At 37.6% G+C, this 121,896-nt stretch overlaps 1 protein-coding gene across 5 annotated transcripts; it reads left to right on the top strand.

Moving 5' to 3' along the window:
- The first annotated feature begins 20,415 nt into the window (after positions 1 to 20,415).
- On the top strand, positions 20,416 to 100,216 carry LOC134529426 (epidermal retinol dehydrogenase 2-like). 5 transcript variants are annotated; one of them, XM_063363491.1, is made up of 8 exons: positions 20,416 to 20,571; positions 37,843 to 38,009; positions 42,527 to 42,634; positions 47,428 to 47,649; positions 52,380 to 52,509; positions 53,558 to 53,678; positions 76,960 to 77,073; positions 99,549 to 100,216. In XM_063363491.1, the coding sequence occupies exons 2-8, from the start codon at positions 37,872 to 37,874 to the stop codon at positions 99,823 to 99,825; spliced, it is 1,110 nt and encodes a 369-aa protein (XP_063219561.1). In that variant the 5' UTR covers positions 20,416 to 20,571; positions 37,843 to 37,871; the 3' UTR covers positions 99,826 to 100,216. The 5 variants fall into 5 exon arrangements, with proteins under 5 accessions (XP_063219561.1, XP_063219562.1, XP_063219565.1 ...); XM_063363492.1 differs by having other exon boundaries at positions 20,427 to 20,571; positions 37,849 to 38,009; XM_063363495.1 differs by lacking the exon at positions 99,549 to 100,216 and adding an exon at positions 98,777 to 98,813 and having other exon boundaries at positions 20,427 to 20,571.
- The last annotated feature ends 21,680 nt before the right edge of the window (positions 100,217 to 121,896 follow it).

Here is a 121,896-nt window from a genome sequence, read left to right as displayed (position 1 = left end):
AGATAATTGTTTTTGAATTTATTGAGATATTCAGCCAGTGAAGTTTGAGTGTGAGAGATACAGTGAGATTTTAAGGAAATCGGTTGTTTATTAATTAGGACAAATGAGATTTTTTGATTAAGAGTCAGTAAGCATAGTTAAAATTTACGACATGATATTTGTTGACAGTTTACAGTTATTAAGGAGAAAACAGAGTAATCTATTTATTTTTATTTTAATGGTTTGAAGATAAGATTATGAATTTTTTTTGGAAGTTTCTTTGGCATGTTGGAATAATTTTTTTTGATTTTTAGAATTTACAGAGAAAATTTAATTGATTTACATTAGTTTGGAAGTATGGAGGTTTAGTGTTCGATTAGCCCTAACTTGATGGTCGGATCTCAAAAGAATGCCGTAAAACCGATAGCCAATTGAGAGGAATGCGGTAGGCGCTTGTGTAGAGAGGGGTTGTGGGAAAACTCCTTGGGACTGATGGCAGATCAGGGGCCCTAAATAGTGTGTGATGCTGTAAAACCAGTGCAGAGAAAGCCTGGTATGCTTAAATTTTTGGGCACAGGTTATGTAAACCTGGGGTTCCATGGGATTTAGTCATGTTAGCTGCTGTGAGACATTAAGATTTCCAGGCTCCATAGTAAATTCAATGTAAATTTTTGTTTTCTTAAAATAATAAATTTGTTTTTAATTTTTTTTGAGATATTTGATTTGTAACAGTGAATACAGACCCCGAGGAATAAGAGTTGTCATGCTGTGAGAGGAGAAGGTGGTAGGCCTAAAAGGGTACAGGCACCACAGAGGTTATGTGCATTGCATAATTTAAATATAAGGAAACTTGAGAATTTGAAATTTTGTTGTTGGTTTGTACACCCATAAGAAGAGTATAGGCAGAATTTTTATTGTTATGAGATGTCTAATTTAATTGAAAAGAAGAAAGTTTAAAGATGCAAGGTAACATTATTATTGTAATAATTGAAAGAGATTAAGAGGTAGAGAGAAATAGGCAGTTTTTGTTTGTAAGTACTAAAGTTTACATATAGAAATTTAGTAACTAAGAATGAATAATAAGTTAAGTCTAGTGTAAAAGTTTTTTTTAAGTTTGTTAAGTTAAGAGTCACAAGTAAATTTTTTTTTAGAGAGAATGTCTTTGATAGGAAGTATTAGAAACTTATGGGAATTTTAGGGTAACATAAATAATGTAGGTAATGAATAATAAATAGATGGTAGGTCTTAAGTTAGGATTAACATTTGAAGCAGAATTTAATTAAGAAGAAGGAAAATAAATAGGCCTAATGAAAAGAACAAAAAAGGATTTTATGGTAAAGCATTTTTTTTAAGTAATAAACAATGAATAATAATGTTGTTTCAGGGTAATGTGTACTAATAATACAATTTTTTTTTAGGACCAAAGAACAGGAATTATGTAATTTAAATTAACATGTATTTTTGAAACTGTTACAGATTCCTTAAGATGAGCTGAGCAGCAGTCCAGTTTACAAGATGACAAGAGTTCGAGAGACAAGATACAAGATCACTGAAACAAGAGCCAAGACTGAAGATTCAAGAGAAGAGAAAGCTGGCAGCCATGGACTTACAAGTGGAGATTAATAAGGTCATGTAAAGTTTTATTTTTTTTTATGGAAGACAGTAACTGGAGTTTTTTTTTTGTTATAAACATTATTTACAGAACTTTTTAGGTTATAGTAATGTGATGGAACTAGTGAGTTGTGGTAGCTGTCAAAAAGAACTAATACCTTAAGTTTAATTTTTAAAGTTAATTTTCTTAATGTACAGAGGGATTAGTAGTTTTTTTTAAACCTTATTTAGGTTGGAATTTAAATACAATAGCTTATTATAAATGTGTACGAACAGTTCAAGTTCACAGTACTGATAGGTAGGTCAGATGATCTTATTGATTTTGATGATTTGTTGTTTTGAGTTGATTTTTAAGTGTTGTGAATTAGACAATGAAATAGTTCTGAAAACTTAAATTATTTCAAGCTAAGAAATAGTAAAGTTAATTGTAACTCAAAGGACACCAGAATTTAATTTTTTTTTTAATTAGTAATGTTTGAAAATTTTATACTTTACAAGAAAGGTTATAAACAAACAGATCGGATGGAACAAGGATGCAGTAAATCACAATTTCATTTAGAATTATTGATTAGCTTTTGAGGTTATGAAGTAAAAGTAATTATAATTTAAAAGTTTGAATAAAAAAATGTTTTTTTTATTTGTTTGAAATAGAAAATTTAAAAGTTAATTAGTCATGATCTAGGTGGGTGATGGGGTGGGAATTGGCCACTCTTTTTCCCTATAACCTCCCTAACATGGCCTTCTATTACAACTAACAGAAATAAAGAAGAAGAAAAATGAAGAATTATTAGTTAGAATGTTTCTTTCATGAAGATACCTGATGAACTTTTACTGTTTGGAAGAATAGAAGCAAGGTTAGTCAGATATTTTTACTCAGAAGAAGAAGAAGATAAAGCAGTTTTATGACTCGACAAGCCAGAGATTGGTGTTTCCCCTCTGCGCTTCTATTGACTACGTTGTTTACTCTCATGGGATAGCTGGTTCGGCACCATGGAGAGAGATTGGTGGGCATTGTGGTTGCCCCCAGAAGAAAAGAAGAGTAGAAGAGGTTATGGGTGGGTCATGTGAACTGACCTTCAACCCAGTTACTTCGTGGGGACTATTTGCTGTATAGAGAAGATCAAGACTCAAGAGTTAGGGAAAATCATTGGAGGTCATGTTTCCCTTCCTTAAGTTTTTCCTATCAAATTATTTGCCTGATTAGATTATGCTAAGGGTGGGATACTTTATGTTAGCAGTTGAATTAATTAATTTTATTTTTTTGTGTGTTTGCATCCTTGCCCATCGATTGCAGTTTAGTAGTTAGTTTTGTATTTGTCAGGCGTGATGGTAATGCCTGTTGATGATGTTTCAGAATTGTAATCTGTTCGTGATGAGGATGGCACAACTCCGAAGCAGATGTGGGGAGAAGTTGTGAGCTGCCCTGGAAGCCAGTCCAGTAGCTGTTGGAGTTGAGTGGTGTTTGCTGATGGCCAGCCCAGGGAGCTACTCTTCTCGACAACACTGACTTCGAGGAGTTGCACCAACCTTCACGAGATAAGAGTTTAATTAATTGAAACACTGTAAGGACACTTAATTTTTTTTGAAGAACGAAAGAAGTATGGTAATAAACGGAAACCGAAAAAAAATAATAATAATAATTATCAAGAATTTGCACATTGTTTAACGAATACTGAGAAACTAAGAACAGTAATTTAATTTGTAAAGAGAGCTTCACTAACAGAACAATTTTTTTAGAATTGAGAACTCGAGCCTCTGAAGGTTCCTGTGAGAACAAACCAGATAAAAGTTTTACATTTAATTTTATGAATACTTGTTGTTTTAAAATAAATCTTATGCAGAATCTAGATGTATGTTCAGACAGCAAGGAACTAAGAAAATTATTATTTTTGTGAAATGAGGAATTTATAGTTATGGTTTAATGGAAAAAGACAATTTGTAATTTTGAGGTAGCTCGATGGGGCTCGAGCTCTGTGAGGGGAGGGTTATGTCGCGGGTTGAAATTTTGCAGGGTTGTTGAAATCAAATTTAGGGACTTTACTGACGGGACTCTGGGCTGGCTGCTCTGTTCACTCGTCAGCGCAAGTGGCGTGACCATGTAATTGGGGCACGGGGCCGGCGCGGCGCGCTGCGGGCTTGCAGAATTTTGTTTGTTTGTTTGGCCGCGCGCTGGCGCAGCCACGGGCCGCAGTTACTGGGGCGCGCTGTCGTAACAAGCCGCGCGGTGTGGCCTGCACATCGGGGTAGAGGGGGGGTAGTCTTCCCAGATGTTCTAGTTAGTTGTTTAGTAAATTTGACTTCAATAACGAGCTTTTGTTATGCTAGGCGCGGCAGGGCGCGCGAATTTAAGCGCAAGTGATTGGTGACTCGGGGCTCACTCAGGCGGAGGCTATGCGTCTCACCTGTGGTCACGAGTTGTTAGTTCGTTCGTGATGTAGGAATTCAAGCTTTCGGGCAGAAGCTATGGCCGACGCCAGAGGCCACGAGTCGTTTAATTTAAGTTAGGTCATAATGTAGTCATCTTCAAGCTTTCGGGCGGAGGCAATGGCCTTCGTCACTAGTCGTTTAGTTATAATTTTTAAAATGTAATGTTCGTTCGGATTTTAAGGGCAGGAGAGGCCCCTACGTTAGTTTTAAGTAATCGATCAAGAAAGGCTTTTCGGAAAATGTGAGTATGGACTTATCTTTGTTTTAATTTTAAGTATTAATTATGATTTGAGGTATTCGGAAGGACTAGGGAAGTGTTTAGTGAAGTTCTCTCATTCTCTCTCTTGTAAGGTCGTTCAATCGTTAAGGAAGTAAAGAGATTATTGTTTTAAATTGTAATCCCGCTATTTAAATGTTCTTTAAAATGATGTTGAGTATTTGACTTTAAGAATAAAATAATTTTAATTAAGTATTATGTTATTTTGCAAAATCTCCTTAGTTCAGCTCTCACCAGACATCCTGTACGGGATGACGAACCTATGATCCTAGGTACAGTAAAGTATTTTATGAAGTTAAGACTAGTTGATGCCAAGCGAGTTGTTTCTATGTAAAGAGCTACGATTCTCGCCCCCCCCCTCTGAAGGTGGATCGTGACAGAAATGGCGGTGGCACCGGCTAGGTACACGTGACAATATCATTAATGCTAACGAAACGGAGCTGTTTTTTTTTTTTTTTTAAATTTCATCCTGATGAGACTCTAACTTTTTAAAATGATAAATGCCATAGTGGGAAGCATAGCAAGGAACGTTTGACTATTCTGCTAGCAGCAAACATGTCGAGCACAGAAAAACTCTCACCATTGGTCATCGGCAAATCTAAAATCCTCGTTTTTCAAGAAGTAAATCACTACCTTTGCAATATGAAGCAAATACAAAAACATGGATGACTTCTGCAATTTTCAAAAACTGGCTCATAAATATTGATAAGAAAATGGCCAAAGAAAAAAATCTTGTTATTCCTTGATAATTGTACAGCACATAATTATATTCCACAAATGAAAGCTGTTAAAATCCAATATCTGCCCGCCAATACCACATCAAAATGACAGCCTATGGATCAAGGTATTATTAAAAACTTAAAGTCATTATATCGGAAAGAAGTTGTCAGGAATATGTTGGATAATATGGAAAAAAAATTCTAAGTACTATAGATGTATTGCAAGCCATGAGAATGGTTGATAAAGATTGGCGAAATGTAACTGCGACTACTATAAAAAAATTGTTATGTACACTGTGGTTTTTCATCGTCGTCAACAGAAGAAGCTGAAACCGAAGATTTTTTCTATTTCACCTCCTGCAGAATGGAATATAGTGGTGTTTGAATCAGGAATATCCTTTGAGGACTTTGTTAAGTGCGATGACGGAGTTATGACTGCTGGGACATTATCTGATGACGAAATTATCGATTCAGTAGCTCAGAAAACCGATACTAATGATTAAGATGACATAGAAGACTCGAACAATAAATACTACATGCGCTCCATGGGTTTCCATAAAAGAGGCAAGAACCGCCAGTGGCCCTGGACAATTTATTTCAGCGGGGCCCTTGGAGGGGGGGGGGGGGGTCTTAAAAGACTGGAGTATGGAATACCACTGGGGAAAGGGGGATTTGTGGTCACTCTCCCGGAAAGTTAGAAAATTAAACTTTTGAGCCTACATTGAACCTAAATTTCGACGATGGTAAGAAATTTTCTTTCGTGGAAATTGTAATTGGGTTAGTTTTATTAATGCATACAATTTAATTCTGGTGAAATCTGGTCATTTTATAAGTCTATAAAAGCTGTCAATATTTTTAAAAGTGAAATCATAATAAAAATATAAAAAATCAAAAGCAAAAACAAAAAAAAAAACAATATATTTTTTTTTTAATTTACACACATACGATATTTTTTCACATAAAATAAAATTATACAAAGAAGAAAAATAAAAATACGAAAATAAATTTGGATTGTTTTTGTACAAATACTCAAATATATGCCACATGTAAATGAGGGTTAATTTATATAGCGGTTTAGGCTATTATTTAAATTAGTCGTAAAATTAATTTGGTAGAAAAATCACATGGGTTTTTTTTCCCCTCACTTATGAAAATAAATGGTTTTAAGGGAAAAAAAACCCAACATTTCAAGGCAAAATATTACAGTTCAACTGTTCCTTATCTCCAGTAATTTTATCAGTCTAAATATTTTGTTAAAGAATCGCTTAATTTTTTTTTCAAGTTCTTTGCGTATTTCAATTTTTTTCCGTTTGGAACTGCCAGAATCATATTTCCTACCAAAGTCGCGATCACGAGAGGTCATTGTAAATTAATCTGACTGAAACTAACAAATAAAAATTTCAGCCTTGATTATGAAACTGTCGAATAAAAATAAATATCCCTATTAATAAATATCATTGAAAGTAGTTACAACAAAATAACAGGACGAACGAATAGAGATTCAAAATGTGTACTGCACGATACATGACTTAATATTTCCACTGATCTGGCGACACTGCAGTAACAACATCGGTCTGTAACGCGTACGTTCACACCCCCTCCACTTTTGAATATCGTAAAAGGGAAGGGAAGGCTAATTATCAGCCGCTGACTAAAGTCACGTAAATTTAGAAGGTTGAGAGGAAGTTTAGGGTTTACATAGCGACCTATACTTTCAATTCCTTTGATAACTGGCAGAAGTAATATAAACATAAAACAAAAAAAGCACAACTGTATGTACTTTTCACCGCCCTTCCCCAGAGATATATTAGAGGAAAACGACACTCAGAGCAAAGCCTTGTTGTCGCCGTATCTGTGATAACTGTAACCTGAAGCAAACACTAATCAGAATCGCCAGCTGGCAAGTGTCAGGTAATGTGATCCACATATTGCCAACCCGATTATCTGACACTCGTCCCCTGCATGTTGCGGGTAATACATATAAAAGAGGTTCAAATAGACATTAGGGGTGTACACCTTACATGACAGGTGCCAGGGTGAGGGCAGACGCGGGGCCCTGGGCGATTGCCCGGGTCGCCCGGCCCTGGATCCGCCCCTGAGAACCGCATTGAATGAATACTTTACGGAATTTTATAGAGAAAACCAGCAACTCTGAAGAACAAGAATTTTCTGCACTTTATATCTTAGACAATGCTATAGATAGAGAACAACCGAATTATCTAAAGCAAAAAAAAAAATAAAATACTGACTTTTTTTAATGCCATATTTTTTTATTTTAAGGATGTTTTGAAATAATGTTGATTTGTAATAAATAAAAATATTTTTATCACCTCTGCAACTTGAATTTTTATTTATTTTACCTCTCTAACTCAAAATGTATAAGAATGATCTCAACCTCTTTATGTCGAATCAAAATCCGCTTAAGGGGCCCGCCTACCTAGGCACACATACGGTGTGCAGAGCTTCAGGAAAAACAACGCGATTTCAAAACTACTCAAGATATCCGAGTGGGGCCTATTTACGAATACCATTTAAGAGTTCGCTGAGGACCGAAAAGTACTTTTAATTACGGATTAAGTTTTTAAACTGTATTTTTAGAAGCGTTAAAATGCCTAAAACGCGTGTTTTCAGAGTAATTTTTAGGCATAAAACAATCAGTACAGATTCTTGAAAGCACTTAAGGGGCTTGCATAACAACTTTATCTTCATTTCTCCGCCATATAATGTTACGGTCACCGCTCAAATTTCACAGTTATCCTGTGACGACGAGACGAATGCGCGCCAGTTTAGAGCCTTGCGCTTAGAGGCTATACCGCGCTAGAAGCACCAGCGAGCGTCGCGCTTATCACCCCGCCTCACTAACACACATACACCCCTGACGCGTCGAAAACTCTGTAACTCGAATTTTTTGGCGTCTCCCTTCGAGTTCGACTTACAGAGGGTCTACTGTATTTGTAATAACAATTAAAATAAAATTAATTAAAAGGGCCTAGTACATGACCCTTCGCCAAGATTTAACGGTTGGTATGAAGGAACGAATGTGACAGCTTGGTTAACTTTGAAAACTCTTCTCCATAAACTGGATGCTAACTATTTTTACAGCGTTTATCACAATTTTATCACCTTAAAAATGTAATTTACTTGTACAAGCATTACAATTATTTTTGAGTTCTGAGTTTAGTTCGGGCATAATTTGTTTTAATCAAATTTTTATTTAAATTTTAAACTTATTATTTTCCATTTTGTTCTTGATTTTTGTTGTACATCTTCGCTGATTTATGAACAAAATATACCTTCTAATTCTTATTTAATTGCACTCCTACCTATTGCCACTCCATAACCAATTAATTATTATTATTTATTATTCATATAAACTAACAGCAATTATTTAATGTTTGTCGAATCTTCTTCATGTACTGCGATTCAGTCCATTTAAAAAAAAAATACTCTCTTAATTCACAACGAAACCTTTATTTGGAAATGGTTTAAAACAGCTAACCGAAAGCGCACATGCTGTCAGATCCTTCTCTTGGCTTGTGCACTGCTACGCACGTCGCATTTCTGGTTGACGAGTATCAGCTGTGGTGAGTTGGCTGAGATGTGGCTGTTGCTGCGCTCTAGCGGCGCGGTAGCGCGCCGTGCCGGGTGTAGTTGTTTCTGTTCCCGTGCGAGTGCTCTGCGGTAGTGCGCGGAGCGTCAAGAGTTTTGCGCTCGGGTTTATCTGGCGGGAATTTGGTTTTCTCGGTTGGTAGTAGCAGGGTATCTTCTTTTTTTATATAGCGAGGTGACTGTTGTTTAGCTGTCAAGGGAACTGCCTTTACGACGAGGGAGTGATCCCTAACAGTTCTGTTTAAATTATGCTCTGGAATGTAAATAAATCGAACTGGAAATTTCTCCCACCTTACCCTATTAGGGCGCATATGTGGGAGGGGAACGAGAGAATGCCGACCGGCCTCGTCAACACACACTTCGTACGTGTACTACATGTTGTATCTAACCCCTTCAACGCATTTGATTCTAAATTGGACTTTTAGTAAGGATCCCTAATGTTATTGATAATATAATATAGCCTATAGCCTTCCTCGATAAATGTACTATCCAACACTGAAAGAATTTTTCAAATAGGACCAGTGGTTCCTGAGATTAGCGCGTTCAAACAAACTCTTCAGCTTTATAATATTAGTATAGATTGCGTTCCAAAAATGTTGAGTAACAGTTTTTAGTATTTTGGTGCCGGGAATGGATTTAATCAACCTTTTGGGAAGTTGCCTTACCTCAAAAACCGCGAAGTTTTTGAATTTTGGGTTTTTTGATTCAGAACCGTAATTGACTGGCCTATCATCTGTTCTCGGCTTGACGTCGTATACCCACGACGTGAAGGTAAGCACGTGGAAACTGTATTGCTGATGGGCTGACCAGTTACTTGGTGGGCGGTGCGTGTTAGCGTGTTATCGTAGAAATATCGATCACGTTACCGCCTCGCGTGCCTCCGTCTGCAAGGTCAGAGCGTGTGAGCTCTGCCTGGGCGACGCAGTTTGGCAGTTCGCCATCGAGTGGTATTACCTGTGGACATATAGGCTATTTATACACATATAATAAAACTGTTCCAGGCAAAAAGTCAATACATAGGACGAAATGATGAAGAAACTATTGGAAATAGCTATTAACATTATTGATAACTAAAAAAATTATTTTTAAATTGTTATTTTTTTTTCTGTTTCTTCAAGCATCAATCGAAAACCAACTGAAGGATGTTAATTGACATTTTTTTTATTATAATGGTCCTTCCTTGCCTAACTTAAATCCAGGCTGTATATAATTACAGCATTCCAGCCCTAAGATGGTGAAAACGGAGTAAATTTTATTTTAAGATGATTAATTGTGTCACTGAAACTAATCAAGCTCAAAAATAGATTTTCAGTACCAATAATTAACATTAAAAAACATTTCTTTTTAATATTGTGAAAATATATTCCTATGGAGTTAAAAAGGGGTAATTATGTTTTAAAGATAAATAATTATACCTCCGAATTAAAATAAGCGTAATAAATTATATTAGGTACCAATAATAAACCTACGATTACAAACAACCACCATTTTTATACTTTGCGAAATTGAACACGTAATGGTTGAAAAGGGTGTGTTTTTAAGATTAATAATTATATCTCAGAATTTAATTAAGGGCCGTAAACAATTTAGGATACCAATAAATAAACATACGAAAATTAAACACCAAAATTTAAATATTTTTTGAATAAATAAGTATGATTTTAAGAATAAAAATTATATCTCCAATTTTTTGAAGCATAATAAATTATTTTGATACCAATATTAAACATAAAAAATAACAAACACATTTTTTTTTGCGAAATTCAAATCCTAATGAGTGTAAAAGAGATAAGTATGCTTTATATATTAATAATTAATTTTTGAATTTAATTAAGTGAAATAAATGATATTGACTATCAATAATAAGCATTAAAATAAATGACCTAATGCATTTTTAAATTTTCTAAAATTATAACTTTAAGGGGTTAAGAAGAAGAATGTTTTTAGAATAATAATTATATTCCAGATTTTAAAAAAGCCTCATAAATGATTTTAGTATAGGATAGCTGGTCCGGGCTTGTGCTAGACCATTATCTTTTCTGAAGAAAGGAGAAGTTCACTAGCTATCAGAAACTGCTTATGTTATTTTTTTTTTCATTTTGTTTGTGATTCACTTATCTTGATTTAGAAAAAGTGTGTTAGTTTTCTCCGTGTGTTCCTGATTATTCCTGCCAATATTTTGTTGGTTTCTCCAAGTTCTTCAAGTGATTAATGGGGACGCTTCTGTTGGTTTTCACAGTGTGCTCCTGATTATTCTTGGCGAAACTTCTGCTGAAGTTATTTGAGTACAACTGGTAATTTCTGAGAAATAAATCTCTTTATGAAAAATGTTTTACTTAATGAAACATGCAATTTTATTGAGGGTTACATTTAATTAGTGAATTTCTGTTACTAAATCCGCACATAAAATAATTTTATCAGGTGGTATTCAAACAAAAAAAAAATCATTACTGGCTGAGAATCACTATCATGCGAGACGAACTTCCTTCTCCTTGGTGTCTTGCGATCGTGAGTGAGCATCTCGCATCCCACATGAAAAAGCGAGTATCTGTACAATATGTCAAACGGAATGATTCATTCCTTAGACGATTACTATGATTTGAAACAGCTGAGAAACAATATTATGCAAGATGAACTTCCTTCTCCTTCATGTATAGCGAATCACTATTTCTTTTACGATCGTGAGAGAGCATCTCGCATACCATATAAAAAATAATATTTACCACTAAGCAAGATGCGATGCCATCTGTTGTTGAAAAGCAGAACTAATTGTCAAATTAACACCTCCATCACAGAATAAATTGCCATGTCTAGGATGCCTTAATATTAAAAAACTAATTTCTACATTATGCACGCATAGTGTATTACGTAGAAATTAGTTTTTAAATATTAAGGGGTCCTATACTTGGCAATTTATTCTGTGATGGAGGTATAAACCGCCACATTGAAGGCACCTTAAAAAAAACCAGAATAGTTTCCCTCAATGCTGATACACTGGATTACGCCCACAAGTGTGTACGTTAATGTGCACTATACGTGCATATCGTAGAAATTCGTTTTTAAATTTTAAGGCGCCCTAGACTTGGCAATTTATTCTGTGATGGCGGTATAAATCGCCACATTAAGCCACCTTAAAATAAAAACCAGAGTATCAATATTCTACAATTAAGTTAAGCTGATACACAGCCTGTATAAGGTAATATTTTTCATTTGTAAGTTAAGTTGCATCAATATTTAACAATTGAGTTAGACCTGTATTGCAACACCGTCTTTCGTCGAGTTACTGGATTTTTATGGTACGGTATTGTAACTATGGTACCTCTTCGGAAATTATTCCTGGATTCGAAGCTAACTTATCCTCAGTGAGACTTAAAAAAATTACTGTTATGATATATATTATTTAGTCGTATGTCATGGTATTGGTGATCATTTGATTTATTAATATGTGTTTCCGAGGTTAGATTTGTGCATATGTTGCAAACAAGAATCGTTAGTTGTGTTAGGTTAGCTGCATTAATAAAATGTATTCAATTGTAATGAATACATAATTAATATAGCTGACATAAACAGCCCCCCAATCCCATGTTTTTTTACGGTATTTTAAATGTAGCTAACCTACCGAACGATAAATCATATATTACCTGCAAACTACCGGAAAATAATTTCGGCTAATTGAACGATAAAATATTGTTATGATTTATTAAAATGAAAATAATCAATCGTAGTGGGAAAACTACTGGGTTCGCAAATGGATAGCCCAATTAAAGATTTTACTACACAGTTGTATTGATTGCCAATATTTACATCACTAACAAATAATCTTCTAAAAATGCCTAATAACCAATAACACTTAAAAATGTTTATTTCACAGTCACTCGGTCTTTACACACCGCACACCTCGCTGGGCCGCACCTCTGGCGCTACTCTCGCCGCAGCACCCCTCGTGGAACTCAGTCGCGGGACCCCGTCGCCGCACTCCACCGCCACCGTCGCACTTCCCTCCGCCAAGTGTCCGCTAGACGCTTCACTCGGAACTTCACTCGGGACTCTCGCCGTACCCGCGGCGCTCTCGCCACCCAACTATCGCCGAGAAACTTGTTCGCTGAGGAACTCCCCACACCCGCGGCACTATCGCTTCGGAACTACGACGCACCCGCGGCACAATCGCCCGGATCAACTCCACTCTCCACTCCACTTTGAGGCTGGCGTCCTGGGCTTATATAGGACAAGGCGCCACTTCTAGAAGTCACGAGCGTGGTTGGGTCCAGTAGCGTCATTTCGCGCCGACCTGACGCCAGATTTATCGATAAAGACGTTGGTAGCTCGCGCGACAGCTGCCAGGTGTCAGGTTAACACCGCCGAGACAGAGCGCCGCGCGGGGAGTGGAGGGCTGGAGGGAGGGGAAGCGGCGACCCTTGTAATCCACCAGGCGCGCGCGGCACGTCTTATGTTGCGGCGGCAGCGTGACGTCAGTGGCCGTGTGGTGCCGCCAGCCAGCTCCAAACCTGCGAGCGCCGCGGCCCTTCTTACGTTCGTAACAATATGTAAAGAATGAAAAAAATTGTTTTAGAATTTATCACCCTGCTCTCCCCTATATATTAACTTGCATCGCTTTTTCCAACCTCCTAGAGGGAGTAACGAGCGCTGCGCAGTGCTGCTTCATAGCTAAAGATACCCAAATCAGTTCCAGACAGGTAGTGAGCTTCTAACAGCACGAGGGTGTTCGATGTTAGCTTTTATTTGATTTAACCTACTTTTGTTATAAAATCAGTGAATCAGGAGTATAGAGGTAAGAGAAATATGTTAAAAGTAACATTATTTAAAGTAACTGTAGGTATTTAATTACATCTTTCATGAGCTAGTTTTTAACACCAAACATTAGTATATTTTCGTCACGGTGTTTGGGTTAGGATTGAAAATGGAGTCTTGTTGTCATGTGGCAATACCATGACGGATGCCCGAAATTGTGTTTTTTTTATTTTTTTTATATTGGATGGAATATGCTATAATTCGCACATAATTAAATTGTTAAATTTTGTGAAAACTTACAAGTTTGTTCTTTTACAGATGGTGAGAAAAAGATTCCGAATGACGGGCAGGGGGAAAGGGTGGACGGTTCATGAAATGAAAAGTGCACTCCAAGATGTTATTGGAAATGTAAGTAAAACCACAGAGGAAAGCTGCAAAAAGGTACTGAATACCTTTATCAACTTTAAGCGATAGGTTGGAAAGTGCGGATTGTTTTAATGTGAGCTTAGGCAAAAAGCATACATTTTAAAAGGAAAAGCACATGTTATTGTTAGCAAAGGCATTTTCTGGAATATCATCTGTGAAGTTAAGAAGATTAGTGTATGAGTATGCTGAGGCAAATAATATTCTGAATAATTTTAACAAATAATCCAAGATGGAGGGGCAGGATGGGCTTACTGTTTTTCTTACAAGAAATCCATCAGTTAGTGTTAGAAATCCTGAGACTACGTACGAGTCTTAATCGGATCTCAGCTTTTAATGCTATTTAAAACTTTTTTTTTCTCTATACTCTCTGCTGTGATAGCAATCCATAAATTTTATGCCTCTAGTATTTATAATTTTGATGAAATTGGTATAACATCGGTTCAAAAGCCAGGGAAAATTTTACCACCAAAAGGAGCTATACAATTTGGCTCAGCAACCAGTTGAAAGCGTGGGAAAAACATTACAATGTGCTGTGCAGTGAGCGCCATTGGGGCATATGTGCCTCCCATGTTTATTTTCCCAAAGCTTAGGAGGACCCCTGCTTTACAATGAAGGGGGCCACCAAACTAAATATATGACTGTTGCTATGAATGTTGGATGACCGAGCATCTATTTACAAAGCGGCTGAAGCATTTTGCGTACTTTACAAAGGCATCCAAGAGCAAAACCATTATTTTGATTTTAGACAATTACACTAGCCATGCCCCCTTCCAACCTTCAAGGGTACAACACATAATTACATTAACCAACAGTCAACATTCAAAATACTAAGCATAAATGAATGTAGCAAACCGCAGAGTAAATAGAAGACAAATGTAACATCCAACAAAGGGTAAAGACCCTTCACAGAAAATATGTGCAAAATTACTTCTTACTGTATTATATTGAATTATATTTTAAAGTACGGCAATACTTTTGTACAAGAGTGCAGAGTTGACAAAAATTTATTAAAAAATTAAATAGACATAATAATTAAATTTTCATTCTCCACGAATGTTCTTTGATTTGGGTGTGCCAACAATCTAATTATTTTTACGTCTGTACGATTTGCGTCTCGGGGCGACTCGTAAACAAAAATATTTCAAAAGTAAATATATTTGAAACGATTATGATCTTTCAGGTTTTACACCAACAGGTCCGGAAGGAACATCCAATACTGTAGCTTCATTTGATGAAGAATGTTATAATTTTATGAAGACTAACCCTCACCAGAAAATAACGCCCCATGACATGTTCCCTTTTTTCATCAAATCCTTCACGAGTATTGAAAATATAGAAAAAGGTGTCTCTGGCTTCAGCAAAACATGAATTTTCCCGCTAGACCCTACCAAATTTGGTAAAGACGACTACGTGCTTTAACACTCAAAAAAAGAGATATTTTAGGCCTACAGCTGGTTGAGGATGGTACTAAAAGTGATAAAAATAATGAGAACTTTTGCCTTGTACTTCAAAGACAGTCACTCATGTCCTGGAAGATGTAGACGAAGACTTAGGCCTGAAATCTCAGCCTGCAGTTGGACTACCAGTCAAAGAATTATCTACATAACCAGTCCCTACCGAGTTGAAGAAATCTACCAGACAACAGCATTACCCAATTTTCACTTTGACTCCTAACAAAGAGGTTTTAGAAAAATCTGTGGAGATTAAAAATACAATTTAAAGAAGAAAGAAGTAAAAGAAAGAGCAATCAAGTGAAAGAAAACGATTTAAAGTTAAACCTAAAGGAAAGATCAAGTTCAGAAAGTTTGCATCTAAGATAAGGCCTCAGCAATCTAACAGAAATAAATGTTGCCGGAACATATCTTCTGAGTCGTTATCAGACGACGATTTAGACCTAAACCTATCCTTATACAAACCCTGCAATGACGATGAGGTGGATGGCATTGAATCTAAGAATTTTGGAGACAGTGGAACATCTGCTGACAAGGATTCCGTTTGCCTCCTGTGTCGAGAGTTCGGGAAATAAACAAAGTTTGCGATGCGTGCTTTGCAGTGGAAGGGTGCATTCCGAGTGCAGTGGATGTGATTCTGCTGAGAATTTTATTTGTAACTTTTTACCGTTGAAAGTGAGTCCTAAAGTCAACTAAGAAAACTCGAGTCCATTTTGTTCATGTTTTAATTTAAAGAAAATAACTTTTTTTTTGTCTATATGTGACATATTATAATTACGTAGTTAAATTTTACATATTGGTATAGTAAATAAATTCTGAAGTTCTAATTTGTATAATTAATTTATTTTTACCCAATTTTTGACGCTTTTTATGCTGCACGGTATTACCCCTTATACTGCATGGTATTCCCCAGCCCCGTGCAGAGTAACGTTTTTGTAAAATACCTGTATAAATTTAAATAGACTTGATAATCCTAATATTGAACCAAAACTTGTAGGGTATTAAGTATTTGACAAAATTCCCTAATTGATTTGAATCCAGAAAATGGAAAAAAATATATAATAATTTTGCCTTAATTGCACGGCATTACCAATATCTTTTAACAAAAAAGTTTTAAATATATTTTTATTCCAATAAATTACCCTTAATGCAGAGTGTTCAATGTTTGACGTGGATATAATCAGGAAGTGGTGGTGATATTTAAGGTTAGTGTGTACAATTTATTTTTTAATGAACCCCAAAGTAAATTTCACACTAACTTTTTTTTACGTTTGTTCACCTTAGAGATCTTTCTGTTTCATAATTCTCTCTTCTTTTTTTTCGTATGGGGGAGCTGTAAATACTCTAATGTTAGCAGCGTACTTTCTACTACACCCAATTTAGCACACGGACATGAAACAACACAAGGCGTATTTCCAAACAAACTTTAAAACCATTCTGAGATAAAGATTAAGCCTTTGTGTATCAAAAACGAAAGTATTATAAGGTTTAACGTATATTTAATATTTCCATTGAAAATTCGCAAACGGTCACCTTTATGAATTTGAAACAAATAAATGTGTCACGTTGGTCAAACATCACTGCTATCTGGCGGAAAAACCATTTAGTGTGCCAAGCTTACAACACCGATCTTCCCAACCTGTAGTAGAATTAACTTTGGCACGGTCTCACACGCCATGTTGATTTTTTCTTTTTTCTTCATATATATTTTTTATGGCTAAATCTGAAAACCCAATTCTATATCTCCCTTGCACTTATTTTTCTGCCACGAATATGTTCAATACATGTTCACTTAGTGTAATATCGTGTTTGAGAAAAGTCGCGCAAGTGATAATAACCACTAAGACACAAGAATGGCCCTTAAATAATAGGATAACAAATAAATGTTTAAAAAAGTCAATATAGCGTGTCATTTAGTGGGATTTATATCAGTTTTCTAATTATATTGGGAATTTACGTACTAAAATTGCACATTTTCAAAGCATTGAAAATTTTAAATTGTACAAATAGGAATACAGGGGACTCGTCTCACTGAGGACTCGGTTGGAATCCTATTCGGTCATCATGATTTCAGTTTTCAATGTCTTCCCGGAATCACTCCAGGCAAATGCTGACATGGTTGCTTAATGTGAACCATCGCTGATTATTCCCATGTTTGCTTCAACTACGATGTTGAGTGCATCCGTCTCTAGTGACAGGAGCCGCGATTTTTCCGCGGATGTATTAGCTTGCAAAGTAGACTTGAAGCACACAGTGCTACATTACTCTTGGCTCATTCTTAATGGTACTCAGCCAGTTATAAACAAAGAGAAGTGTGGTAACATTTTGTAGCACTGTATTTCGTGGTTTCCTGGGTTTATCTCAGGTACATGTCTACTGTCAGGACACCAATCACGGCCTGAACGCGTTCTGAATGGCCCGGCCAAACAGGGCAATGGCTTCTCTTACACACGGCCGCCAATCACAAGGGAACCACCGCTAGTGCAGATACATTATTATTGCAGTCTAATGAGCGATCTGATTTATTTTCGCGAAAAATACATGCCATTACCAATCACAAGTAACGCATTAATGATTTGACATTACCGACAAATGAGCAATATAAAAATGTTTTAATGTGTACAGGAAGTTCAGTTTAGCCTGGAGTAAAGTGAAATTTGCAAAAGTACTACAAATGATCGTGCTATGTAAGATATCAAATAAAATGTAATAAAAATATGTTCAATTTATGAGCAATTTATACCGATGTGGTTTATAAGTACCACAGTACCACACATATTCATATGTTCGCAAGCTAGAATGCAAATCTCAATACTCTTGCAGCGTGTTCTTGATTGGTCCGCAGTTATTTGGACACACCCCTCTACGACACTGAGCCAACGATGCTTAGCTATGACAGATGTAAGCGAATCAAGTAGTGCCAAAAGACGAGAAAAAAGTTCCCATTTAAAAATCGGCCAATGGAAAGCAAACGTTGGTAGAACAAATATAAATATTGGAATTATAGCCTAACGCCAAATGTATTCGCGAAATTTCCGGGTCTGAAACCGTGCTGTAGACGAGATAAAAAACTATAAGAAACAAAAAATTATGTTAAATTTCCAAACAATTTCTACCAATGTAGTTTATAATCAGAACAGTTAGGCGGCCGCGACGCGCGCCGGGTTCGGTGCTGGCTGGCGGCCCCGCACGGTCACAGACGTCATGCGCCACCCATTGGCGTAAGACATGCCACGCGTGCCTGCCCGGATTACAAGGGTCGTCACTACCTCCTCCTCCTCTCCGCTCCCCGTGCGGCTCCTGCCTTGGCGCCGGACAGCCTTTGGGAATTCCTCGGGGCATCACGTGAGCTGCCGGTGCCCTTCTCGACGCTTCGGGCGTCGGGTCGGCGCGGGATGACGTGACTCGTAATCCCTGGCCGTCGCGTGAGCTAACTATGCCCTTCTCGACACTTCGGGTGTCGGGTCGGCACAGGTTGACGAGACTGGCCCCAGCCGCGCTCGTCACTTCTAGAAGGGTGCCAGGGTCTATATAAGCTTGGACGCCGGCCTCCGCAACAGTTGCTCAGCGAGTTGGAGTGAGCACCTTGGCGAGGAGAGGTGCGGCGGCGGTGACGGAATGCGACGAGAGTTTGTCGACGGAGGTCCACGAGGAGTGCTGCAGCGAGAGTTGCGCGAGGGGTGCGGCCCAACGTGGTGTAGGGTGTGTAAGGACTTGAGATACTGAGTGCGAGTAGTTTATTAGTAGGCATTTTAAGTAAGATTTTTATTAGTGTTGTAAATATACCAGTCATTAAAACTGTGACATAAAAAAATAATTGGGCTATCCCTATACGAATCAAGTTCTTCCCACTCAACAATTATTAAAATCGTAACAATATTAACGTATGGTAGAGTTCTGGTTGAAGTTCTTGGGTTCCAACATCAAATGTTTTGAGGATGATGACACAAAATTAATGAAAATAATGAGAACGTTTTGCCTTGCACTTCAAAGATAGACATTCATATCCTGAAAGATGTAGACGAAGACTTTGGCCTACAAGCTCAGCCTGCAGTTGGACTACGATTCAAAGAATTATTTACATTACCAGTCCCTATCAGGTTGAAGAAATGTACCAGACAATAGCATTTCGGGATATAGAACCAATTGGCCTGCTGTTTGCATTCATATTCTTCCCATTTGTTGGTGGGAATTATATATTTTTTTTTTGGATTTTGGGTGGGGGTGATACACACTGTTAAAAAAAATATGTTCATGAAGTCCATGAGCGAGAGAAATGAAATGTCTTGCTTATTATATTATTAAGTACAGGAAACATAATTCTCTTTGGTTAAGGTCGCAGGAAAAAAAACGTATGCAAGTATGTGAAGTGCTAAATTATTCTATTACGCAAGTATGCAAGTGTGCAAGTGTGCAAGTATGCAAGTATACAAGTATGCACTGTGCTAGTATGCATGTGTGCTATTTTGGAAGTGTGCGAGTATGCACATGTGCTAGTACGCAAGTATGCACGTGTGATAGTATGCAAGTGTGCATGTATGCAATTGTGCAAGTATGCTGTGTTATTTCTACCTCTCCATTGGCGTATCCATCTCTACCGGTTCCCCCACCATGTATTTAACTATTCCCCTCATGCGGTCGGAATTTTCGCAACGCTCGAAAAATTGAAACCCCCTCAGCAAAAAAGTTACACTTCAAAAACTTTACCTTAATCTTACGAAGAACGTAGTTCGCAAACTATCCGGGGATCGGTAATGATTTCACTTACATCGATGCACGATTCCTCAGTAATTAATCTTGGTATACCTTGGTATGCCTGTTTACCCTGTTTACAGCGGAGTTGGAATACGGAGTAGTTCTTACGAAAAGTCAAGCATCTGAAATTACTAAGAACTGTTCTCTATTTTTTTCCGGTAACATTAACCAAGTCCATAAATTGGCTGTATTTTCTATCAGAGTTCCCCCTCCCCCTCCAACATACAAATTTGCGTGCGATCTGTATTTGTTTTCCAGCGCGAACACTCGCCCGTGGGTTTGTGCGCAAACAAGCCCGGACGCATGGCGTGTTAATGACAACTGTCCAAAATAGTGTCAACTGTCCAGAGTCATGCCAGCTGTCCAGCGTGGCCGCGCGACGCTATAAAGCTGGCCGGGAGAAAGCGCGCGCGGACAGTCGTGTTCGAGACGGCGGCGCGGGCAGGTTTCTCCGCAGCGGACAGACGCCACCACTCCAAGAGAGAAAGAGAGAGAGAGAGGAGAGGGAGAGAGAGATAGAGAGGCTCTTCCTGTAGGCCACGCCTCCCAAGAGGAAGCGAAAGTTGAGGTATGTGCGTGTACACTTTGCGGAACAACTTCCTTGCATTTACTTCAACGTGCGGGCTTGGCCAACTTACGGGTCGTCGCGCCAAGAGACGGTCGTCAGAAAACTGTCACAGCGCACAGCTGACCGCCTTAACCGCGGCGAGAGAAAAAAAATACTTGTGGAAAATTATTTGTGCGGCCATAGTGCACTTGCCTCCCTTCTTTAACCTGTTCGTTCCACTCCAACTGGAATTAATTACTATTTCTTTTTCCGCTTGAACAGCTTACCGCTTAGCATGCCTAATAATAAACACCGTATATACAAGCAAATGAAATGTTATGTTGGGTAGGTTTTTTTTACTCAACAAAACTGTTGTGTCAACTAAAATAAATGTTTCAGGAAGGTGTACAAAATCCAGTTTCCTTTCTCTTCAAATTTATTTTAATCAGAAAACCATACTTTGTTTTTAAAAAAAAATACAGCAAAGGGAAAACTTAATTTTACTAAACCGTTAGTTTATTATTGGATTGGACTATTTAAACAACTACGGCCAATAGACGACTTAAAAGAATTATATAGGTTTTCGGAGGTTAATATGTCACCAAACTAGGCCGTGTTATTTCGGGGACATGAATAGAGATCTGCACCTGCACCAGCCTGGAATCCACTCACTTGTATATGAATACGTGTATGTGTTCTGTTAATAGGCTGCTACCTTCTTATGGTTGAGGTGCGTCCTGCAGTACGTGATCCTATGAGAACAGCTTTCCAATATGTATCGGTTGCATTCCAATAAGACTTAAAATAATAATAATTATGCAGTTCTCTAGTCGTTACAGACGGTGACACGTAACGACACCCACAACATGGCTGTGAGACCCTGAAATACCGCGAGTACATTTGAAGTAACGACAAGTTGGACTGCGAATCCTTGCGCGATTTAAAGACACTTTCAAATGGTCAACATTAGGGATTGCAATCCGGCACCAATTTCAATCTGGTGGAATCCTGGCGGATCGGTAACATCAAAACAATTTATTTTCGCTTGAAAATAAACTGTATAAAATATGTTTAAGTGAGTGTATCATACATTTTATAAAAAAGACCGTTTATTTATTGGTAAATCAACTTAATTTACTCTGTTCTAATACTTTAACTAAACAACAATTGCGAACAAAATAAACAATGAAATTCTAGTAATGTTACTAGTTACAGTTTCATCATTTTATTAGTTATAATAGTTTTAAGTACAGTCTTTATAGAGTCTTCAATGCACAAATGTTACCAATAAAAATTATTTTGAAACTTACATTAGATTATTTAAGTTACCTATATTACCTTAATTTAATTTAATCAACATTAATTAACTGAGATCACGGTAATTATGTAACTTCGTCATGCTGTGCAGTCTTATTCTTATAATTATGACAGTTATCATTGACCTGTTTAATAAATGGCACAATTATAACAATACGGTGTATTTTCCAATAAACATACTTTAAATCATTATTTTGGGTATAACGATTTTAAGAAATGTAGTTTGGTTTAAAAAAAAATTATCGTAGGAAACAAATAGTGTTAACCGTGTCATCTGCTAATCGAATTCTTAGAGAGTTACGAATATGGCCAGCGGCTAAAAAGGCCCTTTCAGCTTAGACTCTTGTCGGTTTTATTGTCAACAAATAGTAATGAATATAAGACAAGTATTGTCGTCGAACTCCTTCATTTTCATATGTAGTAATTTGCTTTTTTAGTACTTTCTCAAAATCTTTCTCGTTTTTGGTATTTTTGGTGTAGGTTTTCGCTTCTTGCTGGATTTGCATTTCTAATCCTTTGTGTAATGTCATATTAATTTTCAATGACTATGAGTCCAAGTTTTTTATTTTATAATTCTATCATATCGTCTAGGTTTTCGTTAGACCTATCATCTTGATTAACTCTTTCTAAGATTTTATTCATTTCTAGTAGTATATCTTTTTTCTTTGGCATAGTACACGTTGTGTCAGCTCGTTCTGTGTATTCGTCAATTTTTTTTTATTCTGTACGTATATTAATATTCCTGTTACTACAGAGCGGCGTTATTTTATCATCGTAAATAGTGCCTCAGATAATTCAGCAGTTAACACTGTCTCTTGAGTAAGCCACTTCCCTAGAAGACATTTTAGTGTTGTTTCAGCAGTTAGCAGGGTCGCATCTCTTCTGCATAGTGCCTCTACAGCCAACTTAAATGGCTGCAATCTGTCAATCAGGTCTTTTATTTTCGACTATTCTAGGTCACTAAATTTTATTTCAGATCCTATATTAATCAACGCTTTATCTATTTATAATTTCAGTTTATAATATCCTTCTACCATAGCCAGAAGTTTGTTCCGACGCGGTCGGCAGTCTAAAATGAAGCTTAATTCCTTGCCTGTATCTTCTTTTACATACTTTTGCAGTTCACTGTATTAAGTACGATATTTCAGCACTTTTTGAAGCAGATCACTGTATGTAGGAATTACTTCATCCCTTGAAAGATAGCAATGACTAGGGTCCTTTGTTATTGTTACTGTCACTCCTTATTCTTCAAAAGTATTAATGGTGTCTTAGTCATCTGTATCTGATTCATTAGAAGTGGTTTCTTGTTCTTCTACCCTTCCCATATTATTTGTATATAATACGTCGACTACGGGTAATTGCAACCCATGTGCGAAGCACAGTTGCTGGTAGCAACTCATGAGTCTAACAACTTTGACCATGACGCTGGCGCCGTCAGTAGTCATGCCAATAATATCAGCGTCGGAATCAAGACCTAGGCTTTCTGCTATGTTCCGCAGTACACGAGCCATGTATTATAATTAAGCCCAAATTATGGTGCTTTTCTTTGTGGTGTAAGTTCAAGTTCAAATATTGGTGATTTTTCTGCGAAGTATATTCGTCAAAACGTAAAGCTAATTTGTGGTTTTAATTCTTAAGATATTCGAACTCAATGCTCATGTCAGCTTTAACGGTACTTGCAAAATTTGTAACTATAAATCTTATCGTGTTTTGTGAATAAGGAAGTTGGAATTCTCTTTTTGAAGCCAAATATCTAAAATCTGAAGATGTACATACTAAATAAACTGAGGGCCACACCATCTTCAGAGACCATTCTTGAAACCACCTTCTCCATAGAGTTTTCCTTTTTGAAATATCTGTCTACTGTTTTAGACCTTGGGTATTAGTTTCTCACCATCACAAATAGTATCAGTTGAATAAGTTTTTGTCGTGGATGCTTTAGGAATTAAATTAGAAGCAGTAGGAACTCTTAATTTGCTACTTACAGAACTTAGATAAATGCAGTGCTTTGTTCTCAAATGTGTTTTAAACATTTGTAAGAACCTTTACTATTTTTAGTATATGAGAGCACTGTGAGCATTTCATGAAGTTGTCTTTGTCCATTTTTGTAAAATAATGCAACAAGTTTTCCTCATTGTCTTCATCACTGTTCTTCTCATTTTTACTTGATTTTGAAAGTGAAGTGTTTTAGAACTTGACTAGTAACTGCAATGAAATACAAATAAACACAAATTCAATCAAAAACTTCAGTTCAGTCACTCATTTACAAAGTAAGAAGAAATTTATATTAAAAAAAATAAATATGGATTGTTAGTTAGTTTCTAAGTATAATTTGCTATTTTAATTTTTATTCCCATAATAGTAAATGCAACATTAATATAATTGATCTTTCAATTGGACGATAAACATGTTTATTTACTCTCCTTGCATTTATCTAACGAATGAGAAATATTTATCTGTATCATTACTCACTTAATTTATAATCTTAATTATACACTTATTCATTCTCGTACTTGTAAATGCAACGTAACCATACTTCAAATTATTATTTGAACAATTGAAAGGTATATTTACTTACATTTATTTGACGAAGCAGTGACAAACACACTTTGTTGACTCGAGTGACTCACTCGGAGTGAGCAAATGACATCTGACGGTCGCCAGAATCAGGACGCGCACTTGTTCGGCTCGGCTCGGCACCGGTCGTCTCGGAAGAGTTCAGGCTCACATTTATCTCCCTGTGTCTATGCCCAACCTATCTCTAGTTATAGTCTAGATTTAAGAGTGAGGGGAGTTAGTCATGGCGCCAATCGCTGCCATGGCTGGCCAATCCCCTCCTAGCACATGATGCATGCGACCCTCTCCCTGCATGGCTAATCCCAGCAAGACTAGGCGTATAGGCTTTGGCCTGAGACGCGCCTAGGTCCCTCCCTAACCCGGACCCCTCCAAAATACACTTAGTTTTAGTTAGGTTAGGAAAAAAAAATCTTACATTTATCACTCCATCGCCCGAGCATTTGATCGGCTTTGCTCGGACTGTTCCTGCATTACACACATCTGCCGAGTAACAGCACGATGCCTTGGAAATCAGAGACATGTATAATCAATATTTTGCATCACCGCTAGGAAGTGTTCCATGACAACGTGAAAGAATTTACAGAGGAAAAATTGACGCACCGTAGCTTTATACTGTAGTGTATCTGTAACGCAAGATTTTTTTTTCTGGTAACAACAGTGTCACAACAATGGCTCCTTGTGGACTACTCGGACCTTCGGAACTAGTTGCTGGAAAAGCAAGCCAGGTCCGATGCCGAAGCGTGCCGATAGCAAAAGCCGAGATGAGCCGAACCGTTCCGATCAAGTGTGCGGCATTCCATTTGAAAGCATGGGTTCATATGACTGCCTTTTTTTTTCATAACCTAACTAAAACAAAGTGTATTTTGGAGGGGTCCGGGTTAGGGAGGGACCTAGGTGCGTCTCAGGCCGACGCCTATACTCATAGTCATGCTGGGATTAGCCATACAGGAAGAGGGTCGCATGCATCATGTGCTAGGAGGGGATTGGTCAGCCATGGCAACGATTGGCGCCATGACTAACTACCCTCACTCTTAAATCTAGACTATAACTAGAGATAGGTTGAGCCCAGGTAAAACCTGCATAGACACAGCTGCCTACTGGTCCGAGCCGAGCCGAGCCGAGCCGAGCCGAGCCGAGCCGAGCCGAGCCGAGCCGAGCCGAGCCGAACCGAGCAAGTGCGCGTCCTGTTAAACGTGGCTCGCATGACGTGCGCGGTCTGGGGTTGAGTGGTGTGAGGTGGGTTATACTGTACACTGGGTATTTTTTTTACCGGATCCAATAGACGTCTAATGATTCCGGATCCACCGGATTACCGAATCCGGTTTTCCGAATTTCAATCCCTAGTCCACAGTTGCTGTGACACGTCGCGTGCTGGTCCAGACCATTAACAAGCAAGCAGTAAATGAACGGGCAAATCACATCCAAGTCGTTTAAAATTAGAATGTCTTCTCTCGAGTTGAGTGGCCAATCATAAACTCAATAAGACTCGAGAATACGCAGTGTCATCAAGTATAGCCTGCAGGTCATTGAACCGGCTCTCTAGACCCACGAGTATTGACCGTAACTACATTAATGTGGGGTTTCACACGTCATGGTGATTTTTATTTTATTTTCTCGTCATTACTATTAGTCAAGTGTTATTTATGAAACAAACACTATAACACTCTTGCATTTTCTATTCTGACACAAATGTTTTCATGAGATATTAACTTAGTGTAATATAATGGATGTAAAAAAGAAGTGAAAGTAATAAAAACTACAAACGCTTCGCGTAATTTTATTCCCATTATATAACATTAAGTAAATATCTGTTAAAAAAATTGTCACATAACAATTGCAAGAGAGTTATAGTGTAAAATTTACAGTAATATCTTTTAACTAATAGAAATGACAAGAAAATGAAAAAAAATCAACATAGAATGTGACACTCCACCTTAAGGAACCCTTTAGTGGTCCCGGAGAACCGTTGGAAAAAAAACATAACTCGTCAGAATGGCCATGGTCCGGTATTCAAATTTCGGTGTTCGAGTCTTTGGTATTACCATACTACGCTACCTCGCTCTGATGTGTGGCACGATTTAGGAACACTGAGTCGGTATTATTCTGGTTTTGAGCATAAAACGTTTTTATATGTGCTAACACTAGAGACCTGAAAAGTTGCAATATTATTAGCCGATAGGCGTTCTCATTTGACCAGCTGTAGTATGGTCAAATGTATGCCCCGAAGGACAGAAATAAAAATACAAATATCAAAGTTAAAATAATCCAATCACATGTAATCCAGCTGGAAGGGTTAAAATGGGGTAGCAGGCAATTATCAATAGTCACTGACTTATTTGTGTTCAAGTTTGTGGACCTCATCCTGTTTGCAGAGAATTACGCGAATTTTACAGGTTTCAAAACATTACACAATTGTGGGTCATAAAAGTTGTCTTTTGCATATTCTAAGTAATCGGTAATTTATACGCGTAGCAATTTATTTTATATTATAAATAGCCACAATTGAAAAAATTTAACAACCTACGACTAATTGACACTACCCGAAAAAATAGTTTTGCAAGTCTTTATATAATTTCATTGCGATAGTTTTTTAATCTTAATTATTCATATTCATATACTTCAAGATTTCGTTTTACAAATTTATAAAAAACTTATATCGATTGTCTGCAAATTCTTTTTCACACAAGCGGTTTCCCACTTATGAATAAGACTCAGTCTCGCCTTAAATTTATCAAAATACTTAGTTCTGTAAATTTATTAAAATACTTAGTGTTTGTGTGGCAAGTTTATTTAATATAATTAACCAAACCTTATTGTGCTTCCGAGCTGTGATATATCACGCACAAGCGGTCATTATTATTAGGAACATTTACCTGACTTTTTACCTATGTAACACTTAGTGACGAAATATTTAATGCAAGGCAGCTTTCGTGATGAATTAAAAAATATTGAATTCCGTGAATATTATCAATAAAAAATGAAAATTAAATAACCAGCATGGTTTCTGAGATCGAGTTTTTGTAAGGTTTTGGTAATGACAAGCAATGTGGGCATAAATTAGTATTTGCATACCCGCAGTTAAGTACTACCTATAAAAGCATTAATCGGTACATGAACGTGAACATTTAGAGTTGATCCAACGTGACAGCCTGGCTCTACGCTTTAATCTCATCAGCGCGACGTGCGCGGTTCAAGGGCCGCAAGAGGAATAAAATATTTTTCTTTCTTACCAATCACTTTCGACACATCTGTGAAGGCAGTGCAACAAACTTCCCGATAAATAACTTCTTATATTTCTCTCGTGTTACTTAATTTAGCGTTATAATTTGGTTTTCGAAAGATGGTTGGACTGGTTCATTTTTTTTAAGTTTTGTTTATTAAGTTCATCTATGAAATCCTTAAAGTGTGATCACGCACAGTGTTATTTTGAGTAGGTATTAAATTTTAAACAAATAATCACCAAACATACGAAAGCCAAAAAAGAGTGCAGTTATTTACAATCAAAATGTTTGGGAGAAACACGTTTAGTAGTAATTTAACATTTAATTGGAACAACCACCTTGAGGGAACACATTTAAGAAATTTTATAAGTAGATTTTGTAAACAAAAAATTTCAAAAATGCACGCATAAAAACGCAATACTACAGGGGCCAGGAATCTTGCGAGCTGTCAGAACGAAAATGAAAGGGAAAGAGAGGATGAAGGACGTCAGAGGAAGTAGGGGTTGAAGGGGAAGGGAGTGTAATGCAGTGAGGTATTCCGTCTCCTTTAGTGCGTTACTAACCGTGTGAAGTATATTATCATGTGGTGTGCGACGAATGTAAAGTGTAGGAAAAGTAATAAAGTGATTTACAGCAAAGAGGGACAAATTATTAGTTAAGTAATATCAATCTGTGATCAAGAAGCTCGTAAAAAATGCATTGAGATTCATATTCACAAAGCAACGGAAAGTGCTGCAAATTATACAGATTTAAAGTAAGAAACAGTGATGCGTATTTGGAAGAAACAAATTGCGATGCCAAATGAACCGCATACAACACCAGTGGAAACAAGAAGTTAGCCATGAATTGAATACATGTGTAACGTGCATCAGTGATGTTAAAAAAAAATATTTATCATTGGTTATGTTAGGTATACAAAATATAGAAGACTTGCACATGTTTATTTTTTTATTATTAAGATTGCTACAGAGTAAATTTTTTATGTGCAGGCCACGAAAAAACCAAAGATTAAGATCGAAAAATTCGATCAACGTGTTATAAGAGACACAATTCAGGAATTCTATGAGGTTGAAAAAATTATCCCCACAGTACGCAAACTGATTCTTGTATTAAAGGAAAAGATAGGTGGGCAATGGAGCCCTTAGTCACTCAAGAGATTATTGTGAAGTATGGGCTTCGTGTGGAAACGGTGCGCGGCGTTTGTTAACCGAACGAACTGATATAGTGGTGTGGCGCTCCAAGTACCGCACTCAAATTAGACAGTGTAGGTATGAAGGTAAGGAAGGGTTTTACCTTGATGAGTCGTGGGTGGATACTAATCTCACATGCTGGAAATGCTGGCAACGCAAAAATGACGTAACGGGAGTAACTAAAGGAAATGCAACCACGAAGTCAGGTACGACAGTCGGAGATTGTCACGGGGAAATGAATGCTAATAATTTTAGAAAAATGGCTGTCCGAACGTGTTCTACCAAACTTGCCGCCATCGTCTGCTGTAGTAAAGGACAATGTGCCATATCACTCCAAAGAAGACGATAAGCCTTCTTCGAAATACAGTACAAAAATGCTGAAATGTATGTCGATGGAACTAGTAGAAAAATACAAACCAAAGGAGGAAATATTTCTTGTTGATCAACTTTTAAAAAATACAGAACATCATGTCATTTGACTCCCACCATACATGTGTGAGTTCAACTCTATTGAATTAGCTTGGGCAAAGATAAAGAGGGGCAATACTGTGGGAGAGTTTTCCGCGCAATTACTTCAGACGTACACACTGGATGCTGTTAACTCCGCAACAAAAGATGACTGGGTAGGCTACTGCAATCATGTTGAAAAATTAGAAGATGAACACTGGAAGAGGGATTGCATAATAGATATGGCAATGGATCAGTTCTTAATAAATTTACATGACGCCAGTGACGATGACGAACTCCTTTGATCAACAAGTAACAGTGTAACGGACAACAGTGATGAAAATAATGATACTGAAAGTGCTGCATCTTCTTTGGCTCAGCCATCGTAAGAGCTGGTATTTATTCTTCGTTTTATCGAGATTTGGTAATATTTTATGTTTCCGTATCGCCTCGTTTCGTATGGCTGAGAGGTACCATTTTTCCATTCTTGGTTTACATGAGCTGTGGATCAAATCAAAACTGCCTTCACTGAGGTGAGTTTCCAAAACTTTAGTCAAAATTTCTTTACTATAACTTCTAGTTAGAATTATTAGTGTCTATTTACGTGTGTTCAGTGTAACAACATGTCATTATTCCTCTTTTTACATTTTCACAGATACACAGTTGTTGCGTTTTCATTACCGCGCTGCATATTTTTAGAACGCCTAGTATACGGCTGGGCCGTACCGAGTTCCGTCGCCGCGTCGTTCTGCCGATCCGTGCAGAGCAATGTTTGTTGTCGGAACTATGGGATGCAGCTCGCTACTCTCGTGGTCCCTACAGTAGTTTAACTGTTTCGAAAACAACATTTTGACGCACGTTTATGTAAATTCCCCCCTGCGACGGTTGGAAATATAAAATCTCTCTTACGAGTTGTAGTTCCTATATTATTTTGCTTTCAGATTTGTTTTTTTTTTTGCTAATTATTTTAAATAAATTCATACTATAACTACCGTTACTTGTTTATAAAGTTTTTTTTATTTAATACTTAATTATTTTACAGGTTTAAAAAACTAAATGGTCAGTTTTTATGTCAACTATAGAATGAACTAAGAGAATGTTAACCGTGTTAAAAATATATAAATTCAACGGTTTTTTGTAGCCTTTGAAATGGGTTACATAATGTTTGTATATCTTTCATTCATAAATAAATTAAAACATTGTTTTTCCCACAGTCCGCTGTGGAAAATAATCGTGTTCGCCGCATGGCGCACCCAGCGCGGTTGTGGTCACGACACTGGAGCCTAGACGCGCTTCTGGCTGACTTGCCAGCCGAGGCTGCGGAATTCCTCGTGTTGTTTGCGCGGTTTCGCGCCACGCGCGCGCCTCGGGCAGACACGTGGCTTCCTGCTGTTCAAGGACTTCGCGCGACTACGTGGATCTCGCCTGTTTGTTCCTTGAAACAACATTTTTTTTTTTTTTTAAGAGAACAGCGGTGTCTCAAATTCTAAGGTTTGTTTATCGACGCGTGCTGGTGTGATTTTCCTCTTATTTGCACGCAAGTGTGTCTTAAGTAACTCTTTAAAACATTTTGAGAGGAAACACCGGTTTTACTGATTTTAAGCTCGTTAAAGCCGTCGCGTCTTTCCGAGAAGTCTATCACGACACATGTCTTCAATCAATTAAATTGCTTAATGTTATCATGACTAACCAAAACAGTAATTGTTTACAGAAATATAGAAATACATAATCATGTATAACAATATTATTGCATAGTATTTTCTTTGCAAATATCGTTTTTTTAAATGATAAAAATTTTAACCTAATATTTAACTCTTGTGAACATTAATAATGTTTCCTATTTTAAAACCCTGTGCTTTTTCTTCATACAAATTTGAGGAGGACAATATAAATGAAAAACAAAATCTTAGAAATAGATAAAAAACAAATTCCATTTCTGAAGTGAAACTTCTTTGCTGAGGGGGCTACAATTTTCGAGCGTTACGAAAATTCCGATCGCATGAGGGGAATAATTAGTTACGTGGTGGGGGAACCGACAGAGGAGGGGAATGCGTCAGCGGCGACCCACTCACCCCCACAAATGCACTAGCGGTCGAATGGGAAGACGGCAAGGGGAAAGGGGGGGATGTGTCCGTAGTATATTATTACTTCAAATTTAAAAAGATGACAAGTCCGAATATGCATGTTATTTTTATATAGGTATAACTTATTTAATTCTCAGTCTGGTAAATGTCTCGATGGCCGTGCGGTTAAAGGCGTAAGTTTTCCAACCTAGAGATCAGAGCTGCGATGTTTAGAATCACAGCGCTTCCAACGTATTTTGTATAAAAAATTAAATTTAATATGCCGATAAGGACCATAATAGCTCTGGTAGGTAATGGAACATCGACCTTATGTGATGAGACAGAGCGACGCTGGCGCTTTCTAGGAACAAACAACAGAAACAAAGCCGACGGCATCCAAGATGGCGGCCTCCAGCGGAACAGAAAAATAATCAGTATGGCGACCATTACGAAAATTTCATCATGAGTGAGTGGGGCACTCGATTTAAAGATGGCGGATCCAAGATGGCGGATCCAAGATGGCCGCCGGGGTCAAGGTCAAGGTCAATGGTCATGGGCATGGTCGGTCTTCCAAGATGGCCGCCGTGACGTCACAATCCAATATGGCGGACCGACAATCACAATCCACTGCCTGGTGCCTGGGCCAGTAGCCCCTTTTAGATACTATTCAAGATACTTCTGAAGCATGTGAAACTTTTAAAAAACAACTTATCCGATTTCAATTAAAATGTCGTCTCGTTAAAAATAAATTCTCTTTACATTCAATGTATTTTTTGTTCAAGTACTAGTTTAATAAACTTTTATAACAAAATATACCAAAAGCAAATGTTTTCTCAAAAACGGAAATTTTATTAGCTTTTTATCTTTCCATTATAAGTGTTGATAAAAGTTGTTTTATTCTCTCTCTTTACATCTCTCGCCCTCTAAAGTAAACACTTAATGATTTAATACTTTTATTTTGTAGTAAAATAACTGTATCACCTTAACAATTTCGTAAAAAAAATTTTTTAGGTCTTTTAAGTCAGGTGAATTAAAATTTAATATATTTAAAAAAAACTACTTTTATTTATTAGAAATTAATGTTGCCGAAAATGTACTAATATATTATGTTTCTGTATTTTACAACAGTTTATATTTCAAACCCTTCACTGGTCTCCTTATATTGGTAATGTGTATACGTAATGCATGTTTACAGGTAGTGTATTATATGTTTTTATATTTGAGATAAAAAATATGAAGATAGAGTAACGATTTAACAGTAAATAATGTTAGCAATATGTAAATGTAGGTACTGACCCTGGAGTCAGAATGTACTGTCGGTGCCGATGTCCACCATCTTGGATTGTGACATCTGGCTGTCAACTTATTACCTTGAAATTTTATATAAACCTTGACTCCAACAGCAATTTTATATCCTGCCATTTTGCATTAAAACATCATGTCCACCATTTTGTTTTCTAGAACATTGCCCAGTTATGGTTTCGCCATTTTTAATTATAACATTATAGCCACCATTTTATTTCCAGAACTTTCCTCCACCTTTAAATCTAGAACATTCTTCAATTTTAATTTCCACTATCCTGGATTCACGAGCCTTTTGCCTCATCATTTAATGTACCATAGTCCATTTCTTTGTTTTGAGAATCTCTTCCACCAAATACATTTTGGGAAACATGGTAGGCTGAATATCGTAGGCATGGAAGCCATTGCGAATAGGCATGTAATCCAAATCTTTGCAGTAGTAGGTCCTAGGATCCGATTCACAAATGTTGGTAACACGGAAAATTCGTGACTCCAATTTGCAGTGAAACCATTCTCTAAGACACATTACCTTCAAACTTGGTGTTGGGAATCACGGAAAGAAGTAAGGTCTTTGGGCTTCATTTTCGTGGAATTATATATGCTAATAAGTTTTGCCAAGATATCCAGCCACTTGTCAGTTCTGTTAGCCGTGAACTGGTTCCACATCATGGTGCGAAAAGTTCTGTTAATCTTCTCGACAATGGAGGCTTTGACAATACTAAATGTAGAGTAGTGTTCGATGCAAAACATTTTATTCAAAGCCTTTAAGGTCGCATTGCATATTTCTTTGCCGACATCCGTTTTCAGGTAAGACAGTACACTGCCATCGAGCCAAATGTCTGCCTTGGTTACATCGGTTGCCTTCTTCGATTTCATATGTCTGGCCTAAGCGAACTTGCTATACACATCGATGACCATCAATATTTACTTGAATCCCTTGTTTAGTTGGAAATATGGTTTTATCTTAACAAAATCCCCTTGAATTAATCATTAAGTCCATGCAACAAAACAAACCTTGTATCAAAGGTATTTCCATCTTGCTAGAGCGTAAATTTCGCATGTGATTCAGCTTTGACTCATTGCATGTAGCCAGCTTCCCTCAAATCTTCGAGTATGGAGAATATTTAATTGGTGTACAAATAGCTTCATACACTAAGCGAAGCCAGAAGCAGTCTCATACGATCGACTGATTCGTTTAGGTTGTCCCAATACATATAGTCAAAATTATGACAACTTTATAGATTTTTGAAACCTTCACCATGTACCTACTGCAAAATCAATGAAAAGATTAGCGAGAATGTCAAGGAATTGTAACCAGGTAAAGCCAAATGTAAGTGTAAGTATTGTAGCCAGGTGGAACCAAATCCAGGTGGAGATAGATGGAGTAAATTTCATCATATCGTAACAAATTCTGCGATCGTATCCTACAGATCGCATCCTACTAATGGAGTTGTATCCTCCTATGGGATCTTATTCTTCGTATGGTATCATATCCTACTATATTCTGCGATAATGTACGACTGATGAGATCGTATCCTACCGAGTTGAATGTTCACTCAGATGTCCATCCTTTTGTTAATTGTACGTAGTCAATTTTGTAGTTATGACTAAATTTTAAATGATTCATAGCCTCTTGATTTTGTAGTAGGCATACAGAATTTCTCAAGGATTCTCACCCCAAAGTAAGCATGAAACCTGCTTAGTTGACCTTTTTATTTGAATATTTATTTCTATATGGCTGATGTACCCGTATAGCCTTGTAGACATGTAGTCTGTTGTGCCTTAAATCTGACTGGCATATCTTTATATTATAAAGTTTAAAAAGCCTATATCAAATAAATTAATCAAAAATATTTGTTGCTTTTATTCGTGTATAATACCAACGACCGTGGGTATATAAGCATGGCTAATACGATGATGGTCTAAATTATTTACTAACTATGGCAGAAGGTAAGTATCGTCTAGTTGTATCTTCTGATATATTAGTTTAGTAATAGTATATTATGGTAAAATCTATGGTTTCTTTACCATCTTTAATGCAAAACTCGATGGAAGTTGTACCATCCTTTTTGCATACCCTGGTGACAATGCCAACCACTATGCAAAACTCAGTGGATTGTGAACCATCGACGTCATCTGTAAGTTGCCTTAGCAGTCGTTTTTATTATAGGACAAAGGCAAATTGAGGCCACCCAACTACAAAGAAAATATCCTGCAATAATACTCTTCACCTAATCGAACACATTACATTGTAAGTACTCAGTGGTATAGAGATAAACCAGACGGGAGATGTGGGGATAACATCCGCTATGAAAAACTCCCTTAGTAGTATATGAATGGGGCTCCGAAAACTAGGTCTCTCGAGAGGAGCTGGGTTTATTCAAGGAGCCTACAGCCATCTTGTATTGTGACGTCACGGTGGGAATATTGGATGACCTTGACCTTTAACCTTGACCTTAAAAATTGCCAAAAATTCGCTAAAATGATAATGATTCAATATTTCCAGTTTTTATGTCAACCATTCCTCCAAAAATATATAAAAAATTCTGAAAAATTAAAATTTTACTATTTCGAAGGAAAGATTCCTGTTTTGAAGGAAAATTTTAATTTTTTCCTTCAAAAAACTTGAGAGGCCAAATTTCCTCGGAGAGGAGCAATTTTCATCAAAGGCTCCATCAGAGATCATGAACTTGATCTTGACTTTGGCCACCATTTGAATTATGTCAGTTTTAAAATATAACATCACATCTGCCATCTTTGATTCTAGAACCCTCCACCATCTTGGATATTCACATATAAAATCGGGAAACATTTAAAAATATTAAAAATTATTTTAATTATAATTTAATTTTTTTATAAAAAAGCACTTACATCATGGGGTCCTAGAATCTAGTGTGGGTAAATAAATATCGATGGCTCCTTTCTCCACGGAGGTCACCGCCAGACTGACCCCCCACCACTTTCGTCAAGGCAGATATTACATCAACCAGTATGACGTTATGGCGGCCATCTTGGATCCACCATGTAAGTTTCTTCTGCTATAGATCACTGTCGCCATCTGGTTTATGTCTGCTGGATGTCGCAATCTTAATGATGTCACAGCAGCTATCTTGTTTTCAGCTTCTGGAGGCCACGATCTTGGATGACATCACTGCTGACATTTTGTTTTTTGTTCTGATGGAGGTTGCCATTTTGAATAACGTATTGTCCGTAATGGCGGGAAATTCTATAGTTCAAGTTGGTTGCAGCATGAAAGTTGAAAGTTAAAAACAAAGCTGGACATTATGTCATAATTCAAAATGGTGTAATTCAAGATGGTGGCCGGGGTAAGGGCAAGTTAGAATATCTAGGACAATGTCATACAAGAAGCCCACCGTGACGTCACAATCCAAGATGGCGAAACACCAGTACCGGAACTACACTCCGACTCCAGGGCCAGTACCTACATTTACATGTTTTTGTTTCGTAGTATTTGTTTCCTATAAAGGGATCACAACTATAGAGCATCCCACTCTTAGATTGCAGTGTGGAAGTAAATGGGCGCATTCTCTCTCTCTAACACACGCCGATTGCCGTTAGCACTGTCCTTGTTTCTTCGTGCGTTGTTGCCAAATATCAAACGAAATTTAAAATTTTAATTTTTGGACCAAGCTTTTTTCATATTGTATAGAATCAAAATACGCATCAGGCAATGCTTATTTTGAATACTTAACAATATTTTAAGTGTCCGAAAAAATTAAAAAAAAACATAACTTATTCGCTGCGAACTGTTTTGAAGTATTCCGATATGTTTCACATCAAAAAAAGAAAACCTATATGTGTATTTCATTCAGATTTTTTTATTAGTAAATTAATGCCTTAGGACGCCACCGAACAAATGATAAGACAAAAACTGTAAAGGTTTCACTTAAATATTTTTTTTAATATATTGAAATGCATTTCCTCACAAAATGACACATCAAAAAGTTGACCCGCAGAAAATTATTTTTCTATTAAAGATAGATGGGGGTAGAAAGCGAGAAAAATGTTCACAACGAATTGAATTAGTTTTAAAAAGTAGCTCCATCTCAATTGCTTCTACAGTTTCCGTGGAAATAGCTGTTAAAGATGTGTCTTATCAGTACAAGAGCGCGCGCTGCCGTCGTAAGAGGAAACAGGGTCGTGTGTTTAGATAAGTGGGGTTCTGTCCTACAAGCAATTTCAAATACATGGCTTCCTTAGTCAACAAAAAATATTATAATCGATTCTTGAACATAATATGTAAAATGTATGAAATAAATACGAAGGAATTTAATAGCGATCATGGTACAAAATTTTGAATTATTTTTCTATCCTTCTCACCAAGCTTCTTATCAAACATTGTTTTAGACAAAGTTTTGGAAAATAATTATGATATTATTACAAACAATTTAAACAGATTTGATAATGTGTCTACTAAGGCAGTTACGTTTTTTTGTCCGGTGAAAATTTTTTTCGAACCCATGCAGTTATGGCTGGTCGTATCAAAAATGTATTTAGAAAACATTTTTCGGCATTAGGTAATCCGAGTTATCATACGTTAAAACGGATTCGATATTATTCATATTATGGGAGATGTTGCGATTTTTCTGTTTTTCAAAAAATCTTCCCCATTTCGAACCAATTGTTCGGATTTTTCCCATAACTTACTCGACCGAGAATTTCCATTACCGTATTTTATTTATCATTTTGGACATGACTTGTCCAAAAATACGGCATTTATCGGGCCCATGAAAATGTGATATATATAATATACCTATATATATATATATGGGATTTTTAGAACATAAAAGAAAACTATAAGAAATTTTCGTCTACAATAGGTAGTTTTTATTTGAAATTTACATAAAAGTGGGATTATTACAAATTTATATGTGCAATAGTATAAAATATTATAAATTACGATATGATTTCTTAAAATGCTTCTTGTTCAATCCAAATTACAAAGACACGCATCTTCTGAAATTTGTAATGTGTTAGAGATTTGGCAACAGCGCGCGCCATAAGCCGTGTACTGCAATCTAAGAGTGGGACGGGCTATAGTGAAAGTTTTCCTACATTCTTTTTGAACTAATTTTATACAGGTGGTAGTTCCAGCATTTGTGCAAAAAGAATTGTGTCTGAAAATATAAGTGATTTGATCTCACTCTGAAATAGTTTCAGGGAGCTGCTGCTTTGGCTAAGTTATGGGCTGCTTCGACTGGATTGTACTCGTCTGGCAAGTTGTGACTGAAATGTTAATTACTTTCTGTCTTATCAGCTGGGAGTCTATAAGATGGCTAGTGCCCAGAAGGCAGAAGTCTATAGAGGGTCAAGTTGTACTGGTGAGTTTCATGGCACTATTGCAAAGCCGCAAAATAATATTACTTTATTTTAAAAAATTGACATATATGTTTATATAACAAAGTAGCATTGTTTCGCTTTTTAAAAAACAAAGTTTAATTACGACACTATTGTTATAAGCACTCTTTTTTCTTCAAAGCAGGTTTTTTATCGCATAGTAATTTAGTTTCTTCTTTTCTCTCTAAAAATTTTGTACTTTAACGATAGCTTATTACTGAATTTAAAAGTATTTGTAAAATGAAATATCTTTTATCGTTATATTGTTAATAAATAGTATTATTATTTGAATTATAACTGCGATGTTAATACTCAATTCCTGATACATATTTAGCGAGACTTTATTTTGTTTCAAATTTTAACATATTATTAAAATTGCTATCATTAATTGTAGATATTAAAAATAATTTAGAGCCTGTACAATTTATTCTGACCTCGTAAACGGAGTTGGGGAAGAGGTAGTATAAAATAAAAATGTGACTCTCAATTATATAAAAATAATATTCATTAGTATTATTTTTTATAAAAAATTTTAACTGATAAAAAATTGTATGCATTTAATATTTTTTAAAAAGACACGAGTTTTTTTTCTTTGCTTTTGAAATATCAAGACCACAAGTACTGAAGTGATCGGAACACAAAACCTATCACAAGATGTTTCGGTTCGCTCTTCACTACTGGTGCCGCATAATAACACCCTCAGTCGGCATAATCACAAACTTACTTAGTGTTTCGTTTCTAGAGTTCTGCCGAAGCTTTTTTTCGACCACAACAAACCTCTGGCAAGCCACGCCGACTGGACATAATCACCACTAGCTATAGAGCGCTTCTGAGCTCACGTCGTCATGCTAGATATAGCCCAACCACAACTATGTTGAAGGGCGAAAATCTGTAGGACTCGCAAGGAGGCACACGCTATCTGCGGCCCAAGGGATTAGCGCTTAGGGTTAGTTGGCGTTTAAGGCCTATGTGCATGCAATAAGCGGGAAATATTTATAACCGTCCGAAATGTACCCTTAACACATAGTTTTGGCGTTATCGTTACGTTTATCAACCCCGTTTTATAGTGACGATTGCCTCCCCAGGTCTTTTTAATTCCCCCCCCCCCCCCCCCGAGACATACATCCATGACCGTGTTGGTTATAAGTCCAGTGAACTACGTCTGAAACCGCAGAACACTGAAATTGTCGTCGCTGTTGCGTCATCTACTGCCTCGCTGCAGTTACCAGCAATTTTTTTTTTTAAGTTACTGACCTTATAGTAAAACATTGTATCGGACATTGTGTATACGTTTTGTTTAAAAATTTTAAACCCGGGAACATACAAGCCTGTCAAATGAAAGTTTTGTAGGACTTATTTTGTTCAATTTTAACACTGTCGTTTTGAAATGAACATCACGCTGTGTATTGCAAATATGAGACCATGATTTTATTATAAGCAATAATGCGAAAACTATTAGGCAGGGACGAAGAATGGAGACCAAGGATGGTTTAAAGATTAGTTTGGTAGTCAGCAAAACAATAACTTTGCTTGTATGTTTTATTTATTTAACTTACTGGGACTTTAGAACATTGACAAACAGACTAAGACTTAAATAGATAAATACCAGGTATACATTATTACACATAATAATTATTAGAAAGTTTAATTATTGCACAACTATATTGCCAAGTTTTTCACAACGTTATCAGGAATTATTGCTATGTCAACGGTAAAATGTGAAATGGGTTAGCTGACAGTTGTGTCCAGGTATGCAGGGGCTTGAACTTTGACCCAACTTTGACTAAATGTGCCATTTTCTCAGTCCACACATGGTTAATAAAACATTTATATGTTTTGAAAAAATTACAATTGTTGTACTCATACGCTTTGTGCAATTGTGTATGTGTGTATGTATATATATATGTATGTATGTATGTATTTGTATATATATATATGTATAGCCTATATATATATTATTGGAGTTCTTAAAAAGTTACATATGATTCGTACGGATATGCATTTCTATTTACATTATGGGTTGATTTTTTAATAATCTGGTATGGTATAGTTTTAGTAAGAAAACTTAGAAGTAAAATATATAATTCATCTTATGTATAGTTCCTGAATTCCACAACAAAATAGACGTGAGTAGTACATAAAAGTAGGTCCGGCGGCAGGGTTCAGGGTGTGGTGTTGCTATCGGTGTCAGCCTTCTTGGATTTTGACGTCACGGTGGCCTTCCTGATTGACTTTGACCGTGACCTTTTACTTTCAAAGTTTGCCAACAATGACTTAACATTTGCTCATATTTGCCTAATGATCGCAAAAATTCGCAAAATTTCCCAGTTTTTAAAGGGAAAAACCGCCAATTTTTTTTAAAATGTCTGAAAATTAAAAATTCAATTCCCGAGAGAAAACCCCTTTATAAATTAAAAAAATTGAAATTTGAAAAACCTCAAAAATTTCCAAAAGTGACTTAAATTCTTCCGCGACTAGCCGCCTTAAACCGTGGAGTTCATGACTTCGGCAATAGGATGTCATGGCCACCATTTTGAATTTGTAACGTCATCGTTGTAATTTTCGTATGGCCACCGTTTTGAGAATCCGTAATTATTATCAGACAATTTTGAAAATAGTTAAAAATTATAAATAAAAATAAAAATTTAAATTTTTAGTAAAAAACATTCCGACAATTTTGTTTCCGACATTTTGAATTATGAAAAATCTTTGCAAATTTTGCTACATTTACTCTCTTCAAAATCCATTATTATTAAGCTAGAAAATCGGGGGAAATGTTAAAAAAATTAAAAAATATTTAAATACAATTTTATAAAATTTTAATTAAAAACCCACCAAGTCTTGGTCACGAAATACAAACTTCCAAGATGGTGGACATTAAGACTTATTGAAGGCTGGTTAATGTGGAACTTAGGAAACTTTTATGATTTTAAACATGATTAACTGTGTAAGTATTTTTTTATATAAAATATTTTTTTAACGGGCAAGGATCGAACCAAAGCCATGAACAAATCGAATCAATCAGTATATTAATTGCAAATGTATTTAATGAATTTTGGAATTTTTCCTGAATTTCTAGGTCAATAAGTACAAATATCCAAGATGGCGTCCAAATTTCAAGATGGGGTCCAAATTTCAAGATGGTGGGCGCCTCAGTTATAATAAATAATCACTACACTCTAGCATACAAAAATTAAATTAACAAGATGAAAAAGCACTCTAGCAGACGAAAACAAGATAGTGGACACTAGCAGATGAAAACAAGATGGCGCACTTGATGTCATACAGGATCATAATCTTGTTGGCTTTGGGCGTCTAGTCGACGGGAATTTTAATCCGCTTTGGGGAATTTTCGGATTTTAAAGACAAAGATATTTTAAGGATTATAGAATTTAATTTTTTTTTAATTTATTAAAGTTTTTTCTCACTAAAATTAAATTTTTGAATTTTTAGATTTTTAATTTTAGCGGATTTTTTCCTTAAAAACTAGAAATTTTGACTAACTTTGACTAAAGTTTGACAAATTATAAAAAATATTGACTCTTCTTTTGAAGGTCATACAAGATGGCCGCCGTGACGTCACAATCCAAGATGGCGGACACAGACACCAACACCACATTATGAACCCTGCCGCCCGACCTACATTTATATATTACTGGCGTGCATTACATATACTGAACGAGAAGCATGTATCTATATAGAACATATTTATGTTTATGTGTAAACAAACTTGGCAAAACTGTATTGTTTGGGATTTACGTTTTGAAATGAATGAATTTTATTTAAAATGTTTTTTGACATACGCCATTGCTGGTTTACACTGTATGTCGCAGAGAAACTTCAAAAGCGCACAAAAAATATGAATACCTATACATACAGAACAGAACTCAAAATCAGCCAATGTCAAAACTTTTAATGCTTATACAACACGGATAATTACAGAACGGAATACGTAATATATATATGTATATGTATATATATGTATATATATCACAACCCAAACGAACACACTGGGCTGATGACACGACGAGACATTTGCAACAAAACCAGTAAATACAGGCAAAAAAAAAACACCTTTGACATCACAGCAACGCACAGACGCATCCAGCTATTAAAACTAAACCGGCATTCTGGACAACACGGTTACAGCACAGAATAATACAGTAGACTTCCTAAGACCAAATACCTAGTTGCGGGGTTTTGGGAACTGACATCTGCTTCCGTCATCAGGCAAAACTGACTGATAGCGCACACTGGAAAACATATGGTTTGTATATGTTCGACCCCGACCCCGTCTTCTGTAAACCAGGAATGGCACTAAACAAAATAATAATTATGTGTATCGCTCCAATATTTTAATTTTTTTTGGAGTGGATATGTACATGTTCGTTGTTGTAAACTTAATATTAAGTGAACTGGCTACAATTCTAACTAATATTCTTATATTATACTTCTAATAAATTAATTATTTCCTCAATCCCTAAGCTAAAGATTTCCTTAGGTGACTGGTGCTGGCCACGGTATAGGCAAAAACATTGCCCTCCACATGGGGAAGCTACAAGCGACAGTGGTGTGTTGGGACAAAGATGAAACCAGCAATTCAAGCACTGTAAGTATTCAAACTACCCATTTTTAATGTAGAAAAAGTGTAAGCAGTAATTTCATTTGGCTTATAACTACATATAGTAATATTTATTCATATGTTTTCAGATGTGCATTTGAAATTAATATTAAATTGTTAAAAAAAATCTTAAATTTTTTAAATAGTAAACTGTATTTAGAATTTAATAAAAATATTTGTACTAAACGTTTAAAATTTAAGCTAAATTAACATTAATATAGTTGCTTTGGTTTTTTTATGACAATACATATTTTTAATTTTTTACTAATATTGTGATCAAAAGTATACAAAGAAGTTAGAAATTTACTATGATTTTGTGTACAGAGTCACAGAAGTATGAAAAAATATATGTTTAGTAAAATAAGTTGGTGACGGTTAAGTAGTCAAGCTTTGTTTTTTAAAATTTGGTTTGAGGTTTGCGTCTCGTGGACAGTGAGATCCTACGAAATGAATACATAACGCAGTGAAGGGAAATCGCAGAAGGTATCGGTAATGGTCTGTTGCAGGGATGCCCAGCTTTACTCTCTTTGAGGCCAAGTGCCTATATATCATTTTTGAAACTTGTTCAAGGACTAGACACACAACCTTCTAATTAAAATTAAATTTTGGAAGTGAAACTTCTTTATCGCGATGGGAGTAAAAATTTCAAGGCCGAATTTTAATGCAGCATTTCTGTGAAACATTACTGTGAAAAGTTTCTGACGCAAAAAGGACGGAGGATATGTTGCAAACGATGCAGAGAACTTGGGCCCCGATGCCTTGAGCGGGATCCACATGGAGGCGTGCGGCTCAGGTTGAAACCCCGCCATGCTGCAGGGATAGGCGTGTCACGGCGGTAGGGACTCGCCTGAACCTGACGCCCACTGACTTGCTGGCATCTAGTAAGGGAGCATTTGGGCAGAGGGCAGCACAACGGGGTCTGAGCTTATTGTTGTGCACCGCGCCACGGGCCAAATTCACCAGAAAATTGTGTTCTTTCAAGTACGTATTATTTTAAATATTTGTGTAAATCAATATTGTTAAATAGTGTTGTATAAGTATTATTTCAGCTGTGTAACTAAATATACTTTGAAGTGAAACTTCTTTGGGCGCGATGAGAGTAAATTTTCAATTATAATTTCAAAGTCGAATGTTAATGTAACCTTTTCGAGAAACATTGTTTTCAAACGTTTCTGACGCTAAAGATATATTAAGAGAGAACTTATGAGTCGAGGTTTGAATTGCTAAAGAAATTTCACTTCTATCAGGTGTAATGAGTTACACGCGCCCTTTTTTTAAATCAATTTTTTTTTTCGGTTTTGTGTTTATGTAGTGACCGACCATCAATAAATGTTGCATGTATTGAAGTAATAAAATATTTTTAAAAATGTAAAAATAAATATCATGAAAATGAAAATTCTAAACAGAAATACCGTATAAAAATTTATACGATAGATGTAAATGGAAGTCTATTTTTTCTTCTGAGCGAATTTTGTGGCTTCTGAACAGTTTCTACTTTCTACATATATGCAGAGAAGGCAATTACTCAAGAGTACTCCTTATGTTCCTTTGCTGTACGATGTATTAAGAGATGTATTAAGCTGATCTCCTGATGGAGCCCTCATTGAAACCGTAAATCCCGCCAACATCTCCCTGCAGTGGCTTAGGGAACAATGGGAAACCAGGAAAGGATGAATAGAGCGTGTTCTGAGCCGGGAAGTCCCTGATCGCGAGACCCGTGTCTTAACGTTGAGTGACTTAACTCAGTAGCGCGACAACATTGTCTGTCTCTTTTAGTTGTTTTCTTCTTCTTTTTGCTTTTAAAATTTTTGAAGTGAAAACTTCTATGGGAAGTTTGGGATAGGGAGTAAATTCATGTAAGTCGTCATCGACATGGTCACGTGACGTGTAAACGATAACAATATATATGTTCCTATTAGTATAACTTATTGCGCTTTTAAATCTTAAGTATACGATTACTGTGCAATAAAAAGTGAGTATAAAATATATTAATATTCTCATATAGATACATAGTTTGAATAACGAAGAAAACGGAGTCTTTGTAGCAATATAACCTAAAAATTAAGAACATTATTATTTATTTTTTTAATGCCTACAAATACTATGCAATGCGTATTTTATAGTTATTTTACTAACGTGATGAAACAAATTTGTTGTGTGATAATATTTTTTCTAAAAAATTGCGAGAAAGTCTCTGATTTTTATCAAAAAGTATTTTTTTTATAACAAATTTGTTGCGTGATAATATTTCTTCGTAAAAATTGTGAAAAAGTCTCTGATTTTTATTAAAAAATATTTTCTTATGTTACACAATTATATTTTACAAAGTTAGTATTTCTTATTTCAAATTATAGGATTTGTATTTTCTTAATATATATTATTAATATTAATAATAGTTACTTTTATTATTATTCTATCATTTTAAGTTTAGGAAAAAATGTTGCGTACTTTATATTGTTATTCTCTCTAAATATCTATTTTTAATATTTTTTTAGATCCTCGATTTTGTGTAGAAAACGAAGTCTTTGTAGCAAAAAAACCTAAAAATTAAGAAAATCATTTTTTTAATACCTACAATTACTATGCAATGCGTATTTTATAGTAATTTAGGAGTTGACTTGATGTAAGTTTTTGGACATACGTTATTGCTAAGAACTTTTTCTGTTGAAGAAAAACTAATAAATAAAATAAATAAAAATACACAAGAAAGACAAAAAACACACAAAATTAAGCAAACAATTGCTGTTGTCAACAAGAATATAAACACCACAAAATATTCCGAAACAGAAATATGGTCAACAAACAAAGAAAAAACAAAGAAAAAAGTACTAAGTGAACAAAAAAAAAAACACAAATGATGACAACACAAAAATATTGAAACCAAAATAATTCAGCACACCAGTTGAAACGAGACAAAAACACGACAAAACGAAAAAACAAAAAAATACAATAGTTTTACCAAAACAGAAACAAGCGACGTTTCGGGAACTGCTATCTGCTCCCGTCCTCAGGCAGAGACGCACATGGTACGGAAACACAGGTGCGACTCCAGTCAGTTTACAAAATAGCCTATTTTGGTAAACTTGGCCACATTTACGAACTTGAATAAGGGACAGTGCCCACTCCAAAAACTGCAGTATTATTGTGACGCCATTGAGTAGACTGCTAATTTGGTTTAACCATAGACTTATAACTCCATGGATAGACTCTTGTCTTCGATGCATTGGCGTGTCGTTGGTTAGCGATTTTCTAATAGAACTGTCAGTATCTGTCAATGTAAACAATGACGTGTAGGTTTGGTTACAAATAGTACTCAGAGAAGCTTATTTATTCATATATAAAATTAAGTGTACCTTGACTCAATGTATTTTTTTAATGCACTTGTTTCGAATTTTCAATCATTTCAGTGTAACTCGGACTTAAAAAATGCTGAGATATTTTTATAACACAAAAATGACCGTCCGTCCTGACATGTGTTTTTGACCGTTCTATGGGCAAGTATCCTATGCTTGTTGTATCCATCATTTATTAACTACGCAGCTTAAGTGTATGGTCCATCTTATCACTTGCCTATGGGTGCAGCGAAAGGATGAAATATTTTGCCCATCAGAATATGCCGTTACAGACCGCACAGGAAAAACCGTTAATACTGCCTGAATGTATGTCACTATGAAGTAGTTAAACGGCATTTTAGTAATGTTCACTGATTTGCAGGAGTTTTAACAGTGCCATATTTCAAGCGTTTGCCGGAATTTTTCAAGTAAGGGAGAGAGGCACAAATTAAATATTTTTTGTTCCAACTTTACTCAAATAATTATATGGGAAGTAAAATATTTTAAGCGTAGGGACCGATATTTAACTTATCGAAATGGCGATTAAATTTTGTTGCATTGCACGAAGAAAAAGCATGCTTGTAGGAGCAAAATATTTTTCACGACCCATATAGACTGTTGGTGCTACACAACTGTTCTAGAAATACACAGAAACTGTTATAAGTTGTGTTTTTAAACGGTTATGTATGGGGACCTGAAAATTCGCGTTATTTTCGGGTGCCAGGCTGGAATCCACAAACTTGCGCTCAATCAAGTCGATGTCGAGTATTCATTGGCTGCTGCCAGATATAGCCTTCTCTCGGATCACACATGATTTGTTCAGATGTTTCCCTCGGTGTCCTTTATTGGCTTATAGTCCTTCAGGGCGTGTCAAATGACCCGTACCTTTAAAGTGTGCAAGCACTGGCATTCTGGACTGACGCTAATTAATTACGCCAATTTCGCAGTTCCCTTGTCAAAAATAAAGGATTGTCTACACTCAGATATCTTCCAAGAATGACATGTACAATTTATAGTTTTCTGATTTAGATTTGATTAGTTTTGCATAAAAATCAAATTGTTATCAAACGTGTGCCTTCATTCCATGCTCGCAGTAAACTCTGTGTCACATTATTGCACAGCAATCAAAGAGGTGAAAAATTATTTTTGAGTATTTTCATTTGTTTATGTAAAAATAAAAATTTTATTCTGCTGCTGGTGGAGAAGTTTTGTTGCTACTAACTTTAAGCCTATTACATAAATGTTCTACCGTCCTTTTATCTGTTTATTTATTATGTTTGCAATGCATTGTAATTTATCATAATTTATTGGCATACATATTAGAAGTGTTTAAATGTTTCTAAAACAATCATGTTAATGCTCACATAGCTGAATTAAAACTTTTAAAATGTTTTCGTGAATTCGTGGAAGCGTTATTTTGCTGAGAAGGAAACTGCTAATTGTTTACAGGCGCAGGAAATCAATCATTTGGGCGGCCGGGCTGTCGCGTACACAGTGGACGTGTCGGAGAGGGAGCAGGTGATGGAAGCTGCGAGGCAGACAGAGAAGGTAGTCGGCCATGTCGCCATGCTGATCAACAACGTGGGCGTGTACCCGGTCAAGCAAATTCTCGACTGGAGCCACGCAGACCTCTCTGAACTCGTCCAAGTGAATTTTTTCTCACATTTTTGGGTAAGAGCGCAGTATGATTTATGTTACGTGTTTTAATTACATCCCGAGTAGGTTTTTTTTTTTTTTTTTTCGTATCTCGTCAACCACTGGTTTATTTAAGACAAGGGCACAAAACACAATTCCAAAATTTTAGTAGGTACTGATAACACCCCAAGGCCAATTAGGGTGAATGTGCTGGGATTCGAACCAATTCCCTCCAGGCAGCGCCACCTTGCACCGTGAAGGTAACAATCTTATTGTATGTAAATGTAAATTACTTGCTTTCCTTATTTATATTACTGAAGGCTCGGTCTCTCCCGCCATGTTTATATTTTATATTTTTTCGTCATTGCTATTATTTAATGGCTAGTTACGAAATTACAACTCGATACCTCCCTTTCATTTGTTGTTTTGTCTCAAATATTTTCAACAGATATTTACTAATTAAAGTTTATCGGTGTAAAGTCACGCAAATACTATAATTACAAACACTTTCCCGAAATTTTATACCTTTTTACTATACATATAGTAAATATTTATTGAAAATATTGGTGATAGAAGATCAAACGCATAGAATGTACTGAGTTGATATATCAAACCGAGCTTCTAGTTACACAAATCCCACAAAAAAATTAAAATTTAATAATTTGCCTGTGCAACATGGGGTGGGGAAATGTTTCGATCATAAAGTATTGCTGTATGTGATGAATTAAATGCGAGAGGCTAAGTGCTTAATGCCAAAATCCCTACAATCATACATGAGTTCACAAAAATCCCTGTTTACATAATGCGAGCATCGTTATAAACTTTTCAAATTGTTGATTCACGAACTTCACAATTAGCGTCATCAGCACGAAATATATATTTGTTATAATCTTGTGGCTGTAATCAAAATAATGCATATAACTATCAGAGTATAAACCCATGAATTAATACAGCCTACACAGGCGCACTTAATGCCCTGGAAACCTTTAAAAGCTGAATTATTACTGATCTGTTAAGTTTGTTCTGGCCCAAATAAATATAAACAACTATGAGCGAGTTAGCCAATAAACCATCTTAATTAAATATTATAACGCACCACAAATTGCCTCTTTAAAAATATTAAAAAATATTACTGGGTGTACGCCACTAATGGCAGGAAAGCTAAATGGAAACTTTCTCATCTAAATCTGAGAAAAAAAAATCAGTAGCAATAGCATTGCAAACCTCATAATTAAAAATAAATACATATTTTTTTTGGATAATATTTAAAACGACAAGGCTCACGAAAATATCAGAATTGAAAGGCAGGCAAACAATTATATATGCTGATATCATAATGAGCCTTTGTTATAAGCAAACAATATCAATACTAGGCCCGATGCAAAAGCCGTTAAAAAATATGTTACAAAAATAATGTTGATTATGATCGTTAAATTGAGTCAGATGACGAAACATCCCGCCGGACTTGCGGGATATTTTATATCGTGACTCAACTGTTGCTCTGACGCGGAATCCCCACTGCTGAGCGAGCATGGCACTCGCTTTTCGCCTCGTACTGCAAACCCCGGAGCTCGTGACCGATGCATTCTGCGATGCAGCTGGGTGATCGCCGCGACTGGCTCCTGGCGAGCCCCTAACCCACTTCGCCTTGCGTCCCACAGGAACGACTCGCTGTGGACTGGTGCGGCACTCGTGCCGGGTGAACGAGAACGAGTCTGCCACTCGCTCGCCTGCTCACTTCTCCGGAGTGAGCTGGCGCTCCTTCAGTGGCGTCGGCAGGTCCCTGGCTCAGGTCCAGGAAACACTCGTTCAAAACAAACTCAACGCGTATCATCACAACTCGCTTCGGTCATTTATTCACCTTGTCACCTCTTGTCATGTCGTACGTTAACATCAGTGCTTAAGTCCTTATCCCGGGAATATGTTACTCGTCCATAGAAAATCCCGACACCTTCGCCACAGGTCCTCCCCTGTTCCAATTCCTTCAAACACCTTTGCCCAACAGCCTACCAGTGACGTCGGCTATATTTTCTCCAGTTGTCGGAACGAAACACCTCTGTCTGATCTCTATACCAGAAATATTCCATCACCGTTACGTAATACTTGTGTTACTTACATATGCCTTACGCTTACGTATTCTGACATACCTGTCTTCTACGGTCCCCCTCGGCGGGTAAGGCGGCTTCAAGACAAAGGTTTTCTATAGTCCCCTGCAGCTATGGTTGACTTGGACGAGAACATTCTAAACTTCGCTGGTCAAAGCTGGCCAGAAGTTCCGTCCACGTGGCGTTCAACCAGGTATTTTCACACAGTTTCCTGTCCCATTTTTTAAAGTGCTTCGCTGGTTGTCTACTTCTCAGGCTCCGTGGCTAGTTCAAGAGCCGCAGACGTGCGCGGCTTACGTTTCGTCACAGAAAAGTAGTGACGTAGTGTTGTTTGAGGGGTTGGGGGGGGGGGGTGGGAGGGGTTGTACATCGAAGCATTATAAAAATTTCAGATCTCAAACGGTATGTCTATAGCGTTTCAACTAAACCATAAATTCAGTATAGCATTTAGCTCAACACACATAAAACATAAAAACCTTAACTATTGTGTTTAAAACAAAAAAATATATAATTTAAGCTCATTTAAATTATGTAATTTCCTCAAAAAAAACGTAGGCCAGAGATTTCATTTGGTTGAAGAAAAACACTTATTGGTTATTTTTTATTTAAAATATATTAATAACTTCAATAAAATAACCTAAGTTAACTATATATTGCACGATATGCGCATTTTACTTTAATATTTTTTTTTTTCATTAATCAAATAGATTAAGTTTCATTTATTCTTTTGCATCTAATAAAATCGCTGTCGAATTCTGGTAAAATCTTGGACGATAGTTGGCTATTGTGTTTAGCAAACAAAACACACACTTCATTCGTTTAATGCAAACACAGAAGCTATTAGAAAAAAAAATTATTTAACACATATGGTGCTCCATTTATAATAACGAGTAACTCACTTTAACTTGTTAATTATAAATAGCCGATACAAGTAAAAATGAAGTATAATTTCTTGATTATTTATCTTGTGCTGAAAATTTAAACTTTACCAAATAGTTTTTGGTTCAAATAAATACTTACCTCGAAATTATTTTTCATCTCCATTTTCATTAATTTTGTTAAGTAAAGGGTATAAATATGTTTTTCTTTATATTAAGTTTATAGTGTCCAATGGATATTTTAAAAACTTAAATAAATGGTTTAATAAACAACATGCTCTTACTTAACCCAACCCAACGCCGATTAAAGCTAACCAACGTACCAAATAAGTTCCAAAGAAGGAAAAACGGGAGAAATAAACTATTGGAATAGTTCAAAGGTTTAACAAAACAAAATAAATAAGCTAATTGTTTACAAAAAGCTGCAATCACGACAAACATGCAACAAAACCTTTTTTTTTAAACCTTTAAAAAACTGTAACATGAAAAAGTCAAGCCTTCCTTCTACCGAAACTTTTATTTGTAACCAACTCACTGTCAAACTTAGAATACTAAAATTATTATCTAGGCTGTTTCGGAAGTTTTAAGTTCGAAAAATTAAAGAATGGCCTTGTCCAGGCCACACGTTAATGTATAAAATGGATAATTAGGAGGTGGGATGTGAAAAAACAACCTAGAATTCATCTAATAATGCGTTTACAATCTATCCGAATGTAAAATCACGTGTTTTAAGCTGAAGGGTTCTGGCTGGCTAGAGCAACCCGGGCCATTAGGAATTTTGCAGGGTTCCAGAAAAACTTTCGTCAAATAGTATCAGATGAAGATTTCCGACTGATTTCGATCAATACTGCTTGTGAAAAGCATGCAACAAAATTCGATGCCTGTAAGCTTGAATTGATATCGAGTTTCATCTCGAAAATATAGTATTTTTTGAGTGAAAATGGCTGAAAAAAATTGGACTTCGTCTCTTATAACAAGTGCATTACGTTTCAAAATTTGTCAAATTCAATTACCGTGAAACAGTTTTTAATACATATGATACCACATAAATATAATAAATATCTATGTTCTGTAGGTTTCTATTAAATTTAGTTGATCTGTCAGTATTTCTTTTTATTGAATAATGCTAGGGAATTAGGAATATCCATTTAAATATATGAAAAAGTAAAACTTCACATTTTCCATTGTTTTTTAAGGTAAAATTTAATTACATGTATGATTTTATTTGGTGGATGAGAGTGTATTTAGGAAATGTGAATAACAGTTTAAAAACTATAATTTTATTTAGAAATCATTAAGAGACTGATAGTCTTTGGATGTTTCTTCACATTTTCTTTTCTTGGATAAGCGATAACTATCTTACAATAACAGCTCCTTTTTTAATGTGATACCTGCTTACAATCCGCTGCACAGGTACAGTAAAAAGTTGCTAAAATATTAATATTTACTAAGGCTTACATTTTTCTTTTCCGCCAAGTGGAAAACATTGTCTTAGCTGGGTTGCTTTCATGGACTTCAAATTTTGTCTCGATGGTTTCAAAATGTAAAAAAAAAAATTATGCTGAATAAGAAATCAACTGGTGGTGGGTAGAGCGTTACCTTGAATTTTTTATTCATGGACAGCAGATGGGAACGATAATATGTTAATTTATCACGGTATCCCGTGACTCCTAGATATAAAGACAAGCACGAATATGAGTACATTGTTAGAGCGTGTAAGTGAATCCGTGACCAAAACACATTGCAAGAAATTATTACCAAAAAAATCAAATGTAATTTTCAGACTCTTCAGGCGTTTCTCCCTGGAATGATCAGCCGGAACAATGGCCACGTGGTTGCCATATCTTCGGCGGCGGCCATTGCCCCAGTCGCCAGCGAAGTACCTTACTCCGCCTCTAAGGCTGCGGTCACAGGTAAGGTTGAGTTCCACGAGAGGCATGGAAACGTGTGAATGTTCTGGCGAGATGCAGAGTGGAACAGAATGAAAATAAAATTATTCTTCACCATGGTCTTACGAGACATTTCTTAGGATAAAGAGACGTCAGTTTACAATATTCCACTTGTAAAAATAATATCAGCCTAGACAGAAGCACAATACAAGCTTACATAAAGCTTATCGTGATAAGCCTACAAGCCTGATTAAGGCCGCCTTGTCGAGCTCTGAGTATTGAAACAATTGGCAAGTTAAGTTATGGGAGGTTTGGGCCACATCATCTTATATTAACAAATATTTTGCAACAAATTGCAAAACAAATTTCGTATTAAATGAATCTGCTTGTTATGGCATAGTTTAGCTAGTTGGTTTAGGTACCTTCTGAAATTAACATCTGAGGACTGGTGTAGTTTCTATGACCGCTGTGACAATTGAACACACACGTCAATTTTAGTTTTTCCTTTTTAGACACGATTGCAAGCATTATTTTCAAAGTTTTTCTCTTACATGAAGATTGAAAATGATGTAATCAAAACCTGATTTATATTTAAACGCATTCGTAGTCCGGACTTTCTATAAGTCGTGATTTTGAGTTATGATTTTCAGTTATGAGCGTGGTTCAAGACCTCACATAACGACGCGGTAAAGAAGCAACAACACACCTAAAGTTCTCATAGCAAAGTGATTTCGTCCTGATTTGTCATTTCCTTCCGCGAGCTTTATATTATCTAGTACAACTAATATGTTCTAAATTAATACTGGTTTATAAGCATATAAGATTATACGCTGTAACCTTAACTGCTTAACTAGATATTCAGGTTCACTAATGGGCTGAATATTCAATATATATAAATGATTATGAAAACATCTAGTTACTACTTGATTCTCTTTCTCAGCATGCAGAGAATAAGTTGATGATTCTTGTATCAAACTAAAGTAAAAACGATAAGTTTACTAAATCTTAGTATCTTTGTCGTAAATATTTAAAAATGCGAAAGTCTGTCAAATACACAAAACTTTCATTTCAGCACTGATGGATGGAATGCAACAGGAAGCATATTTCGACAGCAAGTGTAAAATTAAGTTTACAACTGTTCATCCGTACTACACAGCGACAAGAAATGACCTGCCTGTGAAGTTTGAAATCAGGTAAAGTTCACTTATAAATGTGGCGAGAATTTAAAAAATAAATTTGAATATTAGCATCCATAAGACTTACAAATATTTCCAAATTTAAATCTATTGATTTTGTGCGAAATAATCACCAAAGCAACATCCCGTAAATAGCGCAAATGCAATAGTAGGTTCATACATCGCACAGTGGATTAATGACACTCTAGTTGTCAACTAAAAAAAAAAACACATAAATTTTAAATGGCTACAACTCAGCCTGCTTTTACAAATTTATCTACACTGGTAAAAATTTTCACATTCAATTTACGAAACGCTGGAAATAAATTATCCAGAAATCTGCGTAAATTTACGGCTATCTTCTTAAATTTACGGACATGAATCCAAAAGAATATTCTTATTATATTCACGAAATATTCAAAAATCGGTTAAGTCTGCAGCAATAACACTCTTAATTTGTCAACGTGTGTGTTTATATTTGTTTAGAATGAAACATACAACTCGGAAGTCGAAATACGGAGTTGTATCTACGAAGATTCAGTTATTATAATTTACGAAGAACTCTTCGTTTATTTGAGTTAAATTTTTCGTTGTAAAGTCCGTAAATTTACTGTAATTTCCTACAGTTTACGACACTATACTTAATTGGAAATGTTACACAAATTTTAGTATAACATCACTAGGGAAGAACTAAAAATAAGAAAAATATTAGTTTCTTACACAGTTTCTCGGATATTAAAATTTACATAAGTGGAAAACATAATGTATTGTGTAATTACAAACGTACATATGGGCCTGATATAAATATAGTGTTGTAACTCATAGTTATAGTGTTTAGATTTAACAATGGTTTAGAGTATCGTGTTGTTACTGAAAAAAAAATGTTGTTGCAGCTAACATAATATGGTATGAGTATTTTGCTTTCCGAAAGGAGACAAAATTGTACTTGTATCAAAGTACATTAATAATGTCTGGAACATGCATAAGAAATATGTTTTGCACTTCCTGGCTTCTTATGGAGAGAGAAGCCATTCTGTTCGCCTTGATATTACCCAACATTATTTTAGAAACTTTACTTCCAAACTGTTACCAATAACCCCACGATATGCAAAAACTGGTAAATGTTGGTGAATAGTGATGCGGTAGTAGGCTGTTGACTAACGTTTTCGTCAATGTCCATAGTCCTACTATTGTATATGTATATATGTATATATATATATATATATATATATATATATATATGTATATGTATATATATATACAGTGGAAACGAAAAAAATTAAACTTTAAACTCACACCACTCTCATTCCGAGAGCCCCACGAATGGTGACACGGAGCGTGGTAACCTACACATGTATTCGCTCCGCGCAAAGCTGGCAGGCCGTCGTAAGACCACAGCCTGTGCGGTCTGCCACGGGCCGGATGTGTGGCGTGCGGTCGAACACACCGCGACTCAACATGGCGTCGCTGCCTGGAACCTCGTCTCCTGTACAATACCTTTGAATATATATACTGTATAGAAGTCGCGAGTGGATAGGATTTACTGTACGTTTTTCAGAAGCGTATGATGAGCAGCTTGGGAACTTCACCGCTGCAGTGCGCTGCAGTAACGCCCTGCATCGTCTTAGTTGTTACTTACACGTTAGAGGGCAGCACTGTCGCACGCTGTCATTCCCCCCCCCCCCCCCCACATCTATCATTCACTGCAGCTCAAGTTCGTTCAACGGGAGGGGGAAGGAGTGTTTGAAGAGTTCGCCACTTGTCCGCTAGAGACCACCACAAGTCGATGCCCTAGAGATGGTGGCGATTGCGGCGGTGAATTAACCAACTACCTCAAAACCGTATTAGAAATTTTAACCTGGGCTGGCGACTTCTATACAGTATATATATTCAAAGGCAATACTTAAGCCTACATACTGGTTATATTCCTCGATGAAGTTGGAGGAGCTAGTCTGCTATTAGCCACCGTGCGAGAAGGATAATTCATTTTTCCCCCTCACTGGGTTCGAACCGAGAATCCCAAGGTCCATAATGTAACTGCTTCTTCATAAATTTTTTATAAATTTGTAATAAAATAAATGTTTTATGAATTTTAAATTTTTTTTCGTTTTTTTAGCCCAAAAAAAAACGAATTTTCAATATAGCGCACATGACGTCATACAAGACAGCCGAATTCAAAACGGCTGAAATTTCTAGGAAACTAAATGGGGAAGCTTCTAGACTCCAAGATGGCGAAAATTTCTAGACAACAATATGTCAGTGATAATGCCATAATGAAGATGGCGGAATCAAGTATGGCAGTCTGGGTCAAGGTCAAGGTCAAAAGACACCTCCAGACGCTTACTAGACGCTGGTGGTTGGGGAATATAAACTCTTTGGGGACATTAATAATGTTATTCTCTGTCATGTAGTTTTTATTTCTGTAATTTTCTTAGTTCTTATATTTTATATTTACTGAAATTTGGGTTTGGGTACACGTGTTTAATGACGCAAGTATGTAAGTAAGTAAGCTAAATTTGGGTAAGATTATTTGACTTCTAACCATTGTGTTTAAACGAGTCACTTTACTGGAAAATAGCCAGTTTCGCATTTTTGAAAATTTGTTATTTAATATTTGCGTTTTAAGCTATTGGATATTTTCTTCTCTAACTGCACAATTGAATATACTCCATTAATTTATTTTCTGCATTTCTTTAGTTTACAGTTGTTCCTTTCCCGTGGAGTTTTTGCTCTCGAAGTATTTATAAAAATTTATTTTTGTATTATTTTGGTTTTACACTCCAGTTTGAGACCAAAGATGGTTACCTCTCCTTTAGGTAGAGGGAGAAGTATTAAGAAACACCAAATTGCACCAAGTGAAAGCGAAAAAGTAAAAAAAAAAATTATAAAAATAAAAATTAATATTACCCTTTAATAAGTCACACAAGACTCAAAAACTGAACATAAGGATTATTTGACTTCCAATTTATTGCGATTCAGCTTGCTTTTTTTGCGTTTCAATTTAAAATGAATTATTGCGGCATTTTTTAAATACGCAGGTTTTGTATTTACAGAAGGCTACAATTAATTTTCTTTTAATTGCGTTTTGACGTTTTAATTTTTTATACTTCAGTACTGTAAATGTAAACAATACATTCCAATCAAACACTTCGCCACGATAAACATGAACAAGGAGCCTGAAAAGAAATTCGTCCCTACAGTTTTGCATTTTCAATTTGTAGTGTTGGTGACATCTTGCGACTATCTTGCTTCTGTGAATGGCAGTTGTTTTCGTGCTGCAGTTTCGATTTGCTTCCTGGCGCTGTTGCATTTATTGCGGCCACGAGAGAAAATGTTGGCGACAGAGCTGACATCTGGCGGCCAACTTTCAAGTGTATAGCTAAACGTTCCTTTCTCTCGTTTCCTTCGCTCTCTCTACGAGGCCGGGGACGTATGTATCCATAACAGCCAACATGTGGCGCCGCAGTAAACTTTTGCCCAGAACAACGTTAGCCTCGCACTCCCAAACCCGCCATCTTGAATTCTTTTTCTGAAGTTTCTCCGAACCCACTTAAGGCATATGCTATGGCGGTTACTTTTCATAGGTCATGGCAAGGGCTTCCCCAGCTCAAAACGGATAAGGGACATTTTTTGAAATTCTAAGTTTCTTCATAGGAGTGACATTGTGCAATACCATAATAATCAGTAACAAAAAATGTTCTTTTTTTAATTTAGTGATGAATAATTACAAAGTTTGTAATTACAGAACCTTTCTCGTTTTTCTACTTTGAAAAGGGGTGGGGGATTCTCCATACCCTTGACCACTGTAGGATACGCCCTTGTGTCATGGCTAGTTCTTTGCTCAGGTTATAGATGGATATAATTACCGATTATTAACTTTGGCACACGAAGCTATTCCTGTTTCTTACACAGAACGGTACATTACAGCTTTTTGAAACCAGACCATGCGATTTTGCTTCCAAATGGTAGGTACTCGAACAGAAACGCGTTTATGTAGAAATTATTAAATATAAAGTAGTAATTCGTTGCAGATAATTTTTTAATGAACTTGTAATGGAATAGCTAACACATTTTTGTTTTTGTTTTGGAACTCACACATAGGAAGTGCTACGAGGATTTTTAACTTCAACAAAGTACCAAATGACGTCAGCCATGACACATGTTCTAGCAGTTCTCTTGGCGAAAAGGCCGTCCTATGTTAGGCACAAAGAATGTTAAACTGCGCACGTTGAGCGCGCCGTCTACGATTTATTACAGGATTTCCCCGCTTTGTGTTTTATGTGTGTCCGTGTCCAACTACCACACTTCTGGCGAGACGTAGACCAAAATAAAATAAATCTGCTCGATTTGTTCTATGAAATGATGGATAGTCACATAGTTACTTTGTGCTGTGCAAGCCACCATGTCACTGCAGCGTTGACCTTCACAGCGGAAATATTTTCGAGTTTTGTCTGACGTGCGACTTCAGCTTCAACAGCGTCTGAGCCCGGCTAGCCTCTTGCTTCACGCGGAGCGAATGGACGTCACCGCACGGCGATCACGTGTCGTCTCGGCTGGTTGGGTAGTCATTGAGGCCCGCCAAATTCAAACTTTCGTTCTACTGTTTGCTTTAGTAATTTTGCAGGGTTACCTTTCCGAACATATGAAACTTAAAAAAAAAGTTGCTTGCTTTAGGATTTCCTGCCACCTATTAAATTTATGCCCTGCAATTTGCGAACCATCTGAATATTCTAGGATTTGCTCTCGTACTGAATTAAATACACAATAAGCAGACCTTTCTGGATGAAAAATATTTAAATGAATAAACTTGACACGGTGTATGTGGTTGAAATAGATTCCCACGCAAATCAGCACAAAAATGAAATTGTGTACATAAGAATACAGAAGAAGAATAAAAATATACTTTTTGATGACTTCAACAAACTGGTGAATCTTATAAATGTATTGATTGATAGTTAACTCACACACCTTAACGTTAGTGGCCTAAAATAAAATACAAATTTGTACGAGCAAACGCAGTTAATCTTGGGTTAGTTAACGCTTAAAAATTACCAAAGTATTTGTAGAAATAATCCCAGTGAGATAACACATTTTGAAGTTAAGTAAATCAGAACGACCCTAGGAAACCCTAGCTAGTTTAAACCATTTAGAACGAACATTCGATTTGATAATGATTAGATAATGTCTATATGCAACTTTATCTGCAGAAATTATGTGCTAAAGTTTATTATTAGACATACTTGCACTGTAAAATAAATGTAGATTTAAACATTCAATGTTATTTTATGTTTACGTTTTTGACGTCTAATTCGGAAAAACGCATACAGTTTTTGAATTAATTCACATTTTTGTGTAAATTTACCACTATATCGTGTAATTTTAAACCAAATGTAAGTTTATATTCTAATAACTCTAAATTCGTAAATAAAAAACACTGTTTTCATGTAAATAAACAATTCTTCTGATAGTTTTGCACCAACAATGTCCTTGTAAAATTACATAACATAGGGTAAAATAACACATTGTGTTCTGATAATAGTACATCAACATGTTTAGTGTTATTTTACACAAACAGTGCGTATTAAGATACATCAATAATTATATTTCGCTCATTTATATTACCGTGTGCCTGTCAGCCAACGTTCATTGCGTAACTTACCCACTACATCGTGTAATTTTACACCTAATGTTGGTAATATTGTCACGTCGCACCTAGCCGGTGCCACCACCATTTCTGTCACGTCTCACTTTCAGAGGGGGGGGGGGGGGGGGGTTCAATTCTTCAAAAATGTGTAGCTCAGATAAATAATAAACTTAAAACAGTAACTAGACATAGAGCATCTCACTGAGGATTGAATCTTATAGGTGTATTCTTATACAAGAATAGAAAATCAGGATACTGAGAAAAAAATAAGAGAAACCTAAAAACAATAGAACAATCACATTTATTTATAACAATTAATTAGAGCTGACAAATAATGAGGCACCTTCCATGTACGCTATAAGCCTTCAATACCCAGACTTTAAACAATAGACTTCAAATAAGATTCCCTTAGTAGGACTTACACATTAACATTATCCTAATAATTTCCTCCAGACCACCCAGTGATACCAAACTTCATTAGTTCTTCCACAACTTCATTTTTAAAAATTATTAATAACATTCACTACTTCGAAACTGATTTTCAAAATTATTTAGTTTAAGTTTATAACGTCATCATAAACATGAAAAGAGAGGGATCGTGATGCAAACAAATTACCGAGTTATACGTGAAAATAAAAAGGAAACGGTAGAACTCAACTCATTACACGTAATAACACCGAGTTTTGAAAAACAAATTATTTAAGAGATCAAATAATACACCAAACGAGAAATTTAAAGTTAACTACGAAGAAACATGAAGGTGCGGAAGACTAAGAGTTTGGCATCACTCAGACGCCATTTAGATAGCACTCACCTAACCATTACCAAGTCGCCGCACGGCCGGGCAGCATAACAGCCTTCCACAGGATTACAGCCCCGCGAAAACATTTTACATCTCTTTTAAGCCATTTGCTTGGCCGCAAAACCCCTACGGGGAAAACATCCTGACGGGAAGTTTTTCTGTGTTTTACAAACACGTAAAGTTATTACAACAAGCCGGCCGCGCTGTCGGCCGCGCCGCGTTGTCCACGTAGTCAGAAAACCAGCCACCAGGTTGCCACACTCGCCCTGCGCAAAGCGCGTGCGCACAACCTCGTTCCCAGCTGGCCTCAAAAGAAGAACGGTAAACAAGTTTGCGCCGCGTTTCTCTGGAACTGCAGCAAACAACGTGTCAGCTGGCCTGGCTGAAACGCGGTCACGCCTGCGTTCCCAGACAAAGACGTGCAAGACTCGCACTCTTCCAGCCCCGCGGAGACCCAAATCAAACAAAGGTGTTACCCCATCTTAGCGTGAGGGAAACCAAGTCCCGAACTATCGAAAAGAATTTAAAATTGTATTTTCAACAAATAAACTAATTAAATAAATTAATGATAATTTTGAGCCACGTGACATCACCTCGGGCGGCAGGAGCTTGTGCCCCACAAGCTTACAACAATGCTTGGGGAATATTTAAGTTTGCTTCAAAAAAACCAATTGTCACTATCATTTCTATGTGATCCAGTTACAGTTATAAATTAAAATTAGTGATTACAGTGGTTGTTGTTTATGTATAAATACCAACTCTAAGTTCTACTAGCACTTATTGACAATTCCCTCTCGGAGGACAAGTGTGTTTTACAAAATTTCACATGTTAGCACTGCTTGGGACAGCAAGCAGCCAGGAGGGATACGGCGAAGAGATTAACCAACTCAGGGCAGAGACAGGAACAGCCAGCGGAACTGTGAGCTGCAGAATCACACCCCACTCCAACTTCTGCCTCTCCCAGCCGGCCCATCCCGACGTCGTTCGTCCCAACTGCTCGTCATCCACGACACACAACACCATTCCTACACAAAATACATAAGCAGCATCAGGAGTCATACAATTACAAACAACTAAAAAAAACTCTCAAATATCAAAATAATAGTGAACAAATCAAACAATTAAATTATCTTATTTAAATCAATGACGTATTTTCATGTGTTTATCAAGAAGTATTCATGAGGTCAACACAGATCAACACAACTAACCAAGGAGGGTCATACCAGGTATCAACACAAAAATAACTTTTAAAGATTCTTAAAACAAGTAACTATTCAAAAACTAAACTCGTAACTCATCTGCAATATTCAACATCTTGAAGAAAAGCCTACCCCCCACATTTCGTAGAGGAAGGATAAGGTAATGTACCTAATAGGACAATTTACAACAAAAACTTGACTGTGTCCACATGTAGGTTGAAAGTTTATAATTACACTGGCATTGTCTTGCTATACACTTTGTTTTGAAAGTCAGGTCAGTAGTCTCAAACTACGTATAATTCTAGTCTTCTAGATAAATTTGTTGTTAGGGGGGCCACACCCTACCGCGATGCGTAATCACTGTCCTTGGACATGGCCACTCCCAAACCGCTGATACGCTTGGTAATCGTGCTTCACCACACGATTCGACGATATGGGCCCCAGCCCGCAGCAATGGGTAGATGACGGTCCTCTTCTTCCAATTCGCCCACGTGGTATCTGGCTGACCCTTAACGACGCGCCTTCTCCCAACTCGAGAAGGGACAAGAGTTCTGGATGGAGCTGCACCACAGCACTCATTTTGAAATTGCACTTAACAAGTCCACCTCAAAAGTCATTTTCTTCGATTGACGATAACTATCAATGTCACTTCTTGAATAATAAAAACACAAGGGGGGGGGGGGGGGTGTTTATGGTGGTAAATGGGAATACGGAAAGGATCCCACCCACATTCTCAATGATTAGTCCTGACGTCATAATTCCCCTTATTGAACCTGGTATTCTCCCTCCATCATTATTTGGTTCTATAAAAATTATTTATGGGCGCATGCCCCTTCACATAAACATTAATCAAATTCTAATTTCTCTAATCGTAGGTAAAGCTTTACATTGAACAAAATTCATTTACTACTGATCATCACAAACAGAAATGGTTACTTTCAATTCCTCCCCAGTTTCACTGGATAACTTAGCTACACAACCATTATCTCTGGCTAGTATGTCTTTTAATTCTACCTTTCCACTGGTAGAAGGAACAGCATTTTCTACTATAGTCGAGATTTCTACAGACATACTGAGGGGTTTCCGATTTCTCAGATATTTTAGTAACAGAAATAACAACATTCCAACTATTACCAATATAGTAATTACAGTTACACTTATTTCTATACCAAGGGTAGTAACATTGTCCAAGGCGGATACTCTTGGTAGCGTTCCAATACCTACTAGATATGGATTTTTAATAATAATTAATAATAATACACTACTTAAAATGGAAAGCGCAATACTCTGTAAGTTTTTCATTACAAATCTAGGTACATTTTCTGGTTCTCTTAAATGAATCGGGTCTAAAGGGGTTTCAAACTTTGACAAAGAAAAATTTAATTGTGGTATTAAAGTTGGCCAATTTTCATCTAAACAATCCATTAAAGATGGAAAAACTGTATGTGTTGACGTAGGATGAGGGAAAATTTTCAATTTACGTAACTTCGTCCAAGCAGCTGGTATTACATGTACTAATTGAAATTTAGATTTCGTTAACGAATCACATGGATACAACTCGTTAATTTTAAGTTCTTGGTTTAAATACAAACGACAATCACACGGTACTTCTATATCTAAAGCTCCGAGGATGTCTCCTCTTCCTAAAAATAAAGATTCATTGTTATGTTTCATGCATTGCAAGTCTAATTTTCCTGAAGGGTTTGTTAGGAAGTACCGCTCTGGTCCCGCCTGGGTGATCATCAGTTGGTTTCCGGAATGGCATCGAAACGCACATGTTGTACTAAGATTTTCAACTGTAATCCCCTGAAAAAGAGCCTTTGGACACAAAGCACTACCTAGGGTGTCTCCGGAGAACCTAGGAACAAAACACAATTTATCTTCAAATGGTCTACAATCTAATAAATTTCTACCCTGAATAGTGATTAGATGGTCTCCATCCACTGCCAGAAAATTTGGAGCATGCTCCAAATGACAAGTTGAGTTCTTCCACTGAAATGGGACTGCGACGAACTGAAACAATCTCCAATTGGAATTTAGTTTAACAATTGGTACTTTAATTTGAAGGTATAAATTTTCCTTGTGAACTTGACACTTACAAATGGGTAAATTAAAATATTTCTGAACTTCTGACACACTTATGGACAACGCATAACCATCCCTATTAAGAATTTCATTTAGCATATTTAATTTCTCTTTCAATTGAGCTGGTGTAACTACAATGGCAGGTATTTTATTTGACCGGCACTGGTCCAGAATCTCTAATCTTGTAAATGTATGCGCTTGTTTGGCTAATTGAGAGGCCAACAGTACCTGAAACTGGAATGAATGTCCTATGTCTTGAACCATCCCTGAAAACTTAGTCATCATAGTCTCTCGGAGGTCTTTTAAGTAATTAGACAGATTTGTGAATTTTGATTGTACTCTTTTTAGAATTCCGGTCATTCCCTCGTTTATAACAAAAATAGTGTTGCTCATATTTGCCAGTGCCTCATGAGTGTTTAAAATTTGTGATTCCATCTTGTTTATGTGTTCTGACATTTGTTGTTCATTTAGAAAAAGATTATTCAATTGACTATTGACGGCAATGTCACAACACCAATGAAAAAACTCTCCAATGAAATTTAATCCTCGTCTTTCCCTAACTTGAGACTGAAAATCCAATACGTCATCCCCTGCTGCTTCGTTTACCTTATTAATTAGCATGTCAGTATAAATTAAGCTATGTTTTAATTCTTTGAAAATAACACACCATTCACTTGAACTATTGGAGGGACAAGAAGTGATTTCTTTGATACTATCCTGAATGTCATCTAATTGTATTGGCCAAGCAACCTTAAAATTTACTGGTACCGATGAAGTGTACAATGTTACCTGAGGTATCGGCTCGAAATGCGCTCCCGCAACCACTCCCACTGCTCCTTCAGGTAGTGGTCGATGTTGTTGGCTGCTTCCCAGCTGCAGGAGCACCAGGACGATGTGTAGCATCCTCATCGTCAGGACGGAAGATGATCACGCCTTAAGACTCTATAAAAATTCTATACAAAACTAAATATTAGACAGGCTCGATTTTTGTTTTCAAGTGCTACAAAACTCTCCAATTTTTTTTTCTCTCTCTCTTTGTTTTATTTAGTTATTCACAACCACAAAAAAAATCTCTATTACATAACTTATCATAACTTATACACTGTAAAAATTTTTCATTCTCTCTACGTTTGTAACTTCGTACACATCTCTGCCTCTATTCATCTTCTTTAACCTGTACAGGTTATTAGACAATTTGTCCACCACAACGTAAGGACCGAACCATTTATGCAATAGTTTCTCTGACAAACCCTTTTTTCGAACAGGTGTGTACACCATAACCTCCTGTCCTATCTTATAGGTCACCGCTCGTCGTCTGCGGTCATACCTTTTTTTATCGATACCCTGTTGTCTCTTTAAATTCTCTCTGGACTGTCGCAGGATCTCCTTCCAACGAGTACGCAGTCGAAGGCTGTCCTCATCTTCTACAGGCTGACTTAATTGAACATCTGAGGGTAATACAGGTTCTCTACCATACATGAGCACAAATGGGCTAAATTTTAATGTTTCCTGCCTCGCCGTGTTGTATGCCAAAGTGACCAAGGGTACATATTCATCCCAATTACGTTGTGAGGATGCCACATACTGAGATAGCATCATTGCTATAGTTCCATTTAATCTTTCACATAACCCATTTGTGTTGGGCCTGTATCCTGAGGTTTTCAAACTTTGTACATCCATTAACCTAAGTAATTCATTAACGACTTTGGAAGTAAAAACTTTTCCTCTATCTGTCAATATGGAACATGGTACAGAATGGCGGCAAATTATGTTTTCTAGTAAAAACTTAGCTACGTCATTGGCGTTACTAGTGGGGGTGGCTTTAGTCTCCGCCCATCGAGTACCGTAATCAATAGCAACAAGAATGTATTTGTTTCCTGACATGGTTTTTGGAAAAGGGCCTAAAATATCGACACCAATACGTTCGAAAGGTTCACAGATAGGTAATGGTTCTAATAACCCTGCTTTCTTTTGAGGAACTCCCTTTTTCCCCTGACATCCCCTACAACTCCTCACATAGGCCTGAATCTCTTTTAGCATATTGGTCCAATAATAACGACGTATAATTTTGTCTGTGGTGTGAACTACTCCTAAGTGACCGCCAAAAGTGGGATTGTCTTGACTTTCCCTCAAAATTTCAGCCTTTAAGCTTTCTGGGACTACTAATAGCTTGTCTCTACCACCTGGGTTAGAGTTATTTTTGTACAAAACACCATTTAACAAAGAAAAATTTTTCGCTTGTCGGCTTAACTTATTATCGATTCCTGACGGTTGAGTCAACTCAGAAATTAAAGGTCTTAGACTCACATCAGAATATTGCAGCTTAGCTAAATCCACATCATGCATCACAAAAACAGGTAACTCAAGGGATTTTTCTTCGTCAAGGGCTGTCCCTGTGTTGACAGCATTTCTACTCAAACTGTCTACATGTACATGAGTTTTTCCACTACTATAACATACAGTGTACTCATACTCCATCAATTTCAATGCCCACCTGGTTAACCTTCCTGCGCTATGAGCATTAAATTTCAAACGATTCAAATAACATAGGCTATGATGATCGGTTACAATTTTGAATGGCTTCAGGTAAATGTAAGGCCGAAACTGGTCTAAAGCATAAATCGAGGCTAAACATTCAAGGTGAGTTATAGGATATCTAGTCTCTGCTGAAGTGAGAGTTCGACTGGCATAGGCAATAGGTTGTAATTTTCCATCAATTCTTTGTAACAATGTGGCTCCTATCCCTAATGTACTAGCATCTGTATGTATTTCAATGGGCTGGGTTTCCTGGAAGTGAGCTAACACGGGGGAAGAAATCAGCTTTTCTTTCAAAATTTGGAATGCTAGTTCTTGCTTGTCTGTCCAAATAAACTTTTCATTTTTCTTTAGCAATGTCGACAAGGGTTTCGCAATCTGAGAGAAATTTGCTATAAACTTACGATAGAAAGAAGCTAGGCCTAAAAAGCTTCTCACCCCTCGTTGGTCCTTAGGTGTAGGAAATTGTTTCACTGCTACTACTTTATCGGGGTGGGGTCTAATCCCTTCATGGTTAACCAAATGTCCCAACACATCGGTTTCAAAATAACCGAAGGTACATTTTGACGGTTTCAAGGTTAAATTAGCATTTTGCATCCTTTTAAAAACTTGTTCTAATCGGTCAAGATGTTGATTAAACGTACTGCCCACTACTAGAATGTCATCCAAATAGACTAAGCATGAACCCCACTTTAACCCTGCCAAAGTCTTATCCATGTATCTCTGAAAAATTGACGGAGCGGTTTTCAAACCAAAAGGAAGGGTTTCAAAACCAAAAGTACCATCGGTGGTAACAAATGCAGTTTTTTCCTGATCCTGTTCAGCTACTCTCAATTGGTGGTATCCTGAATTCATATCCAAGTGAGTAAAATACTTAGCACCAGTCAAGTGACTTAAGAAATCATCTATTCGAGGAAGGGGGTATTTATTATCCTTAAGAACAGTGTTAAAACGACGGTAGTCCACACACATCCTATAATCGTTGTCTTTTTTTCTAACAAGAACAACTGGTGAACACCAACTCGTGTCACAGGGTCTCACAATCCCATTCTTAATGTGTTCTTGTACTATGTTATGAATAATTTTCTGTTCCCCAAGAGACACTCGATAAGGTACAGATGATATGGGTGTGCTGTCCCCTGTATCCAGAAAAACTACTTCCTCTTTTGTTCTCCCTATCTGGCTGGGGTCCCAACTGAAAACATTTTGATATTTATACAACAACTCTACTAGTCTGTTTTTTTGTTCCTCTGGTAACTCTGGATTAATGTTTAATTTAGATAGATCAAAATCAACATTATTTTTATCTCTAGCTTGTAATACATTAGTTACTTCTTCTTTCTCAATACTGGGTGTTTCCTCAAACTCATTTAAATACCCTAATTTCATTCCCTTATGAAGAGTAACTGACTGGTTAGTAGTATTAGTGACCCAAATGTGAGTATGATGTTTTCTGTTTACAATACTCCTAGGTACAAGTATAGAATATCTGTTGTAAATATCCTCCTTAGGCTCTATCAGCACCTCATCAGGTAAATTATTTCCTTCAAAATTAATTTCGATAAGATGATGCAACCTTGGCTCTACTCTAACATGATTGTGAACTGTCACACAACCTAACCTTAAAATATTTTCTGGCTCGATTTGGCTTAACTCCTGTGATCCATCCTGACCTACATTATGATTAACCAGATTTTGGTTTTGATCTACTTGAATTTGGTCTCTTTTTCCTTTGGTTTTGCTTTTTACCTCCCTTATTTCGGTATTTGTGGTATTTACGAAACAATCAGGACGCGTTATGGTCAATGACATTTTCTGACCTCCCTTACAAGAAATTTCTGCTCCATATTTGGTTAGAAAATCACATCCTAAAATGATCCCTTTTATTGGGGCTTCCACCAGACCTACCGCATGTGAATAAACATACTGTCCTAATTTAAATCTTAATTTGGCCATCTTATTAAGTTTCTGAACTCTTCCTGAGACTCCTGTAAAACCTCTTGGTTCTGCGGGTTTCCAACAACTTTTCGGTACTAATCTATCCTCAATTAGTGATACCGCAGCTCCTGTATCGATAAAAACGGGGATTTTTTTTTTCCGAACATTTTTGTCTTCTGACTTAAAATACCGTCACTTTGTAAAAGAGACATTTGGTTAACAAGGGACGAGTTGTCACCCCGACCGACTCTCGCCCTATTTAGTTTCCCTGTTGTGATGTTTTGCAATCTTGCATCAAGTGACCTGGTCGTTTGCATTTTAAACAAATCGGCCTACCATCTGAGGTCCACTGTGGTCTGTCAGTTATTTTTGGAAATGAATTACTTGGGGTCTGCCTGAAAAAATTGTTGTTCTGATTTCGATAGTATTGTGTTGGTATACTGTTATTTTTGTAATTTCCTCCCTGAGTTCTAAACTGTGACTTTGGTTGTGCCTGTAATCTCATGGTATCCAGTTCCCCGCGTAATTGTTTTAATTGTTTATTAAACTCTATCAAACTGTCCTCAATTCTCGTGTTGATAGATGACAATTCTCTTTCTGGTGTTTGAATTTCTTTAAGATTTCTGATCGGTACTTGTTCCTGTTTCGAATTTACCCACTGTGTCCTCTCATGATTTTTAGCGTAATACAGACCTGCCTCAATATTCCTCAAATTACCTAGTAACTGTTCCACAGTATTGTTTGGGAAAAGCATAACTTTCTCTACAATGTCTGGCCTTAACCCACGCAATACATATCTAACCTTACTAGCTTCATTCATCTTAGCATCAAGTCGGTTACAAAGATTCAATATGTCGTACACAAATGACTCGAAAGGTTCATCTACTGCTTGTACTCGCGCCCAAATCTTAACTCTAAGTCCTCTATGTGACCCACTCTCACAAAGGCATCCCTTAATTTGTTTGCTAATTCCTCAAATGTAGTTAAATTCTCCAATGTGCTCTCACAGCTGTCATACCATTTTAAAGCAGGCCCTCTCAAAAATGTAGGCAAGTATGACAAACATTTTTGCTCATTCCACCCATTTACCTTGGCTGCTCTGCGAAACTGTTTTAAAAATTCCTCAACCTCCTCACATCTCTTTCCAAAAAAATATCCCGGGTCCACAAAACACCTGCCTGTCTCCATGTTTAAATTCTGATCTTTCAATTCTGGTTTTATGTCGCTTAATTTATCTTTTAATGCTTTCAATGATTCATCCTCTGAAGATGAACTACTATCACTGTCCTCAGGGTTTTTTACTTTGTCATCCAATATTTCAATTGTGTATTTACTAGCCATCCCTTGTTAACACAAAATTCATGTTCCTAATAGACTCCACCTTAAATTATTTTCATTAGTCCTTAACTTAAGCATACATTTCACATTTCACCTTAAAATAATTATTGTTAGACAAATACAGCCATCCCTGGTCTCCCACTGGTTTCCTGAAATAACCTAAAATAAATTTTATTATCATTAAACAATTAATCCTATAAACACATCTATCTTAATACACCAGCTGCACTGCATGCTCTTCTTCACTAAAATAAATCAAAATGTTAGACCACACATAACACTCTTATCTTAATTTATTTTTCAGTATCCCAACATTCTTTATACCTACTAACCGGCGATCTCCACCATTTCTGTCACGTCGCACCTAGCCGGTGCCACCACCATTTCTGTCACGTCTCACTTTCAGAGGGGGGGGGGTTCAATTCTTCAAAAATGTGTAGCTCAGATAAATAATAAACTCAAAACAGTAACTAGACATAGAGCATCTCACTGAGGATTGAATCTTAGTAGGTGTATTCTTATACAAGAATAGAAAATCAGGATACTGAGAAAAAAATAAGAGAAACCTAAAAACAATAGAACAATCACATTTATTTATAACAATTAATTAGAGCTGACAAATAATGAGGCACCTTCCATGTACGCTATAAGCCTTCAATACCCAGACTTTAAACAATAGACTTCAAATAAGATTCCCTTAGTAGGACTTACACATTAACATTATCCTAATAATTTCCTCCAGACCACCCAGTGATACCAAACTTCATTAGTTCTTCCACAACTTCATTTTTAAAAATTATTAATAACATTCACTACTTCGAAACTGATTTTCAAAATTATTTAGTTTAAGTTTATAACGTCATCATAAACATGAAAAGAGAGGGATCGTGATGCAAACAAATTACCGAGTTATACGTGAAAATAAAAAGGAAACGGTAGAACTCAACTCATTACACGTGATAACACCGAGTTTTGAAAAACAAATTATTTAAGAGATCAAATAATACACCAAACGAGAAATTTAAAGTTAACTACGAAGAAACATGAAGGTGCGGAAGACTAAGAGTTTGGCATCACTCAGACGCCATTTAGATAGCACTCACCTAACCATTACCAAGTCGCCGCACGGCCGGGCAGCATAACAGCCTTCCACAGGATTACAGCCCCGCGAAAACATTTTACATCTCTTTTAAGCCATTTGCTTGGCCGCAAAACCCCTACGGGGAAAACATCCTGACGGGAAGTTTTCCTGTGTTTTACAAACACGTAAAGTTATTACAACAAGCCGGCCGCGCTGTCGGCCGCGCCGGGTTGTCCACGTAGTCAGAAAACCAGCCACCAGGTTGCCACACTCGCCCTGCGCAAAGCGCGTGCGCACAACCTCGTTCCCAGCTGGCCTCAAAAGAAGAACGGTAAACAAGTTTGCGCCGCGTTTCTCTGGAACTGCAGCAAACAACGTGTCAGCTGGCCTGGCTGAAACGCGGTCACGCCTGCGTTCCCAGACAAAGACGTGCAAGACTCGCACTCTTCCAGCCCCGCGGAGACCCAAATCAAACAAAGGTGTTACCCCATCTTAGCGTGAGGGAAACCAAGTCCCGAACTATCGAAAAGAATTTAAAATTGTATTTTCAACAAATAAACTAATTAAATAAATTAATGATAATTTTGAGCCACGTGACAATATTCTTCACATTAAACATTGATGAAAATAAACTGAATTGCAGTGTAAATTAATGACTATTCTGGTGGTTTTATACCCAAAATCTGGTAGTAAAATTACACTTAGTACATGAAGTAAAATTACACTTTGTGTTGTGATGATAATACACCAACCTGGTGTGTTTCATTTTGCACAAGCAGTGTGCATTTTGAAAACATAATCAATAAGTCTTAATTTTCTCACTTGTATCCCCGTGTGTCAACACTGTAAAAAAAGTGATTTATCACACGTAGGTATGAGTAAGTTATGAAAACTCATTGTATGTAATTAATTTGCCAAGATGTAAAAAAATACGAAGGCCAATTAACAAGTTATGCATATAATGTCAAAAAAAAGAAAATAATTAATGACAATATGAAACATAATTGAAAGTATTACCCGTTTATTACTTGTCTAACATTCCATGCATGTTGAGGCATTTGTCACAACTATGGATTAGTTTGTAAATTCCGACCTGTTAGAACTCCGTAGCTGCGAGAAGAGCCACATTCGCACGGCCCGTGTGTTCGTCGCCAGAGTCACACTCCTTACCACCGAGGATCTTCTTCCCGGTCCAAACAGATGGAAGTCCGGGCTGTAGGGTGGCTGCTCCAGAACTTCCAAGCCGTGTCCCTGCAATTATTCACGAACTGGGCGAGACTCATGTTGTGCAGCAGTCGAATGTGTTGATTTTTGCATTGCATTCACTCAGTAGCACCCTCTATTTCCCTTTATAGTAAAAAAAACTTTCTTTTTTAAATATATATTTTCCTACTTAAAAATTGGTATGTGCGTTACTTCTTGATTAGTCCTCGTACTACAAATCATAACTAAAAATATTTTTTTTTTTAGAAATGTAGATGCAAATTAAAACTTGATTGATATGTACACAATTAATAAAATATTTACGCAGAACTTCGGTAAAAAAAATACTGTTGTAATGTTGTTGTTACTTTACACATTTGATCTTGTAAAATTACTCATTAGTCAGTCTAAAATTAACCCTCCATTATTTGAGTAAAATTACACTGAACCTAGTAGTGAAGATGAAGATGTAATGGCTGGAACTAAAGAGTCACTAGCGCCCCTGGCAGCTGATTTTTAAAAATTAAAATATTTCGAGTAGAACAAAAGGGATCAAAAGATGCAGTCGACTACTCCTAGTAATCACAGTGGCTTCTTAGGGAACTATATAAATAACATTAAAACAAATTTCTTAGTTCATACACCTTATATAGATCTTTTTTTGTAACTTATTATCTATAATAATAATAATAAAACTGTTCAAAGCAAAAAGTCTGTACATTGGATGAAACGATGAAAGAATTTTTGTAAATGGCTCTTTAGATTATTTAGAACTCAAAAAAAAAAGTTTATACAATTTTGTCTGTTTTTCTGTTTTCTGTGTTGGTCCAGCATCAATCGAAAACTACTCGACAATTATTGAAGATTTTTTTTATTAAAAAGTTATTTGAATAACTTAAAAACTAGGCTATATATATTTACAGAAATCCTCCCTTAAGAGAATGAACAGGGATAAATAAGATTTTAAGATAATTAATTATATCCCTGAAACTTATAAAGCATAAGTTAAGATATTGGTTACCAATAATTAATATAGGAAATCTGTCAAACAGATTTTTTATATTTTGCGAAAATCAACTCTTTAGTGGTGAATAGGGGTAATTATGTTTTTAAAATTATTAACCATATCTCAGAATTTTTTAAGCATAATAAATGATTTTGGGTAACAATAAACATACGAAAAATACGAACCAGTATTTTTAACATTTTGTAATTTAAACCCCTAAGAAGTGAAGAGAGGTAAATATGGTTTGAAGATAATTAATTATTTCTCCGAAGCTAACAAGCATAAATAAAAAAAATACTAGGAACCCATAATAAACACACAAAAACTACCAAACAGAATTTTACTAGTTTGCAAAATTCCAGTCCTAAGGCTTGAAAAAAGGGGTTAATATGGTTTTAAGAGAAGAAATATTACATTAAAATGAAATCACGCATCATAAAAAATGGGTACGAAAAATGAAAAGGCAAAAACAACCAAGTTTAGTATGTAAATGAGAATAATGGGACTGGCTTCTGGTTGAGGATGGTGGATTGTCGATACCATCTTGAATTGTGACGTCACTGCGGCCATCCATGGAAGCCACGGACAGACTGAACTTACACCACTAATGTTAAGGTATATATATCGTTGGTCAGTATGACGTCACACCCACCATCTTGTTTTCGTCTGCTGGGGGCTGACATAGTGTTTTCGTCTGCTTGAGGCTACCATCTTCTCATAATCCAAGATGGCGGAAAGTTTTTTATTAAAATTTTTGTTAATTAATTTTGTCATTAATTTTTAAACTTTACCCGATTTTCTAGCATAAAGCTTTTCATAATGGCGTCAGTAACGAAAATTGCACCGTTCTAGAATCCAAGATGGCGGCTGTAATGAAACGTGCAACGATGACGTGAAATTTCGGGAGTTTCTTCAAATAATACTAAGCAAACTAGAAATAAACTAATACTTTGAATATAAATGTGATATATGTAGGTACTCTTTATTTTAAATAAAGATACGATTTTATCAAATAGCCTTAAATAATGTGAGGTATTTGTATTAACGTGAAATTATTTTATTATTCTAAGCATAAATTTAACCATAGTAAATGAAAGTTGTATTGTTAACGATTGAATAATATTAGTTAAAATAAAATAGGTGAGTGTTAAACAAATTCTTCTAATTTTCTACATAATGAAATGAAAAGGATGGAAGTGTGTTTTCATCAAATTAAAAAGATGTCATCGAACACTTTTAAACAAAATTAGATACCTAATACTAAAAATTAAAAAAAGGCCTACACATAACCACTTAAAAATATGATTCTTAAACTTTTTGTTATAAAATAAATATTTTATGCGCCTGACAATTTATCGTGTCTATTTAATTATAATTCTTTTTTTTTGGAATTAATCACATATAATTCTTTCAATGGTAAGATTTTAGCAGTGTTCTGAAATCACGCGAGTGAAGCGTGATGGTGAAGGTCGTTTGCTTTCTGGGCACGAGATGATCTTCTGCGGTTGTGGTTGGAGCCCGCGGCACCGCACTCGGGATTGTATAGAGTAACTACAAGAAGCCACACTAGCTACTACTGGTCGCGAATACAGAACCTTCCATGTTTTCATACGAGTGCAAAATTGATTTATAATTTTGCATTGGGTGCGAAGTGCCGAAGATCAAAGATGTATCCTCGGTAGCGTTTAGCCGTCCTTCCTCCCTGCGTATTTTCCCCCTTCACCCCATACTTCTAGCTTGCTACGTTATCTCTCACTTTCGTTTTTCCCCTCCCCTCTTCTGACTTAGCGCATGTGTATGTACTGTGTCTTATGTTGCCTATAAAAGGCCGTGTTAGGCATGGTTCGGCCTTAATTTCGATTAAGATTTATAATTGATATATAGGTTTGTGTGGGTCCCGAGGTCACGCTGAGGTATTTCATAGCAGTGCCTTAAGGCAAACTTAGTTTGCAGTCGAGCATGAGGTTGACATGCGCGTAACATATTGTAATGTGTTGGTGTCTGGTCTAAATTACTTTTCGCTTCCAACTTTCGATTTTCAGTTTTCCTTTGTTTTATTTGTGCCCGCGTTGCCGTTGATGTACCTAACTGCTTTCTGCATGGGCGCGCCTTTCGGGGTTGCCCTCCCGTGTTTGAATTACGGCCTAACACTGCTTAGTTCGCTTAAACAGTTGCCAAGTTAACTATCTGAGTTAACAATTGATCATTTTTTGTTGTTCGCCACTGTGATAGCTTTTTTTTTCGAAGAGTATCGTTTAGAACTCTATTTTTAACGTGAAACGTCATTCAATTCGGTAAGTAGGAGGTCACATGCTAAAACCGCATGCAACGAAAACATGTCGCCTCGTCATGACAGTAGCTCTGTGAGACGTGCCAATCGCTATTCACTTATACATCGTTGAGTAGAGAAAAGTATCCATTACTCACGGCCCCTGACTCATGCAGCCAGATGGCGCCAGTACCGCACGACACACGTCACAGCTTGGGCTAAAAATTGACGCTTGCAAGGCATTCGTTTGCTTATAACTCGTCAGTACGTGTACATGTTAAGACGAAAGTGGCCGTGTTAGTTTGAATTCATAGCCATCTAAGTACGTCAAATATAAATATAATAATTACTAATAAGTGCCCATCAATAGTTATGCCAGAAACAGCGAGAAGCGGCTAAAAAGAGAAGAGAGGAGGCCGATGGACCCTGACCACGGGCAGCCACCTCGACTGAACGGTCCCGAAGACATAGGGAGCTCGCCAGATTGAGGCAAGCGCAGGAGCTACACTCGTACCTTAATGCTGCTGGACCAAGCGGATTGTCGCGGCCCAGAGTTGAGTCAGCTGAGTCGCCTGAGATAGACGTAATCTCCAGCCCATCAATGGTCACCCTGGGTGGCCAGGTTAGGCCCTACTGTCCGAGCGCTTCACCTCAACCGGAGCAGTTTGAACGGTGCGTCAGAGTATTCTAGGCGATGGGAGTTGGCCACAGAACGCTTTAGTAATTTGTTTATGAACAATGTGTTTGGCCACAAGTGTGACCTATGCGATCGATTGTGGTTCTTGAAGGACTTGAAGCCCAATTCTTGAAGAATGTGTTCCCTGGTGAGGATACGGTTCGCTCCACGCTCTGCCGGAACGGCTCAGATGTGTGCAGACACAAACGGGTGCCCTCTCTGAGCAGGAGTGATGGGTACAGCTACCCGCCGTACCCTTCCCATCAGCCCGAAATGAGCCCAATCGAGGAGAGGCTGGTGTCGCTGAGACTGCCATGCATGCAGATACGCCGATTACGACGCGCAGGCCAGTACGTAATCGCTTGCCAGGTTATCATATACTCGTCGACGTCAACAATATGATGCAGACCCTGCCGCGTCAGTTGGACGACGAACATGTAATAAATGTAAATATTAAGAGGGCCATCATGCATAATTCACCGTTCTTAAGCGGTGTAGTAAGGAAATGTACAGTGAATATGTGGCTGCGATATTTGAAAAAAAATAAAAGCCGCTCTATCGAGAGAACAATATCACAGTCCACTGGGTCATATTGGAGCGTGGCTTCAGCAGCCCAATCTCAGGCCTGAGCAGAGAAAACTAGCAAAGAGCTAAAAATGCAGCTATCGAGCCATTGGATTGCCATCGCGTGTCAGAGACTAAGATTAGTTACGCCCATCAGCACACTATGCTATGGGACGAGGCTAAATGTCTCTAAATCGCACCTGGACAGAGATCGAGCCCACTCAACATCATATACGATCGTCAAGTCGAGGAGGAGAAGCAAGGCAGTTTGCGGAGTGAGAAAGGGCGACGCCAGATACGATGCATATGTCGGAAATCAGGCGTTATCGATAGGCGCTGCGTAATCCCTCAGCATGTGCTGTATATGGCAATGAAGATGTTACGACTGCCGGTGATGGAGTGGATTAACAATACTTTCCAACATTTCGCCCGCACTACCAGACGATAATGTCCTGTCTGGGTCACATTGAGGACATAGTCACTGTATAGGTGTATACTCCCAACAGCACGCGCTTCGTAATCAGCACCGCGTAGACACACCAGCGGCAGAGTTTTAACAATGTAGTAACATTCCTCACAGGGTCGCTGCTCAAATACGGTGAGGCGATGAAATTCCACAGCCTGCAGGGCGAGCTCAATGTGCCGCTCGATTTCATCGGGGACTTCAATCTGTCGCCTACAGACCGAGAGTGGCTATACGAGTACTTACGTCAACACTTTAGACTGGAGTTAGCAGTAGACACGCACCAACAGACCACGCTCAGAGGCGCATGCCTAGATTTCTATTGGTATGCATTCTAGCGTGGCTTCAAATAATAGGCCTAATATTAATTTTGTAGGTGTCTGTCTATATGTTACGTGAGAAATAAGCTGACAAAATGTTTTTTGTCTGCTTAGCTTATTTAGTACTAATTCTAATTCATGGCTGAAAGCAAATGACAATGGTCTTTTATTTACAGATTTGACCGTTTGAGCCCTGGCTATGTTTCTGCTGAGATCGTTAAAGGGATACTCCAAGAGCGAGAAATGGTCAGCGTGCCACGTTTCATGCTGTTTTGGATTTATTTCATGAGGTAAGTTGTTTGCTACAGGCAGTTTGAGTCATTTAAAACATGCTCATTTCGAATTCCTTTGACTGGAACATTAAAAAGCTGCTTCTTTATCAGTACTGTGCACATTAAAATTGCTTTTTAATCAATATATTTACTTGAATGTGATATATGTACTTTTGTGTAAATCAATCTTCTTGTCTTATGCCGAAATGCTTAGTGAGTGACAGCTGTTAAAAACACATACTGAATACAAATATGCCCGAATCTGGAACTATAACTAGGGAGTGGAAAAATGCTGGTTCAACAGCCTCTATCGTAGACACCACAGTCCTCTACACACTGAGGTAAATATCACTTGTTCATTCGGCCCTGATTTATGAGATGTGTGAAGTGGATTGTCGTGGATTCGTTACTTCCTTGACTTCTCATTGGCTCACAGTCTTCCAGATAAAATATGTGCCAATTAAAGTAGCAGTATAAAGATACAATGGTTGTAATTCTAACCGACCGCGAAATGAATCCGCGAATTTTCTGGTCCCTTACACTTGACCACAAGACCAGAAGTCAGAAACAATGACCATTGCGCCATCGAACCCGACAGTAGGGGTACTTGCGGAAAGCAAGGATATTCGTTAATAAAGCTCCACGAACTTGAACATAAAGCTCAAAAACGACCTCTGCCCATTTGGGATTACGTTCGTGTGTGCGTGGAACAATGAAAAACACATGGGCATGATTTGCTCTCAAATGAGCCATACATTAATTCACGCATTATATTTTATTCATAACACTGTGTGTCTCATGATTTCCACGAACTCAAAGAGTTATAAAATGGCAAAAGGCAAAACGCATTTGAAAGCGAGGTTCCGCATATTTGGAGGGAAGTCCAGTGGGTTAAAATCTCTGAAGGCACGAACGATTGAAAAAAATTGGCTTCAAACTGAGTGTGACGCATACTTGTCACGATAATATCACGGATTAATTTCACTCCAGGCTAGCTCAACTTGAAGCAGATATGTATGAGCTTAAATTCTACTTTTCTACCCAATGAATCCGTGAAACAATCGTGTTTTTCATCATAAATGTGACCTACTGGGTTACTAATTATTTTAAATTAAATGCATACTCAGGTTTTTTAAATCTATGTTAGAGACCAAGAAAATTCGCAGATTCAATTGGTGTCTGTGTAAAATTTAAAGTCATGTATTTTCTCTACCCATATATGCTTGCCTTATTGGCTGATACATTACTGGAAAACTTCTTTCGAGTGAGTCATCGTGATTCGGTCTCTTCACTGCTAGTTGGTGAGTAGTCTACAAGTGGGCGTCCTGCACCTCAGTTCTAGGCGAGGAGCGAACGAAGCCAAACGCCATTTTGGATTGAAACGTCACGAAGGCCATCTTTCATAACCTTGACCATTGACCATGACATCCGAAATTTGCCAAAAAAACCAGCTCAAAATCTACAAATTGGCCAAACATGCGCCAAAATGACTGAAAAATTTCCGTTTTCAGGAAAAGAATCATGTCATAAATCTCAAAAAAAAAATCCGAAAAATAAAAAATTCCCCTTTTGAGGTCAAAATTCCCATCTAAAGGGAAAATTTTCCATTTAAGTCAATAACTGCAGATGGCTGGAAAATTCTTAAAATCAGCTTAAGACTCTAGAAACAAACCACCCTAAGCTGTGAGATCTAGCCCTCGGTTATTAGGATAATGTCTTGACAGCCATTTTAAATTATGATGTCTCATCAGCCATCTTAAAAATCTATTATTATTAACATAGACATTCGGGAAAATTTTGAAGTTCATAAAAATGTATTAAATAACATATTTAATAAAATTTAATGATAAACATACTTCCTACGGCATGGAGTCCTCGGTTCAAACTCGGATAGGCAAAATAAAAACGGCTACAGATCCTTCCTCTACGGAGGCTACCAGTAGACCGACCTCCCACAACTTTCGTCAAAGAATATATTGCGTCAGGAAGTATGACATCATGGTTGCCATATTGAATTCACCATCTTGTTTTTGTTAGCTAGAGTCTGGTACTTCTATATTATTTTAATGTTTATCTGCTAGAATAGAGTATTATTTTAAACCGTGGCATCAGCCATCCGGTCGGCCATCTTGGCTAGCATAACGAAAATCTATAATTATTAAATTTTGAATTCGAAATAAATAAATTTGCATATTAATTAAATGTTTGATTCGATCTGTTTCAGTCATTGGCTCGAACATTTGACCATGAAAAAAAAAAATTTTAGGGTTCAAATGTTTTTGCAAAAATAAGTACCTTTTCAAGAAATAAAACCACAGATTTTTTACAAATAAAATTTATTTCTTAAATTCTACACTACTACAGGAACACTTGCGCAAGTTAGCATATATAATAAACATTTAATTATGCATTGGATTTAACTGGCTAATTCAGCTTCAATTTTTTACTGAAGACAAGGTCCAACCAGATCATTTGCTGACATAGTCTTCCTCTTCCCGACCGAGTTTCTCGTTATTCCGTATAACAGACTCTTCGACGTCACACGATAGGTAAAGAGCAGTATTCATAGACTTAAAAGAGCACTTCTTCACTTCGTCCTTAAAACGGATATGGTTTACCATATACACTGTCCAGCCACAGGTTTTATTTTTAATAACCGTGTTTGCTACTTCATCAGTAAACTGATTACGTTCTGCTCGATATCGTTAGTAAAAATACTAATGATTTTTGACTTACTAAATTTATTTAAATATTAGTTGTCTTTGATCATTCAACGAAATACGGATTAAGCTAGGTTTACATATTATCATTTATCTGTAATGCACCAAGCACAGTTTTGGGTTTTGATTCATGTCCAGGGGCCATTGCAATCGTTGCTGAACACCTGATTGCTTACGCATACGAGTCACCAACCTAAACCGAGGTGGAAGAACTGTCTTTAGGTAGTTTCACAGTAGGCACATGAATTTCACCTATACAGTTTTACGCATATTGCCTCAAACTTTCAATATGTATAAACCAAACATGGCACTAATCGCAGGGAAACTTCATACGAGAAGTATTCTTCAAGCATTTACTTTTATCGTGTCTTTATGCATCATGGGAAAATGCGTATGACATATACAGTAGCTGCAAGGAAACCTAGTCGATGAAGATGGAACTTTCAATCCCGAACTAGATGCTAATGTTACTGATGTTGTACTGAATCCTGGTGTTCTCTAAGGCACATCGATACATCGCTATTGCACCGAAACTCTTACTTTCTGCCGCCCCTCACGACATTTTTACGTCATCAAGTGTGCTTTCATATTATCTTTTCTAGCAAATTTCTAATTGCATTTCTCACAGACAAACCTTTTGCGGGGGGTGGGGGGGGGGGGGGGGAATTCTTAGCACAATCTCTCTATTCGTGTCGACGAGTGTATTACTGTTGCTCGAGAAAATCTTGTCATAGTAAAGATATCGATGATGGGAAGATGGCGATACACATTCAGTGGGCACCATTTATGTAAGTGTTACTGAAGCCATTGAGTCTCCTTCGTTGGCGAAACGATCTTTAATGTGGTTTCCTCTACAGCCAACACTGTAGGAATTAAAGTCTCTTCTGCTGGTGGAACCACGCCTGATTAAGTCTCCTATAGTGTTGTTGGTGACGACGATAAATATTCCATCGGGATCTGCGTTGCCGTTGTCGATGTCATTACGTTTCCTCACGTCGATTGTACACAACCCAACATGTTTTAAGTAGCTGCCGTCGTTGCCGTCGACGATAGTAGAACTTCCATTGAGATAGGCATTAAAAATTTTAGAGATGCCATCATGGTCTTAGGAATAGTATCCTACGAGTTAAAATATATGAACCTTACTCCGACGTTGCCAGTAAAAAATCGAGAGTCGCATCATCATGTCATCACTTATATACTCACGGTCGCAGGAATAATATGCGACTCAAAACAAGAACCATTTACATTGATAAATAAGACCAAACAACAGTAATCTTTATTTTTGCTTGAAAATAATACTTATATTGTCTTTAAATTAAGATTTACTAATCAGATTCGAACATTGCTAGAAGGCTGCGAGGCTTCAGGGCTACACGTCTACAGGCCTACAAGCTACACGACTACAACAGCCATAAAGAAACATAATCTTCGAATAAAAATGCCAACTTAGCGTGTTTTACGCTTACTATAGGACCAAGAATCCCTGAAAAATGCTTTATTCTTAATACAAGAGACCAATAGTTTTTGATCCATTAGACATTCAATGAAAAGGACGCGTATTTAGACGTACTTCAACTCAGTAGTATACAAATGGTACGATACAATCGTAGGATATAGTAGGATACGATCCCACCAGTAGGATACACTCTTTAGGATATGATCTTAAGGATACGATCGGTAATATACGATCCCATTAGTATGATACGATCCATTCTGGAAGGTATGTTAGGATACCATTCCATCAGTAGGATACGTTCGATAGGAATCGATCCCATTAGTAGGATATGATCGATAAAATACGATTCCATTAGTAGGATAAGGTAGAATAAGATCCCATCAGGTGGATACAATCAGTCGCAGGATTGGGTAGGATACAATGCACATGTATCCAACTGCTCTAACTGCTTCAGTTGCTCCAAATGCTCCAAATGCTCCAATTGCTGCAATTACTCTTACTACTCCAACTCCTTAAATTACTCCTACTGCTCCAATTTCTCAATTTACCCCCTTAGCTCTAACTGCTCCAACTGCTCTAATTGTTCCAAATGCATTTGGCTCCAACTGAATTTGGCTCCAAATGACTACAATATCTTCAACTGTCTTTAGCTAAAACTGCTCCAACAATATTTGACTACATCTCCTGCGATAATTTGGGCTACATCAGGCTACAACAACATTTGGCTACAAGATTATGGCTACAAGAGTACGTCGCAAAGAGACTATAAGTCTACAAGACTATGTGGTTACATGGCTACAAGACTACGATGCTACGAAACTACAAGGCTACAAGACTACGATGCTACGATACTACACGGCTACAAGGTTACATGGCTACAAGGCTACATGGCTTCAAGGCTACATGGCTTCAAGGCTACATGGCTACAAGGCTACATGGTTACAAGGCTACGATGCTACGAGACTACAAAGCTACAAGGTTACAAGACTACATGGTCACAATGCTTCGAGGCTACAGGACTATAAGGCTACATTCTCCAGTTACAATTTCTTCATTCAGCAGCGAGAGTTAGTTAAATAATGCAAAAAAACATGTTGCAAAAACAAAAACTTGTAGATCCGATTCTTTCCAACAGTTGCCACCATATGCTGTGTTGTACAGACAGTCACTCTTTTATGTGGGATGACATACGATCGCAAGAGAAGGAAGTCTTCGCTAGACCTCAAGGAGAAGGAAAATCGTCTTACATGATATTATTTGTCAGCTGTCTAAAGAAAAAGCAATCTGCTGAGCAATAAGTATTTTTTGTTTGCTTGAATTCCATCTAAATAAAACCTTATTACTTTTAATTTGATTCGAAGAATTCACCAATTAAACAAAAAAGAATGAAAATGTGTGTCTTATTTCGAAAAGATTTGGGCCTCACCCTAAAAGCGCATTGAACTGGTTCGAGCATGTTCTGAATATAATCAGGAAGTTACTAGCTACGCTGCATTCTTTGAAACATTTCAGAAATTTTCTTTCTGAACATATTAAACAATATCTTGTTCAGGCACTCATATTTCCTTGATTAGATTACCGATGAAAAAGCAAACAGACTTCAGAAAATTCTAAATGCATGCACCGTTTTATTTTTAGTTTAAAAACATGATAACACGTCTCTCCTTACTACGAAAAGCTTTCATGGCTAAGACTAGACGAAAGACGAAAACTACCCAACCTACTTCTCTTTAAAAACGTTACACATTCAATTTCCCGATTTTGTCTCGCAATAAAAATTCACTTCCTAAATTCCCGTCACAATATTGGTCATCGTTCCAAAAACAACTTGTCTTTTTATTTCTTATTCATCACTCCAGCGCCTGTTCTAAATCTTTCTCTGTATTTGCAGTGCGCTCTTGGAATGCACTTGAAGAGCCAGTTATGCAACAAATGTCACGTTCGTCTTTAAGGACGCCTGTTATAAAATAATTCAAGAAAAAATAAAATATTGTAAAAGTGGAATAAGAAGTGGATATGATCCTTATTTTAAAGGGATTTATAAAGTGTGTGTGTGTGTAGGTGTGTGGTTATTTTTATTTTTTATAGGTTATTAATATTTAATCATAAGTTTTACGAATAATAGTGTTAATTTTCCAATGTATTTGGCATGAGTTTTGTTAAAAAAATGTTCTATAAATTTGTGTCCTGTATTTACAATTAAAAAATGTATCGATTATGATATCAGTAACACATATTTAATATATGTTCTTAATGTTTTATTACTTGCAATTTTTTGTTTATTTAGTTAGCATTGTATTTTGTAAATTGTTTCTCATGTTTTGTTTACTGTCTTTTATTTAAATACCATAATTTTGTATGTTTATTTTGTGGTAACTTAACATTTAATTGTATAACATGTCTGTGGTTAAGTGGTAAAAATAGGCGGCACGCCGTAACTAAATCATATTATATAATTCGACTAATAAATAATTAAATAAATTCAAGGCTTCATGTTTACGAAGCTAAATGGTTACAATGCACCAAATGCTCCAAGTGATCCAACCGCTCCAACTCCTCCAAGTGCTCCAGCTGCTACAATCACTTCAGCTTCTCCAATTGCTCGAAGTGCTCCAACTGCTCCAACTACTCCATGTGCTCCAAATGCTCTAATTACTCAAACTGATCCAAATTCTCCAACTCCTTCAATTGCACCAAGTGCTCCAATTGCTTTAATTTCTCCAACTGTTCCAAGTGCTTCAACTGCTCCAATTACTCCAATCGCTCCAAATGTTTTAAACGCTAGAAATGCTCCAATCGCTCCCAGTTTTGAAAGTCTCAAATTTCTCTAAGTGCTCCAATTGCTCCAATTGATCCAACTGCTCCAATCGCTCAAGCTGTCTTTAGCTCAAACTGATCCAATGACATTTTACTATGAGACAACAGGGCTGCATGGTCACGCGGCTACAAACCTACGAGGCTACAAGTATTAAGGGCTCCAACTGTCTCACATAGCTCCAATTATCAGCGAGAATTATTTATCCCATGCAAAAGAACCTACTGCAAGTAGTTCCGATTCTTGCTAGTAGTTGTCGCCACGTGTTGTGTTAAAGTAAACATTCATTTTTATTGGGATGCGGGATGCTCACTCACGATCGCAAGAGGAGGGCTTCACTAGACCTCAAGAGGAAGGGCAATCATTTTGCATGGTAGGGTTTCTCAGCTTTAGTCTGTGTATAAATCATCTGATAGTGAAATTTTTTTCGATTGTATTCCACCTGATAAAATACACTGTAAGTTCTTATTTGGTACCATAATTTCGTCAATTAAACGAAACTCTGAATACAATAGCATGTCTCAGAATAAATATAGCCAGCGAGTGTTTTCTCACTAATAATCTGTAGCACACAGAGATCACCAGCAGTATTCTTACCAGAAATACCCAGGAGCACACGGAGAACATCAACACAAGTCTTTTCAGGCGTAATCAGGAGCACACAGAGCTAAACAAACGGAAGTCTTAAAAATCAAGTTTTTGAATACATTTTAATGTATGTTTGCATACTTAATATAATAATATACCTAGCATAGCTATATACATTTTATGCATACACATATTTGTAACATATATATGTTAATTATATTGTTACGATTTACCGCAGGTTCGAAAGGATAGCCCAATTAAAGATTTTATTACGCTACACAGTTTTATTGATGGCCACTACTTATGTCACTTACTACTAATCTTCTAAAATTGGAAATAATCAATTGCACTTAAAAAATAATGTTGCTTCCCCAGTCACTCGTTTTCACACACCACACACCTCGCTGGGCCGCACCTCTGGCACAACTCTCGCCGCAGCACCCCTCTGGATCTCCGCTGCGGGACTCCGTCACCGCACTCTGCCGCCGCCGACGCACTTGCCTCCACCGAGGATCCACCCGATGCCTCGCTCGGAACTTCGCTCGGAACTCCGCCGCGTCCGCGACACTATAGCCCGGAACTGAACTCTTCGCCCTGGAACCTTCGTCCAGGGACTTTGCCTCTCTATCGCCCGGAAACTCCACCGCGGGAAAACTCCCGACTTCACTCACTCACTTACTCTCTGCCCTGGAACCTTCGTCCAAGTACTTAGCCACTCTGCCACACCCGCGGCACTATCGCCCCGGAAACTCCGCCGCGGGAACACTCCCAGCTCCCTCGAGGCCGGCGTCCCAGGCATATATATGTATGTATATATATATATATATATATATATATATATAGCCCAGGCGCCTTCTCGGATTCGCGAGTGCGGCTGGGGCCAGTCGCGTCATTCTGCGCCGACCCGACGGCAGAAATCTCTCGAAACACGTCTGTCAGGTGTCAGTTACATGTCAAAGGCAGGGCGTCGCGCGGGGAGTCATGGGAAGGAGGGGGAAAAGCGACAATCCTTGATATTTTCCAGGCGCGCGCGGCGCATCTCATATTGCGGCGCTCGCCAGCCAGCTCTGCACCTGCACATGTCGCGGCCTTGCTCACGTCCGTAAAAATATTATTATTCAAGGCACATCATATATATTTTTTCATGTAAAATTTACTCACCTAGATATTTTAAACCATCTGATGGTTTTCTCCTTGTGCTCCCGATTACAACTGAAAGACTGCTGTTGGTGTTATCCGTATGCTCATGGTTATTTCTGTAAAGAATACTGCTGGTGCTTTCCATGTGCTGCCGGTTGTTTTCTGAGAAAACAATCACTGGGTGATTTTTTTTTGTCCGATACATGCTATTGTATTCAGATTTGCGTTTAACTGACGATTTTATGTTACCAAATCTGCACTTTCAATATTTTTATCGGTTGGAATTCAGTCAAAAAAAATCATTATTATCAGACGATTTCTATACTAACTAAAGCTGAGAACTCTACACGCAAGATGATTCCCTTCTACTTAGATCTAGCTAAGCATTCCTCTTGCGATCGTGAGTGAGCATCCCGCATTCCACATAAAAAAAATATTACTTTACTTCAACACAACACTTGGTGACAACTGTTAACAAGAATCGCAACTACCAGCAGCAAGTTTTTTTTGCATAAGATAAATTAATTAACGCTGTAAATATAGGTATTGTAGCTAGTTGGAGCCTTGTAGACTTGTAGCCGTGTAGAATCGTAGCCTGGTAGCCCTATAGTCTCTTAGCCTCGTAGCCCTATAGTCTCTTAGCCCTATAGTCTCTTAGCCTCTTAGCCCTGTAGTCTTGTAGTCATGTAGCCAAAAGTCGTTGGAGCAGTTGAGCAAAAGACAGTTGTAACAATTGGAGCAGTTGGAGCACTTAGAGAAACTAGAGCAATTGGGGGACTTGTAGTAACTGGAGCAGTTTGAGCAGTTCGAGCACTTAGAGAAATTGGAGCAGTTGCAGCACTTGGAACAATTGGAACATTTGGAAATATTGAAGCACTTGGACCAGTTGGAGCACTTGGTGCAGTTGGAGCACTTAGAACAATTGGAGAAGTTGAAGCAATTGGAGCACTTGGTGCAAATGGAGCAGTTGGAGTACTTGGCGCAATTGGAGCACTGGGAGCACTTGTAGTACTTTCAGTGGTTGGAGCAGTGGGAGCACTTGAAGCAGTTGAAGCACTTGGAGTGATTAGATAAATTGAAGCATTGGAGCAGTTAGACCACATGAAACACTTGAAACAGTAGTATGTGAATAGGGCTACTGGTCATGGCGCCAGGCGCTGGTTTTGGTATCGGTGTCCGCCATCTTGGATTGTGAGGTCATGGCGGCCACCTTGGATGAGCGTAACGGGATATAGTGTAACGGGACACAGTGTAACGGGACACCGCGTAACAGGACAAGTAGATCACGGCCGCCATCTTGGATTACCCATGACCTTGACCTTTGTACTTGACCCAGGCAGATATTTTGGATCCGCCATACTGGGTCTGCCATACTGGATCCGACATATTTAAATCGAGAGCCCCACTCATTATGATGAAAATTTCGTCTCTGCAGCCATATTGATTTTTTTCTGTTCCACTGGAGGCCACCATTTTGGATACTGTCGACTTTATTTCTGCTGTTTGTTCCTAGAGAGCGACAGCTTCGCTCTTGATTTTTTCTGTTCCACTGGAGGCCGCCATCTTGGATACCATTGTCTTTTTTCTGTTGTTTGTTCCTAGATAGCGCCAGCGTTGCTCTTGATTTTTTCTGTTCTGCTGGAGGCCGTCAACTTGGATACCGTCGACTTCGTTTCTGGTGTTTGTTCCTAGAGAGCGCCAGCGTCGCTCTGTCACATCACATAAGGTCGATGTTCCATTAACTTCCATAGTGATTATTGTCCTTATCGACATATTAAATTTAATTTTTTTATGCAAAATACATTGGAAGCGCTGTGATTTGAACCATCACAGCTCTGAACTTTAGGTTGGAAAACATACGCCTTCATCCGCACGGCCATCGAGACATTTACCAGACTAAGAATTAAATAAGGTATATATAAAAATAACATGCATATTCAGACTTGTATTTTTTTTTTAATTTTAAGTAATAATAGCACTACCTGTTCGAGACAGAACCACCATCTTGTATTAAGATGTAACTGTTGCATTATCGTTACGGTCGCCATCTTGAAAATCTGTAATTTTTATGTTAGATGAACTGGAAAATTTTTAAAAATCATCAAAAATTTTTTTAAATCGAATTAAATAATAAAAAACTTAAAAACCACTGTTACACTTAAAGTTACGACCGTCATATTGGATCCTATTAATGTTGCATGTTTCGTTACTCCCGCCATCTTGGTTGAGTACGATGCCATCGTTACACTTTATGTTACGACCGTCATATTGGTTCCTATTAATGTTGCATGTTTCGTTATGGCCGCCATTTTGAAAATCTTTATTTATTATCCGATTTTAATGAAAAATAGTTGAAAATTCATCAAAAAATTAACTTATATGAATTCTGATTATATCGATTCCCGTCCTTGGTTAGAAACTGGTGAAGGCAAAAAAAAATAAAAAAAACATCAGATCCTTCCTCCACAGAAGCCACCTACAGACTGACCTACCAACAAAATCAAGGTATACATATATCGTCAGCTAGTATGACGTCATGTCTGCCATCTTGTCTTCGTCCACTGGAGAATATCATCTTGTTTTCGTCTGCTGGAGTGTGCTGGCGACATGCTAGTATAATTTTCTGTACACCATACCTTTAACCTCGTCTGTTGGCATTGAACTTTGTCTTTGACCTTTACCTTGAACATTGACCTTGACCTTGCACTTTGACCTTGACCTTGAAATTTGACTTTGACCTTTGAAACTTGACCTTGAAATTTGACCTTTACCTTGATATTTGACTTTGACCTTGACGTCCATCATGGATCCGACATTTTATGATCAGTACATGCTACCAGGAGCTACCACATGCTAGTGGTCATTGCCTCCATCTTGTTTTCGTCTGCTGGAGGACACCATCTTGTGTGTACTCGTCTTATCATCATGCTAGTTTTATTCTAACCTGCTACAGTGAAGTAATCATTTAATATTACTGAGGTGCCCGTCATCTGGAAAATTGGGCGCCATCTTGAAATCATGTAATTATTTAGCTAGAAATGCGGGAAAAATTCAAAAAATCTCCGAAAAAATCAACTTTTAATTTACAAATTGAACCGATGGATTGCTGCCCTTGGTTCGATTTTTAACCAGTGACAGGTGTAACTAAATATTAAATAAATTTTAGATTCTGTTTTCCATTACCTTTCGCGGAATTTATTACTCATTCACTCTACGAAAAACAACTCAAGACAATATACCAGACCAACGAATTAAATACAGTGCCGATTAGCCTAACATAAAAGTCTAATTTTTCGTTAATATGAATAACCTATAAGCCGTTCATGTACAAAGTCATACATACAGGCCAATTGTCTTCAGACCATGAGACCGGCACATAAACAATATCAGACGTCTAGGCTAGTTAGTCATTTCAGGACCGCAATACCTTCTTCGCCGTTAGCTTATTATATTCAATTAGTCCATCGTGAAATCTTTATACATACTAAAGAGCCAAGTGACTTTGAAAAATATTCTAGTAACACCAAGAGGTTTTGAACTAGTAAATATTCAGTCACAACATATTGTAGTACGCGCAATCATCAAAAAGGAAGCACCGTCAACGGAAAGGCAGCACATTTGGAAGCACCGTCAACAAAAAGAAGCACATTTTGGAAGCACCGTCAATGAAAAGGCAGCACATTTGGAAGCACCGACAACGAAAAGGCAGCACATTTGGAAGCACCGTCAACGAAAAGGCAGCACCGTCAACGAAAAGGCAGCACCATCAACGAAAAGGCAGGACATTTGTCATTGGCTACAATATTCATTGGCTCCAATATTCATTGGCTCCAATATTCATTGGCTCCAACAGTCTTTTGTCTCCATCAGTCTTTTGCTTCCAATCGACTTTTGGCTCCAACACGCAATGTACGCATAGTACGCGCAATACATGCAATTTACACGCAATAAATTTAATGATCACACAGTACACACAGGAAACGAAATGAAGAAATAGTACACACAGGAAAAAACGGAATGTACACACAGTACACACAGGAAACGGAACGTACACACAGGAAACGGAACGTACACGCAGGAAACGGAACGTACACAGTACACACATTAAACGGAACGAACACACAGGAAACGGAATGATCACACATACAGTAGCGGAAACACAGGCTTAGTTGGTAATCAGAATACAAGAAATAAAACATACTTTTTAAATATAAATAATTCATTTATTTTTCAATAGTACACACATGACAGTTAAACAAATGATTATTGTATGTAGCCAGCTTTACGCAGTTCTTTAAGTATGGACGATACTTCCTCGATATGCGAGTAGTTTCCTCTACGAACAGATGCCACCAACAGTCTTAGCCAGTCAACCAATATGTTTGGATCATTCCTTGATGTGTAATCAATCTCTTCTGCCACCATCTTCCTTGCACGTTTATAATAAATATTATGATCTATGGTGTCTTCCGTTTTAACACCAACCTCAGGGTAACATTTATCATCGAGCCAGTGATCATCACAAGCTTGATCAGATTTATTTATTATAACACGTCGTTTCCATCGTTTTGGTCTCAGTACACCATCACTGTCTTCGATCTTGCCTGCTTTAGGTGCTTCAGCACAGTCTTCGATCACGTCGCCAGCTTCATAGTCACTGTAGCAATCACTGTAGAAGGCATCGTCTTCACCCAGATTTCCATAAGAACTCGATATCGTTGATGTCGAAGTGTCTTCATCGTCTTCATGCTTCCTTTTTAGGAGTCCATCATTTTTACAAAGTATGGAGGATCTACTGAATATAGGCTTGAATGTATTCTCACTTTTCACGGTGTTGATACTTCCATTAGTTTCAGTCTTCCCGAAGCCATCAGCATCCTTCAATTTATGTTATTCGTCACGATCGGGTGAGCTAATACCATCTCGCTCAGGACAAGGAAAATTATTGTCGTAATGCAGATCACTCTTCTTTAGTGTAGTGGATCAATCGTTGTCCTCTATGACGTAAGTAGGCTTGGCTTTACACGTTCTACCATGTCTTTTTAAGCTGTCAATTCGTGTTAACAACCTGCTACACCGATTACAGCTTAACATTTTGCGTAGTGGGTTTTTAGCACAATCATTCTTCTCATGACGTCTAGCATTCCTTCTCATGACAAAATCCTTGCCACAGTATCTACAGCGGCTACCTTCCGATTCAGCTTCACATAACAAACCATGATCCATGGTATCTTCTGGGACTAATGTTAGATACAAACTGACAGTTTCCCAATTGGAACCATTTCTTAAATATATTGTTTTAAATATTTCATAAGCGAGAATTAAGTTATCCAATGCAAAGCAAATTGATGCAAGTAGTTCTGCTCGTCAACAACAGATGTCGACACATTTTGCTTGCAGGTAAATATTATTTATTTTATGTGGGATGCGGGATGCTCACTAACGATCGCAAAAGAAGGAAGGATTCGCTAGACATCAAGGAGAAGGAAGTTCGTCCTTCGTGATAGTGTTTCTCATCCGTCTTATCAGATATTTTAGGACTGAGTAATTTTTTTTGAAATCATCCTTATTAAAATGTTGTCAGTTCTGAATTAGTACCAGAAATTAACAATTTAAATGCATCACAGGATAAAATGACATAACTCATTATGTAAAAAGTCCTTCATGCGGAGATCAATTTCTCATCTGTAACCAGACTTGAAGCTACATAAGCAAGTAGCCTTGTAATCTTATAACATAATGCTGCTGGTGCAGTTGGAGCAAAAGAGAAAATTTCGATGAAGACAGATGTGGCAATTGGAGCCTTGTAGTCGAGTAGCTTCGTAGTAAAGTACTCATTCAGACTTGTGGTCCTGTATCCTCGCAGTCACGTAAACTCGTTTTATAAAGGCTTCGTAGCTCTGTAGTTCGCAGTCTCGTAAACTTGAAGATTCGTAGTCACGTAGTCCACTGAACGGTGCTATTGTAGTCAGTTAGAGACATTAAGTTTCATATCCACGCGGCCAATTAGTCATGCAGCAAAGAAATAAATATTATTTACCTGCAAGCAACACGTGGCGACATCTGATGATGAAAAGCGGAACTACTTGCAACAAGTACCTTTGCATGAGATAAATTAACTCTCACCACTGAATGTTGCTATTGTAGTCAGTTAGAGGCGGGAGTGGACTTGGCCTCTCTGGCTGTGGGCTGGAGAGCAGGTACCCGGGCCTAAAAACGGGCTGTAAACTGCACGGCGAGGTTTCCCCTTTAGCCTTGTAGTCGGTGAGGAGATTCAGGCAACCCCGAGGTCTCCTCTGCCTGCTCTAAGGTATCCACGGCTGATAGGAAGGTGATTGTCGTTTGAGGTGTCGGAACTGTTGCCGGTTCTAGTATCCGAGACATGAGCCATCAAGTCCACGGAAAGGGTGTGTGATGCGATTATATAGCCTCTCCACACCAAGTGGCAACCCTCTGCCTCCACGTTGGCACCGCTGTTGGGGGAGGATCGTGGTGACTATGTTAGGAGGGTTTCCCCAACCACTGGTCATAGCACCTCTCTAACTAAAGAGGGCGCTGCCGGGTCAAACTTTGCCACAGTGCATCCTCAATTGCATGTATGAGACCGGAAATGGTGAAAGGGCTGAATCTGCGGGCAACAGCAGATGCGATAGAAACCTTTCCGGGGGGTTCGACGGCTGAGCCTCGGTGCATCGGTCCCAAAGGGCCCCATAGTGAATGGATCAGGCTCCATGGTAAAGGAGTTCGACTGGGTATGGTGGTTACGGTGTCGGGCGACCGGGCCTAAAAACGGGCTGTAAACTGCACGGCGAGGTTTCCCCTTTAGCCTTGTAGTCGGTGGAGGTACTGAGGCAACCCCCAGGTGCTTCCTGCCCAGGCACTGTGATTGCCATTTTCCAGCTGGGGTTGACGGCGGTCGTCGCCTGACGAGTGTGGTCGCATCCGGGCCTTAATCGGCTGTAAACCCGCCGGGCCGAGGTACGGCGGGTCGGAGGGTTTCCCGAGGCGACGAGGACACCTCGTGGCTGCACTCTGAAGCGCGGTGGTCTGGTCAAACTACCGGCGAACAGTCTGCCGACGAGACCAAAAGTTGGTCGTAGTACGGGAAGAATCCATCATGTTTGAATGGTTCCCCGCTGAGGTTTTCTTATGGCCCAGGATTCTTGGTGAGGTAGGACTCGTACTTGGGAGTGGTGCCCCGAGTGCTTTAGGGGCAGGTATCAGGGTTCCCTAGCCCATTGAAGTACCGAAGTTGTGAGCGACGAGGACAGCTCCGGTAACCAGCCTAGACAGCTGGCAGAGGTTGGGTAGGCCTCCACCGGACCGCGGGTTCGCTGGGTGATTGAGGAGTCCCAGTGTGAGGCGGGAGACCGGGGTAGGCGCCAGAAGTGATAACTCCTGAGGGCTAAGGGAGCATCCAACTTGCTGGTTAGCTGAGTGGAGTAGGGGGCCGGAGGTGGTGCATAAACTGAGATGGGTAGCCTCAAACCCTTTGCATAGCCAAAAGCTCTAACGCTCTTCCTGGTTGCGTATGCGGCGTATCCGCATCCACGCCCGTGGGGGCCCCAGGGCGATAAGGCGTATGCTAAGAGCGCTGGGTTAACAAATTAAAAGGGGGGAAACCCTTCTCGTGACACATTGTAGTCAGTTAGAGTCATGAAGTTTCATAGCCACGCGGCCAATTAGTCATGCAGTCTCGTAACCATGCGTTCTGGAAGCTACGTAGCGCGATCACGTAACCTTGAAGACTCGCCATCGCATAGTCTCGTAACCTCATGGCTCGTAGTCACGTAGTCATGATGCATTGGAGCCTCGTAGACTTGAAGCTACGTAAGCAAGTAGCCATGTAATCTTATAACATAATGCTGGTGGTGCAGTTGGAGCAAAAGAGGAAATTCCGACGAAGACAGATGCGGCAATTGGAGCCTTGTAGATGGTCGTAACATAAAGTGTAACCGTGGTTTTTAAGTTTTATATTATTTAATTCGATTAAATAATTTTTTTGATGATTTTTAAAATTTTTCTAGTTTATCTAACATAAAATTTACAGATTTTCAAGATGGCGACCTTAACGATGTGCAACAGTTACGTCTTAATACAATATGGGGGTTCTGTCTCGAACAGGTAGTGCTATTATTACTTAAAATTTAAAAAAATACAAGTCCGAATATGCATATTATTTTAATATTTACCTTATTTAATTCTTAGTCTGGTAAATGTCTCGATGGCCGTGCGGATAAAGGCGTATGTTTTCTAATCTAAAGATCAGAGCTGTGATGGTTCGAATCACAGCGCTTCCAATGTATTTTGCATAAAAAATTAAATTTAATATGTCGATAAGGATAATAATAGCAATGGAAGGTAATGGAACATCGACCTTATGTGATGTGACAGAGCGACGCTGGCGCTCTCTAGGAACAAACACCAGAAACAAAGTCGACGGTATCCAAGATGGTGGCCTCCAGTGGAACAGAAAAAATCAATATGGCTACAGAGACGAAAATTTCATCATAATGAGTGAGGCGCTCGATTTAAAGATGTCGGATCCAATATGGCGGATCCAAAATGTCTGCCTGGGTAAAGTACAAAGGTCAAGGTCAAGGGTAATCCAAGATGGCCGCCTTGATATACTTGTCCAGTTATGAGTTGTCCCATTACGCGGCGTCCAGTTACACAGTGTCACGTTACGCGGTGTACCGTTCCGCGATGTCCTGTTATGCTGTGTCCCATTACACTGTGTACCATTACATTGTGTCCAGTTACGATCATCCAGATGGCCGCTGTGATGTCACAATCCAAGATGGCGGACACCGATACCAATACCAGCGCCTGGCGCCTGGGCCAGTAGCCCCATTCACATACTACTTGAAACGTTGGAGCAATTGTAGCAATTGGAGCGTAAAGGATCACATGGAGAAGTTGGAGCAATGGAGTTTGGAGAAGTTAGAGAACTTAGAGGAATTGGAGCGGTTGGATCACTTGGAGTAGTTGAAGCACTTGAAGCGATTAGAGCACTTCTAGCAATTGAAATGGACGGTTCACTTGGAGAAGTTAGAGCAATGGAGCTATTGAAGCATATGTACCACTTAGAAGAATTGGAGCGGTTGGATCACTTGGCGCAGTTGGTGCCTTTTTAACCATTTAGCCTCGTAAACATGTAGTCTTATAGTCTTGTAGCCAAATATTGTTGGAACAGTTGAAGTCAAAGAAATTTAGAGCTGCTGGAGCCTACCGTCTATTGGCGATCGTATCAATCTGACAGTATTGTATCCGAGTTTAATGTTCATGATATAATATGCCCTTATCGTTATATGCGCATAGTCAAGCCTGTTGTATCGTTTGCTACTGATTGGATCGTATCCTACTCCTACGATCGTATCCCTCTGGTGAAATCGTATGCCTCTGGTGAAATCGTATCCCTTTCATGAGGTCGCATACCTCTAATGATATCGTATCTCTCTGATGATATTGTATCCTTCTGATGAGAACATATGCCTCAGATGATATTGTATAACTCTGATGGTATCGTATCCCTTTAATGAGATTGTATCCATCTGATGAGATCGCATACCTCTGATTATATCGTATCCCTCTATGATATCTTATCTCTCTGATGAAATCGTATCCCTCTGATGAGATCATATCCGTCTGATGATTTTGTATCCTTCTTAAGAGATTAGATTCTTCAGATGTAATTGTATCCCTTTGATGATATCGCATTCCTTTGTTGAGATCTTATCCCCCTGATGATATTATATCCTTTCTTTTTGTCGAATGTGCGACAAGTCTGTAGTGAGAACATGATTTTTCTCGTGGTTTGGATTCGCTTTGCTTTAACACCTGACATTGGACATGACATGTTTATAATTTCGGTCGAATATTGACTAAAATTATACATCTTGGTTTTGAGACGTCTGATATATACGCCTGACAACGCATATTATCATTTAAAATGTTCACCGAGTATCGAAAAAAGAAGGTCTTGTGTTTCAGATTCGCATGGCCTGTATGAAGATTTGTTGTTTCTTATTTTTCGTGCGATGTTTTTGTAGCATATGTCCTGATTAATTTCTTTGTTAGATCACATTCACTACAGAATTTTTCAGGCGCAATTGTTACATTCGTAGAGTAGTTTTCTACTCTCGTTCCTTATTTTGTACTTTGCAGCAATTCCAACAAATACTATTCATGTACCAGATAATAATTTAAAGACGTTTTTACTTGTTAGCGTGATGATTGAGGAGTGGTGCGTTACGTGTTTTGAACGAACATCTATCTGGCCTCCTGACGTTTCTAGAAGCTTGCAAATCTCTCCCCACGGGTGGGGTCAAAATCTTCTTGCCAGCAGTGGCAGACGAGTCTCGTTCGTTCTACCTCGTGTATATATTTAAAAACTTTGTGGTAAACAAGCTTGTATATTTATATTTAGGAAAAAAGCACGCAATTAAAAACTATTATGTTGCTGCTATGCTTTTGGTAGGTATCGAACACACCACCTTCATTAGTGATTGGCACTTTGTGTGTGCTAACTCCTGTTCTTTCATGCGATATTGATGTTGTTTAGTTATTATATCCCGGACCTTAGACTGTTTAATATATAATTAATCAATATAATTAACTCTATACAACCTCGTATCAAACCATGGACATAATTGATTAAATTAATCACTTATAATCGGATTATTTTATGGTTTTTGGATTTTTTCCCCAACATTTAATTTATAATTACAAATTTCCAAAATGGAGTTCAATATTTCATCATCGGCAAACTGGCGCTAGTAGATAAGGATATTTCACCATATTTGTTTTTTACCTAACATAAACAATTTGCATCGAGAGAAGTATTAAACCATGGACAGGCGTCGATCGAGCCAATCAAAATATATTAATAAATTATTTTTGATGAATTTGGGAATTTTTCAGGATTTCTACCATAATAAATACAGATTTTCAAGATGGTAGCCACGTCAACTGCCATGACGTCATGCTAGTTGACATAATATCTACCTTGGTATTAGTGGTGGAGGGGTTCATTTTGTCAGTAAATTCCATGGAGGAATTTTCGATCGTTATTTTTTTCCTCACCAGGTTCGAACTGAGGACTCCATGATTTGTAAGTTTTTATAATAATTTTTTTAATTCTTATTTTAATAATTTATTATAGATTTTAAAAATTCTTGCGGAAATTCTAGCTTAATAATTACGAAATTTCAAGAAAGCAAAATTGTGGCAAGGTTCTAGAATATAAGATAGCGGGTGTGACTAAAGCATGATTTCTATAAACATTTTATTTACAGTGTAACTAATTATATTTTTAAAATGTTCATGCATAAATTACATGATAACGCTCACCGACAATCAAAGCGAAGATTGAAATGGATTAAGTAAACATTTAAAGTATTTTTTAATATTTCTTAGAATATTTTGGTCAAAAATTAAAGAATTTCATGTTTACCGTCAAGGTCATGCATGAACTCTGCTGGGGAATTTGGGGGAAAATGCCCCACTCTGAAGAAAATGGCCCACTCTTATAAAAGTTTTACCTGTCTGAGGAAAATTGCCCTACTCTGAGGTAAATTGGCTGCTCTGGATTTTTTGAGTTAAGAAATGGGAATGTTTCCTATAAAGCAGAATTTTCTTATAGAAATAGATTTTTTTTTTGGAATTATGAGGAATTTTGAGTCATTTTTAAGGAATTATGTGAGAATAAGACACCAAAATGGCCGCCATGATGTCACTATCCAAGCTCGCGGACCGGCACTAGGCACCATACCCAGAACCGAACGTTGGGTCTGGCTAATCTATACAACTAGAAATAACTCAGATTTCTGAAGGCACGAAAGAGATTGTAGTACGGAATCAAAGTCCATACTTTTTTTAGTAGATTTGTAATAGTAAATTAGTAACTGATATATTAAATTATTCATAAGTTTTACCTCTTTCAATTAAATTAATTGATTTGGCATCTTTTAATTTAATAGTTGTGTCATTTGAATTATCTGCAACCTATTCCTGTGCATTTATCCCTGAGTCCAGCCAAAACAAGGACAAAAACATTATTTATTTACAAAAGCGTGTTCCAACTTTTAATTAATAAATTATCATAGGCAGTATTTTTCCCTTTAGCAGACCATTATTTCCCCAAGCAGTATAACAATTAGAAAACATAGAATAGGGACTAACCCCGGCTCCTCCTAAAGAAATGACTATGTGCGCCACTGCTTGCAGGTGCTTGCCGCAAAAAGAGCGACAATGCTGGCGAGAGGTGTTCTACAAGTGTGTGTACCAGGGAGATGACAAGCACCAAGAAGCTCCTGGTCGAGCAGTTAGGATCCACCCGTGGCTCCTCCTAGAGGAATGATCAAGTGTGCTACTTCTTGCAGGTGTCTGCCGCAGAAGGCGCGACACCGTTGGCGAGAGGTGTCTACAAGTGTGTGTACCAGGGAGATGACAAGCACCAAGAAGCTCCTGGTCGAGCAGTTAGGATCCACCCGTGGCTCCTCCTAGAGGAATGATCAAGTGTGCTACTTCTTGCAGGTGTCTGCCGCAGAAGGCGCGACACCGTTGGCGAGAGGTGTCTACAAGTGTGTGTACCAGGGAGATGACAAGCACCAAGAAGCTCCTAGTCGAGCAGTTAGGATCCACCCGTGGCTCCTCCTAGAGGAATGATCAAGTGTGCTACTTCTTGCAGGTGTCTGCCGCAGAAGGCGCGACACCGTTGGCGAGAGGTGTCTACAAGTGTGTGTACCAGGGAGATGACAAGCACCAAGAAGCTCCTGGTCGAGCAGTTAGGATCCACCCGTGGCTCCTCCTAGAGGAATGATCAAGTGTGCTACTTCTTGCAGGTGTCTGCCGCAGAAGGCGCGACACCGTTGGCGAGAGGTGTCTACAAGTGTGTGTACCAGGGAGATGACAAGCACCAAGAAGCTCCTGGTCGAGCAGTTAGGATCCACCCGTGGCTCCTCCTAGAGGAATGATCAAGTGTGCCACTTCTTGCAGGTGTCTGCCGCAGAAAGCGTGACACCGCTGGCGAGAGGTGTTCTACAAGTGTGTGTACCAGGGAGATGACAAGCACCAAGAAGCTCCTGGTCGAGCAGTTAGGATCCACCCGTGGCTCCTCCTAGAGGAATGATCAAGTGTGCCACTTCTTGCAGGTGTCTGCCGCAGAAAGCGTGACACCGCTGGCGAGAGGTGTTCTACAAGTGTGTGTACCAGGGAGATGAAAAGCACCAAGAAGCTCCTGGTCGAGCAGTTAGGATCCACCCGTGGCTCCTCCTAGAGGAATGATCAAGTGTGCTACTTCTTGCAGGTGTCTGCCGCAGAAGGCGCGACACTGTTGGCGAGAGGTGTCTACAAGTGTGTGTACCAGGGAGATGACAAGCACCAAGAAGCTCCTGGTCGAGCAGTTTGGATCCACCCGTGTCTCCTCCTAGAGGAATGATCAAGTGTGCTACTTCTTGCAGGTGTCTGCCGCAGAAGGCGCGACACCGTTGGCGAGAGGTGTCTACAAGTGTGTGTACCAGGGAGATGACAAGCACCAAGAAGCTCCTGGTCGAGCAGTTAGGATCCACCCGTGGCTCCTCCTAGAGGAATGATCAAGTGTGCCACTTCTTGCAGGTGTCTGCCGCAGAAGGCGCGACACTGTTGGCGAGAGGTGTCTACAAGTGTGTGTACCAGGGAGATGACAAGCACCAAGAAGCTCCTGGTCGAGCAGTCAGGGACCACCCGTGGCTCCTCCTAGAGGAATGATCAAGTGTGCCACTTCTTGCAGGTGTCTGCCGCAGAAAGCGCGACACCGCTGGCGGGAGGTGTTCTACACACGCGTGCACCCGGAGCCAGAAAGCACCAAGCTCCTGGTCGAGAAGGAAGGGACTACATTCGTGGGAGCAGCCCTGGATGCGAACGCGAGCGTTGAGGGTTCGAGAGGTTACGTCAACGAGGCCAACACCATCGAAGAGCTGGAGGACTGCCGCGGTGACCACAACTCGATTCAAGGAAGCTTGGACGATAGTCAGTCTCAGTCTCAGATTGTGACCGTTAGGTTATAGACAAACTCCACAGGACTTCCATTTTTTTTTATCCTTGAGTGGACATTCAAGCTGTTTATTGACATATTGCTGTATCTTATTCAGGGGCGCAACAACTAAGTTTCCAAAAGGGGGGGGCAATATACCTTTTTATAAAGAATCATCGATCCCCTCTATTGAAGCAGGGGGTCCGGGGGTCCTCCCCCGGGAAAATTTGTATTTCAAGGTGGAAAATGGTGCTATTTAAGCAGTTTTATTATCTAAAAATTGATTACACAGCACTTTCTTTGCCCCCGTTTGCCCCCACTTCAAGGTTTCAGAGGGGGGGCAAAATACCCTTGCCCCCCCCCCCCCCCTGTTGTTGTGCCCCTGATCTTATTAACATTGGTTATTATAAAAAATAGTTTATAAATTGTTGTGTTCATTGGGCACACCTGATTTGCACAGATTCGTTGACTTGCGGTCGGACAGGAAGGACTACCCAAATCGTGACGGGACGTTAAACAAAAACGGCCCGTTACAATTTCCTCTCATTAACGGCGTGGGTTTCACTCCGCTGTGGGAGAATTCCATGTGTCTGCGCTAGTGGTACTGTTCAGGTAGCAGGGGGTCACTTGTATCTCCGGCTCTGTCCCGCATGGTACCTCTCTTTCTACTAGGCTTGGGCATTCCAGGGTAAGATAATCTCCAAGGTCCCGAGAAGGAGGGCGGGCTGCCATGTTGCCAAACGTAAGCGCTAGCAGGTAGAGACATTCTTGTAAGCGAGGTCATTCATCTTACCTTTCTGTTCGAAGACATCACCGGTCTGTATGTAGCCGACATCCCCACAGCGCCGGACGTTTGCGTGCAGCTCTTCGAGGACGACACTGCGCTGTGGGCCACAGGCGCAGACATCGAGCAGCGACTACAAGGGAGCGACTACAAGGGTACCTGCAGACCTTCGAGTGGTGGCTGGAGCGCTGGAGGATTCAGGGCAACGCCAACAAGTCGGCAGCCATCATTTTCAATCTTCGCAGGCCGGTGCCCCCACTGCCTCTAGAACTTTTCGAAACGCCCATTCCTTTTGCCGCAACAGCAAGATATCTAGGCTTAAATCTTGATTCCGACCTTACCTGGCAGCATCACGCAATCAGTAGAGTGGCTGAATGCCAAAAGAAAGTAGGGGCACTCTACGCGCTGTTGAATGGGCGAATGCTGCCAGACAGGACCAAGCTACGTATATACAAAGCAGTTGTCCTGCCCGCGATGTTGTATACTATTGAGGTGTGGGGTTACGCATCCCGTCGAACAATACAGAATCTACAGGTAGCACAGAACCAGGCACTACGATTGGTAACAGGCATGTACATGTATACTCGCATTACAACTCTTCACAGGCTCATCACTATGCATCTCATTTCACAACTCATATCCTCACGCAACATTAAGTTATATGACACTACTGGGGCACACAGAAACGCCTTAATTCGCGAACTGGGCAGCTACGATCCGGAGGAGGTCGTTAGCTATAAACGCCCTCGGCTCACAACACCTTGAACAAATCGCAGAGAGAGCTGAGTCCGGCCTGGTCTGCTGGCCGCGCACAGATCCCGGTCGGCGGGAACACCGGGGAGAGTCAAGAGAAGCACCCCAGACATCAGAGCCAACCCCGCACTCACGCTTTCGAGGGGAAAGGGGGAAGTAACACCATCAACCCACAGCATGCTCCACCTCAAGGCAAAAACAGCGGGTCTCTCGGGGATGATCCGGCGCTCCGGGAACAACAGTGTGCACCCACTAGGGCCTCGACCCAGGTCCACGTAGAGGCTGCAGGGTAGAGAACAAGCAGGCAGGCACTGCACCCAGGAGTGCTCACAGGTGCGGGAGATCCTCCAGGGCACAAAGCAGACAGCCGGACAGCTAGGGTCACCGGCGAGAACCCAGGACCTTACAAACCAAGCATCGAGAGCAGGGGGAGGACGGACAGGGGCGCCGACTCTCTTACCGCGCGACTGTGTGGACCAGCGGGCGCGGTCGCACGATTGGTCCATGTGCATAAACAACACATGACTAATAGACCTTTTGGAGTGTGTCAGGGGTTCCAATGGTGGCCTCCGAAGAGAGAGATAGAGACAGTTCTCTTGGGACCGTCTGGGGCTGGACTGTCGCCCCGAGAAGTGTCATCTCATGCAACATCTCACTCATGTCTACCATTCGTTTCAAACAATTTCCACAAAATCACAGTCATCATCAACCTACGCCATCTTAGAACATTTCCAACTGTTCGTTCACTCCAATACGACTAGAAACCACAGCCAGCTAACAACCTACACACCTGGAACAGAGAGCGCAAGGCAAGCAGGTTCACTGAAACTTTTTCCACTGGGATTTGAACCCACGAACCCAAATCAAAATTACGCATATTCTCCCACCGTGCTCTTGAAATCGCTTTCAGCGCAGCACGGGTTCGAGTCCTGACTACAACCCCGCCAAACTACCCAACTCACACACACCTCAGGGCTACCAAACATTCGTTATTTACATGATCATTAAAACCTAATATCTATTTACACAACTAGAGTTAGTGGGCAGCAATCCGAGGGCTGGAACTCTTCGCGGGCCCGCGGTTCGATGCCCGAATCTGGCATTGGGACCTCGAGGCCCGCAATGGCTGTGATGACAGTACAGTCGCAGCTTCCCCTGCGGCGGTATTGCCTGATTGAGCAACAAGTCTGAGCCTGCGTTCCCTATTTGCTGCTAGACAAGCCAGGCGGTGGCTTTCAGCATGAAGCGCAACAGCGTGTGAAAGAGTGGTAAACATTTGCCTAAGCAATAAGAACATTGTTGTACTCTCTAATATATTTATAATTATTTGGAAAAGGTGGGACATTTAAACAAATTAAAATTAGGTGCTTATCGCCCAGAAATAAAAGGTAATGGCAAAGTCTCGTTAATTTTATAAATGGCTTTCAATGTGACATTTTACTGCCCTACGATTCAAATGGAACTTTAAAGGATAGTGAATCTATGTTAACTAACATTATAATTTAACTATGCATTTAGTCAGTGTTTTAATTAAACTAATTTTTAAAATGTTCTATTAAAATAACATGGTTCTTGGAAAGGTTTGGAATTAGAATAAACACACAACAGGAATTTTTTAAATACAATTTATTTAGATGTTAGGTTTCTGTGCATAATTGTAACCCTTAAAGTGGTTATAAGCTATGATTAATATTTAGGTCTACTGATAATTCACATTCACATGTTAAATATATTGATATAAAATCAATTATAAGAAAAATTATACAGGCAAGTTGAATATATTTTTTTGTGATGGCATACCATCCCGCCATTTATGGTTAACTCTACACCTTTGAAATCAATCCTTGAAAAAATCTCTGCCCATAACTGCGTATATTGTAAACTTATCTAGAAAATATCCAGTCAACTTAGCAAAATTTCGGCAAATTTTTAAGGTCAAGGTCATCCAAGATGGCCACCGTGGCGTCACAACCCATTATGGTGGACCGGAACCATACAACTCACTCATACTCCTGCTCTTTGAAATAGATATACACATATACGTGTGTGTGTATATATATATATATAGACATACACTACTGGAGATCCTTAAGCAAACTTTTTTCCATCTCTGTTGTTTAGTAGCAGTGGTCATTTATGGGCGATATGAAAACCACACGAAAGTCAAATTAACATTTTAAAATATTATTTACGCCGGGAAAAATCCAGCCTTAAAACTCATTATCAACAAACAACTACAAAACACAGGTCAGCTGTTCTTAATTATGAAAAGAAACAGGTTATTTTGTACAAGATTTTATTATGAAAAATTCGGCTATCTAAGGTTCACAATGGCCACAGAAATATACTTATCGCCCCTACGATATGATTTTAACATAACTGCAGTGTTTTATTAATAAATCATTTTACAGTGAAATTAAAGTCTTACCAACTATAATTATAATACCCATTAAACACATCCGTTCACACTGTCAGTGTAGCAGTACGAATCATATATTTTCTAGGAGCTTCAGAAGTAAGCCTACAAAATTATTTTATGCAATCTCCAAATAATTAAAAAAAAAACTGTTTTGAATTAATAACTAAATTTAGTTCGTAACCAAAAGTGTCGGATACAGAAAAAACTCAAATGCTATGGTTGTAATAGCATATCATCAAGTTATTTCTAGCAAAATATTTAGTTTTTATCTATAATAATGAAGTCGTTCTGGGTAAGTGTATGAACGCGTTCGAATGTGCATTGTGTGAAACAATACCGGGGGGGGGGGGGGGGGGGGGGGCGCCCTCCCCTTGTCTTGAACCGCGCTTGGTGCAGGGCCGCCCGTGTTAAGTTAAGGGGGTTACCCTACCCCCCCCCCCCTTCCGTGACTACCATATGTATCCGCCACTGGTAAGCAATTTTCTAGTAATGAACACGTAACATTTATATTTTGATCTCGTAACTAAATGTTAGGCAGTGTGTAGCCTATTAAAAAACTTAATTTATGAATTGCACAGTAAAGATTCAAGTTACTACAATTTTTAATACTGAATAAAATGAAACTGTGTCATACAGTTTAAAATAATGCTTACGTAAACTTAGGCGTAAGTTAAATTTAGAAAGGTTATCGTAATTCCTTAGTTCAGCTATTAACTGTAATGGTTACTAAGGGATGTGATATAATCTTTATGTTTCGGATCCCGCATATGAAACACCACATTCTTCTGTACCAGTGAATTATGAAACGAGCGCTACCAATATATACAATCACTTATCAGGGAGATAGAGAGTTATTGTTGTTATATTAATTATGTAGGTAAATCTGTAGCGGCTTAATTAAAGACGAGAGGTATGGATGATGATGGGATAGGGTGCTTAAGAGCAATTAATATATTTTTAACCTTCTTGATTATTCTTAGAAGCTGTAAAGAGAATCACATGAAGTTAGCTGCTCACTACCTAGAAACAAAAAAAAAAAAACACAAAACCAAAACTTTCCAAATACTAAACAATAACTATACAACTCACTATTGTAAAGGCAGGGCTTTGGCAACTCCATTCATTTTCTGGGAAAGTTTTGCAGAAATTTTAATTCAGTTAAAAAAATTAATTTCATTGTCATTGGTGGTAATTATTTTAGTTTGACTAAGAAATATAATACTTAGAATATGTCAAAAATTTTAGAGAGTTAGCCAAGTTTCAAATGTCTCTCAAAAGATGGAACATTTAAGATTCTTCAAAATTAAATATCACGTTGCATTAAAATTTTGTTTTATTCACTGGACCTTGTTTAACGATCAGAAACAATATTGTTTCTCTAAAAATTTTAAGAGTTCCATTGGTTGCAAAATGGTATTAAGTCGAACCCGTATTTTATTTGTTACATTTCGATTTAGTGATAATTCCCACCCCCACCCCCCCCCCCCCCCCCAACCACCTAATAAACTCAAACCCATTTAAATCAATTCACTATGTGTCATAAGTGTAAAATTATCAAATTAATATAATTACGAAATAAAATATCATTAAATGATCCAAATATTAAAGAAATTAGCCTTATCATACATAAAATGTTAAAAGATTGTAAAATTTAACTACTAAAGTTTTTTTTTATTTTCTTGGAAAAAAGAGAAAAGAGCAAATAAAAACACATATTAATTAACTAATACATCATTACAGTGACGAGTGACACCTGTTCCAAAAGAAAACAAATAGATAGATTTTTAGATTTTTCACAGTAATTTGACCAGTGATTTCATTCCATGTTCACACCGACCTCAGTTAAATAAAAAATATAGCCCAGGCTGAAGTTTCGCATAATATGACACTGTTGATATTAGTATTATAGCGTTACTGATGGAGGGAAAAAAACTTATGCTAAGTTTGTTTGTTTGTTTAACCATATTTTTGCAATGCAAGCCAGACTACAGTAAGGTAAAAATAACTGTACAGGTTATTTGTATGTTAGCGTCTCATAATTTCTTCACCTGCTGTATCAGAAACCCTAAAATTATCATGTACTGTTAGTAAAAACCAAGCTTGCTCTATGGTACTAAAACAACCCATTCATGTAAAATTTATTAAAGCATAATTAGAAATGTAGCTTCTATTTCGTAGTTATTTATAAACAGCACAATGGGTTAAGAAATTACATTACAGCAAAGTAAAAACTTTATGAAATAAACTGATATGTTCTAAATTTCAAATAGGATTTGCTTTTATATTGTCTGATGTACAAGGAATATAATAACATTCACTCGCATATGAATATACAATACTTCTTTCTAAATTAATAGTGGGTTATGTAGAAAACTATGATTATTGGGTTCCCCAATTCGCTATTTCCGCACATACTGAAGTTTATGTCCAGGATTTTCGTTTTTTCGCCTGTCGAGCTTCTATTATGTAGGGTATCTCTGTCTCTCACGCCTCTGGGTATAAGAGCATCAGCTTTATCTGGTAACATGCACTGCATGTAGAATTGTTTCAGTTTCCGCATAAGCGTTCGTCTTTTTTAATGCGATCAACTGTGATGGCACCTCCTGCGTACAAAAAAAAAGTCACAATAGTCGCGGTTGCAAATATTAAGTCGACCTTGTGCTTGATAATAGTAATTATGTGTTCTGCGCAGCTTTGGTACACCATTAAATTATTCCATACATATATTTCGGTCAGTTGAGGAAAGTGCTTGGGCCAGTTTAACATTATGAAGTGAAAACAAACATTTAAGCTCAAGCAAACCATCACTTCCTAGAAGACCATCCGGACTAGCACCAAAGAATGGATGCTTCGCATCGACAAACAAACCACACTTCCTCGCATCACACCCTGTATGATTTATGCAAATCTCAATGGCATCAGCCTCATGTACCCTTCCATACTGTACTGCAGGTGTATTAACTTCCTTCTTATAAAGAATGTCCTTTACTAAGTTGTGATATGGTGTGGTTTGTCATCGACACATTACATGGCCGAATACAGATACAGTGAGGCGAGTCATGGATTTTTTGCCACTGTGATTGTTGTGTTAGCCAACAGCACCACTCTCGACTTCAATTTGATTTTGATTGGTCTTCATTTCGCCACTCAACTTGACTAAGACTTCCTCCATTTTTTTGTTGAGTTCTGGCTCAGGTAAATCTGGCTGCCCTGTATTGGGTCCGTACTGAATGTCTTGTTCACTTGAAGTAGCCATTTCTCGAGGACGTCTAGCCCTTTTTTTCTACTATACAACAAGCGGCGACTTACCATGACATTGTGGCGAACATTGCATGCACAGCGCAATATTTTACCAGGACTTCGACCTGACATTCGTTTCCATGGACTGAGATGCCACAATGGACCAATTGTGTGAGCTAGATCTGCATCAAAAAGCGCCTCCGGTACAATCCTCGTTGAGTATAGTTAACCCGTTTACCCTTTGTGAATTTGTCAACTAGTCCCATGTACCTGTAAAGAAACACATATTACTTTATGTGATAAATTTTAATAAATAACTATATATCTTAATTAAATGTCACTTTTACCTTTCGGCCTCGTTGGTGGTTTCATTGAATACAACTCGGTGGCTTTTCTGACATGCAGTCAATGTATTTCATTAATTCATCAAAGAGACCACTTTCTTTGGCAGTAAACGGTAATAGTTCTTCTGAACCTTTCCTTTGGCGGTAAGTTTATCGTCAGTTCGCATGGTTATCCAAAACATGAAGTGGATTTTTGAGCATATCTTTTCGTAGCTTCTCTTCAGACGTGTCCGTAAATGTGGTACCTGTGTCTTTGATTGCTGAGCGGACACCAGTAACCTTACGGTTAATGCGTGAACGTCCAGAAATGTTTTCTGAGAGTACACGACAGGCACTAAGTGGGTAAGACGTTATTTTGGTCAGTTTTTGCAGTTTTTCACTAAATGAACGTGTCAAGTGATTAGCACATTCAATTTTTATTTCATGCCTCCCATACGGTACTCTTACCTGAATTCTGCAGTAGGTTCTTGAGTCGCCATCACTTATGTAATATACTTATATATAACTCCATGCTGTTAAGTGCTTTGTCGAAATCCTCAACAATTGCATCCTGTTACATTCCAGTTGCAGGGCCAGTGTAGTTGCGATAGCAAATGTGCTCCAACCCATACTTTTCTTCAATTTCAGCTCGAGCACATAAAGAGCAGAAAGCATTTTTGGCACAAATGAAAAGAATTTTCTTGGTCTAGGCTCCAATAAGAACACCCTATAACAAATTAAAATAATGTTTAAAAAAAATTATAAATTTGAATTCGTGTGAGTCCCTCCACAGAAGACATTAGAAATATTTTTTGTTCATAAACATTTTCTAACATTGTAACATTAGAGGCTTTAATTAATTGTTTCAAACACTAGCCAAGTTTGTGTAATATATACGCCAAAGGTAAAACTTAACATGTCAAGTGAAAAATAATTCACTATTACACTTGATTTAATTACAGTAATAAATCAAAATATTTGTGAGCACATATAATTAGTTTCATTACTAACACAATTAATAAAATACACTAATATTCAAAATTTGTTAAATTTAGGATACTTATGCTCATTTCAGAGATTTAAAATCAAGCAAAATTTTTTGTTTTATATTAACGGTGAAAACTCTTACCACTCCCGAAGCAGAATATGTAATCGTGTCCATATGTTATCTTAACCCATCCGGAATCTCCAATTACAGCTATGTAAGGCAGGCTATTTATTATGTTTCCCATTTCTATTGCTTAGTTCCTCTCTTCTTCTCCGGCAAGTTTTATTTACTCAGCCATTTGGTCTTCCCAAGCCTGAAATAAAAAGATTTTGTAATAATTAAGTTGATTGAACTGCAAAAAATGCATACACAGATTTTGCACCTTTATTTCAGTTTACAATGTTTTACTGATTATGCATAATGTTACATTATTTACAAATTGTAATAACTAAAATTTGAAATAAGTTCTATGGGTTATTTAAAACCTGTGTAGATTGGCCATTGTGTATGTATGATTTCGTATGTGTGTTAAACAATAAGAGAGACTCAAACGTAACACTTTACTAAACCCCATTTTGTATAGTTTCATGTTTACCTTTTCAATCTGCTTCTCCTGTTATGTGAAAAGTTTGGGTTGTTATTGTAGGCACATTTATAACTGCCATGAGCTCCTCTACTTGAGAGCTTCCTATGCCAATGGCTATAGCTCATCATACTAACGCTGCATTTATTTCACACATGTGTCCACTCTTCTCATCAGTTGTGACGTTATCTTCCTAGCCAGATACATCACACTTGAATATCATGAACTGTGAAGTCCTTTTCGAACCTCTTTTGTAATTTTCCTTCTAACTGTCGTATAAACTGTAGAACGCTTGCCACAGATTCCAGTTGCGGGAGGAGAAACGCTGGGATCACCACACGTCGGACAGACATCACTTGACTCAGTGACAGTGGATCAGGATGGCTATCAATTATGAGCGACGGGTATTCACTCTCATCTATCTAAGATCAACTCCACTTCCATTCGGCAGCATCACGGCCATTAATGCCTTTAGTTTCAGAACTAACATCGTGTGCAGTGGGGGAAGATAATACTTCTTGAAGGATTATCTCATTTGCAGCAATGAAAATCAAATCACAGTAACGCACTTCAGGATTGTATTTAACAAGTAATGCATATAAGAACTAGATATTTATCCTTATGTTGTTATCACTCATATTACTGGTACATAAATCAGAATAGTTAAACTATAATACAAATGCTGTTTTCTATATAAGGTAGGGTCAACATAAGTTCCTGCGACCGCCTGCCTAGGAGAAAGTAGGACATGTTGTTCTTCCAAGCATGCTCAAAAAATCCATTGAGTACTATTAATGATAGTGCAATGGTGAAATGGAAATTGGAGCACTCTGATTTGGCTCGCCATACTGATCAAATAATATCAGCTGAAACTATTTAAAAATTTAATAACTTTCAACATCTGAACATGGTTTTCCGCACACAGAATATTCTAGATGGATGACAATTGATATAAAGAGAGTATGATGCAAAACGTGTTAATTGCTCTCTTTGAGACACACCATGTTCTCGAGCACTGACTCCATAGTCCGAGAAGTACGTAGAATCGGGATGTAGTGGAAAGTTTGAGCTTGTATGCTGATCGGAGCAATAGTGTCGCTTGCTCGCACCAATGCTCGTTCGTCTGAGCATTCTGGAGTCTGCGATCAACCCACGTGGTAGTACAGATGTGGGAAGAATAGAGGGAAAGATTGGTTAATGCCTAGACTGATCAAGGACTGTGGAATGCTAATGCAGTCGCCCGATTACCGTTAGGTAGCGGAGGCTGCTCTATAACCGCCGGTGGCTGGGAGAGCGTCCTATCTGATTTGCAAATTGCGGTTGCCCTCTCTGTCGTACCATGGCCGTGCCGAGTCGCTCTGGGCAACGGGCTGCATCAGCTCCCCAGCGTTGCCAACTCCACGGGCTAGCCTCGGGCCGCGATGTCGTATCAGCGAGCGCTGCCCTTGAAGGAACGCACGTATCTTGCCAATGAATATTCGGCTTCCTGAAGCGAGTTTTCGGGACCATATCTTAACCTAAGGCCAACCACAATTAAAGTCGACATATTTGTGTGGTAAAATATTTGTTATTGTACATTCCTAAACTTGTACACGATCACATAATTTATAATATATTTTGTGTTCCGTTTAAATTTGAAATTTGAAATTTGAAATTTAAATTTGAAAATTTAAAATCTACGATGAATAAATCTACGTATTACGTAATGGATTTTTTTGTATTAAACACATATACAAATATAACGTTTAATAAAAATAATTACGTTAAGTAATTGTGTCGCTTAGGTGTCACTCTCATGCGACATGTTTCGTGTGTTCTATCACAACCCTAGTTTTGACTAAAATTTTGAGCACTGATTTGTTATCATATTGGTTGCATATGTAATTTTTGCATTCTCATCTGCACATAATTTCATTCGTCTCTTAAAAGATGTTTCTTAAAATTTTTGATGCATTTTTATTTCTTAAAAAAACCACCGTTATGTATAATCAAATAAAAAACGTGATTTTCAAGTGATATAGTGAACTGTTTTATTTAAGATTCTACATAATCTAAACTGCATAAGAAACCAATTAATTACTAGATAAGAAATGGAGCATGGCTTGAGCGAGAAATTTTGGTAACTCTTTTAGGAAATGCGTACCTACTAATTTTGAATGATAAAACATCCCTAACATTAAAATCTTTTGAGAAAGGGAAAGCACAGTTAATTACACTTTATAGTTTTAAAAACCGATCCAAAAAAAGTAATCTTTGATTACAAAACAAAATCGTTCATAAAGAAATTTTCTGCTGATTAACAACTGGTTTAAAATCCCAGTTTTGCTGTGAAATTTCGTGACATTTGTGTATTTTTTTAATACGGTCTTTTTTTTAGTTAATTCCTCGTTTATTGCCTTACATATGTTTATAGTTTTATTGCATAAATATTTTCAAATATTGCCAAAAATATATAAATGCAAATCTGATTTATTTGCAGTAGGCAATTATACATTCGCATAATATACATATGTCAACTGCTATTTTAGGACTGAGTCCCTATGAGTATTACAGTCTATGGAAGTCACCAAACAGCGTTTTATCATTTTGTATACTGCCTATATATTTACCAATAAAAAAACATTTCCGCGCGCATTTAAGCGAGAAACATATTTTTCAGGAATCGCTGAAATTATTTTAATAACAAAATTATTACAACTGGCAGTCACCAACAGCAAGGCCCTTCCTCAATTAAGTCTTCATGTAACCAGAAATAAGTAAAACTGTTTTTCCTCTGCTGCACAGAAAGCAATTGGAAGGATTTATTTTCATTTAGGTATCAATTTTATACAGCCAATACATAAAGTAATTGACCAAATTTGGTGATTATTTACTATATTTTGGCCAAACATTTATGTACAAACATGCAATCATATATATATATATATATATATATATATAATATTAATCCTCATGCTGATTTTCGTACGATGTGTTCATACTAGAATAGTATTTTTTTTTTTTAGTTCGGTACTAGCGTCTAACCAGTATTCCTGGGGTTTAGCTTCAGGTTCGACAGAACCGACCTCCATGCATAAATCCCTGGTGTTGGAAAGGGGTGCAACAAATCATTTCCAAAGAAAATACTTCCAAGCTTATTATGTGTCAGCGAACTAGCACTATTGTTTAAGGCAAGGGCTAAAACATGTAACGAACTATCCCAATTATGGTGACACTCATGGTGGATGACACTTTGTATTCTTTTTATCACCCGATTGTATCGTTCCACCATATTGCTCGCGGGCTGAGAGGGTCTAACCTGGACGAAATCTGCCTGACTTACAGGGAATGGGTCTACTGAAATGTATTTTCCGACTTCGTGGTAGTCTACCACGAGTCGGCATTTCCCAGGCTCATTTTTATTATTGATTAAGAAAGTAGGACTGGCATACATGCTCTTTAAGGGACAAACTATGTTTTCATCAATAGGTTTATATAATATTGCTTTAAACATCTTTAATTTGGGCGCGATTACTTTATATTACTTGCGTCTCACAGGTCTGTTATCCTTTAAAGGCACTAGATAAGGTTCGTCTTTGCAGAGACCAATGCGATTGCATATCGCATCGGAAAACTGATCACTCAGCAACTTAACTTTGGAGTCGGTGATATGACAAGTAATTTTGCCTGTTATTTTTTCACAAAGGCTTACTCCCGTGTCACTGAAGCTAAACTTCAGTTCATTGGCTTCGACTACCACACTAGCTCCGGTAAACCTAAAAAAAAATCAACGTTTAAGATGGCTTAGAAAGCAAGGTGAAGATTAATCAAAAAGGTCGTTCACCACCTGAATTTTCCCAATGAGTTCACTTGCATCTTACTTGTCACAATATCTCCATTCGCCAGACTGAATGGTACACCTTTAGGGCACTTCCTCAACAAATTATTACATCACACTTGGCTCATGAGGGTAGCTGTCGCCCCTGTGTTTACTAAAGCATTTATTTCCTGTCCCAAAACATTGAGGGTGACAAAAGGCAAATGTACCCTTTTGTTGCGAAGACTTGCTATGTACACTTTTGTTTTCACAGGGCAGGAGGGGCTCATGTGCCCTTCTTACCAACACAGGTAACAGATAATGGGTTTATGTTTAACAATGATTCGGTCATGGGGAACGGCAGGTTTATCACTACCTTCAATGGTGACACCTAACTGACCCGGTGTTTTACTATCTTCCCCTACTTCATGTTTTGTCTTGGCATAACAGCATTCAGTAGCATGATGGTTTCGCCTCCCACAAATGTGACAACCCTCCAGGCCTGGGCCCATCCCTGATTATTTTTAAATGTTTAAATTATTATAATGTTTTACAACCTAGAAAAACATATTTAATATGTTTTTATCCAATTAAATTTTAGAAGATTCTACATCTACCGTCTTTTAGTATACTGGCGAATTCTTTAAAAACTCGGCAAAGGAGCACAACGGGCCAAAGTCATCTTGGCCATGTAGCAATTTTAGCAATTGAGAATGAATTGGTCAAGAATCTTGACTTGTCCGATGTAATTAATGATTTTAGTCAGAAGAAAGCTCGAAAAACTGTTAGTAATTAAAGTAGTCTTATTTTGTAGCCAGTGTCTATGATTTACATAAATCCTAATTTTGTTTTTCTGGTAACTATTTTCATTTTTATCTCAGTGTGTGAAATAAATAAACATACTCTCTCTGGTTATTTTAAAGTAAAATAATTTTATAAATAAAGTTTTGTTTGGTCTTAAAAAAATGGCAACCATAATTATACCCTGTATTTTCAGGTGAAATAACATTCTAAAACGTTTGTAGGTAAGAAATAACCATGCAATTATAATGTAGCACGTGACTTTCAAATTCGGGGGGGGGGGGGGGGGGGGGTCCCCCACCGATCCTGGGTCCAGGGCCCTTAATCGAATGTGGGGGCCATTCCTTAATGACACATTGACCTTCAGACGCTGACGTGCATGGAATATATGTGACAACTTTTCTCATCGCTCGACCAGCCGCGTTTGTAAAACCGAAGGAAATGGTTTTGAATATTATCACTGTAGGGGACATTGTGGGCTCATATATATATATATTTACTTATATATACCTATTATATATATACCTATTTTAGTTCACATTTTTAATAAAAGTCTGACTTCTGGAATCTAACCAAAATTATGGAAACAAGCTATTGTTGTCCCAGTATTAAAAAAAGGTGATAGACAATTAGTTACTAATTATAGACCAATATAACTTTTATGTGGCTTTTCTAAAGTTTTTGAAAAAATTATACATAAACATATTTCTTTTAATACATCCAATTTAATAGCGGATAGTCAACACGGTTTTGTACCTGGTAAAACTACGATCACTAATTTATTTGCGTTTGTTAATTATACGTACGGCGAAATTTTATCCCGCAAACAAGTGGATGCTATATTTCTATTTAAGTAAAGCATTTGATACATGCAAGCACTCTCTAATTGTAGATAAATTAATTAGTTTTGGTTTGAATGCCTCCTACACTAATTGGTTCTGTAACTATCTAAATGAAAGATCCTTTGTTGTTCATATTTGTAGCACTTTATCTTCATCTTTTAATGCACCGTCAGGAGTGCCTCAGGGTGGAACCTTATCACCTTACTTGTTTGTAATTTTTATAAACGACATAGTTAATGTTATTCAGCATTCCAGATCACTGCTCTATGCGGATGATCTAAAAATATATAGTACCATTAGAACACCAAGTGATTGTATATTGTTGCAAGAAGAATTAAATAATGTAACTAAGGGGTGTCAAACTAACGGAATGAAATTAAATGTAAAGAAGATTAAAATAATATCATATACTAGGAAAACATATACAGAAAATTTTAACTATGTAGATAATAAACAACAGCATGATACAGAGAACATATTGTGTGCGTGATCTAGGTATTCTCTTAGATTCTAAATATTACTCTCATCACCACGTGGATAATTTAATTGCAATTGCAAACAAAATAATAGGGCTTACTAAATATTTAACTTATTTGGCTAGCTCTCTTGATTCTGTAATTCGTCTTTATTTTACCTTAGTAAGATCGAGATTAGAGTATGGCTCTGTCATCTGGATCTTTATAACTACCACTAACTCAAATAGACTTTGAAAATAAACAAAAGAAATTATTTAGATACATTTTTAACAAACATTTAATAGATGATAATTCAGATAATTTTAACTATGACTTAACCATTGAATTCCTGAATACGCATACACTGCATTTTAGAAGGAAAGTTTCTGATACTGTTTTTGTAATAAATTGTTTTATAAATGTCTACCACAGCACTGAAATATTAAACAAAATTGGTCTTCGAGTTCCTTCATTCAATCATAGAACAATGCGACCTTTTCGAACGTATCACATAACAAATGAGCTATCAAAACGGTGTAGGTACTAATAATTGTAATGATATTTTGAAAGCTTTAGACCCTTTCAAAAGGGCAAAAATCTCAATGAAAGACATTTTTAATTCTTAATTTTCTTGCAGTTAAGATAATTTCTGATGTAAATAATGTATTATTGTTATTTCATTGCTAATGAAATAATACAAAATTGACAAATTTAGTTATTATATTTTTTTAAGTGTCTTTTGTCGTGTGTTTATGTTTGTGCTGTCCCATTTTATTGTTGTGTTATTATTGTGTTTTGTGTACATGTTATTGTTATTTTTTGTAATATATGTTAAGTGCCGACCTGTTAAAGGCTCTGGCTGTTAGTAGGCACTCAAATAATAATAATAATAATAATAATAATAATAATAATAATAATAATAATAATAATAATATAATGCTGTAACACACACATCTTAACGAGATTAGTTCATTTCTTCTCGAAAAAAAAAAAATAGAAATTTGTGCGCAACGTGTGAGGCACTCAAACACCTTATTCATGCAAGTTGCGAGGATATAAATTCTGCGTGGTTAAAAAAATTCTTATTATCGTACTTTTTTAATATAACGTTTTGGTCACAGGCTTAATACAATAATTAGGGATAATTTTGAAATGTTAACTGTAACTACTTTTATTTAAATAGGTTTTGCTGTTTTAAAACATTTATATTCATGAAAAAGTAATATTTAAATAATTTGAGCGCACAAAATATAATAAATAACTTAGTACTTAGTAAATAAGTAATAATATATATAATCAGATACTTTTATATAACTAAAGAAGCGGATGTGAGAAAACTTCTTACGCGCGATCAGTAGTGAAAATTGTAACTTGCGACAAATTACCGATTTGAACGCAGTATACTTTTACCATGAAGCATTAGTTGGCACTACTGCATCTTAAGATTGAAGAGAAAATAGACAAGAACCAGCGAGCTCTAGGCAGGCATCGTTCACGTATGCTGATGTCGCGCGGTAGCGCTGCTACGTAGCGCTAGTGGAGCGCTACAAGGTGCGAGTTGCTGCCACACGATGGCAGCACTGGTTGCGTGCGTTACAGGCAGTTCGGGATGAGATTCACTCTAGTTTATGACGACCGGACCCTGACAATTCACGTGCTCGTACAACTTAAATACCCAACAAATTCCGATTGCTTGTTCGTGCAGCTTCATTAACTTCTAGGGTTTGAAAATATGCGCGTGTTAAAATTATATGATTTATTCTCGAAAGAGAAATTCAGGGTTCCGGTACGGGTACACACTTGGAATTATGCAATTTTATGATTTATCTAGGTTTTTAAAAATTTAGTGTTATCTATCCAATTATTTTTCACTTTTCAGCCAATATTGCTTATGTGCCAGGCAATGTTTAAGCTTTTTTTTTTCCGGGCATCACAGGAAGTTGTGAAATTCCTCCCTCCCCCCTCAACATCCCGGGCCGTTTTAACGAATCTGTACATGATTCTGCCACTCTTAATGTTAAAAAGTTATCTTTAATTTCAGTGAGTTTTTATTTTTATGTTTATTGCAGGAACCCGTAAACTGTGCTCTATTAACAGCTGGTAAAGGCAGAATGATAACACCTCCCTCATACCTACGTTAGCCTAGGCATATTTTATAAGTTTGAGAAACGTATTACGTACCTACTTAATTGTTTGAATGGGAAAGCACATATTCATCACAACAGCGAACTATAAAAATTTACAGCTATATATTGTACACAAAATTCAATGAGATGTCTCAGAAATTGTCCTTAAATGCACTATTGAGTGTAAACTAGGTACGTATTACGTAATTAATAAAAAAAATTAAGAAAGGCATTTTTACAAACATATTATAAATGTTAGCTAACCCGATTTAGGCACATTAGCAGACACGCTAGCAAGTTCTGGAGGGAGCTTGGTTTTGATAAAAGGTGGGAACAGAAAATTTGGATTTCCCATATACTTCAATGTACTTATGTGAAGTTTAGTTAAGTAAAAGTATTAAGCATTATATCGCTTAGCATGCAGGCAAAAAATTTGGAATAGGAAATATACGTTATCTCATCAAACCTTCTTTTTTAAAAAAAATACACAGATAATTGATTTTTTTTTTAAAGTAGAAACTTTTATAGGAGATAACAATTTTAGTTGCACCCCCTTTTCTAAAAAAAAAAAAAATGCCTAGATACGTTAGGTACTCATAAACTTTTTAAATTAATTATTTTTACGACAAAAACCTATGTTTTTATAGTAAGACACTGAAATGAGCATCGCGTACCAACAATAAAATTTTTTGTGACTAAAAAATCACAATTTGTTTCTTGTTAAGAACAATGTAAATTCTGAAAATGTCTAAGATTAAAAAATATATATTTTATAAGTAATCAAAATTTTATTATTTTCTGTGAAAAATGTTATTGAACAAGCTCCAAGCTCATATATATATATATATATATATATATATATATATAAAGGAATCGAGAAACGTTAGTAATTTGCTTGTTTTTTGCTCTTGTAGAAATTATGTAATACATTTTTTTTTTAATTTTGTTATTTTATTACTCGAAACTATCACTTTTAAAGTAATTTGTTTTGCATTAATTAAGGATGGAACCGAAGTGATTGAATCAGCCAACAAATAAATTGCTGAATTTTTTTATGAATATTTGAATTTTTTCCGAATCTCTAGCTTAATTATTAAAGAATATCCACATGGCGGCAAAATTTTAAGATAGCAGGCACCTTAACAATAAATGATTCCAGCCCCTGCAGCAGACGTAAACAGTATTTCGGCAGCAACCTCCAGCAATCGAAAACAAGAAGACGGTGGCACTAGCACTCCTGGTAGCGAGTATTGAAAAATAAAAGATGGTGGTACTGTCTCAAACAGGTAATGCTATCATTGCTTCAAATTCAAAATATTTACAATTCCGAATATGTGCTTGTTATTTTTCATCTGCCTTATTTAATTTATAGTTTTGTAAATGTCTCGATGGCCGTGCAGTTAAAGGAATATGTTTTCCAACCCAGAGGTCACAGCAGTCATGGATCGAATCACATCACTTCCAATGTATTTTGTATAAAAAATTAAATATATGTTGATAAGGACCATAACAGCTCTGGTGGTAAAGGAACATCAACCTTATGTCTTGAGACATAGCGATGCTGGCGCTCTCTAGGAACAATATCTACCAAAAACCAAAGATGAACTTATCCAAGATGGCAGTCTCCAGCAGAACAGAAAAAATCTATATGGCGGCATCCAGAAGACGAGAACAAGATGGTGGACATGGCATCAGATTCGAAAAAAGGGGCTGTGATTACGGTTCCAAGATGGTGGACATGACATTAGGATTCAAGATGGCGGCCATAACGAAAATTGCAACATTCTAGAATCTAAAATGACGACCATAACGAATAGTGCCACGATGATATCAACACACCCAAGATGATGAGCGTAACGAAAAGTGCAACATTAGTGAGTATAAACTAGATTTAAAGATGACGGTATCCAAGATGGCAGCTGCGTTCAATGTCAAGGTCAAAGGTCAAGGTCAAAGGTAAAGATAAGTTCAATTTCAAAGGTCAAGGTCATCCAAGATGGCCGCCGTGATATCAGAATCCAAGATTCTGGTCGGCTCATTTGTCTTCTTACGGACACTGGCGCACGATGAACTATTATATACTACAAATGGAGTTTCGTAAATTTACTTAGTTACTTGCACGAATCAAACAATTCATTTACATTTGATAATTTTTGTGGTAAAGCAACTTCTAAAACTCAGTTTTAGCAGTCGGTTTAAGCATAGAGAGCACTAACTGCAATTTATTTTAATACTGAAAGTCGCCAGATGAATTATGAAAGAAGTTGGTTAGCATTTTTCGCTATGTGATTACTGTAATCCAATAATGTCTTATTTGGTTAAAATATTGGAAAGCAAAAAAAAAAAAATAATAATTTCGATACAATGCAAATTTAATTGTTTGAGATTTTCCATGAAACTTGTTATTAGTATAATTTAACCTTTCTTGCCATGCAAATACCAAATTCAAACATTTAGATGTTGGATAATATCAGTGAGATAGTGCTAAGTTGTTTAAAAATATTGTTTTTTCTTTTCCATTTTAAACATAGGTTGTTTAGATAACACATATATAGAAAAAAAAAATTATTCCAATGTACAAAATATCTCTAGACAACTTCTTCATAATAGCCACTAACTTCCACGTGCGGTAACAAACATAAACAAGCAAATTAAGTTTTAACTACAAATTTACTGCGTACTTTTTAATTGGTAAGTAATTTTGTCGACAAAATCAATGTCATTGGAAAAACTAACTAACTTCACACGCAGCACGTCCTGGTGCAATTAAGAGAGAGAAAATTTAATTTATATATCTTTGAAATTCACTCTAAAACATTGACTCGGCCAATAGTTGCTTAAATATCGGAACTCTTTCATATTTTGGTTAACATATTGATATTTAGTGCCATTTCAATTTATGTTAACCTAAACAGCTGTGGCAGCATTTAACACTGATATTAATAATCTTTATTGAGCATAACAATTGAAGTATAAGCCTTCCCAGTCTTGAAAGAAACCACGATTATCAGTGTTTACTTTTATAACGTTAAATAAAAATTCTAGCATTCACATCATAAAAAAAATAAATCAGTTCAAGTTTCTTTACTGGTATCCATCTCTTGGGAGGCTGACCGATAGTAAATGCAAAAAAAAAAAAGTTTTTAATAGAAGCAGTTAAAAATTTAAGTGACATTTCCAATGAAATATATTCAATTTTACATCAAATGGCAGCTACTTCTTTATAGCAAGTAAAAATCTAATCAATAGCCTGAGTTCGCTAGGTGCTTTAGGCGGGCCGTGTTAAACTCCGATGTGTGCCTCATACGGCTCTTCAATTGGCTATCGTTGGTCCTATTCAAATAAATCAATGTGTTTATTATAAAAAAGTCTTATGTTACTGTAATAAAACACTTCAATGGACATCACTAATACCGCTCACTAAATTTCAGGTGCGAATTTTTGAGCGTGTATGGGACTGGGCGGTCAAAAAATCCACTTTACGGTTGTCATTTATTAATAAAGACGTATGAAGATTAAAAACAAATAGTATGCCAACGATTTCGTCGAATGATGCTTTCACGACAGTAGGTACATGAAGGTATACGCAAACAATCTAAATGGGTACATGCTAAAGGTCTACAGTGCTTTTGCAGTGATCTCATAAATATAGGTCCAGTCCTGCTATCCTGGTGATTGCCTCTGGCGTCGCTTTGCGTCGTGGAAAGCACATCGTGGCAGTGTTACACGATATGTTTGACAGTTCGCACATGAGCACCACAATCGCAGGCAAAGCAGCAGTGGCCCTCGAGGAACCTGAGAGAAGCATAAGATAATTCTGGGTGAGATGCCCCATCGGCAGGGCGATCACGGATCTTTAATTTTAAGGCTTCATAACAATGACCACTTATTTTTTGACGTTGTTTTATTACGGAGAGAGGTCTTTCTCCTAGTCATAAGAGTTACGCCTTACATTGAAGGTCTTAACTATGGTGCTACAACCTCGTATAATTTGCTGTAGTTATTGTTACTGACGCTTCGATTTTTTTCACTCTTGGAAACCATGTGAGTAGTATATAATAGTATTTCCTAGATCAGGATGCAGGTAGTGGATTGAAGATTGTCGACCGCCATCTTGGATTTGTGACGTCACGGCGGCAAAAATTCCTCAAAATTCCTCAAAAATGACTCAAAATGACTCAAAATTCCCCGTTTTAAGAAAAAATTTCCCGTTTTCGAGGGAAAAATTCCCGTTTCGAGGGAAAATTTCCTGATTTAGTCCTTAAAAATCCCAACGGCTAGAAATGTCCTGATAGAGGCTTAAGCATCCTTAACTCAAGCCTCAGTTAAGCCTCTATCAGGATGTGACCTTGACCTTTGACCTTGACCCCGACGGCCATCTTGGATCCACCATCTTGGATGACGTCATTTCGTTTTCTCGAACATTCCGGCATTGTGTTATCGGCCATTTTGAATTATGACGTCACCGTTGCAATTTCCGTTACGGTCGCCATCTTTAAATTTATTATCCGATTTTAATGAAAAAAAATTTAAAAATTATAAAAAAAATTAAATAATACAATTTTAAATAAAATATTTAAAAAACAAACATTTACAACATGGAGCTCGGAGTCCTCGGTTCAAACCCGACGAGTGCAAAAAAATAAAAATGGCGACCGATCCTTCCCCCGCGGTGGCTGCAGGCATACTGACTCCCTCCACTTTTTTTTTCAAAGCATATATATATCGTCAGGTAGTATGACATCATGTCCGCCATCTTGTCTTCATCCACTGGAGACCACCATCTTGTTTTCGTCTGCTAGAGTGTGCCGATATCATGTAGTATAATTATCTGGTCACCACACCTTTTACCTTGACCTTGAACTTTGACCTTGACCTTGAAATTTGACCTTGACCTTGAACCTTGACCTTGACCTTGAAATTTGACCTTGACCTTGAAATTTGACCTTAACCTTGAAATTTGACCTTGACCTTGAACTTTGACCTTGAACTTTG

This window comes from Bacillus rossius, chromosome 2 (genome assembly GCF_032445375.1).
Source record: "Bacillus rossius redtenbacheri isolate Brsri chromosome 2, Brsri_v3, whole genome shotgun sequence".
Taxonomy (NCBI): Eukaryota; Metazoa; Arthropoda; class Insecta; order Phasmatodea; family Bacillidae; genus Bacillus; species Bacillus rossius.
Note: the sequence above shows the minus strand (reverse complement) of the source record. Positions and strands in the feature narration are given on the sequence as shown.

Excerpts from the sequence above, each read along its gene's own strand:
- LOC134529426 (XM_063363491.1), top strand. The coding sequence starts at position 37,872 with ATGGGCTGCTTCGACTGGATTGTACTCGTCTGGCAAGTTGTGACTGAA. Across the intron at positions 53,679-76,959 it reads CCTGTGAAGTTTGAAATCAG|ATTTGACCGTTTGAGCCCTG; the intron begins GTAAAGTTCACT and ends TTTTATTTACAG. Across the intron at positions 77,074-99,548 it reads TTTTGGATTTATTTCATGAG|GTGTCTGCCGCAGAAAGCGC; the intron begins GTAAGTTGTTTG and ends CACTTCTTGCAG.